The sequence below is a fragment of the Haemaphysalis longicornis genome, unplaced genomic scaffold, assembly GCF_048455015.1.
Source record: "Haemaphysalis longicornis isolate Haplotype H1 unplaced genomic scaffold, Haemaphysalis longicornis Haplotype H1 scaffold_1, whole genome shotgun sequence".
Classification (NCBI taxonomy): domain Eukaryota; kingdom Metazoa; phylum Arthropoda; class Arachnida; order Ixodida; family Ixodidae; genus Haemaphysalis; species Haemaphysalis longicornis.
Genome location: NW_027526203.1, coordinates 389,911,866 through 390,055,688, shown reverse-complemented (window position 1 = coordinate 390,055,688; position 143,823 = coordinate 389,911,866). Strand labels below are relative to the sequence as shown.

The window sequence follows — 143,823 nt, the reverse complement described above, 5'->3', positions numbered from 1 at the left end:
TTTTTGACAGCGGCATTAGGATTAAAAGACGCGAACAAAGAAAATGACTAAAAAGCCCCACTAGGCGACAGCAGTCAGTCACTGACATTTCGTCGCGCTCGAGCAATGAGAGGTATTCGTAGCTGGTTGCGTTTCAATTCGTCAGTTCCGAGTGAACTAGATAGAGTCTGCTCCCAACATGTACAAAGTCCGAATGGTTAGAGAAAACGGTTGCAACCCTAGTTTAATGGAAACTATACCGAAACAAAATAAATCATAATTACCCGCTACGACAACTCTAACATTATGCCCAGCTTCATCTACTTTTCATAATTGCGTAATTCACTGTAAAGTTGCGAACGTTACAGAATTACCGCCTGCTGTTAGTACACGGCCATCTGCGTAGAGAGTATGGTTTCAGAAAACGGATGTACTCTTGTGTAATGATGCCAGCGCCGATGGCGGCTCTGGTCTTTTCGGTACAGGACGTTTCGGTACACGGCGTTTCGGTACGGTCTTTACGGTGCACGGACCTTTCGGGGCACGGGCGTTTCGGGACACGGGCCTGTCGGGACACGGGTGTTTCGGTACAAAGACAAATTCTGGCGAGCGTTTTAGGCTGCCCGCGTTATGTTCTTGTTCGCAATTGTGCGTTATTTTACGAAAGGGAATGGTTATACGGCCATGCCAGAAAAAACGTCGGTTTGTGTGTTAAATATTAGCCGGGATATTTGCAGCATTTATAAAACCTAATTGTTTATTATTTTGTTTTTAGCGACTTATTCTTTATATAACAAATCAGTGACAGTGTCATTGTTTTTCACTTGTTTTTTGACGACTTATTATTAATTGCTTTTTTTCGAAAATCAGTGAGAGCAACTATTTTCCTTTCGCACTTTGCGGAGTCGCTACGACAACGGCTGTGTAAATGAGTGCCAGGAAACTGTTATTTTATAAAGTAATGACGAAGAGGTTGTAATTTCTTGGCATTCTGCATTTGTGTGCGTTGCTTTCTTCTGATAACGCAAGTGCTTGAGGCTTTATTAGCAATGCATTACGGAATGCACCTATCGTTTCTTGAAGCACGTTTACGTCCCGACTCATTCGTAGTTAGCAGGGACTGCGGCCTGTTTATTGTGTTTGTGAATAAACAAAATGCTGTGTAATGATGTTGAAAGGACTCTGATTCATCTTCGCAAGGGCTGCTCATCTGTAACTCTAAGCGTTTTGCCGCAGAGTATAATTCCCATAATATGGTCGTGATCTGAGACTCATGTCACCTGCAGCTCCCCATCGGTACCGGAACAAATAGCCCCGGAACAAATGGTCCCGGAAAAATGGGACCCTGAACTAATGGTCCCGGAACAAATGGTCCCAACTTCAAACTAGGAAAAAATGCATGTCCCACCACTACTGCACCTATGCATGAGCGCCTGTATGAGGGAAGGAAGGGGGTCAATGTATTTATGTTTATATGTTTGTATTTGTGCGCAATGTATTTTGCATCTGGTCATATATAATATATTTGTTAAGGCTGAATTTACTTGAGTTAAATTCTGTATGCAAATTTTTTGTCGCACGTGTACGTCCGGGCGTGATTCCTTTGCTCGCCTTTTTTTTTATTCCGAATAGCAGGTAAACCAGTGGCTGACATTTCAATCAAAATATGTGTGTACTGGGCTGCCCTCGTCCGGTGTTTAAAGCGAATACAATAAGAGGCTTACATAATTTTCTTCATGAACGCAGTTTTATTTAAGGAAGCGGAGCAACACAACTGTGGTTTAAATTAAGCTGGCTGACGTGCAATACTCGCAAGGGTACAACATTTTGTTAACGCTTGAGAAGCGAGTCCCACTTGAGCCAGTGCGTTGAGCCTATTTACAGTGACGGTATTATTTAGGTTGTGTAAAGTATCAAAAATGTGAATGGGCCGTTACTGCTGACCGCCAGTCAGCATAGAGCTGTACTGGTGCATTGCGCTCGCCGATTTGTCGCTATTTCAAAAAGGAACTTTACTCGATGAATGGTTTATTGCATTGGCTAAGCTGCGTTACTGTGCTCACCACCTGAAATGCTTCGATACCTGCAGTTAGAATCAAGCGAAGCGACCCCAATCAAGATTTTGGACCTCGATAATTTTGCAGCTTGCAGCTTAGAAACTTTCGTTTTTCTCCGAAACTCGGCAATACTTAGCTATTATCTCGCGTGTTCTTATGCTGCAAGGTTTAGAAAACTGCTGGCTAACACGCTTTTTTTCATTTTGCCGTCGTGTTCCGGGAGCGTGAAGTCGTGCTTAGGGCAGCAGGTTAGCTCGTACTCGGAGTTTGTCACCCACCATCGACAATGAACTTTATTGTTTGCCACTGCATTTGCGCACAAATATATGCATTTTTTCGGGTAAACACATGAACAGGTTTTTGCTCGTATTGCTGGCGGCTTTACGCTGCCAAAAATTACGAGAACCAAAGACAGTCACACATTATGGTTCAATGAAAAGCAGACGACTGCTGAAGATTGATGCACCACTGCCGGCAGACTAGCCCCTTCGCGACGCCTCATAAAAAGCAAAGGTCAACACAAGAGGTGGTTTGGGGGGGGGGGGGGGAGCGCACTCGCTATGGTAGCATATTTATTTGCATATTTATTTCCCTCTTTAGAAAAATTGGCCATGGTGCTGACTGTCGCGACAGCCTGGCTTGACCAGCGGCTCAGCCGATGCTCGCGATCAGACGTACGCATGTCTGTGACTGTGCCTGTCACCAACCTCGCTTACTAGCGCCGTTTCGCGACAGGTGCGGCTTTCTGGAACACGGCCGGACTCACAATTGTTAAAAGGGAAGGTAGGGTTAAGTCTGGCCGTGCCTGGAAATAGTTGCGGTGACTGAGAAAACTTCCGATGGGGAGTGAGGGGGAAGAGAACTCACTGCGCACGTACCCGCGAAGTGCTTGCTCACAAGGCACTGATGGCCCTTCTCTCATCAATTCCGCCAAATCAACAATCTCTTGAGACGCATAACCCGCATCACACTCGGAGTCCCCAGCTATGCTGCAAGTACTTTTGTTGAAGGCACCGCCATATTCTCATCATGCACCAAGAAGCACAGCCTCATCGTCTTACAACAACTAAACAAGGTCGTGCCTTGCTGGAGCTTATGGGATACAACACTGCCAACCTACCCGTCATACCACTCACCGCACCACCATGGGACGCCATCCAATTCATCAAGGTAAAACCCATACCTAAGCATATGAACCCCGAAGAGCACGCCGCACGACGAGCAGCACGCATCCGCATACAGCAACGCACCGATTCACTTTCTTACCATGCCGACGCCAGCTTTACCGCTGGCAAAGTAGTCACTGCAAGCATAGATTCTTCTGGCAACGCAGTCGTTAATCATCACCACAACATCCCTTCTGTGGCGACAGCTGAAATACTGGCCATAACGTAAGTCATTACTTAACATGACCACCAATCAGAGAGCATTGTCATTCGCTCTGACTCACAAGCAGCCCTGCGGGCTTTCCTTCGCAACGAACTGTCTCCAAATGTATACGAGCTGTGCTAGCTAAGTATGGACAGCGCCATCCTGATATCTCAATCAATTTAGAATGAACCCCAGGACATTCTTCTTCCTTAGGCAATGCTCGCGTCCACGATAAAGCCTCAACGGCCTGGTGATCCGACACTTCCCAGGCCTGGCCTGAGACCTACTTCCCGGCAGAGGACAGGAAAGAGCGCCATCAGGAACAAAGAGTGTATATGAAGACACTCCGAATAGCCCGCAGAGAACTCCCCAGACCACCTTATTCTCTTCCGAGGAAGGACACGACACTCCTAAGGCAAGCACAAACACACTCCCTACCAAACGACTACACTCTGCATCAAATACAGAACAATCCAAGCAGACCGCATTGCCAAGTGTGCGGCTCCATACCCACACTCACCCACACTTACTGGACCTGTCCTAGAGCCCACACACCGCAACGTCGCACACTACCCCATCACATTTCCTCCTTGTAGGCCTGGGTTGCCCACCTCGGCAAGACGACCTCTTCGTGGACAACTCTCCTTCTGCACCTGCTCACCATCAGGGGGAGGTCGTTTGATCTCAACCTCCTAGAGCACGGACCCGGACATAGGTCGCATTAATAAACGTTTATTCACTCTCTACGTATTCTGTAAATCATGGAGCCGCATGTTTGTCACGTGACTTCTTTTTTCCCCCTGTGTTTGCAAGTAGCAGACTCATTCGTTATATAGTGACAAGGCAGATACTTGGAATATCCAAATTTTGATCAACCAAAAAGTCGAAAACAGGAAAAATGAAAATATTGCAAAAATAAAATAACGAGAGAGAGAGAGAGAGAGAGAGAAAAAGAGAAAGAGAGAGAGAACTAATAAATAAGAATATTCGTCTTCAACGTATAAAAAACGCGAAGACTAAACTAAAAAAGGCCGGAGGAGAACGGCGGAAACACGAATAAAAAAATTCCAGAAACGGGCCCTGCACTCGCACAAAAATGCACGGTTGAAAGAAATACCTCGTTTAATCGTTATAACAGCGTAAATTGAGATAACCGGTTTAACAAAATCTGAAAAGAAAGAAAACAAAAATAAAGAAACTAAAGAAATTATAAACTGCACTTCAGCAAGACACAACAAATTTAAATGGAGAACCCACGTGGAGTTTTATTGAATCATTTTGCCCGAAGAGGTACCAGGGACCATTTGTTCCGGAACCATTTGTTCCGGAGCCTTAAAGGGAAGGTGAAGCGGTTTTAGAATTAAAAGAAAAGTTGACTAGCAGCAAGTACACATTGAATAGTTCATGTGTACGAAATATTTTCGCAATACATGCAATAGAAGCGGCGCAATGAGCAAACAAAAGTGGCCCGATGCCCCGCCCCCATCTCGCCGTGCGATGCCGGAAGACGGAAGAGCGCGGGCGAAAACCGGCTGAAAAACGTCATACCTGGACTTCCGGCCGGATCGGCCGCCTCGGCCATGCTCTTTTCGCCGTGTTTCCTTGGGAATGGTACTTGTTGTGGTTGATAGCACTCATTTGTACAATTTTCGTGTTCAAAAAGTATGCACGAACGCCAAACGAGGCATACGTTATCATGCCGTATTCCTAAGCAGAATAATGCCACGCCGGGATGCTTGATAACATACGGAAGCGACAGCCGACGTGGCTGTGCTTGATGACAGAGAATATACTACACTACGTTAAATACTTTGTAAACCGCTCCAATGCGTTTTTTTTTTTTTTTTGATGCGACGGACGTGAATGCTCACATTAGATTCTAGATTTAGGAAGGATGGGGAATACTGCTGTACTTTGGCCGGGGATATGTTTCGGTTCATTCCAGAAACCAAGTCACATTTGTTCAGGAAATACTTGTTTCGTTAAACGCGTCGGTTTTCTTTCCCTATGGGCTCAGGACAGTGTTCAAAAAAACAATTTTTTGGCGAAACTGATAGAAGTTCTGTCCCGGCTAAGAGGTAAACAGTATACGCCTCGAGCTTCGCGATCGCTGCGCCGCCTGCCGCCGCTTCTCCGCGGCGTTGACGGGATTTGCGCTGCGTGACTTATAGGGGCTCGAGCAGTGTTTTGGTTCTATTTCACTTCTTTTCGTCTTTCCGCGCCCTAAAAAACTTGTTATGGTGAGGAATATAGCCAAAGAGTACGTTTAGGTCACTTAAAAAGCAGCTGCGTCTTCGTAGAGTACGCGATCGCCTGCAAGAGCTACCCGGGGACGCGGTTCTGCGCGCTTCGTCGCCGCTCTTCCGGGCGTCGGCGACGGCAGCAACATATCACCCATGTCACCTCCAAAACATCAGGCACAAATGAATTCTACTGACGCCTAGTTTAGAACTGATACTGGCACAATGAGAGGTTGGCTTCATTGTGCAGCGTGGACAACGAATGCGGCTTTGTTTCGCATATATACGCCGCAGAAAAATATGTTTCGGGGATGTGATTACCCAATCCCGGACAATAACTTATGCCTTTTATAAGAATATAAACCATGCGAAAATGTAAAGTATATTCCTAGCCTGTGCGTCGTTAAATATGTGCCCACACACGCCATATAGCAAGAACCAAGGAAATGAAACCACAGAAAAATAAATGCTGTGCCAATGCGGAATTTAGAAACATAATAGCTCTAACGGAAATGAAAAAAAAAAAAACAGTGCAGCTTCTGGCATGCTAAAGACGTTCGTCTAAACTTAAGCCAGGTAGGTTTTACTAGACCAACTATACGCGAAATGCACTGCTATTTCGCGAGAAATCGGTGGGGAGGGTGGGGGGGGAGGGGAGGGGGACGCCGTGTACAAATGCGGAGCGGAATCAAGCAATGAACGTTTTAGCAGAGTTCTGGTTTTAGTAATCCCACACATAAATCTCGCGTTCACTTTCCTTTTGTTTTTCTATTTCAAAGAAGAGCTGATCGTACGGCGGACGCATTTTTGGAAGTATACAGGGTAGGCTGTTCAACAAGCGATGAAATGTGTCGTTGGAAGAGTGTGGTATGTGATAACGCCCTCTAATTTCAGTTTCTGGTTTACTCTGCAAGCTCCCTGTGCCATATGACGATATTTCGAAGAAGCATTTAGTCTCGGACGCGGATTATATTGTAAGCCCGTCTCCGCGCTGCTCGCAGAGGATATATGTAGCAAAGGAAGGTCTGCGGGCTGCGGGCGCGCACCTCACGACAAGACGACTCTATCGTGTGCTGATCCCCGAGTATAATTATGCATTGTCCATCGTACTTTTTGTTGAATATTACCGAAATTAACACAGACTGGCTTGTAAATGGTGGTGATCAATATCTGAGGTATAATATTGGCAAACATAACTGGTGTGCTGTCAGGTATGAGTGCTCCGCTGATTATGTAAGCGCACAAAACCGACTTAAATCGTAGTGTATAGCCGTAGCATGAACATCTGAGGAACCGATGGTTACGGAGACACGGCTAGTAAATTCAGGTCACTATAGCTACAATCGGCTCCGTCATACGCCGGTTCCGCGACGCTGGCCTGTGACACACACCTGGCGCTTATACAGACCGAAAATACCACACTAAGATCGCGGCGGAAACATTTACACTCTCGTAAACACACCCCATTTGCAAACAGAGTGACTGCTCCACACAAACATGAATTTCAAACGCCCACAAACGGTAAATCTCAGTCGTGAACGTGCCGCAAAAGCAGCGGCGGCACTGGGGAGCGGGGCGCGGACTCCCGCGCCTGCTTTCAAAACGGGCCGCTAGGGGGATTTCAGTGGCGCCCCTACAGGCCGCGCTCGAGGCGTATTCCTACAAAGTAAAAGAACCAAGACAACCAGATTACTTATTTTGCAGGTATACATGCCACGACAAGGTGATGTTTGTCTGGAATTTAAAAAAAACACCACTCCGAACCACCACCGTGCCATAATTATTTGTGTTGACTGCGGGGGGCCTAATTTTTTGCCCACGATTCCGTGTGGCTGCATATTGTAACCTGGCAAGCACTCGTTGTCACTGAACCTCAAGTGTGCTCCAGTGATACTCGGTGATATATATAATGATGATACTAAAAAAATTAGGAGCGAAGCCTCTGTCCGACTAGCGCGGTAAATGCTTAAATCTAGAAATGCTGAAACAGGCCAACGATTCATTATCACAAACGTTTGGTGATTGTTACCTAAAGTAACGTAACTACAACGTAACTGCCTTGTCCGACTGGTCTGTTAATTATAACGAGGTGGCCGTAATATCGTAGCAGAATGCGCAACGCACAAGCGAAAATCAAGCCCTACTACAGCCAATAATGCTGAGCAGGCACTAGTATGCTGCAGTGTTTTCAGAATAAATGCATGCGAAGCAGTAATACGCCACTCATCGAAGTGCAGCTAGCAATCGCGGAGGCGCGGTAGCGCCGCTGCCGAAATGGCGCGCGCGTGTGGGTCTGTGTACGGGGATCAGTAACGGGGCTGGGGTGGGCGACAACGAACAAAGAAAATGCGGAAGCAGAGTCTGCTTGTTGGTTTATGCGTGTACCGGCAAGATGTGTCTCGCATATACGTTTACAGCGCATGAACGCTATTTTTTCGCGCAGTGCACGTACGTGCTTTTCGCTGGTTTATAAAACGCCCATTAATCTTCGGCATAAATGGTTTTGTGTATAATAAGAAACAGTTAAGGCAGTACCTAATATTAGCATAAGGTATAAAATCCCCCTATGCTGGTTGCCTAATTCAAAAACATTTTGATGGAACCCACTAGTCGACGTCACAGTCACTGCTTTGGGGTTCTCTGTCGTGTAAAGCAAATTTAAGCTCCAAGATAATTGAACCAACAGCACGGGAAATTATAAAACAAACTTCCAGTCATGTGCGAAAATTCGTGGCGCTAATTACGCGTTGCAGCTTTCGCTGGCCAAGGGAGCCCATTCGGGTTGCCAAGGCACGGTTTTTTTAACAGTATGCGCTGAAGCAAAAGCGATCCCGTGGGCGACGACGTGGTTGGGAAACGCGAGGGTGTAGATGAAAAATCCTTCCCCGCGAGAGGACGAATATTTGAGTATTTCTGTATTTTTGCGTACGGTGCGCTGCCCCATCGGCTTCGCCGTAGAGGTATTCGTTCCCTGGTAGTCAATCCCAATGCTTTCCCCCCTTTTTATTATTTTGTACGAATGTATTAAATGCACATAAACTTTTTTCGCTATACTTCAAACTTCGGTCTTCATGGCCCTCATTTTACTTTGTCGACGGGAAGCCTCGTACCCGGAAGATCGCAAAGACGTGCAAGGCGGAAAATCAACAAACAGTCACTGTTCAAATTGTTTCAGTAGCACTGAGAATAAAAGATTGAAGCTGTTCATTTGAATAATGAAATTTTAAAAAAGTTGAACAGAAGCAAATTTTGAAAAGCCCACACACACATTTTGACCGTTAAAATCATAAGGGTGGTTATTCTAGGTGGACAGTTTTTCTGTAGCTGTGGGGGAGAGGGAGCGAAGGTTTAGAAAATGCTAAAAAGAGAAGCTTCTTGCCATGATTTATGGAAATTTTGTGATTTACTGTTTAAGGGGTGCTGTAACCAGAGCGCACTGACAGATTCGCGGCCTTTACGTGCCCCGATACGTTTGAAGTACCCGCAAATGTATGATGCGAGCTAATCAACACAACCACAACACGTTAATCAACAACGCGTTTATAAAATGCTACCTGTAAACGTATCGTTCGGATGATTGGGGGACATGCAGACAGGCAGACAAACTGACATACAGAGAGGCCACATTTTGGACGTGTAATGAGCCCAAGAAACGCTATCGTCTTTAAAAAAATACTGATGGCAGGGAGCGGCAGGTGCCATTTATCTCTGATAGGAATAAAACCCAAACAAATTATGACAAATATAATTTCCCGCAGAACGCTGAAAATCACAAGCGACCAGTCCTGGCAAAAATATGTATCTATGTAGGTTGGAGAAAACATTGAAGATAGCTTTGATTATTATACAAGAATGTTTCCAACTTCCAATTCACAAACACAGTGAACGCAGCATACTAACTGCTAACGACGATAAGGCTGGAACGGAAGCGTGCGACAAGGTACAACAGGCGCCTTCGGTAATTAATTGATAATAATTTGGTATGTGCATTGCGTTATCAGGAGAAAGCAACGCCCACAAATACGAAATGTTAAAATATTGTAAGATCTTCTTCGTCATTACGTTGGAAAGATGCAGGTTCCATTGCCCCTGCGGTGGCGCCTAATTACGCAGCTGTTTTTGTAGTTTCTGGAAAGTACAAAAAATAGTTACTGTCGCTGATTATTGATAAAATAAGCGAGCGAAAATACATGAAGATACTGTCGCTAAAGAAACGAAGTAATAAACGAGCTATACTTTTTCTGGCTACTGTTACGCAAATAGATAGGCCGTTTTTGGCAAGGCCGCATAAATTTTTACTGGCCTAAAATAACGCAGAAATACGAGCAACAACCGTTGTAATAAACAGGTTCGATTTGCGTGCTTGAAACTCCCATGTTAAAAACGCACGCGAATTTCGCTGCCTCAAACGCTCGCTCGAATTCGTTTTCGTACCGAAACGACATGTACCGAACCGCCCTGTACCCAACCGCCCTGTACCGGAATGTCATGTACAGAAATGTCCTATACCGAACCGCCCTGTACCGAACCGCCCTGTACCGAAAACACCTAGACCCCGCCGATGGACCCCGTCACGGCGATGACCCTCCTCCCTTCTTGTGGCTTGGTTGTGTCTCCCCATCCGGCGGCGGTGTGTTTGTGGCCGCCGACGGCGCCTACGAATGGCAGCCCTTGGGGATGGCTTTGCCGGCGACCTTCTAGCTGCGTTGGGGAGGACTTTCTGTTCCTCCCAACCTTTGGGGGCGGACAGGGGGGAGCGGGACTCAAAACCCTAATTGATACGTGTGTTTCTGTGCGGAGGCGGCTTCGCTTGCGACAGCATGCGCAATTTTGCTGAGTTCGTCCGGAGCAGCCGCCGAGAACGCACGCTGGCAGACTTGCTCCCGTGGTAGCCTCTGGGCGACACAGCTCCACGCATTTTTCAGTCAACTGCGTGGCGGTTCGGCACCCTCTCGGCCTACGGGCTGTCCTTCAAAGGGACCGCGCTGCGATAGCCCTCGTATGCGGCAGCGTATATATTTTATGTTAACCCGGTTATCCTCGTCTTTTGTTGTTGATGTGCCATGTAAACACTTGTAAATAGACGTTTTCTGCGTCACCTACCCCGTGCGTCTCGTCATCTGGGACTTCACCCCCTACACGACGACCTCAGCAATCCTCAGCGACGAACCAACTTTTACTGGCGCAGCCCCACAGCGTCGTGGGCGTCACCCATGATCCTGCGAATGAACTGGTGACGGTTGGGGGACCTATGACCGCTCGGTGGTAGGAGAAGGAAAAGTGGTCTCCAAAAAAGAAGGGCGAAGACGAAGCTAGGTGGGTGCAAGCTGCCTACAAGGCAGTTGATGCGTTAGCACCCTGCCGAGAAGACAAGACGACACTCCTGCAGCATCTGATCTCCACGGGAGACAAGTGGGCTGCGGTGCGCGATCGCGCGTGGCGTCCGGACCTCCGACGCCCTTCAGTGTCGTGGAAGTCACCTGAACTTCGGTCAACGAACAAGCCGCCGAGGAGTGAAGGTGTCGACCGACGGGAAAGTGCAACGAGGCGTTGTCGGAACAGCGGCGGCACCAGTGTCCAGGCCCGGAAGGCGTCAGTGCGAGCGCCACCAGCTTTCCACCGCCAGCACCACATCAGAGCGGAAAACGCGCACCGGACCGTGCGCCAGACCGATGGGCCCCGAAGGTGAGTGGCGGCTTCCGCCGACTTGTGCTTGGAGGTGCTCCCTTCTGCCGGCGTAAAGAATGGACGGTCCGAGCGCAGCTAGCAAAAAGGGGGGCAAAAAGGGTAACCGGAAAAGTCAGGCTGGCGGAGGGAAGGGCAAGTCGGGAACTGCAGGTTCCAAAAACAGCGACGCTCCTAGGTAGCTCAAGCGCGAGCGCATAAAGACGCGTAAACTTGAGTTACAGGTATGCATATAGAGCTCGCGAGGATGAACGCCGAGGCACCGGAGGGGGGCGTGGCTGGTGACGCGAACGCGCGGAAAGAAAATGCTCTCCGGAGCTTTTAAAAAATGCTCTGCGGGACCAAAATTTCCGCCAGACGCGGAGGTGCCAGAGTGGTTTGACACCGTGGAGTGCCTGTTCCAAAGGTACGGCGTCCCGCAGGAGATCCAAGCCCACCTTGTGTACCCACTGGTGGCAAGTAAAATGAGCTATTTGTGCGCGAGCATGAGTAAGGAAGAGCAGTTTACTTTTACTCACATTAAGGAAGCTGTTCTGAAGGAACTCCGGCTCACCCCGAGCGAATGCCGGAAAAAATTCCTAGGGGTGGCTAAGAGAAAATAGGAGGGCTGGAAGCAGTTCGCCACACGGCTTGCGATCTACCTCCATTAGTATTTGGAGGCCAGGAAGGTTAGCTCATTTCAGGACGTGGTGGGGCTGCTGGTCGCGGACCAGCTCAAGTCAACACTGAGCCCAGACGAGTTGCGCAACGTGACGTTGAGCGAGGGCAATGAGTGGTTCAGAGCCAGCGCCATCGTGGACCTTTTAGCTGTGCATGACGCCGCGGAAAAACTTAGGCCGTACTTGCACCCGGCGGCGGGGAAGGGTAGAATGTGCTTGTAGGACGGCATTCTTTTCCATGGAGATCAGCTGTGGGGGGTTCGGGTGGCGCAGCTCGTGCTGCCTCACGACAAGTGGAGAGAAGTTTTGCTGCTGGCGCATGAATCCCCATGGGGCGGCCATTTAGGCGTCTGGAAGACGATGGCCAGAATTAAGTATAGCTTCTACTGGCCGGCCATGGAGGCCGAGGTGAAATGGCACTGCGCATCCTGCTAAGGTTGCCAGCTCCCAGCCGACAAGCGCGCCACAGACCGCGTGCCCATCACCCGGCTCACACGGCCGTAGTATATATGCCGCTCCAATGCGTCAACATGGATATAATTGGGCCCATAGAGCCAGCATCCGCCCGAGGGCAGCTCTGTGCGTAATAGACCTCCACACCCGTTGGCCAGAAGTGGTGTACTTACGAACGATAACGGCGAGGGCGACCTGCGAGGCCCTTTTGGTCATATTCAGCCGAACAGGCATACCGGAACGCATTTGTTGCAACCAGGGCACAAACTTCACCACAACCTTAACTCGAAAGTTTCTGCAACGGCTCGGCTGCTCCCCGCGTTTCTCCACGCCTGACCATCCGGAGAGTAACGGGTCCGTGGAGAGGTAGAACCGGCGGCATTTTTAAGAGGACAGGGGGAAGCGGGGGTCAAAACCCTGATTGATACGTGTGTTTCTGTGCGGAGGCGGCTTCGCTTGCGACTGCATGTGCAATTTTCGTCCGGAGCAGCCGCCGAGAGCGCACGCTGGCAGACTTGCTCCCGTGGTATGTATCCTCTGGGCGCCACAGCTCCACGCATTTTTCAGCCAACTGCGCGGTGGTTCAGCACCCTCTCGGCATGCGGGCTGTTCTTCTTAGGGATAGGGCTGCGATAGCTCTCGTACGCGGCAGCGAATTTTATGTTAACCCAGTTATCCTCGTCTTTTGTTGTTGATATGCCCTGTAAATACTTGTAAATAGTCGTTTTCTGCATCACCTACCCCGTGCGTCTCGTCATCTGGGACTTCACCCCCTCCACGACGGCCTCAGCAATCCTCATCGACGAACCAACTTTTACTTGTTTAATCGAAACTATTCCGAAACAAATTATACGCATCGTGAAAACAAGCGCGGAAAAAGACGTTGACCAAGAAGGAAATACACAGGACGACGCGCGGCTAGCAACTGGATCATTTATTAAGAAACTAATATATAGTGCATCGTTCCCGATAACCCAACTGATTACCCCACACAAAAAATTATCAATAAAAACTATTACAATAGACATAAAAATACAGCCTATCAGGTGAAGTTAATATATATCACCGCACGAGCCGTCTCAGGAACGCCAACTGGGCGTCTTTTAGACTGACCGAAGGATGACTCACGGACATCGGCCCCTCCCGGCTGATTTCCCAAGCTTCCATAATCTCCCTCGGTGTCCTGCCCCTGTGCCTAAACATTAGGGGTTTTTTTTTTTCAAAAATGGGTTTACACCCTTGTACCTGGCACTCTTTACAGTGTGAAGCGGCCTGCCCAACAATGATGATGTTCACGTAAACGTGTATTCGGCATCTCCCGGTTTGCCCGATGTGGACCTTGCCGCACGCTACCAACCTTGCCGCACCAACTCGCCCAGCTTTCCACCCTGTTAAATTGTATGCAATTAGCCGCGAAGACGACTCTAATATTATGCCCAGTTTCATTTACGTTTCTTAATTACGTATAGTTTACAGGGAAGTTGTAAACATTGTTCAATTATTCCATAATGTTTACAACTTTCCATGTACTTATTGACAACAGACGGGAGCCCCGTCTGCTGTCAATAAGTACATGGGCCTGTATACAGGAGGGACACTAACAGCCCCATGTTTCTGTTACGGCTGCTATGTTGACTATTTGCGTTCCTTTTAAAATATAACAGGTGCCTGCAACAGCGAGATGTGTTTGCATTCTTGCGTATAAGGTCCCTAAAGATGGCAATAAATGAAGTTGCGCTGTTGCAGATGTAGTAAAACATTTCCTTTTTATTTCTCGTGGCGAATCAGCGCAACGGGTTCGCGGTAACTACTTTGTTTTGTAAACTGATTATCGCCTTTGTCTTGGCATTTAATTCTTGAGGATTGGTTAAAAAATGAAATTCTGTGAATTTAGTTTTTTTTTTTTCGGAAAGTGTGTGTGTGTGGGGGGGGGGGGGGGAAGGGGGGGGGGGGGGTCCGCCAACGTTGCAAGAGCAGCGAGAAGAGGACGCATGTAGCGCGGAAAGCCAAACTATGGTTATCAGTATTACTTACAACTGAAACTACACTAGGCGTCGTGTTCTGTAGCGGTGAAAAAGCAGTACGTATTTTCAAAACTGATTAACCCCCCTTTGGTCCGGGATTGCCCAGGAATTGTGGCTCGCCTTTTTCAAAATTGTATTGTAAGCAAGCATTGTGGGAAAAATTTAAAAAAAAACAACGAGTCATGGCACACACCCCTCACATATGTGAGCAACAACGTGCACTATATTACGCGTTTTCTTCTCTTTCTTTAAACGTAGGTCCACCTTAAGAGGTTATAACCGTGATCATATTAGGCATTTGGTTATGCTGAGTGAATCATTCAAGGACAAGGTGAATCATTCATGTCGGATTTGAAAATGATATATATGAAAATGACACACGAAATGCCACATGACAGACGCAAACTCACAACTGCTTAATTTTAACGAAAAATTCCCCCTAAATACTCTTGCGCATCCATAGAAACGTATTTTAAATAATACGTAAAATTAGCAACTCGATACAGTTGAATAAATGTTTATTCCTCCTCCTCAGTTAAACAAGGACTGTCCAAAAATGGTATTTATTTTAGAAAAGGTAAGGGAAGGACACGATCACACAGGCGCTTGCGGGTGTAAAATACGTGTCCGGTAATGTATGGGCGATAGCGCACGGGTCGTGTGCAGTGTAAATGTTTTTGTTTGTTTCTTCTTTCTATAAGGACGCAGCGCAATTTTACAAGGGTGTGGAATTTGCACGCGTATGCACAGGTCTTGTCGCTTCTTACCCGTTTCGCGTACTAAACTTTTATCCGTTAAATAATCACCACGCCACCTTCAAAAAGCACCCTTCGACGTTCCTGAAACGGCAGACGACTGCACTCAACAATACAAAAAGTGCAATGCGTGGAAGCAATGTTTATAACAGGTTTCACACTCAAGCGGTGACCAGTGCGAAGATGTTTCGTGGAATTAAACCAGCGCATTAACCCGCAACGGCCGCTGATTATTGCGTTTCTAGAGGAAATGCGCAAGCAGAGGTAACTATGTCATTGCTTACTGCCAAACGAGCACACATATTGGTTGTTTTGTCGTGTGCAGCACGCGTCTTGCGCCGCACGCAATGTGAAAAAAACTCCCCCCACCTCCCCGAAGGGGATCGTGCGGAAATGCGAATGCATTGGGTGCACCGATGAGTGCGCTGCGAGTAATTATTATTAATGGCGTAATTAATGAAGAGAGACGACAGTACACTTCTAGCTGTCGGTGCCGTTGCCGCGAGGGATTCGACTTCACTGACTTCCATCGCTATAAAGGCGCCAGTCGGCAAGCAGTCACGGAGAGAAGCGCGCGCTCCACTGCATTTATATATATTTTCCCGAGCGCAGCGAGCGGAGAGAGGGTACGCGGAGAGGAGAGACAGACCCGCGCAACACGCCCGCCCCGCGCGCGAGCTCTCTCCGCCGAGCTCCGCGATACGAGCGCCCTCACACGCCCGAGCGTGCTCCTCCTCTCCCCTCACTCTCCGCTACTCCGCCCGAGCTCCGCGAAGCGAGCTCCCTCACACGCCCGCGCGCGCTCCTCCTCTCCCCTTGCCCTCCGCTACTCCCGCCCGAGCTACCACCTGCTCCGGTTGCTATGCGCGCCACAGCTGTTGCTAGGGGCGCGGAGAGATAACACCTGCGTGCGGACGCCGATGGACGCACGGCAACCCCCGAATAAGAAATGCATTCGCATTTAAAAGCAGACGACGCGAGAGCGCCATCCACACTAGGAGCGGTTCGTCCCGCCGCCGCCAGGGGCCGACTGTGTTCGCGCTCGGGGCGAATAAGCATCACTGTCGGTTGGCGCTTGCATCAAGGCATTTCCTCTTTGCCTAACACAACAACATTCAGAGGCCGCACATTGGCGAGCACATATTGTGAACATAGCTAGCACAACAGCAACATACGGTCCACTTTAGTCAAGGCATTGCAACGCACGATACATGCAATAGACAACAGTCCAAGCATAATACACGTACACATAGTATTCACATAAAAGTTTACCGGGCGATTTCTTCTCTTGGCAACACTGAACGCCGTCACGACCGTGTCCACCGTGTCTGTGCATGCGTCCCCATCTCCCACTGAAAGAAAGAAAAAAAAAACAGGCCCCGGCGTCCGTCGTCTGCGCCGCTACCGATTCTCGGCCGTGGCGTCAGTCAACAGATATGAATAATCGCGGTGACATTGTGTGGTGATGCTCTAGTACTTGCCCTAGAGAACTACTCCTCATCACAACTGGAGAATAGAACCGCGGTTGCGAAAAGCGGCACGACGCACGAAATGCTTACGCTGCAACACAGTTGCCTGCGAACACGGATATAGACACAGGTCCGCCCGCGCCTTGCCCACAGTAGAGTCGTTCAATACAAAACCCAAATAATGCTTCCGAAAAAATTGTGGGGTTCACGCGAATGTCGACGAGATAAGGCGATTGCGTAGCGGTAGAGTGAACTAGTAGTATAGGGTGTTACGACGATAATTGGAACACTTCAAGATTTTTTTTCCTGAGCGAACCACTGCTCGGTTCGCGCTCAAACTTCATACGAAGGTCGCATTTTGTGGTGTATTTTGTTTGAAACTGGAAACAACAACGGTACTTACCTGTTTATTCTGAAAATAAATAAAAGCAATTTTCGCCTATGGGAAAATGGTGGCCGAGTTGAACGTGCGAGCCAGTGCAAGCTGATTTTGGAACGACGGCGCCACTTGGGGTATGCAGAGTGAAACGGACGATGGGGTTTTACGGTAGGAAGGGGTCAAATGAAGTAGCAGACGATCAGAAAATCTATCTCGTCCCTAGTTTACGATGATACCAAATAGTTGCATAACAGTTTACGATGATACCAAATAGTTGCATAACAGCTGATGCGAATCATAATTAAATATTCCAACGGTTCATCGTTGCCAAAAAACGTTAGATTTGTTTCCTCACCAACTTTCACATTTGCTGATCGTCTGCTACCTCATTTGGCTCCTTACTACCATGGAAGGGGCCAAATGGGGTATCAGACGGTCAGAAAACCTGCTTTCACATTTTCTGATCGTCTGCTACCCCTCTTGGCTCCTTCCTGCCGTGGAAGGATTGTGAATCCCCATCGCCCGTTTCGCTCTGCATACCCTAGGTGGCGCCGTCGTTTCAAGATAAGCCTGCACCATGGAGGAAAGAAAAGGTTCATGGCCTGCACTAACTCGCATGTCCAAATCGGCTGCCGTTTTCGCATAGGCGAAAATCGTTTTTATTTATTTTTTTAGAATAAAAAGGTAAGTATCGTCGTTTTTTTCGGGGTCAAACAAAATGGACCACAAAATACGACCTTCGTGTAAGGTTTGAGTGCCAACCGATCAGCAGTTCGCTCAGAAAAAAAATTTAAAGTGTTCCAATTATCGTCGTAACACCCTGTAAAGAGTGGATCAGACGGGCCCCAAAATGTGAGGCAAACAAATGGGTGAAACCGTTTAGGGGCGCTGCGAACGTTACCCCTCCATCGTAGCGCACTGGATACAGTCTCTACTCCTACGCCAAACACCTGGGTTCAAATCCCGGCTGGGCCGTCTTATTTTTTGTTACATAGTACCTCATTAAGCATACAAAAGAGCCTAAACTGCACCGTATAGTGTTGCTGGGAACTAAATCCTTGGGTTTGTTTATGTTGTGCGGGTGTTAGTGGAGGGGGCGGGCATTTAGAACAACCAACACATACTAACACATTAAAAATGGTTACAGTACAGTGCGAACAGAAACAAGGACACACACTAACGCATCGACCATGAACTGACTTCTGCAGCTTCCCTGCCTACTGCAAACACGTACATAAACGGGCGGCATATTTCAGGGAACCATCGGCGCAGCCGTAGGCTATGCATTGCTTCTCAGTTATTGCTATAAAGCAAAAAAAAAAAAAACGGTAAGGATGACATGCAGCGTGATCGAAAGGTCCGGTCATAGACGAGGGCGTGCCAATAAAATTTTATCACCATGATTAAAAGGCTTCAATTGCCAGAGATCCAAAATATCGCACACTTCTTCTGCTACATCTAACGCGAGAAAAGCTGCAACTAAGATATGAAAAAGAAAATTCTGGTAATTGTTCATCATTGCTTTAAAGAACACTCTGTTTGGAATATTTTTGAAGTAAATGATGTGATTAAATTAAATGAAACAGTCTTGTTACGCCGTAACGTTTGCATGTATTGTGCTTCAGAGATAGTGGAGTAACTCTGTTGTGCTTCAGCGCGATACACCCATCAACTCGTCGTCTGCATGTAGCTTCCTCGCTAGCGCAGACGACACATGTTCTCAGCAATAACAAAAAACAAATGCAGAATTATTGTTTGTGTGGCCAAATTATTTAATACTAAGAGCTATTTGCACTAGAATTCGCTAAAGGAATAACAAATTTACCCCATCTGTGCTCTGTGATGATCGTCTGCATCGTCCGCACGGCTGCGCAAGCCGTGCCCACGGTCGTCTGTTTGCTCTGCTTTCATCTGCCGCCTTTGCAACTGAACGACAGACATCTGATAAGGCAAGAAGCAAGCTTGTCATTGTGACTCTGTAGATAAAAGGAAAATATGCCGTTGTTGAGGGTTCTGATCACCATGTGCGTTGTATAAGTGACTCGGCGCCGTTAAATTAAGTAATTTTTTCGGTAAGCTCGCATGAATCGATAATTATTCTTTGTCGAGGCCAGTGATCCCGCTTTGAAACTAAATGTTGCTAATTTTATTGTGCTGTCTACGGTCACATTTGTAAAATTTGAGAAGTTCACACATGCTATTTTGGTAAGTATAGAGACGCAGCTTAATCAGGCACATATAGAAAACAGTGGCAGACATTGTTTCACAGGAACGGCGTCATCATTAAATTCTATTCTATTTAAATGTATACCGTGACCTTCATTTGCAAGCGACGCTTATGAATTCAGCTTTGTTACACTTTTTTTGGGGGGCATTAAGTGTAACTCTTTTGCTGCACAACACTCGTTACATGGGCATTACCCCTGTCACACGGGCACTTTCAATCGCGATTGAAGTGAATCGCGATCGAGTTTTCGAGCGCGCTCGACGCAGTGCCGCTGCTACACGGCACGTTTCAATCGCGATCGAGAAGTTGCGCGGGTTGCACTCGTGTACGCCAGATGGCGCTAACAATGTAATTGCGGCCGGTGTCTGGTAACTTCGCGCAGTCGTAGGTATACGTAACTATGTAAATATTACCTCTCACTTATTTGGGTCAAGTTATTTGACACAATTTGTAGCGTTAGTTGAAGTTGTCACATTCTGTGCCATTACTGATCGGGCACGAGAGTGTCGCCGCTTTCGTTCGATCGCGCTTGGAAGCCTCGATCGCGCTTGAGAAACCAGGATTGAGTTCGAGCGGGATCGAGCTCGATCGTGATTGAAACTGCCGTGTAGCAGGGGCCCGATCCGGATTGAGCTCGATCCTGATCGACTCAATCGCGATTGAAAGTGCCCGTGTGACAGGGGTATTAATCACGGCGCACGCAAGAAGTTGTGTTTCGTGTTAAGAAAACAGAAAGCGAAAGGTCAGTTCTTAATTTGAATATGGGATTAGCTTATGTTATCTTTTGTCCGTAGTAAAATAAAAGGTACCGGCTATGTTATAGTTCTAAAAGTTCAACCAACTAAAAAAAATAAAAGAACACTATCCCTGAGGGGATTTGAACACAAGTCTTTCGCGCAGGAGCCGAGTACCGTATCCGTTGCGCCCCGATGAAGGGGTAACGCTCACTCTTTTTTTTTCTTTATTGCATGGAATACCAGCCCGAAAAGCTTTAGAATCACACCAAATCTCCCAGGTTACAGACTGTACAGTGCCGTACGGTTCCAGCGCTTCCACAATTCGTCGGCTGTCTATGTGGCGGGGTAACCAAAGTAGCTTTACCTTGACCTCCCGTGAATCTGGGTCAAACACCATATGTTTACTTCACGGGGAAATTACCGAGGTCTACAAACTACTGCTTCGCAAGATCACTGACGCACGTTACCATCCATTCATGGCTCATCTGGTATTGGCCAATGCTAATAATCTCTTTGAGATCCATAACTCGAGCAGAAGCATACCTGAAGTCAGGAGCGCGGTAGGGCGGCCTTTGAGATCAGCATGCAGAAAAACAACGGCACCAGTCCGTAGACGGGGAAGGGCGATCTTGTATTTTCTTCATGTCCGGAGTTGAAGTACCTCGGCCCAAGGCCGATGCGCTGTTTCCAGCTTGCATCATGGAAAAAACACAGCCGCTCCGAACGGCTTCGGGGCCACTGAACGGTTCGACCCCCCTTTTTTGTCTCACTTCATGTATTGCAGTGCCGAGAATATAAATACGCCATTCTCACAACAAGCGGTTGTTTAATAAGACAGAAAACGCCAGAAACGTGAAAATAGGGGACGACGCCCCGTACGCTTTTTTTGGTTACTACGGTTTGTGACATCGCAAAAGTAGTCAACGGCGAATAAATAGTTCTTAACTGGTGGAGCACGTGAAATAAACGTAAATCAAAGCTTTCCGCGAGCTCATCGCATCTAAGTAACACAGACTGCAGTATACACTACGAGGCAGGCTGCTTCCCTCAAATATTAAGTCAGCCATCATGCTTTCAGTTTCATTTTCGAAAAGCATTGGTGCGCAATTAGCGATGTCAATAACCTACGACGGTGAGCGCGCGAGCTTCTGCAAGTAACATACCCGACAGAAGCAGCTAAAGTCCTTTCATTAAAATAGGCAACAGGAACAAGACGCACTGAAGGTGGTTAAGCGAGCCGCCCGAGCTGCCCATCTCCCGTTCTCCCCGCGCGGAGGAGGTGGAATAGGAGGGGCAGTAACACTTTATTTTAAATGTTGCTATCGGTAAAGTGCGCCCGGTTAGAGCATAATCGCCCGTGAAATGAACTTACTGCGAGTGGTTATCTGACAGATCCGCCCGTTCACCTCGGGCCGCCGTTGATAATCCGTAAAGCGTGCCTCGCTCTTCCCCTGTTATGTTTGAGCATGGGGAGCGCAAGCAACGACTGCCGACACGGCTGCCGTGAAGAGTGGTTATTTCACGCTAGGTTAGCCTCCGCCGTAGCGTGAACCTCATAGCGTGAGCTCAGTGGCTCCGATCTGCTCGGCAGAAAGCCGGACAGATGCTCCACCTCGTTCGCCGCATCGCTCAGAAGACTGGCGGGGCCTGCTGGACTGTTGCCCGTCTCCTAGTGCGCGCCGTACTACAGCCACGGCTTGTATACCAGGCCCAGTTCCAGCACATGACGCAAGCGGACTGGGCTCGGCTTGAGGCCATCAACAGGGCCGCCATGCGCACCATTACTGGCCTCCCTCGCATAACACCAATCCCGCCGCTACAAGCCGAAGCCCAGCTGAACACCCGAGATGAGATCATCCATCAGCGTCGTTCCGCTCGCCTGCTAAAGCGTGGATATGTACCGGAGGCAGCGGCTCTCGCTGCGTATATGGGCCACGTTCCTGATACGATGCCAGCCTTTTCTGCGGCTAGACCGCCCTGGCTCTACCATCAGGTGACGGACAACAAGCCTCTGGCAAGGCTACATGTCCGAACCTCTGGCCTTCATCAACCTCCGGATGCAGCCCTCCTTCATGTCCGTCACTGGGCGCCTGCGACGCGGACACGAGTCATACAGGCTTTCGTGGACGCCGGGGCACACGACTGCCTCGTAACCACAGCCTTGGCTTGTCCCTCTCACCCAACCTTAAACCAGTGCTGCGCCTACGAGACCCTCCGACCTCTCCCAAGCCTGTTGGCAGAACTTACTGCAATACGGGATGGTCTCCAAGCGCTCTCATCGACAGTAACTACCGGTGTGAAACTGGAAATTTACACGGACTCAACGACGGCGATACGTGATCTACGTCGCGTTGCGCGTAGCACCAGCATGTCGGCACGTATTCACGCGATCCTGGACACATACCCATGCCCTGTGCGTGTATTGTGGGTTCGCCGGGACATGCTTCCTGCCCACATAGCGGCGGATCGCGCCTATCGCCGTATAGACCTACAAAGGCCGCTGCCACTTCTTCCGGTGTTCACCCTAGAAGAACTGCTGGTGGAAAAGGAGAACCTCCGCCGCGCCACGCGTGCTTTACTTCCACCGCGTGGAACCGACCTCCCCAGTGGGCTCGCTCGCTGGGAGGAGGTCCTGCTGCGGAGGCTTCGAGTTGGGGTGGCATTATCCCCAGCAGTGACCCACGCTTGGCCTGCCCGCTATCACGCACCGTTTGCGGACACCTGTCCCTTTTGTACGGTCCCTGCGTCTGAAGCCGACACGAGCCACCTTCTATGGACCTGCCCTGCCCTTCAAACCTCTCGCCTGCAACACCTCCGGGGCACAGGGCTCCATCCTGGGAGACCCCCTGATCTACAGCGGTGGATATGGGGCCCTCAGTACCGGTGTCTGTTGACGTTTCTGCGTGAAACCAATGTAATGTTGTATATATGACTGTTCTGCGTGAAACCAATGTAATGTTGTATATATGACTGTTATGCCGTAAGGCAAACTCTCGCAAAAAAAAAAAAAATTGCCCAGTATTGCATTCTGCTCGTGCTACCAGCAGTAGCATATACCATTGCAACTTTGGTGCGCATACTTCTCCTTATGTTGTAACGACGAAGAGAGCGTTGACAGTGTTGACTGACCGGAAGGGGAAAGTGCTTCCGAAGTTGCGAAATTGACGGTGCGAAAGAGAGCAGGATCAAATTGCGTTGACCGCGCGTTACAAACAGCGGATGGTCGAACCGTGAACCGGTAACGATTTTTTTTTTTGCGGTTCAGTTCCCGTTCGGGTTCAGCGTGCTTAAAAAATAACGGTTTGGGTTCGGGTTCAATTCCGGCAAAAATATCTGTTTGGTTCCGGTTTTCGGTTCGGTTCAGTTCCGGTTCGATACCCTGAGGTTATACCCTTTGTTAGATGGCGATGGTGCATCAGATGCGTGTTGAACTTGCATTTTGTAGGACCCGTGTTCGAATACCAAACCCAAATTTACTTATTTTCTTTATTTTGCTTTCATTCTGTTTGCGCTGTCGGTCATTTTTAGGGCCATCTTTCAGTCCCGCCTACGCAGGACGCTGCATTTTCGCGTAATGGGGCATTTAATGCTTTCGCACTAATAACCCTTATAGTAATCGTAATCAATAACGACTTTCTTGTGGCCCCCTTACCATCAAAACACATCCGAAGCCTCTGAAAACCTGCGCGAGCACGGTGCGTCGAGGTTGCTAAATCTGAGCTGCAGGGTTATTCATTGTATCATTATTAGTTTGGTCATTGGGGGTAAGCTGAAAAAATAGCTGGAGAAGGGAGAGCAAGGAAGCTGGACGACAGCAGAAAGTTGGGTATAAATCCCGGGAGTATCTCGGGGGTATGTAGCAATGCTGCGAGGCCGAAAATGAAGAAGCAAGATGCTGAGCACAACAGTACTCAGTAAGGGCATATGACGCTCACGTGGGGTTTTCTTCGCACCCTCATGTTACTTTCCATTTGCCGGGTTCTACAGTAGCGGTAGCCTGCCGCCTGGTTCATCCCCCTCGTTCATGCGTTCCATTTTTGTCGAGGACATTTTCATCATCATCATCACCATCCCTATCCAAACAGCCTCTTTAAGCGGGGCTTGGCCAAGTGTTAGAGTGCGTCAGCGGCGTTTATTGTACCGCGTTTCTTTTTTCGGTTGTGCATGCTGTTTGTGTGAGTGATGCGACAAAGATATGTTTCTCAGTTCTCCTGGACAGGGTACTTGCAACTGGTCAGCTTTTCAATTCGTGCAGAACCGCCCTCTAGGCTAGTTTTTAGCGGTGGCTCGAGGAACGTTTGCATGCCCATATATAGTTCCAGTCAAGGGATATAGAGATTCGGCCGGGCAACCCGCAATCGTGAAGCTGGATCTTCAAAAACTCGCCGATCCCTTCCGAGACATCCTGCAGGTGAGGCCATTTGGCAAGGGCAGGATTCAGTGCCTTTTGTCAGATCAGGTGTGTGTAGCTGAATTGCTGATGTGTTCTAGGTTTTCGGCCAGCCGCAGAGGGTGGACTCATTCCGCCACCCCTTGCAAGGTTGGGACCTTGAGTAGACCCAAGGGGCTGCTCCGATATTTAGAGGTAACTTTCATTCTCTGTGCTGGTCTCCCCTAGTCCATGTGTAGGTGCGCAGTGTAAAACCAGTTTGAAGCTCAATGCCTTTGATGTTCATTTGCCGAAGCGCCGAGAACGGCTACCATGCAACTGCAAAGTGTTCTATAGCACGAGCTTCGCAACAGTAAAAACACAAGTAAAGGACCGCTCTACTAGGCAGCGCCTGGACCTGCGCGGAGCCACGTGGAAAGCGGAGAGTGCCACTGTGGCTGCGAGAGCAGTGTTCGGCCGCAGCTAGACACGTCATATCAAGCACGCGCCTCGCTGGTCTCGAGCAGCGGCGCAGCAGCCGCCTGTACTCGCAGCGCCAAACTGGAAGGAGCCCTCAGCGGCCTTATGCTTTCGCATTCACCGTAGCTAGAGTCACTAAAAAACCTTATTTAGTGACACTAACCGTAGCCATAAGTGCTTAGGAGTACTCGGAGGTTTTTGTTTTTTTTAGTTTTTATTTTTTGTTGCATCGCCGGGGGGAATACCAAAATTATTCGTCTGTGTTCGAAACAGCGGAGCCTAGGGTTTGCCTTTGTAAGGAAGGCCATGCTGTTAGTACTGCCCAGCACGCGCTGCAGGAAATGCGAGTTGCAGAAATTATAGCGGTGGCGTCATTGCTGCGCTGAAGGAACGGACGTTAGGATATATGGTATCGCACCTCGTGCCTCGTGGTATCCCTGTCAATGAGCAGGATTTCTGCAATGCAGCCGTGGTAGAACTGTTGCGCAACCCCCTTTTGGGCTCTCTGTCCGAATTCATTTTTCCTATGCGGGCACTTACCGGGCTGGCTTTTTCTTAAAGCATTTCAGGTGGGTTGCCAGCAGTGTTGTATGCTTCTTTAGTCGCCGATGTTTCGTGAGTGCTTTTTCCACCGAGTTAAATACATACCAACTAGCCCAACTTTCCGTTCAGTTGCAGGTGGATACGTTCGAATAGCTAAAATTTTTAATATCATTGAGCGCCGAATATATTTTTTTTTTCAATCTGTTATCCCATTTTAAAACGTCGTTTACTAGCGTCGGTATATACTCTTGGGCGAACAGAAAGTGAAAGCAAACTGAAAGTGAACAGGAAGAAACAATCAAACTAGAACGTGTATTTGCGTTCCCCCGTTTACCAGTGAGCGACAGACAGTAGGGTGGTTTATACGTTTACATCGAGTTTAAGGGCTACAGCATGTCGAGCGGTAAATGCACGCCCGGATATTGGCAGTTCGCTGGTATATTCAGCCGAAGATATAGAACACTGAAGATGTCGAACATCGAATTATGGGTGCGCGTGCACATTGAGTAACAAAAACTACCCCATTTGTGTTAGACATTTCGAATATTCGCGCATTCGTTGTTTCAGGTGTTTACGGTACCATCTTACCATTACCCATCTTCAGGGAGTGCGTCGTAGCACTTTCAACGAATACGCAGCTTCCATCTTTTCCGAACGGCAGTCCTGGTTTAGCTCCTTGATTCTTATCAGGGTGTCGAACCGGAATTTTTTCGGGTTCGGTTCGGGTTCGGGTTCAAGCCTTTCGGGTTCGGCTCGGGTTCAGTTCCAGAGCACCATTCCGTTCCGGTTCGAACCCGTTCGAACCGGTTCAAACGGGTTCAAACGGGTTCGAAGAAAAAAAAAAGCAGGCGTGTTTTTTTCTGTTAATTTTTTGTGCTCGTTTTTTGTTTCCTTATCAAATCGGCATAGCAACAAATTCATAATGAAGGTTTCTTTGTTCAAATATTTTGTCTTCACCAAACTAAAGCGACCCTGCAACACGTTTTTCAACTTTTGTCTAAATCTTGAGTGCTTGCCGAAAGTAGTCAACCAACACATTATACTATGGGGTCGTAATGTGCCTCAGCCAAAAATTACTGTTCTCCCCTCGTCAGATAACATAGAAACTTGCTCAAAATATTTTTCTCTCCTTCCCGGTCTTCGCGTTCTTCGACCGCTGAATGACGTCATTACAGTGGTGTAGCGGCTGTTTGCCGGCTTTCCTTAAGTTTCAGAATAGAACGCATTTGATACCCATCTAAAAAAAGCCACAAAAGCGAAGCAGAAACGGAAGGTGTATCCGCAGCGACGAGCAAATCACGCAATGTTGCTCTGTGCTGATAATAGCTATAGTTCTCGCAGTGCTTCCAGATGCGAAGAAGATTGAAAGCGTTTTCGAAAGTGTTTATTTATTTACTGCTTTTTATTTATTTATTTATTTATTTATTTATTTATTTATTTACCTAGTTATATTTATTTATTTATTTATTTATTTATTTATTTACCTAGTTATATTTATTTATTTATTTATTTATTTATTTATTTATTTATTTATTTATTTATTTATTTATTTATTTATTTATTTATTTTCTCTTGGGTTTAACGCACCGTCGCAACGCCGACGACAAGGCGCGCCATAGTGGAGGGCTCCGGATTAGTTTTGACCACCTGGGGATATTTAAGTGCGACGAAATTTCGGACACAAGGGCGTTTTTGCTTTTCGCTTCCATCAAAAAAGCGGCAGCCGCGACCGGGAATCTAAACTGCGTCTGTGTGCTCATCAGCGCTACGCCTTAGCCACTGAGCCACCGCGGCGAGTTTATCTAAGGTTTTGAAGAGCTGCTTTAACTGTACCCGCAAAATGTTTTTTATGGTAGTGTGACGAGTATGTGGCGCCGACTGCCAAGCGTGGCAGGTGGCATTTAGAAGAATTTCCTACTTCTCATCTTTTATCTGCTAACAGAGCTGTTTGAAAGAAAGAATGGCTCTAAAGACTCATTGGACGGCGGGTATAGGACGACATTGGATAGTGAACCACTGGAGATAGGAACTTGCTAATGGTCCTTTAGCGACTGGTGACAGCGATTGGGCTCTAGGAAAGATGATAGCCAAGTGAAGTCACAAGCAGCAGTAATGATCACTTGTAGAGGGAGAGAGAGATTGAAAATGGAGTTTAATTCAATCGAAACAATGTTTAAGAGAGGCGTCCTCATTCGAGGGGGCCGAATCGACAGCTGTTTTCATCAAGAACAACTGATCTTCCAGGCCGCAGCTGGCCATGGCTGTCTCCCAATTCTCTATGGAAACGTGAAGGTTGGATGGATCTACGGCACACTAGTCGCAGCCGCCTACTATGTGTATGAGGTTCCCAGGCTCTCCACAGAAGCAACGCAATGGAGAGAGTTGTGTCCCGTCAAAGAGGTGAAGTCTGCCGTTGTGTGGGAAGGTGTATGCCCACAGGGTGTGGAGTAATGTTTCCTGGTTAATCGGTAGCGATTTGTGCGGGGAGGAGTACGTTCTATGGAAGAGGCCAGAGTGCTGAGTAACTTCTTGGTCTGTGACTGCAGGATGCATGCACTCGGGCCGGGCTTCATTAGCGCCGGCTAAGCGAGTCAAATCTCGAACCACGAGGTTGGTGATCTTGTTTGCCGTGGATGCCAGTATGAGCTGGCGCCCATACAATCGTGACTGGTCTCGTTGGTGGTCTCTGATTGATCATCGGAAGTGCTGTAACATGCAATCGACCGTTGGCAAAGTTGGGCCACGCCTGCTAAGGGTCTGTTATGAGAGTTTTGACACCGCTTTGGCTAAGCGCACGTGCTGTCGCCGCTTCCTCAGCTTAGAGGGGGCTGTGTTCGGCGGTTGAGATGCTACACATGTGGGAGGCTGCAGAACGGTAACACAAAGAGAAGGTACTGAAGAATGCTATCGGGCGGCTGTTGCATCAAACCAGTTGATCGTCCCTCCCTTTTTTTCTTGCAGTTTAGTTTCTTTCCAACTGTCTCCCTTCATATATACACACGTTTTGAAAACTCTTTGATGAATATACAATATGCGTTAGGCAATTAGTTATTAACTTTAGTCCGAGATGTCAATTTTAATATAGCAACAACATAATAGCGCAATACGGGCATAAAGAAAGACCTTTTATAGCATTCATGCGGTCTTCACATAACTTTGCGGCTACTTTGTGCGTGACAAAATTTCTTGATTGGTCGAGAACGAGAACGCTGCAAAATTTCCAAATGCCAAGGACCCCAAAGATATCATGTTTGGTCCGACCGTCGAATCCGCCTTCACTGACCCGCTAATTCTTTTAATCAAAATTAATCAACACACCAGTCCCAATAATTCACATTAGCTCATTCACTCAACTAACTAATTTGAACTTCAACTTCAACTTTATTGAGCATTTTGTACATAGAAATGCAAGGACAAACACAAAAAGCTGCAAAACTGCAGCTTGACGAGGTGTTTGCACCTTACGGTTGGCGTGGCAGAGCAGAAACAGGAGTTTAAAGGATACGCACAGGAAATAATCCCAAGAAAATAAATCTCGCCTTAACATGTCGATATTACATACAAACATAAAAGAAAGCATTAAAACGCACTATAGCTCAGTCTGTAAAAGATACTTATTAAATCATATACATACACGCATATAGGCACTCATAGGTATATACATACATATAAAGGTTACAAAACAAAACAGGGTACACAGGTACATAAAAAGAGAAATATTGGATATGTAGACACAAAAAAAGCAAAAGACAAAACTTGAAGAAAAAGTCATGTTTTATACACGTATGCAACACAGAAGTATCCACATAAATAAATACACACAATATTGGCAAAAGTCAGTGTACGGTACTTTTTAGATGCTAAAGTTTGCAGGGAATGAAGACAATGCCAATAAAACGCTTGAAAAATATTACAAGAAATTTTGGCTAAACCAAGGTTGCCACGAGAGACAACGCTTAATAGATTGTTAGTTAAAAATGTTCTATGTTCAGCAGTAAACGTTTCCTTAAGTCTCACTTAGAAATTGTATTTATAGCTATGCCACTCTAGGCTAGGTTATTTAAAAGGCGGGCAGTTCGGGATTGCAACCTATTATTGCCATAATTCGTTCTTGAAAACGGCACGAACCATGTACTCCTTCCCCTAATTTCGTACGGTACGTCCAACGGTTTTCTTAAACTACATAGACTTAGATATGCTGCACAGTTGTGTTGCAAGCTATTTTTATACTTTTTTAGAAGATTAAAGTTGTAGATACATTGGACAGGAAGCCAATTATACTGCAGAAATAGTTCGTTGGTGTGAGAGTCATATGGTACAGTTGCGATATGTCGAATGGCCTTTTTCTGAAATAAATGCAGCTTATTAATATTTTTTGCGGATCTGGTTAACCATACGAGGCTGCAGTAATTGACGAGAGCTGTGAATATAGCATGATAAAGAATAAGTTTAATATTTGATGTAACCACAGGCCGTAACCTACAAAGCACCCCACACGCTCGAGATAAATTAGTGCAGACGTGATCGACATGGGCATCCCATTTTAAATGTTCATTAAAAACATTGCTTAATGTTTTTTTATTTCACTAACTATACAAATCTTTTCAGATCCGATGTACAAACTGAGGTTTCTGTCGACAGATCTTTGAGCAGGTGAAAATGACACCGCTTTAGTTTTATTAGTATTTATTTTTAACGAGTTTGCTTTAGTCCATTTGTGAAGCTTTTGGAGGGTTATATTTGCTAAATGCAAAAGCTGAGTAGTATCACACGATTGAAGGAAAATGCTGGTATCATCTGCGTAAATAATAAAATTTGCAATGTCAGTAATTTCCACGATATCATTCATATAAATATTGATCAGGATTGGCCCTACAAGACTGCATTGCGGACTCTAGCTCTTACTTCTTGTGAAGAAGAGTTGTGTTCCTTTATTGCTACGACCTGTTGCCAGTTACCTAAATAAGATTGCAAAAGAGTAAAGCCCCCGGAATCCATAATGTTGTAATTTTTAAAGCAATGTTAAATGACTAATTCTATCAAACCCTTTGAAAAAGTCTATAAATATAACTAAAGTTACCTTCTTTTCTTCAAATCCCTGGATTATTAATTATTTTTGCGTTAGTAAAGCTAATTCGTTGACATATGTTTACGAAAACCGAACTGTTTTGATGATATAATAGAGTGTTTGTCACAGAAGGACACAAGGTGTTTCGCGATTACTTTTTCTAGCCTTTTAAAATAACTGGAAGTACAGAAACCAGTCTATAATTGGAAAAATTGATTTTGTCCCCGGATTTAAACAGTAGCGTGACCTTAGCTTGCTGCATCTTTTTTTGGAAAAACACCAGTAGTAAGGCATAAGTTATATGTATGGCTAAGCGGCGATACAAGAAGGTCCAGTACAAACTTAATAGGCCGAATCTGAAGCCTATCGTTGTCTATGGCCTTGCTATTTTTTAGTGACAAGAAAATTGACGATATTTCCTGAGGCGTTACCGGAGAAAAAAAGGCTCTGTGGGGGTTAGAATCCTTTAGGAAGCTCATAGCGCTTTCATTGTGAGAGCATCGCATAAGATTCGTTAAATAGTGATTAAACTTGGTTGCCAGTTCTTGACCCTTGAGTGGTTTATTATCTACTCTCAATTCAAAGTCGTCGTTACGGGGGGCAAGTGGGTGCAAAAGTTTATTCAATTCCCGCCACATGACATCCCGCCGGGAGGAAGCCTCAGAAAACACATGTTCGAAGTACATTTTTTTTAGTATAGCGTGAGAACTTTGTCACAAAGTTTCGGTACTTTTTAAAGGCTACAAAATCGTCCCTGCTCTTTGTTTTTACAAACTTATGGTACAATAAATCTTTTTTACGGATCATCTTCAGACATTCGTCTGTAATCCATGGTTTCCTTATATTCTTATTTTTCTTGACCATCTTAAGAGGAAAAGACTTTTTATACGCATCTTTATATATTCTAGAAAAGTATCGTAGGCATCATCTGCAGTGGTGCACAGAAGTAAAGGGTTCCACCAAATAGAGGGAATCTTCTGACGAAAAGTAGTCAAAGTATTCTGATTAATATCGTGAAAAGCGAAAGATTCGGGACATTGCTTACATCTTAGTATTTCTGTGTGCATTGAGAACATATATATAGGTAAATGGTCACCTATATGTACACCAATCACACCGGACATGGTGCTGCTATTTGTATCGCTGGTTATAAATACATCAATAAGACTTTGGGAAAGACGGCCCATACGAGTTGGTTCTTTGATCACGTTCATGCAGCCGAAATAACCGAAAGGAGCTCTAGATCACGCGAATGTGCGCTTCCCTGTAATATGTTAATGTTAAAGTCCCCACCAATAGTTATTTGTAAACCATAAGACGAAACAAAATTGTTAAGGTCTTCTAAAAATGCGAAACAATTTTCGAGTTTTCCATCAGGGGGGCGGTACACAACAACAAAAATGGCATTTTTACATTGCACCGTTAAAACTTCATAATCTGTCGTAACTGTCGAAAATTCGCTCATTGTACTACAAGAAAGCTGTGTAGACACGAGCTGTAACACACCCCCACCTCGCGGTGGGACCTATTTAGAAAGAACGTGTTGAAGCCCGAAAGGCGCAGCACTTCTGTGTCACTCGTATACCAGGTTTCCGTTATCATGACAACGTCGAACTTGAAAGTTTCAAAGCTGCGTTTTCTTTTCTTGTAGTTTCACATTCTTCTTTCATTTCCTCGTAGCTTTTGTTGAAGAATTCGCAGCTTTTTTGCATTTCCACATTTTATTTCCTAGTGGTTTCTTATTCTTTTTTAATTTCCTCGTAGATTTTCTGCATTTTCCTTACTTCTTTTCGAAATTCACGCTGAAGATCAGCGATCTCGCGTCTTAGGTCAGCAATGTCATTTTTCATGACCAAAGCAATGCGGGATTATACACAAGGGCACACAATAGCAATGACACTGGGTGGTTGGCACCAGAGGCAACAGAAAAAGTCACTGAGTAAGCGAACAAAGATTACTGCAGAATATTCAAACCTGTGAAATAGGAAGGCGACTATCAGGCGACCGTTCTGTTCGCTGCCTCCGTGCCAAGTGATGCTGAGGTGGACGGAGCGTTCTTTTAAAGGATCCACATCGTGACGAAAGCCACACGTAGTCCACGAAACAGGGGGTGTGGGGAGGCGATGTGGCGAGGGGGTGTGGCGAGTCTACCCGCTAACCCGCACTAATCGACTTCAATCCATTCACCTCTTCAGTTTAAGGTTAAGCAGATTCGAGATAACATAAAAATGCTACCAAATATACTTTAAAAGTGGAAATTAGGATTCCCCATTTTTTAAAATCTCATGTTCTCTTAGAGCAGTAAGCAAAAGACACAACGGCACTGTATACAAGAAAAAGTTACGTTAATTTTGAGAACTGCGAGTGTTTGTGTCTCAGTGCTGTTTGTATAGAACTGCCCATTCAAACTATAAGTGGAAGATATGGATGTATTGTTGATGGTGTCCCTGAAGGCCTTCACAAGCGGACAGGGATGCATGCGAATTAACAAGACATTAAAAACTTTACGCGATTTTAAACACCATGTAGAGAAACCATGAAGAATATTCCATGATATGTTGCCTCGTAATATGCGTTATAACTTAAGTTATTCTAAACGTAAAAGATAATTGGGAGAGATGGGCAGTGCCTAACGCAAACTGATAGTATATACGGACAACTTTACATTAAATTGAGGGAAATAATTGAAAGAGAACATGATGGGCCTTGGGAACTGCAGACTACGCAAAATATTTCATGGTTCTGTCTGGGGAGTGGCAACATATCTTCAGACGCAAGGTAGGGTACCGAACTGGAAAACTATAAATCACATTTTTGAAGCCCGGAACCGGTTCGGAACGGTTCCTTCGATTCGTTCCGGTTCGGGTTCAGTTCCAAAATGGCGGAAAAAATACGGTTCCGGTTCAGTTCCGGTTCCGGGCAAAAATTCGGGTTCGGTTCCGGTTTTCGGTTCGGTTCCGGTTCCGGTTCGACACCCTGATTCTTATCATTTAGCAGCCTTCTGCGTCAGTACTTACCTCGGCCTCGGAAGCTACGCGGAGTCTGTCAGAGCCGCAGGGTGGCACCCGCACCCCCCGATGAATAGTATTCCGGTGTGGTGCAATAGCACCACACCGGAATACTATTCGTGAGGATGCGTGAGAGGATGCATGAGTTCTCATGAGGATGCATGAGAATCACGGATCCTCATGGAAACTAGCACCATACCGGAATACTATGGTCCAGTATATACGGATCCATGAGGATCATGAGAATCCATGTTTTCATGAGGATTCCTCTGTGAAAACTCTGCCGACATGAAGCTTGGGGCTCCGCCCCAAACTCAGCGTAGTTTGACCCACATCGAAACTATAGCTGGTGGTAAATTTGCTCAATCAAAAACCAACAGAGAAGCGTAAATCCTCACTACTAACACTTGAGATAGGCTACATTAGACCGTACTTTCGCCCCAACTACGTTTGCCATTACATGCCTTCCTCGAGCAGTGGATTTGTCGATATGCTCTCTCTGCTCGACATGCTCACGGCTGTCCGGTTGCTCGACATGACCTTCATGTTTCTGCTCGAACAAATATAGCTTTTCCTAGTAAATCATTTAAAAAAAAAAAACTACGGTAAAAGTACGTTTCTTACCCTTAATATTAGCCAGAACATCCTCTGCTTGGCTCTTTAATCTATGACGCACTCTTTTTATTGAATGTATTATCTTAAGTCTTTCCTTCTGACGGTTTTGGGTTGCTGCGAGTTTTATTGCGAGGCGATTCGTAAGACGCCATGTTTTTGTTGTGATCCATAAGCGAATGCCAGATGCATACTATTGTTGTCAACTGAAAGCTAAGATCATTATATGGAAGTACTTTAAGAATGTTAGTTGTTTAGTTGTGCATTTGACTTATATCCCGTGCTTTCCGCCGAGTATACTCCGAGGTAATTGTCCCTCGTCACGTATTTCCTTGCTGAAGGAGGGCTGTTTCACATCGTTTGACTTGTTTTTTTGTTTCATCATATTCTTAGAGTGCAGTAACAATAAAACAGCGAAAGACCAGACATGGCGCACTCCCAGCACGTGGCAGATGGGGAGGTGCCCGGGACCAGCAAGTCCTTCCTCGATACCGGCGGCTTCACCGTGCCGCTGGTCATCCGCTCTCTGAACAAGGAGCGCACTCTGCGAGAAGTCAACGGCGAATACATTCGCCGCCTGCTCAGCGAGATCTTGGGCAAGTCACACGACAGGGCGTACTTCGACAGAAACGGTTGCCTCGTTGTGCACGCCTCGAACAGAAGTGCCTTCAGCCGCCTCATGGCGCTGACCTTCCTTTGTGGTGTATTCGTCAAAGCAGAGGTCCCACGCTGGTTCAACCGCAACATGGGCCGGATCACGGGAGTACCGGTCAAGTTTAACGAACGGCAGCTCCTCAACTTCCTCGCCCCATTTGGCGTCATCTACCTGCGACGCCAGTGCACGGAATCACAAAAACGTGACGGTTCGATCAAGGTCACTCCCACGGACATTTTGGAGGTAAACTTCTGGCCCGGACGCCCAGTGCCACAGAAGGTCGCGATTGACAGGACGCTGTACGCCGTGCAGCCAATCCTGCCACCGCTAGCGACGGGCTCTCAGGGCAAGGAGTTCAACCATTAAGCAGAGGTGTGCAAGACGAAATGACTTATTCAGGACAGGTCTGCCGAGGGGTGCTGGAAGTTGCGCGTGATGCGTGTGCTGCCGGATGAATAAATGTTTGAACCCGAAACTAAATTGCTTTTGGGGCACTGGCGATCCTGGTAACCGCTTAATTTTAGGCACAAAAAATTACATTTATTACTTGCTCCATATAGTCTGTGCTTTATACAGGCTCAGCAGACCGGTGCTTTAGTGTGACTTTGCGCTCTGGTCAAGAAGAATCTCACTTATTCTAAGCAACGGCGGCCTTAAATCCTTCTGCTACAGTCTCTAGCATGGAAACTTTTCAGGTTTATGATACTACACCTCTCGCGAGATGGCGACGCGAACACCTAAAAGGCCAACTGCACTGAAAATTTCAACCTCTTGAAAACGTTATTTCCGTATAGTCTGCCTAAAAAGACTGCAAGATACAAAATATGACAGCTGAAATACGCGTATCAGCGGCGCAAATGACCATAAAAATATCAGAGATTTTGAAACCAGAATTGAGGGGAACGCGGCCATTACGGGCACGACCATATCATGTGATGTAGGTCCTGCTGCCGCACGCCTTGCATTTATCTGAATAGAGCCCTTGGTAACATCGGCTGTAAGCCACTGGATTGGGGAAGCAATCGGTCTGCAGCCGTCGCCACGCCACTGACTGCCATTTGCTCAGTGTCCTGTCTGGGGCTGGGTATTTTGCCCTTTCTAGCCTATAGTGGTCAATTATATCTCGATAGTACACCAGCCTGTCCCTGCCCGACCGTCGTAACGAGTGAGAGTCTGAGTTAAGAGGTTCGACAGCGGCTCGATCAACAAAACCTCGAGCCGCCTCGTGCGCACACTCGTTCCGGGCCAGGCCACAGTGGGCCGGTGCCCATATCAGTTGTATTCTGCCGACTCGCTCCATATTCAACCCGGAATTTAGAATTCGAAACGACTCGGGTGAGATGCATCCCCTCGCGTAGTTTAGTATGACCGACTTGGAGTGGCCTTTGGTCTTGGGGGACGCAATCATTGCCAGGGCAATGGCCACCTCCTCGCCAACCTCAGGCTTTCGTTTTAGGTAGGATTACGTGCGTTACCCCTCAGCAGAACCTGAAGGGGGATGACGAGAACAAAATAAACGCAATGATAAGGAGAGCGCACAAACAAGCTCTCGGTATACCTATAACAGCATGACGAACGCTTTGAAGCGCTGGGCCTCCATAACACCCTCAGTGAACTCATAGAAGCCCAGCAAACAGCACAAATGGAACGCCTTTCTATAAGAGTCAGACAGGGAGGAAAATTCTAGGTTCTGTTAAAATAAATTACAGACTTGCGCAAGGCACGGAATATCAATACCAGCGGAGATGCTGACCCACCTACATATCCAGTCACTCCCCAAAAACATGCATCCGGTACATAAAAAGGAGGGACGACAGGCCAGAGCCAGGGCTCTGCACAAAAGGTTCTCGAAAGCCGACGACGTGATGTACGTGGAGGCCGCCGAATATATCAGCCGCGCGATGCTATGGCCTTAGCGCTAGTGAATCGACAGGGCAATTGCATCACCTCCGGCTCAGTCCGAAGGACTGCAGCGGAGCTCGACCGGTTCTCCTGGCTGGCCGTACAGGAAAAAGCGCAGGGCCGGCCGCAATGTCACTTCCGCTTCATGGCTGTTTGCGCGACCCGCCGGCAGGTGCAGCGTCGCCTGCGACGGAGCTGTTTTAAAAGTTTAAAGCTAATTAACAACCACGGTGCTACCAGTCATGCCCCAGTTGGTTTGGTGGTGCAACGCCGCCTGTATAAACAGTGCCTAACGCGTGAGCGAAAAATGGCCAAACAGCCACTCTCCTGTTGCTCTCTCCTACCCTTCCCCGCTCCGTAGCCTTCCAGCGTGCTTTCGTGCCCGCCAGCCAGCGCCGCTTCTCGGAAACTATGAAAAATAGTGGAAAGTTTGTTTAGCGTTCCCGAGGCGGCGCTCCTACGCCTTCTTGTTTTTCACCATGCCTGTCTGCCTTGGTCTGTCACTGATAAAACTTCCTTTGTCACGAAGCAAAATCCCTTGCGCTGCCGCAGGCTGATGCTGGCTTTGCGGGTTTATCTACTCGGATCACAGGCCCTGAAATTTTCTGAGTGGGGCATCCCACCTCTATCCTCTCCGCATTTAGGTATTATTTTGACCCTGCTGTTCGTACTCCGCATCGGTACGCACTTCTAAAATTGAGGACTGTACTGTAGAAGCACCCGGACAGCGTGGCGGGATCCCAGCTGCTTATTTTTTTGTTTCCTATAATTTTCTGAAGTTTACAAGCACGTGATATTATTGGAAAGTAATCGTAGAAGTGAGCGCCTGAACAAAAAAAGTGCACGCAATTTTTTCTTCTCTAAATACTCCAGAAAGAAAAATATCAGTAAAATAATGGCTGCCCCATCCGAAAATATCGTTTTTCTGTTAGCTATATGTCTACCCGACAATCAGTATGTTCTTACACTATCTCAGTCCGCCTCCGTCTTTATCTTTGGAAAAATGCAGCAAGTATGAAGCGAGCGACACGTTGAACGAGATCCCCCAGTGCGCCACAGAACTAGCGCCCCGTCGCGGCTAAGATGTAAGCGAAACGGTCCTTGAAGCCCAACACGCAAGCTGACAGACACACGTCGTAGAAGTGGGTGCAGCGTTCGCGACTCGCGAGCAGTGACGTAAGGCGAGATGTCCGCTGGCACGCGCCACATAGCGGATCAGTGCCTGAACTAAGCGTTCCTACCCTTCCCATTGAAAAGCGCGCGACGCGTCAGGCAATGTTAATACAGGCGGCGTTGGGTGGTGCGTACTGTGCGTTGGAAGTAAATTTGGCCGAGGTGAAATTTGAGTGCAGTTGGCCGTTAAGCACAAGGGCGCATATAATTATTAGATAATTTCCTGAGAATACAGCTCACGGCATAAACCTTTCTGAACTCTGGTGTATATGAAAAGCGATAACAACATTGCAGAGGAAGACAGATTCGGAGTACGACTATTATTCACTCCTTTGTCCACTTCTCCCCAACTCTGTTGTCAGGAAGAGATATTGTACTAACGTACGTACGTCCCCAAATTGAGTGTGAGAGTGAGGAAGAGCGTGAGGCCTGGAGGGAGCAAAAACGTGTATTTGGGCCGAAAGAATAGGGATCTGCTTGCCTCGCTGCATATGTCGTCGAAAGACGACAGTCTCTTGGCACCCCTGACACGTAACTTCACTGTAACGTAACTGTCTCACCTCTCCCCCTCCAGGCCCTCACGCTCTTTTTCTCCCCGCTCGGTCCTCCATGGTGGTTGCAATGGAAGTGGGTTCAATCCAATTCAGTTTTCCCGCGTTCGCACATCTCGTGCCCAATCTGTGAAGACAGCGCATGTCTTTTTCTTGTTTTTTTTTTCTGCTAGGAACAGTACGTACGAGCGGACATATTTTGTTTTAGAGTTCGTTTTAAATGCAGAGCATTTCAGTAACTCACGATGTCACCCGCGTTGGCGTCCGTAGTCCGCGTCCGCATCGCTCCCCCTACTATATAAAAAAAATTATACTTGCCGGGATCAGGTTTCGATCCTACGACTCTGCGGGCGGAACGCAAGGTGCACGGTACTCTACCAACTGAGCCACAAAGCCGACACAGAACGGAAGGTTACGAACGTGCCTTATATCCTTCACTCATTCAACCGTCGGCCAGAGGTGCGCCCTCTCCCCCGCGTCCTCCTCGCCTTCTCTCCGCTCGCAACGCCCTCTCTCGCCGCGTTCGGTTCGGGCGCACAACAGGTGGGGACGTGCGCAACACCCTCTCTCGCCGCGTTAGGTTCGCGCGCAAGAACAGGTGGGGCGCTCGCATCGCGCTCTCTCGCCGCGGTCGGTTCGCGCTTAAACCACATATGTCGTTCGCGCGCGCTGCGGTCGCTAACATCTGTGGCGTGATCGTGACGTCAGCATCACGCGTTCGCGTGGTGGCGATTTCGGCGCTATAACACTCTCTCGCGAGGGGCATTGGATTGGATTCGATTGGATTGGCTTGGATTGGCTTTGGATTGGATTAAAGTGGATTGTGTTGCATTATAGCCGCTCCACGTTGCGTCATAGCCGCGGCAGGGGGTTCACGGCACGTTTCACCATCGACTTCATCGACAATGTCTACGCTGGAAGACAACAATTACAACAACAACAACCAATACGTAATCCATACGACTTGCAGGCGCGCCCCCCCGCAGAAATGCTCTGCATTTGATCGTGCTCCTCGCGAGGGGGATGTTTCTTTTATTCTCTATTCTATCTAAGAGGATCGCCATCCTATAGGATGGCGATCCTCTTTGGAGGTTTCTATCCCACCTATTGTTTTTAATTTTCTTCTCTAGGTCTCTCTTTTCCCTCCATAGGCCGATGATGCGGCTTTCGACTATCTCAAGCACCTCGTCCACCCCCAGCTCGTCCATGGCCGTTTGGGTGGCATATCTTCTATCGGTTCGTTACATGTACCTATATTCCTGACGGCCGGGCCTCCCAGTTATAAAGTTACTTTGTGCTTGCGCTTCTTCGGAACTGGAGTGCCGTCGCTAACCACAATTTCTATAAATTACTGCCTAGGTCTTTCCCGGTATCACACCACGTGGCCTCGATACCGCCGTGCGTGAGGGTCAGATCTGGCGTCGTGTCTGCTTACACGCTGTTACGCCTGAGTATTATTGCAAGCTCGCCTGCGTGCTACTGGTTCTGTGTCATCGCTACTCTCGTACCGCCATCTATTAAACCGTTAATTTTGCTCGCGGCTCTTCGTCGTCCGGAACAGAGGCAACTCTCCTGCTCGCAGCTCGTTCACCACGTACTACATGACGGAGGCGACGGAGCTCGGTTCGGGGACGCCTATTATGCCCCGTGTTGTACGTGCGTACCGTGTTGACCGGGACCCGTCTGGGCACTTGCGCATTCGTCGCGTTAGGGCGGATTAGTTTAACGGACCGGCCCTCGCCATTCCCGCGCATTCGTCACGGTGGAGTGCGCCTCCTCGACCTTCCCCCGCGCGCAGGCGCAGTCGGGTCCCGGTCAACATGGTAACTACGGAACAGACGGATCATACGCAGTGCTAAAACAGCGGACCCCCACAGAGCGAATATCAGGGGTCGAATTTACTGGGTGCCCGAAAGCATCCGGAAGGGCGCCGGAATATAGGCCTCCTGCGCTGCCCAGGGGGCGCTGCGCAAGCGGCTTCCGGGCAGTACTTCCGGGTAGTACAAAGCTGCGCGGGTCCCATAGGATCCCGTGTCGACGGAAGCAAAATGAGCTCGACGCTCCAGATTATTTTGCGACGTGGTCACCAGCTCATCCCCGACGCGTCCGATCTATTTCAGCGACCAACTTGGCATTAGGGGAAAAAGCTTTGCAGCGCTAAACACGTTTACAGCGCCGACGAAAGTGTCGGGACCGTGACGGCGTCTGCTACTCGCAGGTTCACCGATCGATGGTCGTACGAAGTGAAATTTTAAGTGAAATTTCTAGTTTAAACTAATACTCTAGGTGACAAAGACTTCTCAAAAACAGCCGATCAAAAAAGAAGAGTGACGCAATCGGCGATGATCGCGCTTTAAAAAGCCACCGAGTCCGGCGGACCGCAGGCTCGCCTGCTGCGGTGCGCCGCTCTTTTGCGTACCTGCACACTATGCGTGCACTTTCATTAAACAGTGCTCGTTTGCGTCGCCGTTACGAATACATGGTGCAGCGTTAGATTTCCGTTTTGTTGCGTGTCTCAGTGACAAAATGCCGCGACCGTCAGAAGCGTGAAATCTGTTTTGCGATTCCGAAATTAGTGGCCGTAAAACGAAGTGGTCAGGCGATCTAAGAGGCCGCTCGCTTTCCTTGTTTTCTCTCACTTTACTTAATTACGCTCTTGCAGCATACATTCCCAGTTGGCACTTAATAGTCTAGAATGAGGGTCAGCAACGGCCGAGTTCCATGCAGCCGACACGGCGGAGGGCTGGACGGCAAATTGGGTGGGAGGGGGAGGGCGTCTGAATGCAAAGAGAAAAATGGACGGCAAATTGGGTGGGAGGGGGAGGGCGTCTGAATGCAAAGAGAAAAAATTCAGCGAATTTCTAATATTTGACAATAATCTGGCGAAGTGTGAAGAGGGGGGGGGGAGGAATTCCACTGGAGGACGCCAATTCTCTGTTCTTGTCTCGCTGTCTAACTCCATTTGAAGTCAAAACTGGCGTGTCGGCATCAGATTCGACGACCCCTGCACTAGAAAACGCGTACACAGTCAGGGATGATCGTATGTAAATATTCGGGGCCCCGCGCCTTGTATGCGGCTGTGCTATGTGATGTTTTAGAAGTACACATCCCTGCAGGCAGCGGGCGTGTCATTTGGTGCATGTTTTGCGTCCTTTAATAGTGCTTAATTTGTTTATTTGGCGCTATTGCCCCACCTACTCGCAAGTATACATGTAACCTGCCGTTCGTAAATCGTGCGGCGTAAAACGTTACGCAAGAATCATTTAGTTTGCGAAAATACGAAACAAAATTTTCACTCGTTTCAAAGGCAGTGCCAGGCCAGCAGTGTCAGCTGAGTCGGCTGCGCAATTCTTGCGTTCGCTTGCATGCTCCCGCTGAAGCAACCTTTTGCAGTTACCTCAGGATATAGGATGGGCAGCGTTCCGTGTTTATGCTACTCGTGAACTTTCCTTTGTCGACCGCACGCAAGAATAAAAAACTGTAACTGTCCTCAAACAGTTAAACCACCCGACCTGGCGATACTGTCTCACGCCGCGACCACCGCGACAGCTCGCTCAAAAGAAAGCCGATAAATCGGCTTCTTTTAGCGGATATTATTTTGTTTAGCCTCTGCAACTACTTTAAGGGCTATTTCATACAGTATGCAGTCATTTAAACACGCCACAAAGCGCCACAACCAACTTTCACTCTGGCTTGTAATTGAAAACACATGGAGGGCGGCGAGGGTCGTCTGCTTTTGTACTACCCAGAGGCGTCGGCCGCTAGGGGCGCTGCATGTCGCCAAAACTCCAGCGCAGGAGGCCGGGTTGCGGAGCGAAAACACCACCCAGCCTGCGTCACGCGATTAAGTTTTGGCTATAATTCAGTGACGTCACGTAGACCCCACGCGAAATCAACCCCGCCGATGATTCCGGCACGCAGTAGAATTCGGCCCCTGCAGCAGGCACATTGGCTTTTCTCATTGCTACACATCAAGGCTGCCAAATATTGCTCTGGTGATGAAAGGAAACGATGAATTATGTGTTTTAGATGCAGAGCATCTTATAGCGGCGGCCTGTCACTCGTCGTCGGTGCGCGCCGTCCGTCCGCACCCGCCAGCTGTGCGATAACGCGCGCTCGTACCCTCCTCTCCCCTCCTCCTCTCCACTCCGTCTGTGCGCTGTCGCGCTCCTCCCTCCGCGGCTCCACCCCCACCAGCTGTGATAAGCGCGCATGCGCGCGCCCTCTCTCATCCTCCTCTCCACTCCAGCTGCTAGCGCGCGCTCGCACCTCCTCTCCCCTCCTCCTCTAAGCGTCGTCTTCGGGTTGGCGCGCTTCTCCCTCCGGGTGCGCGCTCTCTTAATCGCTCTCTTAGGCGCATTCTTAGTCTCATACATTCAAAGTACTCAAGCAATGTGTGATGATGATGGTAACCATTCGCAATTTAATACGAAATAACAACGTAACAACACCCAACAACGTAATACCGTAATTAACAACGCAATTAACGCCGGTATAGCAACAAAGATGCTCTGCATCCTCACGACCCCCCTCGGGGAGGTGCGGGTAATTTTTTGGTGGCATACCTTAAGTGCAAAGTTCGGCCAAAATGTTTGCGCCTGATTCTTTCATTGAATCAACCAGAATCAGCCCTTTATCCTCTCATTTGGCTTCGTGTGTGGGCAGAAAAACAGAGACAACGCCCGCCGGCAACGCTGAACGCAAGCGAGTGGACCATTGGCGGTGAGCACGACCACGGGCGGCGTTGCGAAGCACGCCTCCGTGACGTCGGCTTAGGGATTCTCGCATTTGTCGTCTGCTTCCCTCGAGCTCGCTCTCCCTGCTGTTCCTTTGCGCTCGGTTGACGCCTGATGCTTGTCCGTCCCAGATTTTTCGTGTGCGCAACTTTTCATCCTAATAATAGACTTAAAATCGCATGCACTGGCTGAAGGCGTCAGTAAAAATGTAGTTTTGGACACCCCCACGGAGGAAACATTGCCGGCGTCGCCCCATTCCTTACGAAGCCGGTCTTGTGCGGAGCGCGAAGAGTAGAAGCTATAGGCGTCAACTTCTGTATTAAGCAATCTTTCGAACAAAGGGTACATCCAGCTAGCTCCCAGCTGCTACTAACTGACAACAGCGAAAATACAAGACCAAAACAAATTCCAGGCCTCCGGGGCTGTCGGCTTTAGCAGACGGCATTACGATTCCCGGTAATCATTAGTACGGTGAAACAGTTTTTGCAATCTTTCCGAACGCTCGAAAGTATTGTATCTCATCACTTTACGTTGTCATGGCATGAAAGTATGCCGAAATGCACTATGGGCTGCAAAAACTGTAGGTTGAGTTCCAAATAACCCACTGTGTGTAAAGGCGTGTGCTGGTTTTATACCAGCTAGGCTTAACCAGTATGGACGTTTATTAAGCAAAACGAGTCACGTCTACGGTAAATATACAGTAACACTATGTTTTTTTCAGACCTGGAGGGATATTTAGGTACCTTTCCCACAGCCATATCTTCCCAATATTCAGGTATGCGTTATAGAAAAACTGCATGAAGAGGAGGGGGAGGAGAAAACTTTATTTAAGAGTAAAATCAAGCTGATTAGTGGGCCGGGTCCTCAGTCCAGGACAAGAGATTAATTTTCTTCAATTCATACAACGCCATCCCGAGTAGACAAGGATTTGTTCTTTACTCCCAGAAGGGTTGGAAAACAATAAAGAGCTGCTTGGAAAAATTCGTCGGTTTCGATTCTTGTAATATATGCACGTATACTATTAATTTCGTTCGTTAGCGAGTATATCAAGCCTTAAACACCATAATCATGTTTTAATTGTTCGGGTTGAGAGTTGGGACGTTGTCATCCCACCGCTGACAACCCGTTGTTGCGTACGGGAAGGCCGACCCGAGCCGAGCTCCATCGCCTCCGACATACGTGTGGTAGCGTGGTTTGAAGCGAGCGGCCAGCCAATGTTGCAGCCGTGAAGAAGTCCAGAAGCCGTAGGCAAAATGTAACTTGTTTACTTCATAGCGGGAGATGTGCCGAAGCTAAAGAACAATGCCCCGATGGGCGAGGTTACAGTACAGGACTCGAGCAGAGTGACAGCATTGATTCACTGCTCAAACAGGAATGATCTACAGCGCTTGGAGGGGTCTTATTTATACCCAAAGCGCTAACGGTCGAAACAAGCGTTCCCTCTAGATTGTGCACCCGACACGAACGACACAGACACACACAATTAACACTCTTTCCAAAGTTCGTGAGCAGTCGCTAGTAGCGGCGCACGCTTAGTCCGAGAGAGGGGTGAGAGCCGGAGGTCTCCGCAGCGGACGCGGGGCTTCTGCATCCTTAGGGAAAGTTGAAGCGTGCCTCGTCTGCCAATGTCGGTTTGAATCGCGTCGCCGATAGATGGGCGCCAGAGATCCAGGCACGTCGGAGCTTGCTGCAAGCGTGAGTTACCGACAAAGGGGGCCTGCTTGAAAGGCGCACGTAGTGGAGGCTTCGCCGCACAGCCGAGGAGTATTGAAACAAAGCCCAGCGGTGGGCTCATTCGTAACAAGAGTCAGTTCGTCATCTTGGTTACGATAGAAATTCGAAGCACTAATGCTACCTTCGAGTACTCTGGACAACGTTGTTTGGGGCGCGATCGCGGTGGCGTAGCGCAAACCTTTCCGTTGAATTTGCACGTGAATAAACAACGCACGCTGCGGATATATGCACCTTCTTGCACCCAGTCATAACGAAAGCCAATTTGTGAAGAAGGCAATGTGTGCCATACAGCCTGAAGATCTTTGTGAGCCTCCCAAACATCTCCAAACCTACCAATAAAACGTTTGTGGCGGTACAGAAAAATAATGCGTTGGGCACAAAAAAAAAAAAAAAAAACATTCATCTGATGCAAGTCAACATACAAAATAGGAGACAGCCGCTTTATTTCCTAGCTGTGCGATGCGCGTGTAGGGGTCCGCAGCTTGGTACGTAGCATTAGAATAAGAGCACCTCAACAATACTGTAGGGAAGCCTACGCATTTTGAATACTTGTAGAGGAGCTCTGAGCGCTGAACCTCGCGAATGAACTAGAAAGGACGAGTTACACACGATCTTCTGACCGATGCTCTGAAGGAAGTTCTCTCTCTCCTCGTGTGTTGCAAACTTGTGCGGGGCACAGCTTAAAATTACTCAGATGTGTCAGAAGCTGAAAAAATGACTGAATTACTACAAAAACGCTTTTCATGCACTAAGACATCAAAGCGGGCGGCTTTTAGAGCAGGCATTGCTGCCGCTCACAGGCGGAGTGTAGCAGACGACAGCGGCGCGAGTCCCTAAGCCGACGTGCTTTGTTTTTTTCCCATTTTTCAGTTATTTATTTTGCAAAATAAGGAGAATAATTGCTGTTTCAACCTGATACGAAACGCTTAGCAACAAGTTGGTGTCACCGCTGTAAAGCCATTGTCATCAGCAAGCCACCATTCGACAGGAAAAAGAAAACATGAAGGGAAGAAAAACCAGAAAAACGAACAGACGACGGCCAACGGCACGATCGTAGCAACGGTAGATCCTCCCTGTTCTGTGACGGTAGCAAAGGAAGTGCCCGTAAAGTGTCGGTGCCGGCAGTGAAGCTGCTCCTGCATTGCCTGTGTCACTCGTTGTTTTATGATTGCTGCGCTCTACTGGAAACTATAGTTATGGTCACCGAGCGAGACATTGAAGGATTCTTTTCCGATGCCCTGGTACTCGTCAAGGCAGCCGGAACGGTAAATCCTGTGGTGTCTTTGCATGCGTAATCTCATTACGATTGACATGTCGTATGCTCCCTCGTAACACAGTGCACAATTTTATGACAGGTTGTTCTAAAGGCAATCGGCGAAGGAAAACAGATCGAAACGAAGTCTGAGTTCACTGATTTAGTCACGCAGTATGATAAGCAAGTTGAGCAGCTGCTCATCGGTGGGCTCCGAGAGAAGTATCCGAACCACAAGTAAGAGAAACCGCTTCGGTCCCGCTCGAAGCTCCCGTGTTTCGGGATCAGTGTGCCTCCTCTGCCGTGCTCACTGTTTTACTTGCTTCTCAAGGTTCATCGGAGAAGAATCGGTGGCTGCGGGCATCAAAAGCGAACTTACGGATGATCCGACGTGGATTATTGACCCCATTGATGGGACCACGAACTTCGTGCACGGGTATGTCGCCCATTGTACAACGCTGTTGTAGTAATAATGGCAGTGCGTTCATATTAATGACGCAGTGTCATGTAAAAAGTCCACTATGTTTAGTGGCCCTTAAAAAAAGATTGACTTCACTAATGAGTGACAAGTTTATAACAAAGCGCACGTGCTGCATGTCTTTGCATCCAGGTTTCCGGCTGTAGCTGTATCGGTTGCGCTGGCCGTTAAAAAAGAGGTGAGATGTTACTCCGCTTTTTTTTCTTTTCTGATTCCAAACCAAAACAACTGTTTGGGTTTGGAAGGTTTGAGACGGGGGGGGGGGGGGGGGGGGTAAGCACTACAAATGTTTGCACAAACACTTGTGAAAATTCACAATTAGAACACATACAAAAAATTCTGGTTTAATACTTCTCCTGAAGGAATTGGTCAGGTCACAGATAGATGCGGCGTAGTGGCATTCACAAGCAACTTTGGCAGCAGCCTAACTCATAAACAGCTTACCGTGCTTTTGCCTCGAGCTATTGCGCCACCAGTGAAGGTGAATCAGAAGAAAGTTGGTGTGGGGGTAGGTACTGTGTGGTGCCTGTACATTTGGACATATTTTTCACAGTATATCCAGGCATACATCTTATTTTGTGGTTAAAAAGTAAATAAGGTCTGGTTTTTAAAGAGAAAGGGAGGTGAGGTTCTGAACATTAATGTCTTTACTCCTGGGAGAGAAATCTGCAGGCCAGTACGCATTTCTGTTACTTTCTGGGCTTGGATTTGAGGTTTGTTTTCTGAAATATAGTTAACTGATTGATCCCATGTATGTCTGCTTTAAAAACATCACACATAGATTACAAGCCCCTTAAGGTACAGAGAAGCTTGGCATGGTATATCTCTGTATTCTTTGCATGCACTATTCGCCCATAGTGAATGCCGGATACCTGATAAGCTTGCAGTTCTAATTGCTGTGTGTGGCTTATTTTCTTTCTTTGCCTTAAAATCTCTGCAGATTGCACTTGGTATTGTGTACAATCCAATTTTGGACAAGATGTACACGGCAGTCCGAGGAAAGGGCTCATTCTGCAATGGCAGCAAGCTCAAAGCTTCTGGGCAAACTGGTGAGGCTCACATGTTACGAATGTTCAGCATCAGATTTAATTACATTACACCCTGCAGCGGTCCATTAATAAAATCAGGAATGGAAATTTTTAATCTCCCTGGCATCACTTGTTTTTTACTAGCACGGATCTAAACAAAACAATAGGGGAGACGAGGGCGTCCGCAGAACTTTTTGCCAGGGGGGGCATCCATTAGCGAGGGGGGGGTAGGGCGGTATGGTTGGATAGCACCAAGAAGGCGCTATTTGTGGTTACAAAAATTACGAACAGCGAATTAGAACCAGACTTGGGAAATATACATTGGATTTTATTACCGAACAAAGAAATAAAGTTAATAAAGAAAATGCGAAAAGTTACTGTGTCTTTGTAAAGAAGAGTGGTCAGTCTCGCTGCGTGAGGGTTCTCGACTCACGCCAAGTGATCACCAGCACACAGAACAATACGTTCACATATATACAACTGGACTCCGTCAATCTTCCTTGAACCCGCCGCGGTGGCTCAGTGGCTAAGGCGTTGCGCTGCTGAGCACGAGGTCGCGGGTTCGATTCCCGGCCGCGGCGGCCGCTTTTCTGATGGAGGCGAAAAGCAAAAACGCCCGTGTGTACGAGATTTCGGCGCACGTTAAAGATCCCCAGGTGGTCAAAATTAATCCGGAGCCCTCCACTACGGCGCGCCTCATCGCCTGCGTTGCGTCGGCGCGTTAAACCCTACTATCAATCAATCAATCTTCCTTGAATAGCAGCTGCAGGCGCCTCGGGTTTTTCTGGGCAAATTGTGAGATGACATGTGTGATGAAGTCGGTTGAAATGGATCACACACTAAAGATACTACTGGCCTCTCTGACTTTCAATGGCGTACAGGCGTACAAGCTTTTAAAGAGCTGATTTATGAGTTTTGTTTCGGGGCTTGGGTGGTGCCGACATTTCGAAATTTCGAAGGAAAGGGTGTACACGGTGATGGGATGGCACGGGAAGATGTTTCCTCTCCCTACTAAGTGTAGCGGTGAATATTTTTTGCTATATATAGCTGCAAATTTGTCCGAAAACTGAAGTTCTTGCGCTAAGACTGCATAAATCTAGAGTTCAGAAAAAACAAAACAAAAAAACGTCATACCTTTCAGAATTGTTCGCTATCTTCAATAGCCAGCACAGGCAGTCTGTTTCACTGCCGTCACATGACCGGCAATGTTAGTCAGCGTCTGAAGTGTAATGTTGACCGCAGTCCTGAAGGGCGTTACATACAGATACGCAAGACCTGAGTGTGCTAATCATTGGAGTAGCGTGGATTGTTGCGCTAGTTGGTTCACGTAAATAATTAAAAAAACTTTGCGCTAAAGGACGAGACAAAGGAGAGAACGTCGGTGTCATTCTCTCCTTTGCTGTGCAGTTTTTTGTAGTGCATAAAAATATCCGAATCTCCAGGGGGGGGGCAGTTGCCCCCCCCTTGCCCCCCCTTCCGGACGCCCATGAGGGGAGATGATAGCTTTTTTTTTTAATGTTTCCATTTAAATGAACAATATTGACGATGTGGAGCAGCAGAATCAATAAGTGCATTTTTATATGGCCTAAAGGCACGGAGTAAGAGCAAGACAGGAGGGGAAATGGCGTACCCTAGGGTGGCCAGACAACGTTACAAGCGTTTGGCCTAAATTAAGCGAGGGACGTCTGTCGTGGGAAAAGAAACTGCGTGGCCACCATGATTGGCATTTCGCTGCACAGCCCCAGAATGAATTGTGGGCACTATCATTTCATCTATCAGGTGTTGCTACCCTCATCTTCGTTCTTTGAAGCTTTGTAGTCCGCATCGGTTTCCGTTGTGACATTACCTGGTTGCTCGCCCACACCCGCGGCAGTGGGCTGTTTCACCTATTGTATTGCTCTGTGCCTAAAGATTTTTACTTGCGCTTGAGTTATCTGGGTGAAAGATTTCCAACATATTAACTTTCGCAATTATATCCTACATTAATGCATGCCACCTTGCGTAAAGGTTCAGTAGAGTTAGTGTCGCTGCTGCATTATTTTGGTACGGCAGACCTGGATGCGATACAGCGGTGGGAGCCATAGGTGTGAGTGTACTATGCAAGAAGGAGGGAAAGGTGCAGAAGGCTCTACTTGGGTCCGTTATCTCGCTGCGCCACCTGATTCCGGCAGTCGCAGCGAGCTAGGACGACAAGGCGAGCCCATAAAGTGCTCTGCACTTAAAAGGACAAGTGGGAAGGGCTTGACTGAAAAAGTGAGGGCATGGTGCTTTCTAGGGATGCCCCAATGAACTACACGGGATTCACAAACTTGTACTTGAAAATAACTTGGTTTCTAAATGCCTGGCTCTCTATAAGCCAAATAGTATTTGTGGAAAGCTTTGCTAACATCCTTCTTTTTCTTTAGAAATTTCCAAGGCCCTGGTTGTTACTGAAGTAGGAAGCAGCAGAGATCCTGACCATATGGAGTTTGTCTTTCGCAACATGCGCAAGGTTGGCCACAAAGCACAAGGGTATGATTGACTGGAGCTGCAGTAACAATGCTTGTTATTTTTGTGTGTGTGACTTGCTTGCTCACAAGCATTTTTGTTTCTTACTGGACTGTGACAAGAGCTAAGCACTTCGTAGAGTTCAGTTTTTAATGATGAAACGAATGTTAAATATGCTCACATAAGTCCGAAACCTCAAAAATGAAACTCATAGGTACATGCCCATAACAGAAATAGAAAGGAGGCTTTATTGGCATCTGAATCTGATAAAACAGTGGCAGACTTGCTTGCATGTAAACCTACCTGCTTTTTAAGAGCACCCACACAAGACCCTTGCCTTACCTTGTGTAAAACAGCCATGTAAGGCTGGAAACCTCAACACAGTGGCTGAAAATTCGGAAAGAAAAATAATAGTGCAGTCAAGGGCTGTCCTGAAGCACCAGTCCTACCAGAAAGAAGGAGGAATTCTCCACAGCATTGGCTTAACTGCTCTTTCTCTTGAGTGGGGGCAAAGCAGGTACACTTGTTAATACCTGCAAGGGTTTTGTGGCCACCGATTGGCACGAAGATCGCACACATGATGCCACAGAGCTGTATAGGCCGCCAACTACTGTGGCAATTAGCTCTTGCATATAGCAAACCCACCTGTTCCACTTGGAAGTGGGAAGATGGGTTAGAATAATGCCATGCACTGACTTCCTGTGCCCCGTGTGAAAACATAATTGGCTTCCTTGCAGTCGAACCTTTATCCCTCATTTCTGTAGGGGTGTGTTAGGGATCTTTGAAATGTTAAAGTCAAAACAGTGATGTCCATGGCATAAATGCAGCCGTGACCCCGAACAGACGTGTTTTTTTTTTCTGGTACAAAACTGCCTGACACCCCAGTCGCATTCATTTGTGTAACAGCTAAGCCCACCCAAATGAAAAAAAAAAGGTAGTGCAACTCTTAGACAAGTATATGTAGTATCTGAACTGTGCAGCAGCTTGTTGAGCTGTACTGCTGTTTTGGTATTAACGTGCAAATTATAAAAGTGATAGCAAGTATGGAGGAATCGCAACATCATATGGTCGTGCGGCAGCCTTTCAAGGTGTTAGTCTCGCCCTCCTTTTGCTGTGCTGCCACTGAAATGCAGTAAGATGCGGGGGCCGCTTCTACAGCTGGTTCTGTTCACTACTGCTCTGTTTGGCCTTGGAATTATGGCAATGGCAATGGTTGTGCCATATTCATTGCAACAGTTCTTATGCTTACGAAATGGTGGACTTTTTGTAGTCTACTTTGTGTTTGGTGACCGGAGCATTTTTTCCATGCTTAGAAATAAACGAATCCGGAAGTTCTCCCCCATTTATTTCGCGCCTTTCACGGTCTGGAGTATTCTGACGAAAATCAGAGCTATGGTAGCACTTCTCATTTCTAGCTGCAAACAGGGAGATATGTTCGCAATCGTATGCACATATTTTTTTAAGGTGAAAGCCCGAAGTGCTCTATTCTGTTAAAAACCTTCACCGTTATTATTCAGTACAGGAAACTGCCGCCACTTTAAAAAGTAAATAAGAAACACGATTGAGTTTAGGTGGGATTTGAACCTGGGTCTCCAGAGTAGTCGCTGAGCGTGTTACCACCGTGCTGTCTCCTCTAGTTTACAGCTATGGAACAAAGGTTAAGAATAGTTCGTGCCAGATGACACATGAACATGGCGGCACGTGAGTAGAATAGGGGCTGTGCAGAACTCCAATCCTGGGAAAACCATGGCAGGTGTTAACAGTGTGCTTTTTAAATCAATCTGGGCCAAAAGACGTAGAAATGAAAGTGAAGCAAGAGGCACAAACACGATGTAGCAGTAAAGGAGCCTGTCGATGTAATCCTCGCCAAAGATGAAGAAATGAATGCAAAGGAAGAGATGCAAATACAAAATATCAGTAAACTCCTTGATATCACCTTCAAAGCTCGGGAGCAGACTTCAGTACACCAAAGAATTCTTTCCAGAGGCCTTATGCTCATGAATTTTTCTTGTATATATTTTAACTCGTAACACCCTGCAATAATGCTTTTGTAGTGCTGTAGATGTTCAAACAAAATAACTAATCACTCAAGCTTTGAATATTTGATGTCAATATTTGTGATGTAGCTACTCGTTGACTGGAAAATAAGTTGTGGCATTGCCACTTGTCATTATGCTTTTCGTTGTCTTATAGCTCTTTAAGGGGCTGTTGTCTCCTCCCCGTCGGCTACAGTGAGCACTTGTGTTCCACATGCTTGGTCTTTGGGCTAGAGGCACAGCAGTGCGAGGCATTCCTTTAGAAAGTGCATTGCCATGTGATGTGCTTATATTCTGCTCCGTGCTTGGCTTCACCAGAACCAATTCTGTTTTCACTTGCTAATTGCGGGAGACTCCTGGCGGTGGACCCAAGGCTTCTGAAAAGTAGCCTTGCTGGCCTCTCTTCGTTCCATGCCTTAATTAAGCTATCCCTCCCATCACACTTCCCTATTGCCCCAAATGTTCAATATGGATTGCTTAAATTAAAGCCTCTGGGGGTTGCTTGGATTAAAACCTGATAAACTTACAAATTGGCAGTATTTATTCTTATAAGTGTTCAAAATGAATTTTTATGTTTGTGAACGTGTATATTTCGTAGCTCAGGACTTTAAAAGTAGTAAGCAAGGGATCTGATCCAGGAAGCCAAGTTAGTGTCCACTGACAGTAGTGATTGTTTTGCCACAAATCCAGGAACGCAAGGTGAAGCTTGAAAAAAGCCTGCAAGTAGCATAAAAGCGTGTCGAGTCTCTAGTCAAGGGCACGATTCAGTGTCCCTTTCCGTGCCTGAGGGAGGGTTGACAACAGCAACCTTGTCGGTAGCATTTCGGCTAGCGTACCCGCAAATTTTCCCGCCATTTTTTCGCGGGGCTACCGGGGTTGCCAGACCAGGACTGCCCTTTGTTGATTAGCTCGTATCATCCGTAAAGGCCGCGGATCTGTCAGCCCTCTCTGGTTATACCCCTGCACGCTCGCGCCGCGGGCTCGGGCTCGAGCCCTCCCCTTTACGGACTGCCTTTACGGGCCCCATACGTTTTGTAGTACCTCCTGTGGGGACGAAGCGAAAAAAAAAAAAAAAAAAAACACGCTCGAGCCCGAGCCCACGGCGCGAGTGAGCAGGGGTTTGTAACCAGAGCGGGCTGACAGATCCGCGGCCTTTACGGATGATGCGAGCTAATCTTCAGAGGGCAGTCCTGGTCTGGCAACCATGGTAGCCCCGCGAAAAAATGACGGGAAAATTTGCGGGTACGCCAGCCAAAATGCTACCTATGTCTGACCAGCTGCATGCATTTGGCAACCATTGACATGCTTGTTAACTGTTTATGCTTTTCAATGCAACGTTGCAGGATGCGCTGTATGGGCTCTGCTGCAATGAACATGTGTTTCGTGGCCACTGGGGAGGCAGATGCCTACTATGAATTCGGCATTCATGTTTGGGACATGGCGGCAGCAGCATTGATTGTGACCGAGGCTGGAGGCGTAGTCATGGACACACAGGGTAAGCTAAGCTATTGGCTGGCAAAACATCATAAGTCAAAACAAACAATTAGTGCACAAACATATCCTAATGACCAACAGCATTAATGTTTTAGCTCTGTTATGGTCTACTCAGCTAGCTATTCAGGTTCCCAGTCATCTGCTAGTCCCACTGTGTGTGCACATGAATGGTAAATGGGCTGAAACAGCAGTTGGAAATTGAAGATTTGGAAACCATGAGAAGTAAGAACAATGCAGGACTTTTTTGAGAAGAGCAGTTCTAAATGGGGAAGAAAAAATATATTTGATCGTTAAGAGTAAAATTCACCAAATCTCTGGCTGCGCTTTTCTTTTTGTGCCTTAACTATTTTAACTTGTTTTAAAGAGTTGTGGATGCTACAAGAGCGACCTGAGTGAGCTTAATGGTTTTTTATCCTCAAAATCGTACCGACTCGCAGTTTTGGTTTCATTCATGAATAGCAGTGTCGTACCAGATTGCATGAATGTTCTTGGGCATGTGATATTTTCAAATCTTAATACAGTGAGCCTGCTTTGTCTGCACACAAGTGCAGTTCTTTTGTGAAGATGTCTTGCTCATTCATCACAGCGGTGTACCACCCAGCTTAGTGTTCCACAAATTCTGTAGGTAGCGAACCCATAAGGTTCAGTGGGCTCTTCTGCTTCCAGTGCAAAACAAGGGCAAAAACGGGCAATGGCCAATACTGGGGATAGTCATAGGTGTTGATGAGCTCTGAAAGTGGAGGCGGAGTCTATCAGTAATGGTGGGACTTCTTCAATTTGGTGGAGGGGCAAAGGAGTAAAACCTGCATCGTCTTGTTACCTGTTAGTATGTTAGTGTTAGCCGACATACAGTACACAATTTTATTTATGCAGCTGTTAAACCTTGATGTCTGTAGTTTTGTATCTGTGGTGTATTTTCATGCGTTAAATGTTTGTCCTGCTTTAAGTGGCATTTACGTGACTGCAGTGATAACTCGTATAGAACAGTATAACCTCATTACAACAGACCACGATAATGATCACGACTTCAATCTGCTGTAAAAGAAGCATAAACAATCCAAATACTGTTACTACAGACTTTGATGGAGTCATACATAAAGTCTGTTATAACAAAAGTTCTGACTTTTAAAATGTTAAAGACAAAACAAACAAGAAAAGTATGCCAGTCATTTCCAAATGTTCAATTACAACTGAAACAATTTGGTATTGAAGGCTGACAATCCTTCAGGATGACTTGGGTTTTTCGGCTGTTTCATCCTTCTGCGGGGCTACGAAGCGCGCCACAATATCACATGCATGTGTCTTCTCACATTTGCTGTGCTCCTGTTGTATGGCTCCCTCTCCATCTTTTCATTCACTCCTACTTTTATTAGCTCTACTCTTTCTATTCATTACCCTACACTTGCATTTCCATCGTCTCCACATGAATATAAGAGAAGTGCAAGTAAAGGTCTTGATGCTGAGCTTGGAGATTTAGCCACTGTATGGGGGATTACATGATTCTGTTTCAACTGTGGCAACTTTCATATATGTAGGCATCTGATCTGTTGCACTAACATTATTAAATTTCAAATCCTAGCACTTGACTGCTACTTACGCATACTGCGAGTGCATGACTGCACACATAAAACAGTGCTAGTTTTTGGCAAGCAGGAAGTTTCACTCCTACGTATTCACAATTATTTTTAGTTGTTTCAAATTGTTTTTGTTTGATCACCATTGTAAATTAGAAACACAGACACCGCAAACGTATCAAATGAAAGGTTGTCTGCATCTGGAAAGTCCACTGTAGAGGTGCAAAAATGGACTTTCTAGCCTTTCAAACTAGTCTGTTATGTCAAAATGTATGTTGCAACAGAACCTGCAATAAAAGAAGTTTAATCAATGGCACAGATAGGGATACGTATCGAACATCGCAAATCAGTATGTTATATCCGAATATCTGTTGTAGCCAGGTTACACTGTACTAGAACATAAAGCAAAGTGAAAACAGTACCTGGATGCTGCTGTGGCTGCATTTCTGGCTAAAACTTGTTCGGTTAGCGATTCACCTTCGATAGAATAAGCTGCAGTGTAACGAAAACATTCATTTTTACAGTCGTAGCTGAATCTCGTAATTGCTCCTGTTTCTGTTTTCAGGTGGCCCCTTGAAGCTGATGCATCGGAGAGTCCTGTGCGCCGGCTCTCAAGCACTGGCGAATACGATCAGCCAAAATTTGGATCACATACAGCTTGAGAGTGATTAGGGACACTTCAAAATTCGGTCACGGGAGATGTAGTAATAAATTGACAGAGAAAAGGTTAATATTCTTACCTCTTTAGAGCCTTCATTGCATGTGCTCATTGTGAAGAGTTGGGCATTATTTAAGTATGATACCTTACTGAACAGAAAGACTTTATGAATGCTAGGATTTTATTTTAGATGTACAGGTATTACAGGAGTTCCATAAGTCCATAATAGTTCCATAAGTCAGTAATGAGCGTGAACATGATATTTATAGGGCTAAGTCTTGAACTGTTTCTTTTCTTTCGGGAAGATAGAAATTTGAACCAGCCTGTTGTTTGGGATTTTTACACAAGACAGTGCTGAAAGGTCAATATTGTCGCCTCCAGATTTTTGTTATTTTTTTGGTCTCTAAGGTGGTATCTGTCAAGTCTGAAAAGCGTGATGGTTGTAGTATTAATTGCGTAGACGAATAAAAAAATCTCACAACACGCAGATGGATGCTGTTGTGTTTAGCGGCGGTTGCAGTCATGGTTTTAGGCAAGAGAGTAGGGCAGTATGGTCAGTGGGCAGTGCATTTGCAGCCTCTTCCACCACTTGACAGTTTCGATAAGTTTCAGCCAGGAAGATCGAAAAAAATTGGTCGTGATAAGTTTTGGTCATGATAACGTCGTGATATAGTCGCAGTGCCTCCTTTGTTTACAGACATAATGTCTGTTAGAATGCCGACATCTCTTTATGATACATATTAGAATACACCACAAAACAAAGGACAAAACACACTAGAAAGAGATGAGCTTTTTCAAGTGCTTTTTCATGTCATTTTCCTGCCTGGCGTGTTTTGTTCTTTTTTTGCGCTAAGTTTGGATTCGTACCAACTTGCCGTATTGCTACTTTTTTGACCATGCTACTTTTTTTACTTTGTGCTTTAGGTAAATTCCTTAGCTTAGAAACTACCTTGTAATATTTTTGTCATGACCTGCTGTTAATAAAATTGGCAATGGCCTGCTAGTGTGTAGCTGGTAAAACTGCAACTCTCTGTTACTACAGAACTCTTCTCGTGTATGATAAGACCGTTTGTTAGTGCTACGGGACCACACTGTTGAAAGAGAAAGACGCTGCTTTCCTTTGCGTACCCCACACTGGTCTTTCTTTAATTTAGCTTTTTAGTTCTATTTACAGTCTTTGTGACTTATTTACAAAAGTTTTGTATGTATAATTTAAAGGTGCTAATAAAATATCCCAATTTGTCTTTCCTGCATTGTCAACCGCTGTGTTGTCAATCCATGGAGACCAGTGTCATTGCACACTGGGAAGATTTTGAATGTGTGAGAAAGATGCACTGGACAGAGTGGGTCTGCATCACAACTGTGGATACATGGCAACCTGGCATCAGTGCCGGCAGCGTGGAGCTTTGTGCTGGTGTGGTTGACCTTCGGGTTGTAGTGCCTTTGACTACTGGACTTTGTTCAGTGGGGCATTGCATGTGATGAAATGTTCGGCACTACTCCTTGTGGTGAACATGATTGGGCAATATTGCTTCTTATAGGCCAAGTGCACTCAAATTTCACCTCGGCCAAATTTACTTCCAACGCACAGTACGCACCACCAAATCAACTGGGACATGGCTGGCAGCCCCGTAAAATGCGTTGTTAATATTTATAAACATTTAAAAGAGCTCCGTTGCAGGCGACACTGCACCTGCCGGCAGATCACGCACACAGCCTTGAAGCGGAAGTGACATTGCGGCCGGCCCTACGCTCTTTCCTACGGCCAGCCAGGAGAACCGGTCGAGCTCCGCTGGGCGCGCGTCTCCTAGGTCTGTGACGAGGGTGAAGTGTTGTGCGTAGGTTTCCTCTGGCCGGCCGGCCGTGTGTGGCCGCTCGCTTGCCAGCTGGGCCAGCTGGACTGTCACTTCAGCCTGGCTGCAATGGCCGCACTCTTCTCAATTTCAGTCTCAAAATATACAATTCTTTATGGCCGTTTGCGCCGCTGATACGCGTATTTCAGCTGTCATATTTTGTGTAGTGCAGTATTTTTAAGCAGACTGTACTGAAATAACGTTTTCAAGACGTTGAAATTTTGAGTGCAGTTGGCCTTTAAGTGAACAACTTGAATGAAGTGTACAACTTTTCTCAGTAGTAAACAAGAACAAATTTGTACACACATGTAAGTAAACTCGTTTTCCTCGCATCCCAGTTGTAGGTGGTGGTGGTGGTCAGAACATTTTTATTAGATGCGACTGCATCTCATTCACTCGCCTTGTCCATGCAGCGATGTCGGCGTTGTTGTTCTCCTCGCCGCGCGAGCTGTGCTCTCCGCCGCTCACCCCCTCTCCTCTCCGATGCCCCTCTCTCGCGAGGGGCATTGGATTGGATTCGAATGGATTGGCTTGGATTGGATTGGATTTCGATTGAATTAAAGTGGATTGTGTTGGATTGTGTTGCGTCATAGCTGCGGCAGACACACTGGCGCCGGCGCATGTGCAGTACTCTCTCTTCCGCCGTCTCCTATCCTTTGGGCGCGCTGCGCATATAACCGGTGTGCCGCTCTCCGGCGGCCTTTCGGTCGACGGTTGCTCTCCGCTTGCGCTTGAACCCCCCTCAGCGTCGCATCACACCAGGGTTCCCGCGAGGGGAGGTGGGCGTAATTTTTTGTCAGGTAGGCAAAAAGCAGCGAGGGAGAAGCGGAAACAGCCTATACATCGTATGCTGTTGTCACCTTCTCTGCCCAGTCCAAGCCTTTGTCCTGAGTTGTAGGCGTTGAGTTGCGCTTGGCAGCCTCCCACTGCTCGTACGTAGTCATTTGAAAGGATTTAGGAGGAGGTCAGGGGCATCACCACCTCATCCATCCTGCCCTCTACTCTCTTTCCTGTCTCCTCTGCACTGAAAGAGGCGAGCTGAACCACATAATGTGGCCCCAGATGGCCCCCTCCTAAATGCCTTCAAATAACTATGTGTGAGCAGTGGGACGCTGCCATGCGCAGCTCAACGCCTACAACTCGGGACAAAGGCTTGGACTGGGCGGAAAAGGTGACAACAGCATACGATGTATAGGCTGTTTCCGCTTCTCCCCCTCTGCTTTTTGCCTACCTGACAATAAAAATGTTCTGACCACCACCACCACCTACAACTGGGATGTGAGAAAAATTAGCTTACTTACATGTGTGTACAAATTTGTTCTTGTTTACTTCCGAGAAAAGTTGTACACTTCATTCAGGTTGTTCAGTTTAAGAAACCTGCTTAGAGTGGTAAAGTATAGTTTGCATTACAGGTAGTTTCTTGCTAGTCCTTTAGCTTAGCTGCCACAAGTCGCTATATCCTGCTGAGCAATGCATCCTCTGCTAATTATCAGTAATAACGTGGTGTTCATTTGATGTCCAGCTTTCAGTGCAAAAATGAAAGAGAGCCCTGAATTTCAACAGCAGTACGAAAGACCTGAATAAGCAGAGTGCAAGGAATAGTACAAGTGAAATGTAAAGAAAAATAAATACTGCTTAAAGAAGTGCACTTTTGGCTATTATGGAAAATGTGAAAAATGCAATTCAACACCTTGTAATCATTTTCAATAGTCTTAAATCGGTTTTTTTTTTGTTTCCAATGACAATAAAGGATTGGAACGCACTTCCATGTGACATGGTCAGTACGTTGTCCTTGGAATCTTTTTTATTTGCATTTGGTTCGAATAATTGAATAAAATGTTCTTTTTTGTTTTTTTGCTTTCATCTGGTAGTCCACAACTTGTATATGCAGTCTTATGCCAGCCACTTAAGCTGTCACTTTTGCTGTGCCCTCTCCCCTCTGGTTTCGTGGTTTTGTGCATTAGAGTACGCTCGAACCGTCATGCTGTGTTGAACTTAAGATATGTTGAATGCTGCCCTTGCTATTTCTTGTGCCCATTCTTTTTCTTTTCATTCTTTTAGCATTTCCTGTTTAGAGGCCAGTTAGAGGCCAGTTATGACGTTGCAGTAATTTTAGTGTTTTAGTGTTTTTTTTCAATCTCTGCAGCTGGAGCTATTGTTGCACCTGCAGTTTTCTTTTTGCATGTTTTGTCTTTTTTACACTTAATCACATATTTGTAAACCCGTTGTTCGCCTATAACAAAATCGCAGGTATTTGTATGCTTTTTTTTTTGTTTCTGCAATCTTAAAAAAATTGTGTGCATGTGTTATGAGTAGTGTATTTTATGCCCCATTATTTTTTCTGTGTGCCTGGAACCTGCTTTGGTGTACAACGTTGCAAACATTCCTGCCTTTGCCGCTTCAAGGCTTCTGGCAGTATCGAACAAATAATTAGAGCAGGTTCTCGGAACTAGTGCAGTATTTGCCAGATGCTGCTGATCCCCTGTACCCATGATGCACGAATGGGCCCTGACAGGTTTGAAGAGTTGTAGATATTGCACACGTTGGTCAAGGTGTAGCTCCAGGAACTGTCAGTAATGTTGAATTGTTGTGGTCTAGCTAGTTCACGTCACACTCGCGAGGTGTACAAAGAAGCACAATGTGAATGTTAAAATAAAATCTCAACAGAAACTTGGCTGGTGAAAGTTTTGAGAATTCTCCACACGACGCCGTCCATGGTATCCCAGGGTTTGTTATATGCTGACACCTGCCACGGTGGCTCCTCGATGGGTCCATGTAATCATGCAATCCTGCCATGTTTTTGTGTTGAGAACCAAAAATTTGCTAAAAAATCAATTTTCTGTATTAATTTTATTTGCTGTCTACAGGTCCAGAAGAATGTACCTGCAAAATACTATGGCTTTAACACAAGTATTTACAAAGCTGTTGCCCTTTTAAGTTGCCTAAATGACCATTTTCACCTATGTTTCCAAACTTCATGCCATGTTTTCTCAGGACCACTTTTTTTTTCCACGAGGTCAACTGTCGGGTGCAGTATCTTGGGACGTACTGGTCAGATTTGTATCCTTTTTGCAGCATTCGAAAGCTTAGGAACCGAACAGTGCAATAAAAGCACAAAAATATGGAATTTATTTTTGCTAACAATTTTTCATGTAGTTTGTTTCACGAAAACATTGGAAATTAATGACCTGACTTTTCATAATTGTTTACTGCAATTGCAGAAGCAATTTTAAAATTACTGCTGTGGTATAGTTGCACTCCCTGGTCATTCTAGAGGACAAAGGAATAAAAAGTATTCGAGTATTTCATAGGTAGATAATAAAGAAATTGACCGAAATGGAATGGCATGGCATGTTGCACAACTCTGAACTTACACCACCTAGATGAAAACAGACTGTGTATTTGTGCTCAGGATGTTAAAATACACAAAATGTGTAAGCCTCGAGCACATACGATTGATTGTAGGGTTTAACGCACTGATGCAACGCAGGTGATGAGGCGTGTTATAATGGAGCTCCGGATTAATTTTGACCACCTGGGCTCAAGCACATAGGCTAAAAAATAACAAAAATGTCCTCAAGACCAGTGTCCCCCCTTAAAATCCAGGTGGTTTGGGACAGTGGGCTGGCAAAAGCATTGGTGAAGCAGAAAATTTGCTTGCTGTCAAACTGTGTGAGATGACACACACGAGAAAACTTTGGAACTTCGGCCACGCAACTAGGGCAAGCAATATCGTGCAGCGGGATGGTGCTGAGCAGCTGATTGAAATGTGCAGAGCAGCTAAGGGAAAGTACTCTGCTTTTAGAGGCATCAAAGCAAGTGCCTGGCCATTCAGCAAGTGTGCGTCACTGCAACGGCAGTATAAAGGGTAGCACGCACGCTGACACCACAGTTTTTTGATGAGCACGATAGAACGTGCCAGCCACTCAATTAATGAACATGCGCTATCACCACCTAAGCCACATTTTTTTTTCCCCACCCTGATTTTCTCTCCCCTCTTTTTGCACTGAGGCAGGTGTAAAAGAAGCTCAATGTACCAGTGTGCACAGGCTAAAGTATGCATTTTGAATGGCATGTCAAATGGACAATGATGCCCTGGGGCTCTTCGATTATCAGTCTTAGACTTGCCGTAGGCAATATGCAGATGGCCCTTGGGCTATCCTCGCTTTAGCCCTGGATACATGTGGAGAGTGAATGGCGGCATCTCAGACAGTCCACAGTGAGTTCGGAACAGACAACGAAAGAACTTTACAGCCTAATTGCATTAAGCATCACCATGGAGAGCCCAACAATATACTCTTGCGTATACAATTCGAAATTTATATTCACACGTAGCCGATTGCCTTGAATGCTCAGCAGCCCATGGGACACAGAATGTTGACATTTTTTGGTGCAAGTGTTTGGTAGCAGAGCGCTTGGTGAATTTAAGCTTACCCATTTCTAACAACTAGGTAGGTTTTTACAAAAAGTGTAGAGGATTCGTTTTAATAGTTTTGGACGTAAGCACACTGTTATGCTGTTCGGGTATAGTATGCACTGGCGGCCAGCCAGCCAGTCGAGCGCAGGAAAGAGACGTCTGCAGGGAGTGAAGTCGAGACCCAAAGTGTCTGTTACGGAGCGAAGTAGAGACCCAAAGTGTCTGTTTACACGTAAGGCACTCATGCAAGGCACTCATGCAAGCCCCTCTCCGGTGGCTGGTTGCGTACACTGCACACACACCAATTCCCTTCAAGCAATGCAGGGCATAAATAATAAAAAAAAGGGCCATCTCCACTAATGTGAAACCCGGGGAGGGGCGAAGCATGCAGTGTATAAGTGTATTCTTGGCGTCTTGACGTTTTTGCCAACGGAGATGAAACCGTTGGGGTTAGAGGTATACAGCTTTGCTGTACAAGTCTCTTGTCTTCAAAGCACGAAGCGCACCAGCACGAGGCGTAAATGAGTGTGTCGGTGTTTTTTTAGTACGCGTTACGTTCTAGCGCGAGGCGTAAACGAGTTTCCCAGTGTTTTAATACCGTGACTACATGAGATGAACGATTATGACGACGACGACAGGAGACGCCAACAGCCCCAGCCCCTAAGGGGCTTCGCCCCTAAAAAACGGACAGAGGGCATGTCTAAAATTGACGATGTTATCAGAGGTGCATTAAAGTGTTATATAAATGTTATGAAATTATTTATACTGCCTGTAGGCTAGGTGTGCCACTTAAATCAGCTTTATATTATATGCAGCTTGAGGACTAAAACCTGACATAGAACAAGCGAAGTGCGTGAAGACCAGTGACGCGCAATCAGTTCTGGCTGAACCGGGCAAGTTTCTCAATGAGCAGGACGTAGTACACAAAGCAAATACGGCAGTTGAAACTCAATTCAACGAATTTTGCACTTTGGCAAAGTTTCACTTTCCCAAAACAATTGCACAAAAAAATAGACAGTAGAATGCGACCTTCGTTTAAAGTATTAGCGCAATAAATCCATCCGTTTCTCAAAAATGCGTTCCTTAAGTTACTCGAAAATGAGTAACGTTTTTTTTTTGCTTGGAGATAATGTTCCCGATTTCAAATTTTTCGCGCGAAATAGCTGCGCAGCATAGGGTTTTAAATATACAATATTCATCTCTATTTATTTTAAGAGGTAAATTTTTGCTCTGTTGGTATCGGTTGAAGGATTTTGATATACCTAATAAAGGAAAAAAGAACTTTTTTCTTTAAGAACTTTAAAAGGTGAAAACAACACTGTGCCCGTTATGTTTTTGTTTATGTTGCTAGGGGTTATTGGTAGCAGCCGTGCGCAGAGCTGCTGCCCTGCGGTGCGAGTGCCTTGGAGTCCCGATGTGGCGCAGACCGAAGCAGTACGCCAGCATGTGTGTTACTCGTTCAATAGCTTTACGAGATGTAGTGCCCTAGAATTGCGCATTTGAAGTCTGGTTTATCTAGTCGAACTTGGGGTAGCAGCACCCACGGACATTTGCGAGGCGATGCCATGACCAAGCCGGACGCAAAGTCTAAACAACTCCCGAGAATAGCTGTTGCAGGGGGCTGTGAACATTTTCATTGTCGTGTGCACCTTTTTTTCTTCAAGAGTGGCCGTCATTTCAGGCGTTGTAGTCGCAGTCTCGGTTGATGAACGGTCCCCGAAACTGAATGCCACCGGCCGTGATGGCTGCTTCTCTGCATCAAAACGGCAGCGTACCTGTTGCTTCGTCAAGTCTGCCCCAGATCGAGCAAGTAATTCGGAAGTTGGAGCATGGGACGTCGCTCATCAAGTTCTACCAGAAGGGGAGGCCTGAGAAGAGGACCTTCTCGATCAAGCTGGAAACTCGGCAGCTTATTTGGGGGCGGCCAGTCTCTGGGCGAACAGCGGAAGAAGGGGCGGGTGAGCGACTTTTGCTCTCTCATTTACGGCCTCGTTCTTTTTTTTTTTTTGTTGTTGTTGTTGTTGCTGCTGCTGCCAATAGTGGGTTGTCAAGATTTCACTATGCTGAAACGACCTCCGAAACTCTTGTCTGTACCCAACTAGCGCTTATGGACTGCTGTGTCAGACCCGTCCGGGTGCAATGAAGAGCTGAAGGGGACAGTTAATCCGCAGCTAATTGGTGTAGAAAGGATAATTTTGTGCCTTTTTGTAATGTGACGTGATGTTGCTGCATAGCATGATTCGCAGTGGCGCAGCGTTAGATTCTCGGCTTATGGTAAACCGTTACAGAGGGCGGGGAATTATTTACTCAATAGTGATTTCAGGTAATACTGTTTTGTTTAATTGTCGTACATAATTTACGGTATGTTTATATACGCGTTCCTCTAATTGAGCATCTGAGGAAACTAAAAGCAAATAATTGTTTTTTTCTGTGAAACTTGTGCATTTGTTAAATGTTAGACAGTGATATTGTCTATTACGGCATACTGTTCGCTGGTTTCTAACTAATCCATTAACTTCGTGTTTCAGTTGATCTCCGAGAAGTGAAAGAAGTTCGACTGGGGCGCAACTCCAAGATTTTTGATAGGTGGCCGGAAGACGCCAGGAAATGGGATGCAGCCCAATGCTTCGTTATATTTTATGGCAGTGCCTTTCGGCTCAAGACCTTGTCTTGTGTGGGTAAGAAACGGAAGTCTTGCTTTACTCACCGAGAATTTGATTCCTTAGTAGCAAAGCGTGTAGCTTTTCACACCACACAAAAACCAGCATTGCTGTCCACCAATCTCTTGCAGGCAACTGAGGTTAATTTCATTGCTTTTGTTCTTATACTTGCATGCACTTATTTTGTGCCAAGGTGTGCATCACAGCCAGATGCTGGGAGTGCCATCTGTTTAGGAGTCTGACAAAACTCGTCAGAATTTTGTCATGGGCATTATCCCACCACCTGCATTTCTGATGTAGGTTAAATACAAAAATGCCTGACTACAAAACTGTTGCTGTCAAAAAAAAAAAGTGGGCCTTCCAGTGTGGTGTACCTCATAAATAAGGACGGTTGGTATGATGTGAACTACATGGTAAAAAATGATGCAAAGACAGGATAGCACCCATGTTTTTTTTTTTTTCCCGTTCAGTGCATCCTGTCTTCACACAAAATTTTACTGTTATGCTTGAAAAAAGTTGCGGACTGCAGTTTAGGGGTTGTGGCAGGTTGCCTGCCTGTACAATGACAACTTTTAACTGCAGTGGAACATGGTCAGTACTTATCCACTTAATTAAGTCGTAATTGGAGTAATGAGTCATGTCAAACCCCCAAGTCAGCATTACAAGTTTAGTTTTTGTCATAACTGAATAAGCCACACAACTTTTTTGTATACCAGTCTAAACTTCCTGCCAGGTGCAGCGTAGCGAGGTTTTATAATGCATTTAAACCAAGGTGCTCATCATAGACTGGTCAACTAGTGTACTTTTTATGTGGCCAGGGGTGCATCGCATATGGTAACCAAAAAGCTCAGGTCGCTGTTCCCTGAGGCATTCGGTTACAAGGACAGCTGCTAGCGGAAAGCTTTGTATGCAGAAATGTTCGGTGCAGTAAAGCCACATTAACTGGTACTCTTATTTCTTCAAACATTGGTAAATATAAAAGCTTTGTGGGTCACTGAAAAAGTCCAACAGACTTTTCTTCCTGCTTAACTCAAATTGCTTGCAAGGCACATTACAGATTGGTCAAAACTTTGCAGGCGAATCTCTTGACTAAAACCTTCAGTCGGAGCCTACAGGTGCTCAATGGGGAAGGTTGATCTTCAAAAACTTGCTTGCCTCGCCGTAAAGTTACCAGAAAGGAGCAAGGTTAACATGATGCATGCATTAACCCTTTGAGAATCAAATTTTTTCACCAGCTGCGATCCCCCACGGTCGATTTTTTTTTATTGCTGATTTAAATCCTTTAAACGAGTCTCTATTGAATCGAAATTGTAATATTTTAGGGTGACCATAAAGGGACAAAAAGATCATTATTGTTGCTACATACACATGGTTTATTCATGAGTAACACAAGAAAAATTCTACAAAACCTAATACGACTTCTAAAAAATGATGCCAGGTAGCCATCACTTTTGCGGGCACAATAAGTGAGAAGCGCCCGGAGGACGAAACCGAAACTAGCCGCTGCATGCCCGCGCATGACCGGATGCGCAAGCAATAGCCAACACACCGCTGTAGTAAAGCATAAAAAAGAAAAGAGCTATCAGTGCAACAAAAAAATTCCACTTATTTCTGCATCGGGGCAGCACATGCCAAGCGAAAGAGATGATCGAAAAAGTCGCGCTTTCTAAACATACAAGCGATGACATGCATGTACACCATTGACCATTTTTAAGGTGTTTGCAGGGGACGTACATGTTTGTCATTGACTCTGAAAGGGCTAAGGGCAAAGACTTCAGTTACTATGCTTGCTGTTTTTCTCTTTTTCTTTCCCACTTTTCTCACTTGGGCTTGCTTCTGTTGTTCATATCAAATTTCGTGGTCTTGTTTTGGGGCTCGTTTATTTTTTTTTAGAGTTTCTGCCTGCTCTGGTCATTTTGTTGAGTGTCTTCTCAAATGCAAGCAAGCAGGGGCAATTCCTTTGTGACCCGAATATTTATGAGTACAGATCGTGAAGCATTAATTTTTTTTATATGTGACCAATGCATTGAATGGTTTGAAAAAAATTGGTTTGAATTTCCATCATGATTATTAAGGGGGAAGTGCATGTACAGCACCCATTTTATTGGTTGTGGAAGCAAACGGGGCATTAGATGTCGTTTTTCGAAATGTACTACGATATGGTGATTTTGTCCATTTTTATATGCATTCAGTATACGTGACAGTACCACTTATAGCCTTTTTTTTTTTTTCCCCTTCTACTGTGCTTAACTTGAACTTTCACTTTGAAACACAGCTACATCGCCCAAGGATTGTGAGCAGTGGATTCGGGGCATTGAGTACTTGGTGGCTGATACAGTGTCTGCACCCTACCCCCTTCAAGTTGAGCGGTGGCTTCGCAAGGAATTTTACGGCATGCAAAATCTGCGCAACGTGTAAGTATGCTGTTGCCAGTCAGTGGCCAGTATAGACCATTTATTATTGCGTACATACCATTTAGCCATGATTGATCTTAACTCTGTACGACTTTATTGGTTTCAGTTGAAAACAGTTTCGCAGGCATGCAAAAATTAGAAGTATCTGAGCAGCACCTAGCAAAAAAAATGTGCTGGTCTTTAACATGTTGTAGGCCAAAGTTGGGGTGGCTGTTTTTAATGGGAAGTACCATGCTTGTGGGCAAAGGAGCAGATGAAGTCTTACACAGTGGAAATGCTACACAAAGAAATATTATGGCAGCATCTTGGGTACATGAAAAAAAATTCCCCCGCATTTCCCCGAAGGGGAGTATGAGGAAGTGCGAAGCACGGGGTGATGCTATGAGGGGGAGTTTGTTGAAGTTTGGTGGCATTTTGCCCGTTAGTTACATTAACACCCCCTCGTGATCACGTTCGGCTTAACACGCCTCGTTTGTCCCTCTGCGGAAATCTTGGTGAATTAACGTGTATGTTCGAGAGGAGGAGCGCACCGCACCGCAGCGCACCGCAGCTGCGAAGCGCCGACCGGAGTGAAGGGAGAGGAGGCGCAGTCACGTGAGAGAATGCAGAACTAGCGGGTTTGTAGTATCACGTGTACACCACGCAGTTATCAAGCCGCTATAACGCCGCTGAGTCGCCAACGCACGCCGCTGACGACGTAGTTTGAATGCGTTAAAGATATAAGGCGCGTTACTAACACTGACATCAACGTCGCGTCCGTGGCTTAGTCGGTAGAGCGTCGCGCTGCGGCCGCAAAGTCCGCAGATCGAAACCTCGCGCCGGATGCTGTTTTTTTTTTATATAGTGTAATGGCCTGGCTGGCGCGCCGAGAGAGGGTGTTGCGAGCTGGAGAGTAGTAAAGGGGCTTTAGGAGAGTAGGCGAGGGGGGAGAGGAGGCGCTATGCGAGCGCGACGATTCAGGCTCGCTTAAGAAGTGCATTCGCACTTATTCCTGGCCAATCTCCCACGTGGGTATGTGCCATGTCAGCGGCCAGGCAGTGCGCGCCCATCTCCCCCCGTTGCTAAGGAAGACGAAAAGCGCGCGCACCCGCAGCTGTTGCTATGCGGACGGCGGAAGGTTCGGGGTCGCTTATAAAGTGCATTCGCACTTAAAATGGTTCTGATTTTGGGTTTCTTGCCGACATACCCTTCCCCTCCTCACTTCTCACTTCTGCCTGGGCATTTCCATTGCTTTCACCAGTCCAAAAAAGGTTGTATCAGGGACCTTACAGTTGTGCAACGTTGGCAGGAATAGATCCTCTAGCTGGATGCTGCACATGACATCCTGTAGCCAACCCACTTCTGGACGGGCCACTGGCGTGAAAATACCTATAGGTGTAGGAACTGATAAAGGGAGGTTTAACAGCCAGCTGTCAAAGAAGTGGAATGGTACTGTGATGCGTTATTGTATTGACTTCTCGTTCTTTAAACTGCAGTGAACTCGCATTACGAACTCGGTTGCGATGAATTCCCGCTTATGCGCTTATGCCGAACAACGTGGAAATGTTTGTTTGGCTTTCCATAGACCTAATGCAAAAAAAATCTGGTTAAGATGAACAGCCTTGCATGTACTCTTTGGTTAAGACAAACAACTTTCGGGGTGACCACCATTGCTGGTAATTCTGGGTAGCAAACATGGCAGTCTTGGTGGGGTGCGGCGGGCATTCATGCGACCAGAGTGAAAGAAAAGTAAAATAAAACCACAGTGCTAAGTGAATTCGCGCCACAGAGGAAGGGAGGGAGCGAGAAAAAAAGACATGCAGGTAAAGCTACCATTTCTCTTCAAAACTAGGAAGATAAAAAAAGTAAAAAAAAAAACAAAGTGACAACAAACTTCCTGTTCGCGAATGTACCAGCTCTCCTGACCAATGCCGTTTCTCAGCGGGAGCATGTGAGTCTGCGCAAGTTAGTTCGCGTTGCGAGTCCCATCGCGTACACCCGCTTGAGGTAGCGGGTGTACGCTCTCCGTCGCTGCTTGGAAGGGATAAAACCAGGCTGGAGCACTTGAAGACAGTCTTCTATCAAGTTGCATACTCAAATTAAATGATTTTGTTTGTCTTTTTTCTCAATTGTAAGTCTTGAAGCAAGATATTCGCATCCAGCTGGGCTGTTGTCGATTATTTTTTTGAGGGGGCTTCTGATAAGGCGAACAAATTATCATGGTCCCTTCAAGTTCATCTTAACGAGAGTTCACTGTTTCTTTTTTTTTTTTGTGGGACAAGTAGCTTTTTTTTATTTACCAGTAATTTTTGTCTGGGTTGCTGAGCTAGTTTGGGAAATACGGCTCTGACGTTTACTCTCAAATAAACACATTTACCTATGTTCTAGGTCGTATCATGTACTCAGAAGCCGGTGAATAATATGGGCCATTCATACAATGTGGTCTGCATGTGTGATAAGCTTAGGGGCACTTGGTGTGCTTGACCCACTGCAGCACTGGTTCCATGCCTAAGTCATTGCGATACTGAGCATGAGGTTGCAGCTTCAGTTTCCTGCTATGGTGGCCATAATTTTCTGCAGGAGGGTACAAAAACAAAAGCAACTGTGTTGGGGGTTTCTGTGCACGTATGAAGTCCCTGAGTGGTCTGGGTTATTCATAGCCCTCCACTGCGGCAAATCTTTTGTAGTCCATGCTGTGCTTGTGATGTAGTGACTTCTTACTTACTCTCATTCAACCATTTTTTGTGTGTGCGAGACGTATGTATTAGCTTATATATGTTGGTTTGAAATTGTGGGGAGGGGTTAAAAGTTGAACTTTGCATTGCTTTCTTCCAAAATAGCTGCAGTTCAAATGGTACCACAAGTGCATTATATTTTTCGTGCTTTTCAGAATAACCCTGAAGGACCTCAAGGCATTCTTTCCCAAAGTCAATTGCAAGCTCTCAACAAACAAATTGAAAGAGTACTTTCAAGTAAGTGTGTTGGGCATATCTTGTTGCCACACTGTTAAAGCTCGAGCAAGTAGTACGTGGAGCCATGCTTTATTGTTGTTCTCTTATTAGTCATCAGCAAGCCACCTGTTGCATTGCTCCTCTTACTTCTTTTTCGTGTGTCTATCCACATGGCCCGCTTTTGAATGTCATTACGTGGCAGTGCGAGTTAGTGTACGTTGGGAATTGATTCAACTTTATTTCCACAGGAGGTTGACACTAACCGAGCTGGCGAAATTGGCTTTGAAGGTTTCGCATCGCTGTATCACAGCCTGATGCACGACGAGAAGGTGAGTGGCTCGCCTCCTGTGGCCTGCATGGACCCATGTCATGACGTTACGGCAGTGGGATTGGCATGGACTGCAGGCTTTTGCTGTAGCAATGCTGCCTTCATTTGGAAGCACAGGGAGGTCTAGAGGATGGATATATTTCGCAGCTGCCAACCAAGTATGACCCACTCGGTGGAAAGATTGTCAAGTTGTCAGCTGTAAAGAAAACAGCGCAAAAAATGCGGGCACGGAAATGCGACAAATGGCACAGCTTTTGTGCTGGTTCTACATTGAAATGCATTAAAACTAACCAGCCCTCCAGTTAGTACTACAACTGTTAGCGGATGGCTTGTTAACTTTTTCTTGTCTCTATTTTTTTAACTTTGCAGTTGGTATTTATTCTTTTTGTTTCTTTCTTGCAGCTCTTTACTGATTTCTTCAAGTCGTACGCCGACGAAAATGGAAAAGTTGCTCTAAAGGCTTTTCAGAAGTTCCTCTCCCAGGAGCAAAAGGTTTGGTTATTTTGCCGATAGGCAATTGCATTTCAGTCCTGGGGCATAATACTTAATAATAAAAAGCTCTGGATGGCAGTTTGTGCTGGTGCATAATAAAGCCAGCTGCAGGTTGTTTTACTTAGTGGCTCTGCCCTGTTCCAGTGCTCACTTCGATTCTTACTGAAAGGTATTCTGAATCCTTCCTCCGCTTGAACCTCCAGTGGAGCAGGCCCTTGAAATCGATTTCCCCATGCATAGGCAATGGGGAATCCTTCCCTTCAGCCCAGTTGAGGGAGCAAATGGAGCGGAGGAGGGACTCAAAATATGGCCCTTAGTCTTTTACCGGCCGCGGTGGCTCAGGGGGTAAGGCGTTGCGCTGCTGAGCTCAAGGCTGCGGGTTCGATTCCCGGTTGCAGCGGCCGCTTTTCTAATGGAAGCGAAAAGCAAAAACGCCCGTGTGTTCGAGATTTCAACGCACGTTAAAAATCCCCAGGTGGTCAAAATTAATCCGAAGCCCTCCACTGCAGTGGCCTCATCGCCCGTGAAGTGTCGGCGTGTTAAACCCCACAATCAATCAATCGATTCTTAGTCTTTTTGCTGTAAGAGTGAAATTTGTCATGCTGTTCGAAGTGTTTCGAATGGAAGTCTTGTTAGTTTTGCTGCATTGGTCCTGTAGCATGCATTGTGTCATCCTAACCAGCCTTTCATTCAGAAATACTGGCCAGGAACCGTTGGTGACTTGCAGTTTACTGTCGTGGTGGAAGGACAGTTTTCTTCCATTTAAGTCATGCTGGTTTAAACTGCCTTAAAAATGTCTTCAGAGTGGCAACATGAACCTTTTATTTTCTAGTTGTTCTTATACAAGGGGGCATTTATACGCACACCATGCAAGTTGGGGTGAAGCCCCATCACATTGTAGTTCTCTTTTTAGTTGAACGGCAAACAAAGCAATGCTTGAATTAGTTCAATAAAACCTGCTACTGGGCTAGTTGGTTCTAGCATTTGCAATAAAAATTAGCCCAGGAGAGGCAACACAAGAGAAACAAGAAGCGCCAGTCCCATCTTTCTCTCTCGTGTTGTCTGTCCTGCGCTAATTTTTATTCTTGAATTAGTTCAATGTTGATATGCGAGCCTGTCAAAGTTCCTGAGTTATGGGGCCAGTCACCAGCTTGTTCAGTGCTTCCAGGTTGGCTGCTGGCACACAGAAATGTACCTGGTAAATTAAGACCATGTTGTCATTATTTTGTTTTTCTAGAGAAGCTGCTATTTCAGTGCTTTCAGTTCTCCTTAGTGTGCAGGTGGCCTTCTTTAGGCAGGATAGCTAGTTATAAGTGTCGGCACTTGAAAGTATATAGGGCAGATTTAGTGTCATGAACGTCTCAACACTTTTGAACTTTCCCAATTAACCCCTGGCATAGAAAGCTCTGTAATTTTATTAGCATGAAATTCGACATTTCATTGTGAGCTGCTTCTTTATATGGCCATTACAAGGCCTTTCTATAACCATGTAGTCTGCTGTCTCGGACGTATTGAGGCGTGGCCATGTGTTGACATATGAAGCCGCTGGGTGTTTATATCGAGACGTCTTTGCCACTTATCAGAAGCAGTGCAAACGGAAGTTGCTGTCATAATTTGTGCCTTGTCGAGGCTGGTACAACTGATTTGCTTTTAATTCACCAGGAAGCAGTGATGGACGATGAGCGGCAGGTGAGCAAGTTCATGCGAGATTATCTGCAAGACCCTTTGCGGGACGCCCAGGAGCCCTATTTCACTGTGCCTGAGGTTTGTTCACAAGTTTCTTGCATAAAATTTGCTTGCGAAAAGTGCGGGCATACAGGTTCAGCTTTTAGTTTTGGTTTTGTTTGTACAGGGCAAACCAAAATGCGAGCCCATGCTGTTGGTTATTATTGTGACTTGTTTTCGGTTGTCGTGTGCCCGTGTTACCATATTGAATGAGTTTTACAACTAGACAGTCTGTCCATTTTGCTTCCAGCCAGGGCTGGTTCACAACTGCCGTGATTCTGCATGATTATAGGGACCATGCGGAGCTTGTTATGGAAGCACTGCCAAAGGCCAGATTATTGTTACGGGGCACCATGGCTTGGCTGATCTCTGTATGCTCTTCTGTGTTCTCATAACTCTACGAATTCTTGATGCACCTGAATATCAAGGCTTTCTTGTAGTATGAAATTAATATTGAAGTAGTAAATAGAGGTGTGGGAATACAAAATTTGAGACTGTGAATCAAATATTGAATATGAAAATCTTTGCATTTAGTGTGTACAGAATCTAAAACAGGGCTAAAAAAAAAGGAAATTGCTTAGGTAATCAGGGTTTAACACTTTCCTGCCCACAGGAAAAACAGTGATTTTGGGTCGTGTAGAAAAGTTTTTTCCGGTCGGAGAAAATATGCAACATATAAGTGTATGATATCGACTTGTAGCAGAGTAAATTTCCTTTGCAGGTATGATTGTTTCAAACAGACATGTTTATTTGAAAAAAGGGAGAGAAAAAAGCTGTACGACAAGTTTTGGGACAAACAAAAATATAAGAAAAAATGTCGGTGTTGCTTCATAGAGAAAAAATACACAAAAAATTTAGGATATACATTTTGTACATATACTATCAGCGCAAAACTCCTGAAAATATAGAACGCCTATCTGTAAAATTTCTTGACACACAAAAGAAATGTTAGCACTATTATTGGGTTTTGTGCCACTGTGCAAAACAGTTCCTCGAAACATAGGTTGGCCACACATGCATTGCAGAAAACATTGGTTTTCTGCTCCACTCTTTTTTGTTTGTAGCGCAGTTCACAGTTTCGATACTTCGCATTTTCTGGGGCTTGCATTGAACAGGAGTATCAGGTTCTGGGCCGGTTTGGCGCACTGTCGCTTTTGGTGCTGAAATCCGATGATGAACATTTCCCTCGGAGTCATTGTGCTGCTAATGTCATCCAAAAAGTTGCGTGTAGGATCGTCCAGATCACTAAAAATGCAATGTTTCCGCGGCGCAGCATGCGATGTCAACACTGTCTCTGTATCATCCAAACGCCCGTCACATGACAGCGGCGGGCCTTTAAAAAATTGCGCAGAGAAAAAAAAAAATACCAAAGAGAATGTAAGTGTCTTTACTACTCAGTAGATGGCGCTAACTCTCAGAGCACACTCAAAAAGTGCCAAGTTCGAATGCGAAAACGTCAAAATTTGAACTTGAAAGTGTCGATAGTATACTATCAATTTGAATAGGCGTGGAGAGGAAGTTGTTAACACATCTGGGTGAGTGTTCATATTCTAGTGCTTGATAAGAAAATGGTACAAAAACTTCAAATAAAGGTTAAAACAAGATGGCAAAGCAGTTGAACGAAAGCTTGGCATGATGAAATGTGGGTTTTTGACATGATGTGGATGCAGGAAGTATATTTGATGGGCTGCAGTCTTTCCAGTCATTGAAGAGAGTCATGCTAGTGGACGGTATGACCAGTAATCTACTGAAAGCATTGCCAACAAGTAGTAACCTTCCTCACTCATGCCACTGTATTCAGGGGGAATTTCTTTTTGGCTTGTAAAATTTACACAAGCAGCGTCCCACTTCCACCTCGGCTAGCGTACACTTGTTTCCCGCAACGCTCAGTATACAGGTGTCCCAGCTATCATGCACCAAGATTTTAAAAAAGAGCAATGGCGTTACTCGGAGAAAACCTAATGCATAACGTTTCCAGTACAGTGTAGTAGCGGCCAGTAATATTTTTGTTAATGAGATTTAATTAACTAATTGTAATTAATTATCTAACTCAAGAAGTACTGTCCTAATGATTAAAGTGTCAATGAGGCACTTGGAAGTACTGACGAGAGGCATCTAACTGTGGTATTTTCAGCAATGAACTAATTGCATACTCATTTATTCTAGCTAACAAAGAAACCCCGCAAATTATGAAAAGATACATGATGGCGCTCCCATTCGCTGCCTAAACCAGCACCCTCAAATAAGCTGGTTGAAAGCAATTGCTTTGCCTGTCACACGACTGAAGAAAGTGCATTACCTTGATAATAGCAAGCATGGAAGGAGCAGCCACAGCAAGTTTCGCGGGGTTTGTGTGGCAAATGAGGCACAAACTTAGTCGTGATTTCATCTTTCTTTCTTTTCTTTATTTCATTCTGGCTAACTCAGAGGCAGCCTGTTTGTGGGCACTACTTTATGATGTGCGTGGGAGTGCTGTCACGTGGTATTTTTCATGTTTCGCGTGGTTTCTTTATCAGTCAGAATAAATGAGCTTTAAATCTTGGTGCATGATAGCTGGGACACCCTGTATGTGTGAACCCTTTATGCACAACTTTGACGTTGTGCAGAAAAGCCAACCCAAAGGGCGAGCCGTGCAGTGAAACATGAAAGTTTGCAAGTCGTGTGGCAGAGCCAACTTTTACTGCTCTGTAATAGTATGCTTTGAATATTCAGAAACTTCCAATACTTTGTATGCTGAAACTTCGCTTTGAATCAAATAGCAAATACTATTCGCGAATTATTCAAAGCAAAAAAAAAAAATCACTCTAGTGGGGACCATAAGCCAAACTCGTTGGTGGCTCTGAAAAGAACACTGACCAACAGCCACAGAGCAATAATATATATAGGAGGCAAACTGGCCCATTGTGGCAAGCATTGTGGCAAGTGACATTATCTGGTCACTTACAGTGACCAGATAATGTCACAATGAAAACCAACACAGAGTACAAAGCTTCGTAGCTGCGATGGCGAATGAGAGAGTGGCGGCACCTGATTATGAAATGATAGCTGCAACAGTTCATTCCGGAGCTGCGCAGTGAAATGCCAATCACGGTTACCAAGCCGTTTTTTATCATGCGACAGATGCTGCTAGCTTAACCTTTGTGACATTTTCTGGTCGCCCAAGGAAGCACCGTTTCCCCTCATTTCTTGTTCTTACTACATGCCGACAGCTGACCTGTGAGGTGATCTTTGCTAGTGGCATGCAGCACAAGTGTGTGGAGATCAAGGTGACTAGAACTTTGAGACTCGTTGCCAGTCAACGCAGATCCAATCAGGAGGAAAGTAAGGCATCAGGAGTTTGTTACATGTGAGATTTATATATCCAGTGCTAACAGGTATAAGAAGGATGTTGACAGGTGAACAGGATAAAGGGCTGGGGGCGTGCCTGACTAGATTTTAGACAAAGAACAACCTGAGAAGGGCTGAAACATCCTGGCGTGACTTTATCGCAGAGTGCAGTATATGCCTGGCTTTAAGAGAAAATTTGTCTGGACTATTCTCACAACCCCCTACGTCATCGTGACCTGCTCCTCACTCATAGGGAATGACCTACCCTTTGTGTTAGTGAGGAGTAGGATCACTATCCCCCGGTGCCTCATAGGAGATCCTTAGGAGAAACCACTACCCATAAGAGGCGGTAGCGGATGAGTGGTGTATACAACGACGTGTCACTGGCCATCTTGAGCAGCGGGGTTCTGACCATCCCCCCTCCTGAAAGGGGCAGTGACCTGTCATAGAGCAGAGTGAGGGCTAGAATCACAATGTCTCTGTAGAGGGGCAGGGACATGTTTTATAAAGCCATAATGCAGGTATTTTGGCCTGAACTGCAGCCACATTGCAGTGCATGCCACATCATAATAGTGATCACTCTCGTCAGTGCATTCTCTCTCCTCTATTTTAACTGCTATATTGTTGAAAGCAGGAAGTGAAGGCTTACTATCTTCTTTTCAGCATCGCTCTGAAATTGCAGAAGCATGTTTTTAAAGATTCTCACATGAGCATTATTCTCTTTGAAGCAACATTATATTGGAAGTACGATACTGTCATAAGCTTTGATTCGCGCTTGGTGGGGTAAATTCTTTATTACCATCTTGTGGTGTATTACCCACCCAAGTGTTGCAATTCAACATGCATGTTTATGGTATTGTGGCAACTTAAACAAGTTCAGCAGGCTTCTAGGAGCCTATTTACTTATTAGTTGCACTTGTTTTTGTTTTTTCTCTCTGTCTTTTCTTCTGTGCATGCAGTGTAAAACTTCCTCGGAGCTTTCTTCGTGGTCTAGCCAGGGTGGGGAGGAAAGCAGGCAGAGCAATCTTGATATTGATGCACTGTTATGGTGGCTAGTCTTGGTTGTGACTTGTTCCCTTCCTGCTTCAAAGTTTAGTGCCATGGAATACTCATTTTGGTTGAATTTGCATGTAGAAAGAATAGTATGCAGTATGGTGTAATTCAGTTTGAAAAATAGCACAAGCTCAGCTGCAGATATGGCTTCAAAGTGATAAGCTGTGTAGGTGAACAGTCTGATTTTAGCTTAAGATGGAATCGCTTACTTGCTTGGAGGGGTGCACTGTGTGTTGGGTGCCCCATTGGCCACCTTAACAGGGTGTAGAGAGGCAATAGGGAGTGGTGCATGCAGCTTTTAAATGTGCCATGCATGCTCGTGCCAAACTGTTCCAGTTCCTGGACTACTTATTCTCGAAGCAAAATGAGTTGTGGGACAGCCAGCACAACCAAGTCAACCAGGACATGACCCGACCGCTGACCCACTACTGGGTATCCTCCTCACACAACACGTAGGACTTGTATTTTCGTACTTTTCATTACTTGGCCCCATGAATAATATATCTGTCATTTTGTTTAACTTGCGACCTTGTCTGTGCCTAGGTACCTCACTGGAGATCAGGTGAAGAGCGAGTCTTCTATTGAAGCGTATGCAAGGTGCCTTACTATGGGCTGCCGCTGCATCGAATGTAAGTAGGGATGCTGTCTTATTAGTCTCGGTAAATTAACCACATGTTTTACTTTCTGCTTAAGCCTTAGCTGAGGTGTAGTACCGTAGAGTTCCGAGCAAACGCCCACCCCCGAAACATCGCCCACCCCCCCATTAGGGGTGGAATATTAAATTTACGAAAAAACCCCAAAGATCGCCCACCCCCTAAAATCGATGTCTTTAGCGCCGATGAGTGAACAAAATAAACGCGAATAATCTAGTCATGCGTTGATGTGATCACTTCTTTGTCCTTTCCGCACTTGAGCTGAAAGTTCGCCCATCTGGTATTTTTTCTTGATATCTCCGCAGTTTTGGTTGGCGGTGCGGCCACTTTTTGCAGCCACCATGTTTAACCGCAAAGGGTTAAACATGGTGGCTGTACTTTTAACGAAGGCAGCATTCAGGACGCACCTTTTGTAGGTGATCTTTGATGCATTTTTGAGTATTCCTAGTCATAAATTACTTAATCCAGAGCCCTTCACTGTAGTGCCACACTATTGGGCAGTTGTTGCCTTTGCATATGAACCTTAAGACATGTATCTGGTGGCTGTTTCTTTTTTTCATTTTTAATGGGGAATTGCATTTTTCCCAGTGGACTGCTGGGATGGGCCTGATGGCATGCCGTATGTCTATCATGGCCACACCCTGACGACAAAGATCAGATTCATTGACGTCATCAAGGCGATCAAAGACCATGCATTTGCGACATCTGAGTAAGTATGTATTTTCAGTTTATAAAAGGAACAGCTGTCTTAAAGACCATGAACTCTAAGGTCTCAGGCTTTCCAAGTAAAAAACCAGGTGAAAATATTTTGATATGGGGCCTCCTCCCACTGATGTGACATTGTTCTAAATTTAATGAAAATGGACATGTCTGTCCTAGTGGTGATGCTTCGTATGGAAAGGGTTGTGTCAGTGCCACACTCATGCCATGTGCTGTCATAATTGAAAAGCGTGGCATGTTGCATGTGTCTCTTCGACAAAGCACTGCTGTGCACATGCGCAGATAAACTTTTGTGATAGAAATACAACTTTCTGGCGATCCGATGCCTGTAATCGACTGGTAAACCTCTTGTTTCTGAAGCGTCTTTGCCACCTTTCGGGCTGTGGGGCTGAAGGTACCATGTGCGGCGTCAGCAGTATTCCATGATGGCCTAGACCATCAAATGGAAAATTGCGAACAGAATCTTGTTACAGCATCTGCTTTTAGCAAGACTTCAGGTGAAAATCTCAGCAGGGCTGCTGTTTTGTAAACAGAGCACTTCCATGGCACATAGCCTCACAGAGATTGCTTAATGAGCTAAATGTCACTCGCTAAACCACGGTATTGCCCTTTGCTCAATTTGGTACTGGGTGTGTACTTGCTAATGAAGGGAGTGGCTCCCTCCTTGGTGAGTCTAGGTAGCACAGTAAGTACGTCAGAAATGCGAAGATGAACACTGGAATTAAGTGCATGTTGGGGCACCATTTTTGAGCGTTACAGTTTATACAGATAAACTCGGCTGTTTGTTGTTTGCAAACAAAATACCCTGATCGCACACACACTCTTGGGGAAGGGCTGAGAAGCGTATTGTAAACCAAAAGCATGTTCTGTAAGCACATTTAAGCACACTGGCATGCCCTAACGGTATTTTATTAGCAAAATAAATTCTCTTAGAGAATGCCCCTCCTAAAATCATTAACACAAGGTGCACATCCCTGAAAGGACATCTACTAAAAGCATTCCACATAAACCTGCAGTTTCTAAAACACATCTTCCAAAAGCAAATTTTCTTAAAAAGCAACTTTCAACTGAGGTCCAGCTGCCACTGTCAATCGGAGCAAGCTTTGAATAGTTATCGGGCAATTTTTTTTCAGTCCTGTTGTGCAAGTGAACTTTGAGGTAATTTGAATTTTATTTTAAATTTTGGCATAAATTCAACCTCCTTTTTGTGTACAACCCCCTTTCCATGATGTGCATGTTCACAGGTGGGAATTTTCACTTGGTTTGTGAAAATTTATTAACATAAGTCAGTAGCCTCTGGGAGGGGATGCACCCTAGCGCAGGCAAAGAACAGTTTAAGCGAGGATCATTGGAGCACCCTGAATACATGTTGCAAATGAAAACTCATTACGTGTAAAGTATACTTGTGCACCACGAATGCTATAATAATTTTGTGAAACTTTTTTTTCAGGTACCCAGTGATTCTATCCATTGAAAATCACTGCACCTTGCCTCAGCAAAGGAAAATGGCCAATTTGTTTCAGGAAGTTTTTGGAGGTCAGCACCACCTTTTGTGGATTTTTTTTTTTTTCGTTCAATGTCTGTTTTGACATATTCTCCCAAGCAACAGTGTTGAGGGCCCACAGCATTTCACCAGTTCTTTTCAGTTGAAAGCTTTTGCTCACATCATCTTGAGGAAACAACAGAAGTTCACTCATGATGAATTTTCCCTAATAAGTTGCTAAATTTACCCTGCTTCTCTGAATTCAGCGTGTACTCTAATTACCATGTTTTTGGTAATTGGTAGTTTTTTGCTGAATTTTATGGGTCAGTAATTCTAGCAAAAAAGGTTTTGTCAGGTGTAGGGGTTCACTGAAGTTTTTTTCTCCTGTTTTATCTTTGTGATGGTGGCGTTCTCTTTGACTGTCCTGTAAACTGCAGAGATGCTTCTGACCCAGCCGGTGGAACGTGATGGTACAAAAATGCCGTCCCCTGACCAACTGAAGTGGAAAATCATCATCAAAGTGGGTGCATCTAATCAGCCTACCGCAGTGAAATGCTTACCTATGTACATATTCTTTTTTTCTTTTTCTGACATCCAGCATAAAAAGCTTCCCGAAGGCACTGAAGACAAAGTTATTGTCAGCAGAAGTGATGAAGGTGGGTAGGGACTGTAAAGTCAGGCTTGTAATCAGTCATCTGCTGTATGAAATTATTTTTGAATCTGCATAATGCTATTTCATACAGGTTGCCAGGAAACTGATGTCAGCAATGCTGTGAAGAATGGGATTCTTTATCTTGAAGACCCTGTTGATAAGGTCAGTGCTTTTCCCGTTCAATGTGCGTGACAGAGAAATGAAATGCTTTATTTATGAAGCATTACAAAAGGGTAATGGGTGAAGAAATTATGTATGTAGTAGCACTCAGAAAATTTAACAAAATTGCAAGCAGTGGTATGTGTTGTCTATTTTTAAATACCATATGCTACACTGAAGTGTTAGCACTAAATTTGCAGCAAAATGAATGAACCTAGTGTACTTCTGTGCTGGCTATGTTCACGAGAGAACTTGGCAATGAAAAATCTCAAAAAGGCTCTTTGTATACGGTGGAACCAAGTTATATTGAATTTGGTGGTGCTTGTAAGGCACTTCGATATAAGCAGTATTTTGGTGTTCAAAGCAGCCAGTGTGTGCAAATGATTTTCAAGAGAAGTTCAGACCCAGTGCAAGAAGTAATTAAAAATATGCGAGCTAAATATAAAGGGGCTTGACTGTGTATTCTGTGGCTGTGCCAGCACTCATAAAATGATTTAATGTTGCAAAGGATGTCCTGGTCTCTGGACAGTAATCGGTCATGCAGAGATAGGACCCCTTCTCGACATGCAGAAAGTAATTAGGGATGCCAGGGATGGCGGAATTGTTGCTACAAGACCAAAAGTGAAAGCAATTTACTTTGGTCTTGCACCTTAAATGGGCCATAAAGACAAAATACAATTTCGTTCAATTCAAAAAGTTGCCAAAACTAGTCTTTGGTAGCTCACTTCCAGCCCCGAAAACTGTGTGTTTAACTGCAAAAAAGATAAGAAATATTGCAAAACTTTCAAATTTTGTCCTATGCATTGTTAGCAAGGATGTAATAGGCAGAACACTAAAAAGAGTTATATTTGTGTTATCTCCACATTGGCATTCAAGTGATGCGGTCAAACAAACTAGAGGCACCTCTGCAATAGCACAGTCACACTAGCGGATAGCTTGCTTTGGTCTGTGATAATTCTAGCGTAGCTTCTTAGGTTGAGATGAGAGAGAAAGTGGAATCGGCATCGATTGTACTTGCTTCTTTTCCCCTAATTTATGTGCTCTGCATTGAATTCTTCTTGCAAGTGCGAGGTACATGTGTTATTCACCCAGTGGGAAGCAATGTTTGTTCACCCAGCCCCCCCCCCCCCCTTTTTTTTGTTGGGTGCTTCAGGAGTGGCGAGCCCATTTCTTCATGCTGACCCAAAATCGAATGTACTACGCCGAAGAGCAAATGCAAGATGAAGACGATGATGGAGAGGGCATGGAGCTGCACCAACAGCGCGAGGTGGGTTGCACAAACAGCCGCTGCAATAGACACGTGACAGGTTGGCGCTCATTACCAAACGTTTTCTTTTAGCTTATTGCATTAGTTTATTGCAAGCCCGTGCACTAAGTAAATGGTTGTGCCAATATTGCGTTTATGCTTTAGTGTGCATTACAAAGTGTAGATGCTATATACTATCAATAAAAGAGTTTAGATCTAGTTTCCTTGAGTAGTACTAAAAATTGAAGTGTGAGAATTACAATAACAATTTCGAAAGATGCCCCATGTCCTTTAGGTAGCCCACTGTGGTAATTAGTGTAATTTTCCTTTTCTTTTTTTCTTTATTAGAGCGCCTTGAACAGTTTTTGAGCACACACTGAAGGATAAGCTCACCCGCTAGTTTTCTTTAGGTTTGTTTCCAGTTTGGGGTAATAGTCAGTTTTAGATTTTGTGATAAGTGGATCCATTTTCTTCTCCCAACCACATTAATTAATGTAAATGTAAAGGACATTTCCCCAACTTTTTAAATGGAAATTTGTGCCTGCCACCAGATTTCTTGTGTAGTACGGGCCTGCAAAATGTGGGAAAGGCAAAGGGGCCATGAAGACAAGATACGACTTTGCTCAGTTTGGAAGAACTAGCCTTTGGTCACTCAGGGCAGGAGTGACATAATGTGGGCCAGCACTAGAAACATAGTTATCAGTGGGTTAGCCGCACGTTAGCTATCAAGTGACATGATTGAACGGAACTAGAGGCCCTACCACAATCGCCCAGTCATGTTTTTTGGTGTTGGCCTGGGCTGGCGGCCGCCAATTGCACAAACAAGATTCTGTTACGTCATAGAGACTTTCAAGACGGTCATAGAGCTTCTGGGACTTTGGAGCTGCGTCAGCTGCTGCCGCTTTGCTGTATACATTCCTTGTACAGCTTGTGAATAGTTCCTCCGCTGCCGCGTCAGTATCATAAATTGGTGCAGAATGCGTACAATTGTGCTGTACAGTCTGTAGTACCATATTTTTTTATGAGCTGCGAACATGACTTTGTTACTTAGGCATGAAAAAGAGGTGAAAATGTGCAACGCTGCCTTTACAGTATTGTCTGCCGCATCATGCGCTTTCCAATGAGAACAGCCTTCAACACTGTTTGAGCTTGACAGGCAGACACTGATGTTGAATTCCAATGGCAGATGCGGAGCACTTTTGGAGCAACTTTTTTGCTCCGTCTGGAGCAGACACATTCCAATGGCAGATCAGAAACAACCAAACCCTGTTCCAATGGCAGAACGAGAGCGCTGTCTCAGCTGAGATCGCTCCGTGGAGCAAGAAAATTTGCTCCCTCGAAACCGGCGGAGTGTGCCAGCACTTGCGGGGCCAGAACTGTCTTCTCTCGTGACGTCGTCGGCGTCTGCTTCCACTCTACTCTCATTTTCGAATCGCCATGGCGCCGGCTCTGGCAACTACGCGCAACGGCCACAGTCACAACAGAAAAATAGGTGCTGCTTGCCGTGTCACGTTTCGTGTGTGCTACTTAATGGAAAGCGAGTGCGACAGCTGAAACACGGAATGAAGTTACGAGGAGCCCAGCTTGAACGACCACTGGGTGGGCATGGCGTAAAAATGTGCCTTCAGCATTTTTTTTTTCACCTGCCTGCGAAAAGCCTGACAAAACTTTCGTCATGGGCGCCGTTGGACGCCGTCAAGGCTACCAAAGTCCCTTCATCGGCAAAAAAGCCGATGAAGAGACTTTATTGTTGAGACCTGGCAAGAAGAAAACGCTTGCAGACGTTTTTGGAAGGGCCCGTATGTAAAGGCTGCCGGGAAATTCCTGTTCCTGTCATGCTTCGGCATTTTCTCCACTGGGAGCGCATGTGTTTTAAAGGCAGGTTCAGAGCACCTTCTCTTTGAGGAAGCAGCGTGCTCCGCTGCGGAGTTCGGTGACTGCTCCCGATCTGCCATTGGAATTCAACATGAGAAAAACATGGAAGTTTGGAAGCGCCACTCTGCAAAGCATGAACAAGCTGTAAATTGTTTGATATAGTTTTCGCGAGGCGGTGCTGCCAAGTGGGTGAATGCCCAAGATGGGAGCACACGCAAAGGCTGCACACAGGAGCACACAGGAAAGGGCTGGAGAGAGCAACAAGAAGGTGGCTGGGTGGCCATCTTTGGCTGATGCTGCAGGCAGTGATATACAGGTGGCATTGAAAGGTGACAAGCTCATGGCAGCGTGCTACCAGTGTGCTTCTCAATGCCAGCTTGTACCTGGTACTAGAAGGCTTTGTTCACAAGTACCTGCTGCCCCCCTCTCCTGTGCAGGGCGTGCCCAATGAGGAGCTGCACTTTGGGGAGAAGTGGTTCCATGGCAAGCTGGCGGGGGGCCGTCTGAAGGCCCAGGAGCTGCTGCAGCAGCACGCTCACTTGGGCGATGGCACCTTCCTGGTGCGCGAGAGCGACACCTTCGTGGGCGACTACTCGCTCTCCTTCTGGTCAGTGACAGGCTTTGTGTGTTGCATGCCATCCCAAGAATGCCAGTATTTGCAGTTGAGATTGCATTAGAAGGATGCAAAAAGGGTGGAGAGAGATGACTTTATTTGATGCCCAAAATGTAGACGTCTTGGGAGGTCTCCTTCCCTCAGCCTTCAGCCGGGACTCCTTAGATCCTAGAGGCGGCTTCGGCTATCCGGACTGCTGTGAGTTGTGGCTTCGGTGTAAAGCTGAGCAGAACGGTCTCCCACTGTTCTATGGAGGAGTAAAGGGTAGAGTAATTTCCCCTAAACTGAGCCATGATGAGCATTAGCTGATCCATATTTGTAGGCTGATGCAGGACAAACAGGGAGACAATGGAAGCAGCAGGGCACCAAAGGGTGGGCTGAAAATGGGCAAGCTGTGACTTTTATTACGTGTTAGGCACACTGAACCATGTACCACTTATTCTGAAGTTGACCTCGTCTCGGCTACCGATGGTGCACAGCGTGGGTGCATGTTGTAGGCTGTTTGAACACTCCATGCCCGCTGGCTCTTTGCAGGCGCCAGGGCAAGGTGAACCACTGCCGAATCAAGTCCAAGCAGGAGCGAGGTCAGACCAAGTACTACCTGATTGACACTGTGGCATTCGACACGCTGTACAGCCTCATCAGCCACTACCAGACGCACCCGCTGCGCAGCCAGGAGTTCTACATGTACCTCACTGAGCCAGTGCCACAGCCCAACAAGCACGAGGGAAAAGAGTGCGTGGCTCCCCCTCCTCGTAACGTCTCCGCGGATTGTGTCGGGAATATTGCTTTTCTTTTCTTGTTGCATAATATGTGGGCAAGCAAGCAAGCCAAGTTCCTGCTGTGTTTCTTTGCACGGAACTATGTCATGAGTGACACAGCATGGGTGGATGGGGTGGGCTACTTAGAACCCTTTATTTAAAAGAACCCTTCTTTTGAAACCCACTAAATTCTATTCCTGCTCCAAAGAGTGTTTTCTTTTTACCAAAAAGAGATAACAAATATAGAAAAACTAAAGGGAGAATCATCATTATGTTAAAATCATGTTAGCATTCAGGTAGTGCAATCGAACAGCGCTAGAGGCACTACTACAATTGCGCAATTATGTTTCTTATGGGTGGGTTTTGTTGGCGGGCACCAATTGTACAAGCTATTTTCTGCGGTGTCATATGGGGTGAGCCAGAAAGTCGCTGGTGATTCGCCAATACTTCATCTATTTTCGTAATTATCTAGCTGAAATTTTTTGAAGTTTGCATTAAAATTGGCATGATTATTATTGCTGCATAACAGTCTTTTGAATGAACTAAACTTGTATTTTAGGTGCAGAGTACCTTAGGACCGCAGAATGTCCGTCCGCATCCGTGCGCATAACATTTACAATCGCAAAAAAATCACACGGGCACCGGCAAGATTCGAGCCTGTGTCTGGTAGACCAGACAGAGTTAGTGTCAGTCGTCTTACCCATTGGGCTACGACCGTGAGTTAGTTCCCGAGAGTCAAACGGCTTACTCCCTCGCCTGTAACGGCGCGGAGTACCTTAGGACCTCCCAATGTCCGTCTGCATCCATCCGTGCATACACCACCATCAAACGAAATTTGATTTGAGCCGTGAGTTGCAGTTTCATTTGTGGAATAATCAAGGTGCAACTCACGGCTCAAATAGAATGACGGCCGGGCACAAATCGGATGTCACTCGGGGCGCAACCTGGATGTCATTTCGAGTCCCCGTACTCCGCACCCTCGCCATCATCCACGGAGTGGAGATGCTGCCATTTTGTCTTCATGGCCCTTTTAACTAGTATTATGTGGTTTATTGTAGTTGTTGTTGTTTCATGTCTTTATTTCACTTGAATTGTCCCTGGGGGCTGCTGTGAAATGAAAAAGGAAGAGAAAAAAAACCCCTTGGATTTCTGTTTTAGCTTTGGTTGCCCAGCTCAGGCTACTCTGTCGACTACCAAAAGACTTACCGTGTTCCTCGTAGACCCTTAAAACGTGGCTGTGGTCTCGTTTTTTTTTTTTTACTAGTAGAAATCAATGGTGTTTTGATGTTGTATGTGATGCACTGTTTGGCAATCTTTATTTGCTCACTGTTTCACTCTGCTGTTCTGTGTACAGGTGGTACCATGCAAACCTGACACGTACTCAGGCAGAGGAACTGTTGAAGCGTGTGAAGTGTGACGGTATGTTCCTGGTACGCCCAAGTGAAAAAGAGGACAACTGCTTTGCTATTTCCTTCAGGTATGTGTTGGAACAATGTCGAAGTGGTACTGTGAAGTTTGTTATTCGCTACTGCAAAGCAGAGAAACTTTACGGTGGAGGCCATGTATATTTAGTGACCAGTTTCAGTGTGGGTTCAGAAAAAATGCGGTTCTTTGTGACCATTGGTTTGTCTCCCACAGAACCCGATGTCTTAGAATAACACTTAAAATGTAGTTGCCTGAAGCATAATACCATTTACGGTGGGGTTTCGGTGGGAGGGGGGTGTACCACTGGTCAGTTGGAGCAGATGGTGTGTCGTGCGGTGTCTGGAGGAATAAATGGAGGAGCCAGTCATTTGACGTGGTGCACGCTCCCCTCTCCTCTCTCACTGAGCTGCGAGGAGGAAAAAGTAATGCACCTCCTTCCATGTTTAAACGTTCGGAGTCATGAAATAATGACAGCCACCCTTTCGTTTGTCCCACCTATGGAGATAATGAGCCGCTACGTCGTGAAGTTACCTACCAGAATGTTGTGCTTGTATCCACTAAGCTTGTAGCATCATCACACATTCTTGATGCTGTCAAGAGCTCTATTCCTGAGACCTCTGGTACCTGACGGAACTAAGGTGTGCACCTACCAAATTTGGGACTGTGAATCGAATATGAATAGTGAAATACTCAAATCGAATAAAATGTTTTCAAATACAAATAGTAAAAATTGTCTCCATATCGAATCGAGTATTTTCAAATATAAATATATTTGCCTTAGTGTGTATAGAGATTCTAAAACACAACTACAAAAACAGTTTAGTTAGGCATTCAGTTCTCAACACAGCAGGTTCATGTACTAGTGCTTGATTAGCATATGGTACAAAAATGTAACAATCATATGTTGAGACAGGATGGCAAAGCAGTGGAACAAAAATTTTGATACAGTGCTGTGAAGAAATTTGGGTTCTTTAACATGCTGTGAATGCAGGAAGTAAATTTGTCTTGCCCCTCCAGTCATTGAAAGGAAGCTGGGCATGCTAGTGGCTGGCAGTAACAAGTGATAACTCTTGATCCCTCACTAATGCCACATACTGATAGGAAACTTTTTGGGCTCATATATTGAAACGCAATTAGTGGTCCACTTCAGCTAACATACCCCAGAGTTAGCGTTCTGGTGCTTTGTGTAACTCTTACACGTGCCAAGCTTTTTTGGCATAGCTTTGCTGTGGTGCGGGGAAGCCGACCCATAGGGGCGTGCCACCGTGCAGTGGAGCTTGAAAGTTCGCATCTTGGGCAGTAAGCCGACTTTTATTGCTCTGTTAGTACTTGTAAATGTTGAATATTGGAAAACATTGGATACTTTGAATGGTAAAATTGTGCTGCGAATGTCAAATGGCACATGCTATTTGTGAAGTATTTGAAGTTTCTAATATTTGCACACTTCTACACAAAACCCCAGGTGGCCCTTGGTAACGAAGTGTGTAGACACAGGCACAAAGTGTAGATAGAACAACGCCTGGGATAACCTTTGCAAGCACTCCACAGCATGAAACCTGATGTCTTTCAAGCGTACCAAAGCTGTGGCGAATTGCAGAAGCCAAAACCAACAGCTGGGGGTCTTTTCTTTATCATCAAATAATTCATATACTGACAGAAGTAAGGTTTGATATCAAACAAGAAAACTTGAAGGACACAAACAACTTACTCCTGGTCATCCCCAGTGGGCTGACCATTGATTCCTGCAAACATCTCAGCTTTCTCCTCTAATAAAGAGCCCCCCCCCCCTCTCCCTCCCTCTCTCTCTCTCTCTCTCTCTCTCTCTCTCTCTCTCTCTCTCTCTCTCTCTCTCTCTCTCTCTCTCTCTCTCTCTCTCTCTCTCTCTCTCTCTCTCTCTCTCTCTCTCTCTCTCTCTCTCTCTCTCTCCCTCCCTCCCTCCATTGTAAAGGTCAAATGCACTGGCAAAGCACTTTGGACATACATCCAGCTCTTCACACTACACACATTTGTGCAGTATAAAAAGTCTGCTAAGCACAAGTCTATTCAGGACATCAAGTGATTTTTATGCCAAAGGGCATTCTATCGCAAAAAAAAAAAAAAGTGATCACACGACTTCTACAATTCTACATTCTCCCTCAAGAAGCTTAAGGTTGCTCTGGGTGCATGTAAGACTGCCAGATGCAGACCATCACATACGCAATGAGTTAATGCCACCACAGAGATGCCCTCAAAATTCTCCTCTTTCTTAATAAAATGTATGTGTAGTGTATGTAGATAGAAAGCTTTTATCTGGTGTCACCCGCTTCCTTAAATTAGGGTGCACTGTCGGAAGATATGGGGAGTCGACTCCAGAGAGCCAACAAACCCCACCGAATCCACAGGGCACAGGTGACAAAGGGGGTGGCCGTCTGATGTGCGGCTTTCGCCGACCAGAGCGGCAAGAATGAGCAAGAGCCCTGAACGAAAAAAAAAACAGCACAACGACTTATATTTAAACAGACAAAGTACTGTACAAGCACGAGGTAATGAATCGATAGTGACAGACAATTTAGATCGAATTCTCTAGATCAAGCAACAGTTCAATATCAGGCAAAATTATACAATCAGGATCGTTAACAAAGGAAGATTACGAATCGGAGCAGTTAACTAAAAGAAAATGAACAGTTCGATGCTTATGAGAGACAGAGTCCCCAGCATATTCACCGACCGGGCCGGACGATGTACCGCTGTCGGAGGCGAGTCGGCTACCTGGGAAGCGTGGCTTCGCTGTAGGCCAGGCCATCCGAGACGATCACGGTCATTCGAGGCCCGGGAGCACGTTGGAGTCCTCCAGGGCGCGGGTCGCCGATGGTGTGATGTACAAACTGGCAGGTGCAGTTGTCAATCACGACGTCCAAACGTAGCTGGTTTGTTTAGGCGCGGCTCCTCCTTTTATAACCGTGCCGGCGCGGAGGGGGAGAGCACAACACACAACGCGCCTGCCGCCGTCAGCGAATAACTTCACTCTTCTCCCTTCTAGAATCATCGCCGCTCTTTAGCACTGGCAAGGCCACGCGCACCTCCTCGAAAGTACTGGAAGCTTCGACGAAACCGGAGCGGCGGGGGTTTTATTTTTGTTGTTTTCTTGCCGGCGAGCCGGCGGGTGATCGCGTTACCGTCTCTTCGTTCGAGAAAGTTCCAGCCCTGTCTCAGGCGAATAGAACTGAACTGAATGAATCGAACGACTGCAAGAAGAATCAGGCGCTGTACAATAAAAATGAAAAATTTATAAGGTACTTTTAGACGTCGTACGCTCGAGTTTGTGACACAGCCCCCCAGTTTCAGAATATTATGCAATAATATTCCCAAAACTCACAAAGTCGTGCGTACGCGTCGTTCACAGTTAGTGAACAAAAGAGGCTGTGCCTACTAACACAAAATCAAGTACAGCCCAATGTTCTTCATAAGAATAATGACAGGTACAGAATTCGCGTACAGAACAGCGGTTTGGCACAGATTTCTCAACAAATACACATCCTAGGGACAACTCATAAGTTTAAGAACAATGAAGTTCTAGCATTCGAATTAAGCCATTGCCCATAATAATGTCTGTCCAGTAGTCATTACAAGTGCGAAACTCATGAAAATACAGCGTGCGTTCCAGTGCGAAGGTCTCGTTGGCTTCAAATACAATGAGTGTACGTCAGTACTCAGAAATACATACAGTGCACTGATACAATGAAACGCATCAGAACCATAACTAATATGTTGTTCACAAAACAATAACATGCTACCGCAAAGTTCACGAATGTCACCACTAGTAACGCCAACAATACACGGCAAATGTACTGTACAATAGGTAATACGAGCGTTCACGCAAGAAGCAACTAGTGCGTGAATATACGCTGTACAGCCAGAGTGACAAAATAAGTACAAAGTTCGCGTACAGTACGACAGAGAAACGTTGAATACAACGTTCGAGTATAGAGTACTCGACGGGAAAATACAACTCTGTTTTACACAATTCCACTCATATCCCACGTGCATGCCTAAATTTGCATTCTTCATGCTTAGCCCGTGTCTATCGGGCGCTTGCGTAACTGCGCTTGCGGAATTCTTCTCTTCGGAAAAGATCCTTTCCAAATGTCGCGTGAAGCGAAAAACTCTTTCGCCGTGATACCGGGCCCGCGAAAATCGTGTGCGCCGTGATACCGGGCCTGCGAAGTCTGGGCCTTCGTCTGGCGAACGTTGGAGCGTCTAGCGACTTGACCTTCCGTCGCCTTTCCTCGTGCAGTAACTGACCGGTGTTTCTTTACACCTGCCCGATGTGTGCAATGCCGGCACGCACGTTTGCTGTTACGCTTGAGCCCAAACCTGCACTCTTTGTTTCGGCAGCTCAGCTGCTTGCCGAGTTTTGGGAGGCCGGTTTTAATTGACTTGCTTTTTACAGGCTCTTTGGCACTCCTTTCTCTTCTAAGCGGCACCGTCACAGGGGCCGCAGATTTTGAGAGCCGGAACCGTGCTGGCTTCGCTTTTGCCGGTGCTGGAGTTGCGACGGGCACGGCTTCACCTCGATCCGAGGCATCGCATCGGGGTTCTTCTTTCGAAAAAGCGGGTGGTTTCTCTCCCACCGCTGAAGTCACAGGATCGTCGCCGACGCTTATGTACGGCGCGTTCCCTCCGTGGAGTGCGGCTCCGCTTCGCAAGGGGGTTTCAAACTTGACCTTAGAGTCAGTCTCTTTGCTCCTCGAGCTGGCAGTTACGCATGCGGCGCTAGTCTGCCCAGAGAGTTCGCAGTCTCGAACTGGGTCTTCCTGCACAATGAGCGTGCAATTATCCGTTTCTTTCGGAAAGACAACGGTTTCCTCGGGCACTCTCCCCGCAATATCGGGTACCCCTTCGTCTAGAGGGTTCGGCCCCGACATCGTGATGGCATCCACAACCGGGATGTTATCTCCATCCTCAAGCTCCGCATCACCTGTAGGATCATCGTCCTTCCAGGTCTGAAGTGGTGCGCTTTCGCACATATCTGGAGGCGTTACCTCCTTGCGGATCGCGGATGAATCCGCCTCTTTGCTTCTAGAGATATCCGGGCGTTCCTTTATCGTTTCAGGGTTAGCACTTAGGCCACTATACCCTTCTCTCGCATTTTCCTCATATGATGAGGATTCCGCCTTCAACCATTGTATCTCGAGTCGCCTTTTTAGAATCTCGAGTTCAGCTTTGCGTGCTTTCTCTTCTCGCTCCGCTTTCGCTCACTCCCTTTCTGCCTCTGCCTGGCGGGCTTTCTCTTCTAGCTCCGCTTTCTCTCGCTCCAACTGAAGTTGTCTCTGAAATTCTTTCTCTTTCAGCCCTCTCAGCCTCTTCTCGTGCTGCCTGTCTGGCTCTCTCAGCCTCTTCTCGTGCTTTTTCTGCCTCTTCTCGCGCTGCCTGCCTTGCTCTCTCAGCTTTCTCGTTTTCTTCTTTTTCTTTCTGCGCAACCCACTTTCGTAGTTCGGCCCCTGACAGGCCCAGCTGACAGCCCAACGCTACGATTTTCTCTAAATCCATGATTGCAAATGTATCGCAATCTAGCCACAATACTCTAGCCTCTAGCTAGGTATATCTACACAGAGAAAGTTTACAAGAGCACCCGCTTATAAAGGCAGTAGCAACCTATGCCAAAAAAGTTCCAGGCTCTTTCTCCTCCCCACCGCTCTCATCAGACGTCCTGTCGCGGACGCCAGAAATTGTCACCCGCTTCCTTAAATTAGGGTGCACTGTCGGAAGATATGGGGAGTCGACTCCAGAGAGCCAACAAACCCCACCGAATCCACAGGGCACAGGTGACAAAGGGGGTGGCCGTCTGATGTGCGGCTTTCGCCGACCAGAGCGGCAAGAATGAGCAAGAGCCCTGAACGAAAAAAAAAACAGCACAACGACTTATATTTATACAGACAAAGTACTGTACAAGCACGAGGTAATGAATCGATAGTGACAGACAATTTAGATCGAATTCTCTAGATCAAGCAACAGTTCAATATCAGGCAAAATTATACAATCAGGATCGTTAACAAAGGAAGATTACGAATCGGAGCAGTTAACTAAAAGAAAATGAACAGTTCGATGCTTATGAGAGACAGAGTCCCCAGCATATTCACCGACCGGGCCGGACGATGTACCGCTGTCGGAGGCGAGTCGGCTACCTGGGAAGCGTGGCTTCGCTGTAGGCCAGGCCGTCCGAGACGATCACGGTCATTCGAGGCCCGGGAGCACGTTGGAGTCCTCCAGGGCGCGGGTCGCCGATGGTGTGATGTACAAACTGGCAGGTGCAGTTGTCAATCACGACGTCCAAACGTAGCTGGTTTGTTTAGGCGCGGCTCCTCCTTTTATAACCGTGCCGGCGCGGAGGGGGAGAGCACAACACACAACGCGCCTGCCGCCGTCAGCGAATAACTTCACTCTTCTCCCTTCTAGAATCATCGCCGCTCTTTAGCACTGGCAAGGCCACGCGCACCTCCTCGAAAGTACTGGAAGCTTCGACGAAACCGGAGCGGCGGGGGTTTTATTTTTGTTGTTTTCTTGCCGGCGAGCCGGCGGGTGATCGCGTTACCGTCTCTTCGTTCGAGAAAGTTCCAGCCCTGTCTCGGGCGAATAGAACTGAACTGAATGAATCGAACGACTGCAAGAAGAATCAGGCGCTGTACAATAAAAATGAAAAATTTATAAGGTACTTTTAGACGTCGTACGCTCGAGTTTGTGACATCTGGGCAGTGTGCCAAACGCTTTCCATGGGCCTGGAAGCAATTGTTGTACTTCTACTAAAGCAAAGAAGGGATGCCTTGTCCCCTATAAGCTATTGGCCAATTCCCCTGAGCTGCTTGAGCAAGTTGTTCAAAAAGATAATGAATTGAAAACTCGTGTTCTGCAATACTGTGGTATACTCGATAGCTGCTAAGTAGGGCAGATCCACGACTGGCCAGTTTGACCAGGGGTACGTTTTTTGTGTTCCTAAAGTTTTCGCATTCGATTCCAAACCTTACTTCCCTCTGTATATAAATTATGATAAAAATGACCTTCAGCTGTTGGTTTCAGCCACTCTGCAAATGTGCTTCCCCGCTGCTTTGGCACACTTGAAAGCGATCAGGTTTTGTGCTGTGGGTCACTTGCGAAAAAGCACTCTTGTCTGCAAGCAACACTGTATACCTACCTTCTTCGACTTGGGAAAGGCATACAACACTACTATGTGATATGGTATCCTGCGTGGCTTCGAATCTTGTGGTGTATCTGGAAACATGTTGAACACACTAGAAAGCTACCTGTCTGAATGAACATTTCGTGTAGTAGTCAGTGCAGCACTTTCCAGAACATAACTCAAGAAGACAGGGTCCTGCAGGGCAAAGTACTGAGCTGAGCACTTCTTATCGTCAAGATGAACACACTTTGAAAGGCACTACTGCCCACAATTTTTACGATACCTACGTATGTGGATGATAATTACATCGGTTTTAAATCTTCTAACTTTGCCAGATGCAAGTGGCAGGTACAACTGAGTGCAAACAAACTTGCCAACTGGGCTGATAAGAATGGTTTGAAAATTAGTCCTGAAATGAGAGCCTGTGTTTTGTTCTCCAGGCAGCATGTCATCTGGCCGAAACTCGTGATTCGAGTTAATGGAGTAGCCGCCCCTGTAAAAAAAGGAACAAAAGTTTTTGGGAATTCTGCTGAATGTAATTCTGCTGAATGCACTTATCCTTTTTGAAAGTTTATTGACTGTGCCTATGGACTATAAGAGTGTTCGTATGGGTCTACCTCAAAGATAGTTTTGAAGATGTTTGACCCAGAGCTACATCTGGGGCTACACCTTGTGTTTGGGGCACTCTGCTCAAGCCCCATACAAAGCTTATATATTAAATGCTGTCAGTAATGCCCACTATCATCAAAGACACAGCAGCCAAGAATTTGTTTTAAAATCATTTATAACTATCTATGCCTTTCTTTTCACAACTGAAAAGGAAAGATGATGACGTCAAGGTACGTTTTCACAAAACCTACAGAACTGCTAACACCGACCTCATTGCTCCTTGCAAATGACTCCAATGGGCTGTGACCTATATTGTGGAGAAATTGACAAATGAAATGACGGAGAAAACTTATTTTACAACATTTTTTTACATTTGCAACATTAATACCCATATACCACTTTTTACATGGATGCCTCAAAGTATATCTCTGCTGTGTCATCCACTATGCATGGCCCCCACTTTAACAGCTCGGGTACTTTGAAACAAAATGCTAGTACCTTTACGGCTAAAGCTCTTGGCATTTTAATTTACGCTGGAACTCGTAGCACAAATGAAAACGTCACAGTTTGTCATCTTCCCAGACTGAGCGTTGTCACTGCTTTACGCTCCCGCAAACCAAGCAAAAGCGTGGTTGTAAACTAATTAAGGTGGTAATTTCATTGTATGACCCGCCGCGGTGGCTCAGTGGCTAAGGCGTTGCGCTGCTGAGCACGAGGTCGCGGGTTCGATTCCCGGCCGCGGTGGTCGCTTTTCTGATGGAGGCAAAAAGTGAAAACGCCCGTGTGTACGAGATTTTGGCGCACTTTAAAGATCCCCAGGTGGTCAAAATTAATCCGGAGCCCTCCATTACGGCGCACCTCATCGCCTGCGTTGTGTAGGCGCGTTAAACCCTACTATCGATCGAATGTCATTGTATGCTTTCAAACTCACTATAGTGGGTATCGAATGCCTGGATGCAGCGGCATTTCGGGCAACAAAATTACTGAACAGAATGCTGCTGTAGCTGCGCTCCTCAGGGGCTGAAAAACGATGCACTGATCTCCTGAGAGGATATGAAGTTGCCTTAACGGCAGGGGCTGCATCAACAGTGGCAGCAAGAATGGGACAAGCACACAACAAACTACATGTAATAAATCCACACATAGGGAAATACTGCGCAGGCAAACAGAATAGATCCACTGAAGTATCTATGTGCAGACTGCGAAATAGGCCGCACTTAAGCAACACATTCCTAACTTTTAAAGGGCACACCACCTTTTAAGAGTTAAAGGGGCACTGACACAAAAATTTCGCATCTTGTTTTTTTGGTTGCGATAAGTAGCTAGTGACCTACTTATCACCTGTAGAAACCTCATTTGCTTCAGCGTGCGACGGTTGTTTAATTAGAGGCATTTTCAATTCGGCCAGTCACAGTTTCGGTTTCAGCGGGTGCCGCGAACCGATGGATTTTGTGTGAACAAAGCTGACCATATGACTGTCGGAGGGGTATCACAGAGCAGAGCTACCGTAGCACTGTCGAATCCGCATCGCCGGTAGTTTCTGCGAATGCCCCTACGTACTGATCTCGTAAGCCGCTTAATTAAAAAGCAACCGTGGACGTGACGCAGGCGCTGCGAGTGCAAATGCTACCGCGGCTAAAGAACGACGCGCGACGCTCGAGACATGCGAGCTGGTAGCAGCCGGCCGGTCTGCCTACAGGTGCGTTCGGCTTAGCACTGCGGCGGATATTCGATTGCCGCTCTCGTAAGCGGTGTAGATGACAATTTTTAATGCAACCCGACATCGCATCATTAACTCCTTTCTCGTATAAGCTGCCATGTTTGCGACTTGGGTACAGTTTCGTGCAGCGATAACAAGCTATCACTCGAGCTACCTGCGCCGGCCTGCCTGGGCCACTTCGCGGCCGTGGCCGCCGCCTGCACAGCGACCGTGCGGCTCGCTCAGTGGGCTTTTCGTGTCTCCGGCGCGTTTTCACGTCCAGTGTAAATAAAAAGTAGAAACAGAGTTCCTGGAATCGCTGTAGAACTTTGGTCGCGGCTAGCTGCCCGATGAGCTGACGAAATCACGGTGCCTCCGCCGCCAACGATCGGGTCGTTCGTTCTCGAGAGCAGAAGCTCCGCCCTCCGGCCCTCCGATTGGAGCGGCGAGCAGGGCGAGCCGGCGCAAAACGCCGGCCGTGCGGAAGCGGCAAACGCAAACTCGTGACGTGTTTGGATGTTGTTTATTTACAAAATATCCTCGGGATGTCGATTGCGCGTGGTCCTCTGATGGCTGCTCGGTTGTGTTTCGCACAGTTTAAAATTGATTTTAAATATGTTCTAGGCTGTATTCGCCGCTGATATTTTGCAGATGATGTATATGTGTTCACACCAATCTATCTCCGAAGTTACCTCGCCTTCAAAATTTTGTGTCAGTACCCCTTTAAAGGAGCCATGAAGAGAAAACACAAGTTTGGTTCATTCAAAAGATTGCCTCGTTAGAATCATACTGACACCACTTTTAACACAAACGTCGCTCAAATAAGCTACATAATTAGGAAAAAAGGGAATGACCATGCGACCCACCAGCTCATTTCCCGCAACAGAACCTATGATGTCACTCGAGAATGCTCTGCGATTGGCGGAGGCCGGCAGAAGCAGACGCAAATCAGGTAGAGCTTACAAACCAGCCGAACGAGCGATTTGCGCTTAAATTTAGGGCACATTCTTTACAAAGCAATAAGAATGATGGGACAAACAGTCGAAGTTACGAAAGCACATGTAAACATAGAAGTACTGATGCGTATTGCTGTTCGTACTGCGCACAGCATGCTTGGTTTAGCTGCACAGCACTATGGGGCTTGGGGTTGTCTCAGACGACACTGGCCGATTGACGCAAGTAACGGTGTCTTACGTGACCACATTTGTCGAGCGAGCACTGTTTCAGGGAACGAATATTTTCTCCCAGAACAAAAACAAGCCAGGTTTAAATACGGGCAAAAACAAACCAAACGCTTGCCACGGTATGGTGGCGCCATCTAGGTTCGGGTAACGTAAAGAAACGCGGGAACAAAGCAACACCGCTGTACAGGGTGGAGACAACCTTTGAACGATCCCGTGCCGCCGCAATTGGGCCAACGTGCTCAACGCGTTGTTCTTTTCATTTCCCACGAGACCTAGCAACGCGAAACAGACAATATGATTCAAACTTCTTCAGTAAACCGCGTTGCGGCGATAATTTTAGCGCGGTTTCGACACAATGATTTGCTTCGGCGGCGAGCGAGCGACCCAAAATGGCGGCGCCAGCGTATACGTGTCTCTACCCTGTACGGTGGATGCGCGAATGAAGGTATTCTAGGCTGCAAAGTGGTCGGTTCCTGTGATGTCATTGCAGACCCCGAAAACAAACGATTTAGCGGGAAAATCAAAATTTTAACTTATATTGTTTAATTTCTCAGTGAATAAAGCATCGTTTGTATCCGGACAAGCGCTGGGGGCACTATAAAACACGAAATCTTTCGAATAAAACCAACTTGCATTTTCTCTTCATGGCTCCTTTAAGAATGTTCACGACCCCACAAGTTTGTGACATGTGGAGAACAGCTTTTGGCACTTAATGTGTTAAGTGTGCATCCTGCGAGGATGCCAGACGACACTTCCCTGGAATTTACACTTTCAAATTTCCACTACCACACCTCGTAATATCCTTAACAGACCAAGAAATGTTCACAAACAGACGTCTTCAACCTACCTTGCTGATATTAGATTCTTAAAGCATTTCTTACAGCTCACAACCTCAGGCCTTCTGAGTGTTGGGGGACGTCCTGAGGGTTTCTTCGTGTGCACTAAGAGCCACAACATGCCGGGGGGTCCCAAACGCCTTCACACCTTCACGCTTGTCAACTTCACCCACCATTATTACCATTTTCACATATACACATGTACAGCGCTTTTAGTAATGTCATACTGATGCCATGCATGTTTTAGCCACAAAATGGATGACCACCTAACTTAGTTTTGGCACTCTTTGGCCTTGGATACTCTTGTGCCGTACACACACGCATACATTTTACTTTATGCTCTCCGTGGCACAAGCCATTGGTAGTGTAGGGAACAAGGGGCCAAGAGGAGTCAAGTTGTCATGCGTAATCAAGGTTAATTGTAATACGTTGTTAAATTAGGCTGAAGTAAAATAGTTGCCAGCTGGAAGTATGTTAGCTTACTTTGTCGAATCTCTTTATATTAGGGTTTTTTGGGTTCAATTTTTATCTTTCACTGACTCCAGCAGTGCTACAAAAACGTGAGGAGAAAGTGATACTGTGGATTGAACGTAGCTCGGTTGCTCACTAAAAAGAATTTTAAAAAAGAAATCAGCGTAAGATGCTTGGTGTAATTCTGGTCTGGCTATTTATTTTTCCTTGTTATAAATTGTTTTTGCATCAAAGATTTGTCCTTGGAACTTTTTCTCCTGTCAGTGCTAATTTTTGTTAATGTTTGTTATTAAGAATACCTTTTCTATGTTTTTTCTTTTTTAGAGCAGAAAATAAGTTGAAGCACTGCCGTATCAAGCAGGAGGGTCGCCTTTTTGTCATCGGGACATCCCAGTTTGAAAGCCTCGTCGAGCTCGTAAATTATTACGAGAAGCACCCGCTGTATCGGAAAGTGAAGCTCAAGTATCCTATCAACGAGGAGATCATTCGCCGAATAGGAACGGTGAGCTTTAATTTTTATCCTTGAAATGATAATCAGTTCATCTCTAGATCTGTGTAAATGCTACAGGCGAGAATTGCATCATCCATTGTAATTGCAAAAAAAAGGCTAAAAAATTGTTTTGTTTAACTGATTTCAATTTTGAACATCAGTACGTAGTTCTTATATGATTCACTTGAAATACATTTTGTAGATTTTGGCACCGACGTCAAAGATTAAATTCTTATGAAGTGGGATTAAGAACTGGTTGGCCCCTAAGGAAAGGTCAGAATGGGTAGGGAATGCGTGCTTTTGGGCTTACAGGCTTGCTTGGCACTCCTGTGGCTGTGCCAAAAAACCAAACAACATTTAAATAATTTGGGTAAAGTCCGTCCCCCCCCCCTCTGGGTGCTCCTTTAGAATAGATTATGTAAAAGAAATCTCAATTTAGGTACACTGGCCACCTAAATGTGCCACCCAAAAGAAATCTCTCTCTCCTAATGTACAAGTGAAGTCCACGGGGGCACCCCACGGGGGCAGCAAAAAACTTAGAATTAACCGAACTTCCAATTGAACAGAAAGCACATTGCCATTAGACCGGAACAAGTCACCCTCCTTGATTTTGTCTAGAATCTTGACTTTCGTCAGCAGTTCGAGCATACGACGCGGTTTGCCCGGATAGTTGAGGCTTATGGCTCAATTCGAAGCCTGGAGCGTACACCGCACAAACTGCTCACACGGAGCTGTGCGCAACAAAGAAAGTTGCGGACCTGAAGAGAGAGACAGAGAGGCGTACGCTGGCGCGAGTCTCAGCTGACCCGCTCCTTTACGAGCGTGCGCTGCCTCAGTTGCGATGGCGCCGACATAGTGCAGGGCACGGCGATATTTTGGCGCTTAAAAGTTTTAAATTTTATCGAAAGGTGACGGCCACCTTGATGCTTTTTATTTGAAATAACTTCCAATTAACCAATATATTGGCTTTTAACTTCTAATGATCGAGTGATTTCTTCAATTGAATTGCATGTAAAATTGCCAGGAACGGAAAATCACTTTTAAGTAGGTAACTGAAAATTCCAATTAAGCGACTTCAAAGTATCGTGAGTCAACTGCAGATGATTCATAGTTGTTGCAAAATATTGCCCGATTTAGACTGGTCAAAAAAAGGCTGTACATTCAGCAACAAGCAAAGCTTTTGCACAAAGTGGACCTGAACACACAAATTTAAAAATTGCCATATTTATTTGATTACAAGGCGAGGGTGCAGTTTGTAGAGTAAAAAAAATTGCCTTATATTCATACTGAGCTTCGAATATAAGGCTTTGAAACTGCGGATCTGGGAAAAAAACCTCGCCTTTATATTCGAATAAATACAGTACTCCTTATGGAGGTCGCACAATAACACAGTTCTGTGCATCTAGAAGCTTGGAGACCGTACTTTATCACTTTATTTGAGCTGTGTTATTATGTGAATTTTATGTAAGGATACCTATTAAAATTTCTGCATTTGATTAAGGTTCGTGTTTCAGTGTTCATGTTCCATCTGCTGGGGGTGGTGCACATGAAGGTTGTTTGGGCCCCTTATATTCACCGCTATGTGCTTCTTTGTGGTCCACCTAGGACTGCTTGGCACCAAAGCAGCTTGATCCCTCTGTGGCCCAGGAGTCCGAAGACAGCCCACTGCACTTGGGTGGCCCTGCGGGCACCTACATGGACCCGGACAGTTTTTCGGGCGCCTTTCGGGCGACTGTGAAGGCCCTGTACGATTACCGGGCCCAGCGAGAGGACGAGCTCTCCTTCTGCAAACACGCCATCATCACCAATGTGGTGCGCCAAGACGGAGGCTGGTGGAAAGGCAACTACGGGGGCAAGCGACAGCACTGGTTTCCCGCAAACTATGTCGAGGTGCTCGAAACGCAGGACACATCCGACGACGGGGTGAGGACGTGCAGCCCCCGTGTGGTGGGCTTATTATTGCAGCCTTGTGGACGAGGCCCGTTTGTCCATTGAGTGCCAGCCTGTGACGTTTCCTTCCTTGTCTAGTCTGCAGATGCAATGCCCTTGGGTACCTTGCAAAAAGGCAGCATTGACATTGCTGGGTGCACAGTAGGCAAGTAGTCTCTATTGCTTATTGCATGAAGTGTTTGTCTGCATGTGTGCTAGTACTTGTTTGAAGGATGCATGCAGTTAGTGGTCAGGCAGGATATGTGGTGGTGGGATTAGTTTGGGAAAAGGCAAAAAGCACCCAGTGCAGGTAAAGAGTGGGAAAAAAAAAAAAATGGGGGGAAATAATGAGTACCTACGTGTCATGTTTACAGGGATTCGATTGCTGTGCTGGCTGCGCAGAAGGCATGTGCTGCTACATCCTCCTACCTTTTATTATTAAGTAATCTATGCTGAATCCGTACTAAGCCTTGCTTTTCAGGATTGATAGAAACAAAACTAGCCGCTCAAGCTTAGTGTGTGCTTTGCAGTTGCCAGCACCAGCGTTCTTCATGTGTGTGCATAGAAGAACAATAGTGCGTTGGGAAAGCTAGCACAAAAAAGAAGGCAGGTGACACAAGCACCATGTCGTCGGCCTACTTTTTTTCCAGTGTTTCGTTTATTGCGCTAGCTTTTCTGGCGTGCATCAGTGCCTATTCTCCCAATTTTCTATATTTCGAACTGTTTCTTGTAGTATATCAGTCCCTCATCCATGTGCCAAGTGTTTGAGACATAGTGTTGGCACTCCAGTTTCTCTTTTGCCTTCGCTGCTGCTCTTACTAGTTCGGTAACAGCTGACACTTTGCAGCCACAGTGTGGGAGTGCCAAAGCAAACGAAGGGTAGTGGCGTTTCGTATATCGATGGCTCCTGTATGCGCCCACGTTCGCTGTTGTGTACTTTTACATCTTGTGGCTTAGTCTACACTGTCCTGGAACACACCCAATAGTTTCACATCAGCCAGCCAATTTTTCACGCATAAAGATGGTACCCGATTTACTTACATAAGAATGCACTCGTGTAATATACACGCCTCTCCATGGCTCAGCCAGTGGGACGGAGCGAGTAAGTGGGCGGGCGGGGGACGCCGGTGTGGCAGTGACACCAGTGTTGTTCCATTGACGCGCTCGGTGACGCTGGTGTTGTTGCGGCAAATGACATTTTTGGGATTCTGTCAACACCAACACCGAAGCGGTCACTACGGAGCCAGGATTTATATACACCCCCCCAACAGAAGGATTTCGATGCCCCGCCAAAAAGATTCCACAACCACGGGCACTGTGTCTGCCCAGGGATTTAAACACCCCCACCCCCCCCTCCCCCCCTCCAAAAAAAAAAAACGAAATTCTGGATGAACCCCGTCTGTGGAGGAGCCGACCGACAATGCATTGTCACAGATATCACCGGACAAACCTACGCAAGCGACAACAAAGACAACGTGGTCTGCCATGCACACATGTTCGACGTGTGTGCATGGCATCAACGTCGAACATGTCGAGCATCAAAACGGCATCATCGCAGTGGCTACCGCTGTAAAGAAAGTCTTTCGCTTGCATTGTCGGAAACAAAGGAGCGCCATGGACATTTTTCCAGCTATGTCTAGAGGTCAACAAAATAGGCAGTGTGCACATTGAGCAAGCAAAATATTTGTCTTCTATTCATTTTCCGTCGCATGCGTGGTCGCGTAGCGGTACAGCAGTCTGCGAGGCGGTTTCCTTTTTTGCATGCTTATAGTTGTGCGTTCAGCCAAGCATACATTGCCGTAAACTGTTCTAATTGACATAGCGAAATAATGGATATAACGAAATAATTACGGCTCCCCATCAACTTCGTTATAACGAAGTTTGAGTGAACTAGTATTTCAGGCGCTGGAGAAAAAAGCGCAAGTGGTATTGTCAAAAATTAATTCCTTCGTTTTTATAATGCTTATTTGAATGCCACAATAGAATGTAAACAATGAAAACTGGTCAGGTAAGATGGCCACTTTGACTGTCTTGTTTTCCATATTTTTATTCTTCCCTTTTATGACATGGCAACTAATCCGCTTCCAAGCCTTATTTTCCCTCAAGCACCTGAGGTGCCTATGCCTCTTACTCCATGCTCTTGTTGTTTTGTTTTGTTTGTTGCTTCTTCTCTTTATTTTAAGTAATTTTTCCCTGGGACACTTTGCATCACAGGAGACATACTGGTCTTCTCATCCAATTTGGACCCTAGCTGTTTTCCCTTGTTTAAAAAGGGATAAAGTGGGGAATTTTCGGAATCTCCCTAGGTTTGACATACACGGGCAGCCTTCTCTTATGTTAAGCTGGTTTTTGAACTCTTTGAGCTCAGGTGCGACATATTTGCTGTCGTGCTATTTTTTAAATAGTGCTATATTTGAGCGTATACTGTACGTTTTTTAAAGTAACTACAGGTGATTCCACAGCACTTGAAATTATTCGTGCTGTGGCTACCTTTTTTTATCATTCATAAAAAAAGGGGGGGGGGGCAGGTTATGTTCAAACAATTTCTGACATGATCAACCAGCTGAACCTTTTTAACTTTGACTTACTGTAATTACCCGATTCTAACGCGCACTTTTTTTCCGGAAAAATAGGTCGAAAAATTGCATGCGCGTTAGAATCGGATACGAAACCGAAACTGCCGAAACAACGAAAATTTCGTCCCGCCCATCGCCATCTCAAGATGGCGCCAAAGCTTTTAGCGACGATTTTTCGGACGCAGGAAGCATAGGCGCCTAGGCTTTTCTATCCATGCTCACACAAACCGTCAAACCGTTCCACTTGAGCACTTGATAACAACAACAGTAGTGCCAAATATGAATTTCGCAACGCAAAAACAAAACCTAAACTGCTAGTAACTTGCTGAAAATGCCAGGCACACTTGCTAGACATGCGGGGAACCATCAGAAATAACTTTTGGCGGGATAAGGCTGCCCTTTCTCCGAACCAAAGTGAATAGGTGGGGTCATTTTCAAGTAATTATCACCTCTCAACGCTGTCGGATTACGAAGCTGACAACATTATTTGGTACTTGACTTGCCAGGAGCCTGTTGACAAAAAAATATTATGGTAATGCAGCCTAACCACGATCTGCAGCCTTTTTTGTCAAGTGCAGCAGCCACGTCCCCTTCCTCAAAAACACACGCACCTCAGCTCGTGAAAAACACTGTCAAAAATCTCAGTGTCGCCGGAACGGGAAAATTTAAACTGATTCTAAAAGTGAAATGCCTAGACTAACCACTGGCCGCATAAGGTGTACGAGAAACGACTAAAACATGCCGAAATAGGCAGTATGAATCACTGATCACCGGTGATCGATTTGAATTGGCGTGGTAATGAAAGAGTTAAGTGACTGAAAGGTACGCATGGCACATTTTAAATGTGTAGGAAAGAAAGCAATAATGTAGCTTCTTTAGGTTGTTAAGCGCAGAGTTAAAATAGTCATGTTCCGGCATACCCCTTTAATTTTATTGTTCAGCTTGCTAGCAACAGTCAAGTCAGTCTGGGCAAGCTAGCCATGGCGTTCTAGTTGGTCATACAAAAGGGTTGAAATTGGGAGGTGTCTGACTGCTGCCAGTGTTGATTCCACTTCCTGCCGTGGGCGTCGGGCACTAACTAACCTTGTACCTTCCTCTGAATGGTTGCGCAGACATCCTGCAGAGCTGGCCCGGCAGAGGACAGGACTGGGTGTTCCGCATCGTGTCCCCAACCCAGCTGGTGCCTATTGAGATTGCGGCCCCTTCAAGGGAAGAGATGCAGGACTGGGTGCTCAAGATTCGGGAGACGGCCCAGTCTGCAAACGACATGGTCAGACCCGCACAGTGTGGGAGTGTCAGGCTGCATGTGCCTGTCAGAATAAGGGTTCTCGCTAGCTTCTACCCTAATTCCCTGGACAAAGATGTGTAGCCAAGGTTGTCGAGAACCACTGCATGTCTGGGGAGAAATTCGAGTGATGCCTTGTCTGGATCTCTGTAATGTGACACAGCTAAAAGAGACATGTTGTTTGCTGATTCAGATACAACAAAGGCGAGAAATGGAACGAAGTTTGAGGCTTGCTAAGGAACTGTCCAACCTCATCATCTACTGCAGATCTGTGCAGTTCTGCCCTGAAAGTAAGTAGGCAGGGTGTTGTTGCTCAGCGGCCCATGTTGTGGTGGATCAAAGTGACCGTGTTTTTTTACTTCACTCTACCTTTTTTTTTTCCTTTAGGAATTGGGAACTTCACAGAAATGTCATCGTTTCCTGAGACAAAGGTTGAGAAGTGGATGAGTCCTCAGCATTGCTCTTTCTTCCTCAAATATCCTTTTCCTCGAATAACTGCTTTACTGGGCACTTTGAAATCGCTTCATTGTGCTTCAGTGTCCTGTTGTGGCATACAATATAGCCTGCATATTATTACTCACACGGCAGAAATTGGAAATAAATTCCTCATTATTCAGTTTCTACTCTATTTGGACTTTGGGGGAGGAGTAGTGGTGCAAAATGCTCAGTTTTTGTCCAGGAACTTCCAAATTATTGATGCTTTTAGTTGGGTAAGTATGTAATGATGAATTTGTTCACTGGGTTTTGTTTAGTTATTCATTGGAGAATTCCGTGCCTCAAAATATGGCCTTTGGCATGACCAGAGGCACTCATTGCAGTGGCCCATGTGCTTCTGAGGAGGCATTTGGCAAGCATAGGCAGTGCTATCCTGTGTTTCCTTCAGCAGTGAGCCATACAGTATGCAAAACTGTTGCATACCGTTGAAACTGCAGTGCACCCATAAGGAAGGAGTTTTCCACAAATGCACTTGAGTGCACCCTTAACCGACCTGCACGTACCACCGACTACAGTTCAGCCGAGTGTACCCCAAGGGGAGCCGTATTGACTCCTCAAATTACGATCCTGTGCACTTGTGGAACTGCGGCTGCCAGATGGTGGCGCTCAACTACCAGACACCAGGTGAGCAGGAGAAGCCTGGGGGCGGCACGGAGCTTGTGTCACATTCCCTTCTGTGAATTTTCAGCCATTTTCAGCCATTTTCAGCCACTTTGTAGTGTTTGAGGAAGTATTGGATGGGGAAGGGAAGGTGCTGCGAAACACTTTAGCCACCCTATAATCCAGACCTCTGTGCATGTCCATGGGGTATCAGTGTGGAGCAAACGTCTCTGGTACTTGAAAAGCATTTGTGGTGAACTGAGGGCAGGGTTGCCATTTGTCTAGATTTTGATTGACAAGGCTGTATTTTTTGTACATGCTGCTGATTTTCTGTTGAACCCTAAACCAGGTATTCCCCTCCCCCTTTCCTTTTTTGTTCTTTGGTTTGAAGGAGAGGGGGAGGGCCTGACTGAACACTTAAAAGTAACTGTGCATTGGAGCTGTGACATGTTGTCCATCATGCCAACTTCCTTGTTATTATGCATTTTTCTAGCAATTTCTCGCTGCAATAGATTTGTACGCTTGGGGGCTGCAGCTTGTAGAATTACAGCTCTGCACTCATGACTAATTGTTTGCAGTGAGAAGCAATGAAAAGGGATTAAAGGGACGTTGGAGTGAGCTATAAACATTGTTTAACTACCTTACCAGAGTAAAGTCTAGAATGCATAGACCATGTTCTGAGTTCTCTCAGCTGCTATACATGCATTTCGCAACAATCTTTCGAAAGTGCCGTTCCTTTTGCACCATCCTTTCCGCCAATTTGCTGACGGCTGCTTTGACGACACAGGGCCAAATCCGCAGAGCTAAATTTAGCAGATTTCCAGTGTATGTTTAACCTCTGCAGCCTGTGCATGGACATCAAAAAGTCCACATTAACTGCAAAATGCTTGAAGATTAAAAACTCGAGGGCTGACATAGCATGGTAACATGTTGCAAATTAATGTGATGTCATTATGGTAGTTGGTGTGGCGGCGGAAAATGTTGCACTGATGTTCTGCCACAAAGTGCGGATAAACTAAGGCTTTAGAATTTCTGTAAATATTCAAATAATAAAATATGTGGGTTAGACTGTGCAATGCAACCGCAAATAAGACTTGGAAAATTTTCACTTCAATGTCCCTGTAAGTACATGGTTGGCAGGTTTTGAGTCATTTACCTTAGCCACCTCCCCTTGGTTTTCTGTTTGGCTGCAGGTGGCAGCCTCGGAATTGGTGAAGTCCTTGTATTGACCAGAATAGTAGATATCTCATGAAAGAAAGCATAAGTGATTTTTGTTCTTGTGTTTTGTATTTTGTCTTGCAGACCGACCAATGCAGCTGAACCAAGGCAGGTTCTTGCAGAATGGAAAGTGAGTGGCTTTATTGCATGTCGGTCTCCCTTTATAATGGGAGCGAATGAAACTTGCAGTGCTGGATACCCTTGCTTCCTGGTTTCAAATTTTGTCTACTTTTTTTTTTTTTTTCTTTTTTTGTGGTCGCGATAATCTGGATTTTTTATTGGCACCAAAATTTTGTGAGTTTGAAAAATGGGAAACGACCAAGTTTCAATATGGCTTGTGCCCATTAATGTTTCCTACGTAAGAAATGTGTCACTGTTAGCACTGTTCTATGGACTGAGGAGGTCATGAGGGGCCCTCGCCCATTGGGCTGCAACATGTGCACGAGAGGGGATAAGGATTGATGTCAGTATGTGAGCTTCCGACGGCATGCATATCCTGTGTGTGCTTTTAGCACTGTTAATACGAGGTTTCGTCTGATGCTTTCACCGTGTTGCTACCCACTGCGGCGGCGCTGTGGTTAACGTGTTGTGCTGCTGACCACAAAGAACATGGGTGTCATCCTGGCCGCGGCGGCTGTTTTTCTGATGGTGGCAAAAAACGGAAATGCCCTGTGTAGGGATTTCGGTGCACGGTAAAGGTACCAATGTGGTCAGGATTAATCCAGAGCCCTCCTCTAGGGCACGCCTCAGAGCGCTTGTGTAGCTTCAGGGTGTTAAACCCCCAAAATCATATTTTTAAATATATGTAAGTCATAAATTTCATGAAAAAAAACAATGGTATACTTTAAACGGAATAGCACCACTAACCAATGCATTTTTAAAACATTGTGAATGCTTCCTGATTTCTTTGAAGGTCTGGATACGTTCTTCGGCCTGATTTTATGCATGATGATGGTTACGACCCTTATGACAGGACAACCCTGAAGTCTGTCCATCCAGTCACACTGTCAATCAAGGTAATTTGTTTCAAACTGCTCTTTTTTTTTTTTTTTTTAATTTGCTGACTTCATTGCTTGGACACAACTATTGGCACACTTGTGGTTCGGCAGTAGCCTCTCTCATTATTAGAGGCCGGATTTTTAGGTATTAAAAATGCGCGTCTTAGGTGCCAAAAGCCGGCAGGGAAAACAACATTTTAGGATTTCAACGTCAAAAATATAGGCAACGTAAAGTTTTATATAAATGCAAATAATTTCAAACAAAGACGTTAGCAACTTGTATCTACAACAGGAAAACAATATCCTATTGTTTATGATGGCACAAGGGCACCAAACAGTTGAACATAGCCGTTAAATTGTCCCATAAAACTGCTCAATAATGACGATCCATTGGCCTCATTCAACAAGTGCACTGCTCACATTCATGTTCAATGGCCACTGCCTCTTGTTCGAGCATCGCATATAGTGAAACAGGCATGCTAAAAAATACTTGAGAGCTGGGAATACTGCTTTAAAAAAAAACGCTATTTTGTCTGCCTGACTCAAGCAAATTACAACAAAAACAGACACAAAAATTTAATAATAAAGTGAAACAATTTATTAGGAAATTGACATGTTCTTACATAAGGACTGTTAGGTACAACTCTGGCAATTTTTTTATATACAATGGTGATATCCAAATTGTGCAGGCAAGGCGTTCCAACGCTGCCAAACACACTTCCATGCATTTCAAGAACATTTTTCAAAAAGTGCTCAAGAGCCAAACAGATTTTTGGTGGAAAAGCGTGTCTTACAGTCCGTTGGCAGTGTGAATTTTAATGTCTAAAGAAATTCCACCTCACAGTGGTGTTCCACCGTTGGCTCTCCAGTAAAGGGGTGCTCTACTAATAAAGGCGTGTTGGATTCTCAACCGTTGCATTGGAAATAGTTGGATTTTAATATGCTTCTAGAAACGAGGATGCGTCTGCACATGTCTGAAAAAAATCAGTTTGGAAAGCACGCGGAAACGTAGTCTAAGAATCACTGTGAAAAACAATAGCAAATTACGACCATTTCTAGGTTTTGGGACTCAAAATGGTGCCTCTTGTCACTGAGAATGAGTGTCCCATTCCGCCGGGGCAAGCGATTGTTTTTTGGAATTGATTGAACTTGACGAAAGCAAAACTTGAGGCTAAATAGTGTTCATATATGTGCCGATTTATAAAACAGGCATTTATTGAGATTTAGGCACCAGTGCCAAAATAGGCATTTATAGGCACTATAAAAACACCGTGAAAGCCCTTCTTCACCTCTAATTCATGCTCATATATCAAAGTGGGGTAGAATAGGAGTGCCAGGAACAAAATAGGCATTTGCCTAATATCCGGTCCCTACTCATTATGCCAACTAAGCAAATTGTAAATGTAATGGGGAGTGCATAACTTGTGAGCAGCACAAAAGGCAGATTACATGAAGGCCTTAAAGGAGTAGTGATACGAAATTTCAAAGCTGAGATAACTATGTAAAATGCTTCCTTTTTATCAGGAGATATCTCCCAGCAAGTTTCAACATTAACCATTCAGTATGACATAGTTTAAATCCATTTTAATCTTTGACCCCAAGAGAAAGCCCAGAGCAGGCCAGCATGACATCATCTGCTCCTTGCCCCAAACTGCGGGGCTCCCGTAACGTGGCCGACGCGCTGGCTGCAGTTGGCTGCGCCGTGTGTATCTCGTCGTGGTTTTGGGACTGATATCATGGTGCCCGGGCGCGTCGGGATAGTGAAGACCATGGCCCGTCTGGGCGCGCGCGTGCTCACGCTTGTGCGCGCCTCCAGACCGGCAGTAGTGACAAGAATGGTGACGTCGCGAGCGCTCTCCTGTCCTGGTGGCCGTTTGGCGTTCGTTTTGCCGAAACCGAACCTGACACAAATAAAGGAGGTTGTAAATGATTGTTTACAGTGTGATCGACCGTCTAATGTGCCATTCTATGATTAGTGGGATGGTAGGCACCCATAGCAGTGGAAAAAACCTAACTCAAAAATTTCTTGTCAGTACTCTTGTCTGTCTTTGTATGTGTCGCTTCCAGAACAAGGCTGTTGTCACGTTTACCTTTTCCATAGGGAAGACAAATGGTGTGAGGTGGTGCTTGCTCAGAGGGCTGATCCAGGGTGGTTGGAGGGAAGCACAGTATGAAGGGCCAGGGGCACAGAAAGAGAACTCTGGATGCCCAAACTAATCTAACCTAATCTAACCTAATCTAAAAGGGTGCCATATTGGGCTAGTTGGTGGTTTTCAGATACGAAGGACGGACAGAGTTACACACCACAAGCGCTGACTATCAACTGATGGCTTTATTGCAAGCTGCGGAAAATAAATAGCCCACTCACAGGGAAAAAATGCAACAAGTGCGCACAAAGAGAGAAGAAGAGAAGGATGCCCAGCCAGTCAAACTATTATTGCGTCACTGAATTTATCGCCACATCCACTTTTCTCTGGCCTCCAAGAATGCGATTTCCTTTGGCGTGATAGCTAACGAGGGCACACTAACACATTTATCACCAGCTCTTTCAATCATTGCAGCTTCAACAAGTTCCCTCGTGGTCTGGTTCCTGCTCTTAAAGATTACTGTTGTGTTATCGAACACAGGGATTCGACCAGCACAGAGCAGGCAGTCACGTACGTGCTTCCACACGCGGCCTTGTGAAGCCCGACAGACATTGTAGTCATGTTCTTTCAGCCGTTCATTCAAGCATCGGCCTGTCTGGCCTATATATTCCTTACCACGGGCCATAGGAATCTGGTACACAACGCCGCTTTCGCATTCAGTGAATTTTTTCTGAATGTTCGCTTGTTTTGCACTTGGGTTAAATGTACAGAGTTTTATTTGGCGTACAATTAATTTGACAGTGGTTACTTTAATATTGAACCTCAGTGCATGGCTATGATCGCTTCTGTGAGATTATATTTATATGCCTTCGTTCTACGGTAGCAAAAATAGACAAAAACTGAAGTTTCAGGGTAAGTGTAAAGTTCCAACTATTTTGTTTAAAGGGACCCTGCAACACTCTTTGTGCAGTGCAAGTAAACCTGTGCGACGTTTACATTACACTGCCAGGTATACCTGAGCCAAATATTAGACGTGCACGTGAAGCGGTAAGCGTGCAAATCGCTGTGAAAGATGCGGAAAAACCAACCGCGCTCTCTTCAATTCTCCTCATGCACCCCTAGCATGCCCTAAACGACATCATTCGAGCCATGGCTGTGCTGATGGCTGTCGCTGGTCAACTTCGTGGCTTACTTCTTGCATTTCCTGTGAAAATTACACCGTTGTCGGCGCTGTGTACCAACCTCTTCTATGCCTGAACCTGTACGCATAGTTTTGGTGTTTCTTTTGTGTTTTGAGGGCCCTCGGAGTTTGAGTGACGGACTCAATACTCCCCTTTCAACGAGACCACTTGACAACAAACGTTTATTGCTTCAAAAACGCCCTACCAGCCTGAGCGTGTGCTTGCAAGCAGGCAGCCATGCCTGCTTTTTTTGTGGCACCAGACCGGAAATAGGCCCCTCGACATTGCAGAGAAAAGGAGAACACTCCCTGGCATGTGATATATCGAAGGCCGGCGAAAAGAACGTCGCAAGCCGCTCCCCTCTCCGGGAGAGAGCGCGCAGCTTTCGTCGCGTTGTCCGCGGTCGAGTTGAGAGGGAACTATTATGCGCCATTTCTCATCGCGCGTAGTTTCGGTGATAGTGAACGGATTTTCATGATTCTTCAGGAAGGAGATTTCTGGGACAATAGACTTTACCCCAAAATACATTCCGAGTAGGCGATGATAAGTGTTGCAGGGTCCCTTTAAATAATGTGCATGATTTCGAATTAAAAAAAAACCGGCAAAACATGTAAAGCTTGGGAAAGAAATTTGGGGCCTTGTTTGATTTAATGGGAAATGCATGCATTTTTAAAGCTGAAATTAAATTTTTTTTTGTACTCATCGTTTTTTTCTTTTCATATGTACTTCATTATTGCACTTCCTTCAGGTTACTTTTTGTGCTAATGTGCTAAACGTCAGTTTACCAAAAAGTTTTGGCAACGAAGCCACCCTTTTGTTATCATTTAAAATTATCGATTATGAATGAAGTTAAAATTGCTCATCAAATGTTTTTGTAAGTTTGTGTGTTGAGAAATTTAAGAAATCTGAGAAATTTTCACAACTAATAAAAATCCAGTTCTTTCTTGCACGTTTTCCTGGATTTTTCTTTTTTGGGGTTGTTAACTCAGAAAATTTTATTCTGGTTTTCGAAGAAGTTGATCATAAAAATAAGATAACAAATATGTAACAAGTTTCAAATTTCACACCAAGCAACATCAGGAGTGACACAATGGGTGAAGTACTAAAAACAGAGTTATAACAGTGTGCTGTGCTTACAGCAAGATAAAACGGGACTAGCGGCACCACAGTCGCAGTCGTTTCTTGCAGTGGCTTTTGTCAGCGGCTGTCAACCTGAATTAATTGTTTGATGTTTGCATTCAGTTGGACTTATTGTTATTGGACACAGCAGTCTTTCAAATGACGAAACTGGTATTTTGTCTTCATGGTCTCTTTAAGAGGCTAAAAATAGCACATTCTATATTGTCTGTTTTCACTTCTATTCTAAAACTCAGCAAGAGCAAACCATATCAGAGTGTTTCTAAAGCCATCCGTAAAATTTTCATTTGTCACTAAACATTCATCTTTTTTATTTTCTTCTCTGGATGTGTGTGTTCTAGGTCATAGCAGCACGGCATCTCATGAAATCTGGTCGCGGCATCGTCAGCCCATTTGTGGAGATTGAGATTGTTGGCGCTGACTATGACAACTGTAAATACAAAACGGGAACAATCCGTGAGCCATTTATTCTTTCATTTTTATTTTAGGGGTATCATTAAATAAAATTGAAGTAAATTTTGCTGGTCACTTACTGACCTTCATTTTGTGGTGAACTTTTGAGCTCTGCCTTCTTTTGTCTTGGGAGTAGAGGTAGCTCTGGAAGCAGCACAATGCAAGAACGATGAAAGGGAAAGAACTCACGAAAAAGAAATAGCTTTGGAGAAGCTCACAGGTGTGCAGGTGCATCTGTACACTGAGAAATATGGCGATAGTGGTAGTACGATTTTCTTACTCTCTATTGTTGCCAGACTACACTTTATGTACTGCCAATGACCGTTATATAGGGTGAGGGTTTACTTCTGTATGTGTGTTATCTGTGTTCCTGAAAAAAATCTCAGCGTATATATCAGTTTATACAGTAAAACCTCATTATAATGAAGTCAAAGGGGATCGTAATTAATTTGTTATAACCATTACTTCGTTGTAGCCAATGTCCATTTCTACCAACAATTTACATGCATGAGAGGATGTACTCACCACCGAAACTCGCAGCACCCTGCGAAAACAATAAAAACAAGTGAAAAAACAGCAGAAAATCGTTACTTCACGCAGAACGGCTCAACCATGATCATTCGTTATATCCATTAGTTAGTTATATCCTGTTCCATTATAATCAGGTTTTACTGTATATGGCAATTTAGACCTTTTAGGGTTCTTTAACGTGGGGGATAAAAGAAAGTCAACAACATGTTAGCTGCTTATAAACCTGAAGAACCATTCCGTACATTGCTATTCACCTTCTTTATTGCGTATTTTGCCAAAATGGCAACATGAGTTTAACGTTTTTTTCTCTGACAGGTATAGGCAAAATTTGAACTGCTGCATCCCTCAGGTGGGACTGACACGTTTGCCGGCTTGCAACTGTGGGAATCCGCAGTATTTCCTGAAAATCTTGCAGCATTTTCACACTGTCGCCAATGCCGAGAAGGCTATCAAGAAATTGTTCTTTTGAAGATATTTCCCACTAGTACTACATTTTCACTCTGCTAGTAGTCTAAATTGGGTCTTCCCAGCTGTTTCATTGTAATTAAATTTGGCTCTTGCAAACTCAAAGTAGTAAAAATTATGTTTATCTGTGGCAGAGGTCGTCCTTATGCCCATGCCATTATTGATAGGTATCCTATGTAAGTACAGTAATTGGGTTGGGTTTGCATGCTATACTACAACGTTTTGTGCATTTTACCTTCTTTGTGCTTTATTAGTCGCAGCTATAAAGTAGATTTGATGCCTTGCCTTTCTTTTGATGATTGACAAAGATTTTGGGTTTCCCCCGTTTTTCTCTCCAGCGGACAACGGTTTGAACCCCGTGTGGAACGAAGCATTTATGTTTGACATCTGCAATCCCAGTGTGGCACTTTTGCGGTTTGTAGTGCAAGATGAAGACATGTTTGGGGATCCAAATTTTCTCGGCCAAGTCACATACCCTGTATGCTGCCTAAGAACAGGCAAGTCTCTGCTCTTTCACTCAACGTAACTGAGGAGTTTCTTTTCAAAAGAAGACTATCATGAAATTGAGACGAGATAACTTAATACGCAGAAGGTGTCTGGGCTCTTCAAACCTTTGGGACTATGTGGAAGATCAATTAATAGTTCAGGAAGCAAACTAAACCCCACTGCCTATTCATGTCAGTTGCTGTACAGCTCAGCTAACCAGGAGGGTTTCCAAGCGAAATCTCTAAGGCGTCCACGTGAAAGATTTCCTTTACACTTGTTCAGCTTCTAATGTAATTGATATGGTCATTTTACAATGGTGTTAGTGCTGACAAAAATTACTGGTAAGTGCTCGAGTTAGCTTGTTGCTATGCAACATTTTTAAAGGTGTTTTTAGAGAGTGGACATGCACGTGCCTTTGCTGTTTGTGTCCACTTCCTATTTTGAAATGGTATAAAAATTGAAGCTGGCACTGGAAAGGCAGTGCTGTAGCTTATTCACTGCATATACAGCCAGAAATGCAATGGGGTCTGTTGCTGCTGTGTTGCAACTATCGCTGTGTTTCTTTCTCTTCTGAAAGCGGTGTAAAAGTAGCCTACATTACTTTATATCTGAAGTAGCTGCATGGCATGTCTGATGCCACTTCTGTACAAAACCATTTCCAGTAGAAAATTACATTTTTTTGCCCTGGTCATCCACCCCTGCAGGTTACCGCAGCATTCCTTTGAAGAATGAGTACAGTGAAGAGCTTGAACTGGCATCCCTCTTGGTGCACCTTGAGACTCATGCAACAAAGGTAGGTTGGTTTTCTCTGTGTTGTCATTTGTTCTGTCTCTTGCAGTCTGTGGCATAGGCAGGATGTTACACAAACAAGTGAACAGCAAAAATTTTCAACATTGAGTCAATAAAAAGAATTGAAAACTTCGAGATTATGTAAGCTTTCTCTACAGGACAGTTCGATTGTTTTGTTCTTTTTTTTTTTTTATATGCGAAATGGCTGATTGTTGTGGTGAGAGCAGATATCGGAGCCTTGTAACCTTAGTGCACAGCTATCAGTACTCTTATTTGGTGATAGACAGAGTTGGGGGCCTTGTCCATCTTCCCTCCCCTTCCCCTCCACCCCCTCAAGCTCAAAAATTTCCTTTGACCCCCTAACCCGCATCCTGCCTGTAGTAACTTGTGATGGCCTGTGAGCTTCAGACTTCGTCTTCGTCAACACAAGTCCCATCGTGCCAAGCTTATGTTGTGAAATTAGTTTGTGCAAAAGTGTGTTCGCTGATTACCTAAACTTTAGACCTAAAACAGCAAGGCGCTTTGCCTGTAAGCCAAATGCACTGTGTGGTTGACCACGGCGGCAGGTGCTGTTTGTTGTCGAGCATAATGTTTTTTTATGAGGTGGCATTGTTGCCCCAGCTGTTCCACCTGTTTAATGGTTTTCGACTGTTCGAAAACGAGTGTTTGTTGTTGTTGTTTTCACTAGTTACATATGGCTGCAACACAACTATAGGTTTTTATTACAGGCAAAGTGCTTGGTGCAGTAGAATCAGTCTGTTTTTGCTTGTGTTAGCTACTTGTTGTTGCTCTGGTGGTATGATATCCAATTAAAAGAAACATGCTGAGACCTTTGTAATGCACTATCTCAAGCAGATTATTAGGTATGTAAATTAGCTGGTTGCTTCTTTTCTTTTCTTTTCTTTTTTTTTTTTTTTTTTTTTTTGCAGTGAAGATAAGAAGAATTGTTAGCTTCCATCACAGTTCAGTTTAACAGTATCAAACAAAAGCTAAGTGCACACACTCTTGAAGCATAATGTGTGAAAAGCAGCCAAGGTAGGATTAAATTGACTCATAAAATTGGTTGTCCAAAGGTGTAAATATCATGAACAGCCTTGGCAGCCATTGAATGAACTCTCAGTTGACCTTGCTTCCTTTGTCATAGTTGAATTTCACTACAAAGTGGTCATCGTATGTACTCTGGAATTAAATCGTAGAATCGTATGTACTCTGTGAGTGACGCAACTAATAAGGCTAGGTCACGACAAAGAACCATGCCCTCGTGGTGCTTTCTTTCCAGCAACCACAGTGCAAGACGTACTTAGGCGCCACTCGCCATTTACAGTGGAACCCCGATAATACGACTTTCAAAGAACCGCGTGAAAGTGTCATATGACAGGGGTACGGGTAAATGCCGCCCTAGTAGACTGTCTCACACAAGTGGGCTGAGAACTTATTTAAACTACTATATTTAGCACATTGTTGCCTAATTTGCAAAGCTTTAACTAAAATCCTAAGTACACCTATCTGCGCCATCCTACCTTCCATGGCGTCGGCACTAGCCTGCCAGCCATGCGCCGCATGCCACGCAACCCCCATGCGGTCCGGTGCTAGCCTGCCAGCCCTGCGCCTCGTGCGCACGAGATAAGCTGGGAGAGGTCAACGCGGCCGAACAAATTGAGGGTGGATAAGAAGAGGGTGTAGAACTGTCTAGGCCGCAAGCAAGTCATACAGGGGAGGGCAAGTCGTTACTGGCGAAGCGAAAACAGAAGAACTTGAATGCAAGATCATAAACGAGCGTTTCTGGGACTCGCGTCGCTTTTCTGTGCATAGTTCGCAAAATCTCCTTGCAATTTGTGCACCCACCTCCTGCTGCCCCAAAACTAAAACGAGAGAGCGCAAATTATGCAAATAAATACGATTAGCGAATTCTCTGTGCAGCTACAAACCAAGCCTGTTGAAGAATGACGAAAGAAATGCAGTGCAGGCTTCAATCACACTTTATTCCACATCCAGTTTACTCCACCAATAAAGGCCGCTCAAACATGTCTTTTTTGGCCCGTACCCTCACGGAGATAAATATCCTGCTCAAAAGAAGTCAGTCAACTTCTTCGGCACTGTTTTCGGGCTTGCCTTTCAAGAGCGGCAACCTGTGTAAAGAGGTCACCAGGGGATCGGACATTGTCCATGCTCCGTACCACCTCGGCGAATGTGGGCACAGGAACGACAGAATCAGTCGCAGCTTCATCCTCATTCGAAGTGGCATCGACATCACCATCAGACGAGAGATCCAAAGAGATCTCTTCACAGACCGCAACGTTCTCATCTGCGTCAACGTTCTCAGCAAACATTACAGAAGCAAGATTTAGTGCTTCAAATTCGGGATCGTCGGTTGCAACGCTGCGGTCCCCAATCGTGCCTGCTTCGTCCCAAGCAGGAGGGGCACACGGTCGCCTGTGACACTGTTCTCCATGAGCTGGCGGCATAGTGCATCGCGCCCAGCAGTGATGCCTTCTGATCGTGGTTTCCGTGCTCCGTGGCTGTGAGCCGCAGTTGGACCAAGAGCTTCTAGCTGCCGTGTTTGACGCATTTTAAAGATGCCAGCATGCAGTGGCTGGAGCTGGCTTGTGCAGTTAGGTGGAAAGAACACCACTTCGATGTTCCACAAGTATGAAGTGTTGGATGGGTGGCACGTTGCGTTGTCCAGAAAGAGCAAAACCTTCCTCCCTCTGGTGCCCATTTCCGCATCCAACTGCTGCAGAAAGGCGGTAAAAATGGCTTTCGCCTTGCAGTCAGTGTATTCTACTTGCTTAATATACGGTTTTTCTGTCTACATAGTATGTAAGGTGTTGCTTGAGCTGTAGATTTAGTGCATGCAGCCTTTCCTGTATCAAATGTGCGGGCAATACGCAAAAAAATCCAAGCCTTTTTGTTGGCATTATATTGGCATGGCAGCATCTACACATTTTTGAAACATCTTGGCTTTTACAACGACAAGGGTGGGGAGCTTTTCCCAACAATCGTCATTAGTGCAGAAAAGTGCCATCACTCGCTCTTTGTTCCACTTGCCAACATGGCAGCTGTCGCCCCTGAAAGTGAGCATTTGTTCAGGCTGAAAGTTGTAATTCCCATCTCATCCGCATTAAATATATCGCAGGGCCTGTATTTCTCGATCAATTCTGGAAGGGACTGTACCCAGTTGTCAACGGTTGAAGCTTCCACTGAGGAGCTTTCTCCACAGGTCCAGCTGTAGACAATTCCATGGCGTCTTTTAAAACTGTCCAACCAACTGTTTGATGCTCCAAACTTTTCAAGGACCAGATGCAACGCCACCATGCCAGCTTTTTCTTTGAGAATGGTGCCATCAACATTTATCGCAGTAGAACGAGCCTGTTGGAGCCACTTCATGGGGATTTCTTCGAGCTTCGTGTCCTTTGCCACTTTCCTCTTGAGTCCAAACTTGCCTGCTTTTTGGAAGATGTCGTCCTTCTTGGCCAGAATTGCCTTCAATGGCAGTTTTGGGATATTCAGTTCCCGGGTGAGGCTGGCCTTCGTAGCGCCACGTCTTTTTTCTGCCTCTTCGATTATTTTGATTTTGTCACCAAGTGTCAGTGCTGTATGTTTTCGTGGCATCGTGCTCTGGAAAGAAAATAGAACTTCAGGCGGTGCTGACTGCGACAAACAAAGAAGACAAGCACTGGCAGGTGCGTGCGGGAAAGTTCGCGAGGCAAGCCGAGAAAGAAAAAAATGCAGGAGGAGACAGCAACGAACCTATAGTGCGACGGAAGGGGAAGCGAAACGAACGATATTACGAGGCGCCGATGGAATGCGGGAAAGAAAAAAACAAAGTGACATTGAGGCTTTGGAAGACACTGATAAGCAGAGATCAAGTGGAAAGAGCGGTAAAGACGGGAGAGAAAAAACGGTACCTGGGACGATGCGGAGGTGGTTGAAACAACGAACAGGGACGGAGAGTGTCGAAGAAACCTGAATCAAGTTGATGAGGAAAGTGGGAGTTGGTTTTCACATTTGTTGGCTCAATGAGAGCATCAAATTCCGCCGGCCGCCTGGACTTCTCACGGCTGGTGCATTGGCGCGCTGCTGCCGCATCGGGCTGTTGAAGGCTAAATTAAGCTTCCACCCGCGAGTGCCTGCATGCTTGCTCGAGTCTGTTGACCAAGTGATCGGGCCTGCCGTGGTGGGTGGGAAAAATGATGGTTTATCCCCACCATTGGCCATGTCGTATGAAGCGGACCGCCGAGTGCACCCAAGCATTGTATCGGGCTTTGCATTGTTTCTATTAAAGTTTGCCAAGACTGCGGTGATCTTTCGTAATAAGCGGGTCGTCGTAAAGGCGGGGTTGTTTTATTGGGGTTCCATTGTATTATCTTACATGCAGCCTTTTGTGCGATGTTATCTAGACACTTTGTCACACACTGGGCCATCATTTAGATTCTTTTTACACAATCATACAGACAGTGAACTTCACACTGTAACACTCATGTGATGTGCAACTGTAACAAGTCATGTTAAATAAAATACGGGGAAAAAAAAGCTCAGCCAAATAATAGTGCCTAGTTGATTTCACAACGCAGCATACTGAGCACATTGGTCCTTCTCGAGCTTTGATCAGAACAGCAAGGTCCCGTGCAAGTCACACTTTGTTCGGCATTAGCTATGTAGCATAAACAAAACAGTACTCTTGTTGTAGTTGTTATTGCTGCATTCAATGCTACGTAAATTGCATACCATATTTTCGCGCGTATAACCCGCCCCTGCATATAATGCGCACCCCCACTTTCAGCTCGCCGAAAAGAAAAAAAAATCCTCGTGTATTGCCTGCACATTTGATACAGGAAAGGCTACACCAAAGCTACTGCTCAAGCAACACATCACATACTATGTAGACAGAAAAAGTGTATATTTAGCAAGCAGAACACACTGACTGCAAGGCAAAAGTCGCAATTCACTAATAAAATTGAGTTGTTAGAGTGCGCTCGTCCTTGTTTTTTCTTCCTTGTCCTTGTATTTTTTGTGTAATCGCTGGCGTGGAAGGCTGAGTCAGTGTTACTGCATAGGAGTTTCACAGCACAACGTGCATTGCTGTGAAGCTGCAATAAAAGAAAAACCGCGTAATATCCGCACCTCTACTTTGCCTCTGAAATTTTCGCATTTTTGGTACGGGCTATACGTGCGAAAATACGGTATGTCCGGCAACGTGCTTCTGGGGAGGAGGCTCTTTGTTGTGCGCTTTGGGTGTGCGTGCCTCTTACAAAGCGACCTCTGCTGCCCTCAGGAGGAAGATGAGGCATACGTGTTCATCCAGCGGCTGCGGGACGAGAGCCGCGAGCTGAACCGGGCTCTGGAGGAGAGCGAACGCAGAGGGGACGTGCAGCAGGCTCAGGAGCTGCGCCAGCAGCTCAGCAGCACACAGGAGCAGCTGCGCACGAAGCACGAGGAGCGCAGGTGAGGGCGTTTGCCGCTGCTGCCACTTAATGAGGCCGCACTCAGTTGCAGCTTGCTTGGGTGAAAGAGATGCTGCTCGTATAAGTCATGCTGGCGCTTCGCCCATGTGTGCGTGCGTTGTCATGTATCCTTAGCTTGCATGACATTATTAGCCAAAGGTGAAATTTGCTTCTGCTTTGCAGTGTTTGAGCGAGTGCTTGCTAATACTGAGTTTAAATGTTTAAAAAAACTCGTAGGGCTTCTGTGCCCCCATTTTTGTTAGGCCCAATTTACTTGGAACTGGATTGTGGGCTATGAGGAAAAAAAATGTTTTGGGCCAACTCTGTCGTTCAATCTGGAAAGCAGCAGTGGTGCCCATAGCTCTGAAGACCCTTTGTGAGGCAACCAAAGGGGCATGCTGCGTGGCACGTTCTAGCAGGTGTTCAGAAGCGTCTAGAGGTTGCCTTTCTCTTCTGGACGAGCATGAGCCATGGTTTTCTTAACGTATGAAGTTGTGCATGGGCATGTTTCGGTGAGGCTTGTACTCATTAAGATTTGGCTAATCTTGTTCGGTATCTACAAGATCCAACCAAAAGCTGGTCACATCTTGTACCTACCACATCTGGTAGGTGGCAATAAACGTCCACTCGAGCCTGTATCTAACAGCCACCTTTATGAACACTGCTTGTCATGAATTAAGTTCTGCAGGACTATCACAGTATGCATTAAATTATGCTATGATGCGAATATCGCCCTGCAAAACACAGTCTGATGACCTGCACCACGGTAGTATTGTTAATGCTATCGTTACTAACAGAGTTGTTGCATATCAAAAGAGCACCTCGTTATTTTCCCCTCTCACGTTCTTTGTAACACTGTAGAAGTTATAGCTCGCTGGCTGGGGTCATGAACTGGCCTGATCTTGTTCACTTTGCACAACTACCAGTTGGCAATTTCGTCTCACAGATGTTTCACTGGAGCACCTCGGGATGATGGGGCATCTGATGTGCATATTGTGAAGCTCTAAAATTACTGAAATCGGCGCTTGTGTGCTAAAGATATTGGCAGAACTTTTGAACGTAAACAAAAACCAATGCATGCTATGGTGAGCACCTCAGTAGAATTTTGGTGGTCCTGTGCCTCACTCTACTGCCACCTGATAAAGGCTGTCACAATCGATACATCTGTCAAGCCAACACTTCAGTTTCTGAGATGTGTGGCGTACATGCAATGTAAAAATGAAGGCTCCTTACCAGTAACAACGAGTTTGTCTTTTTTGTAAATTTATTCGACTAATTCACTCCTTGTGTGCCTCTGGGGCAGCACAGTAACAAGTGGAAAGTCAGTTGCACCAACCACTTCAGTATATATGCACACTGCTCGAGATGTCTGGATGCGTGCTGCTGTGATTTGCAAATGAGCTGCTAACTTTAGCAGCCTACACAATTCCTTTCCACAAGGTGTGAGCGTACCCTCGTAGTGGATGTATAATAATATGCACTTCAAAAAAGGATCAACCTAGATGAAAATAACAGTGCATAACTGTGCTGCAGGCAATACTTCCATAAAATTAAAACTTGACGGAGAGCAGACGGTACAAGGGCGCTTGCGCATTGCCAGAGGTGCACGGAAAGAGCGCTTCAGGAATACGTTAACATGGTGATGATGCATAATTGCTTCCAAAAGTTGCGAAAATTCGAAATAAGTGCACGAAAGAGCTGGCAAACTTTGCGACATAATTGTGAGCTTTCTTATGTTGACGAAAAGGCAGTATTCATCTCGTGTGGCGGCGTGCAACATCATGATTTCATGAGTTTATTCACCATGTTTGAAAGATGTTTAAGGACCCCTTTGAGGCAGTAGTGGTGCTTCATGGATAAAACGTATGTGCATAAGCTATGTAATTTTTCATGTAAAGTTGCACAAAGACTCCAGCCAAACACACACGGGAAGGGTTGGATGCAAAGGACAAACAGTGGATTGAGCATTGCAGCACTCTTCTGCCTTTGTGTTGTTCGCACTCGAGTACGGTATGAACGACTACAAACGAGCCCAAGTCCCCATTGTGAATGTAGAGTGCTTGTGACCGTTAAAAATGGCAAGAGTGATTACGGCAGTGGTGTGCATACACAAAGTGCAAAAGAAAGAATGCTATCCAGGCATCTCTCAATGGGTTTTAATGTCGTGCGTGCAATGGCAAATGAGGAGAATATGAGACTGTAAAAGTAATCTGAACTGGCACTGTGCTGCTAAGTGTGTCAGGATGCTTCTTGCAGTCTTCACGGCTTAGGGTGTAATGAACAAGCGCTGTGTTCGCCATGATCTATATAAACATGCTAGACTGTGCAGGTGCACACAGAACCCCACGGAACGTTAGTGGCATTAGGTTCCTGTTCTGTCTTGCAAATTATCAAGCACTTGTGTGTGTGTGCGTGCGTGTCGTGCGTTTGTGCCTTCACAAAGCATTCGTTTCGGACTAAAGGATCACGTGCACACAGTGGTTGCCAATCTGCCGGAAACAGTGCTGCTCATGTGTTGTCTGCAAACATTTGTCTCAGTCGTGCAAGTGTAATGGCAATACAGCTGAGCCAATAAAATTATCATAGAGATTTTTATTCGAAAGCAGAGAGGACTACTTTCAGAACTAAACTTTGGCTTAGGCAAGGAAGCCCTATTGCTTCTAAACTCAGTCCTCAGATTGGATTTTATATATATATATAGTATAAACGTTTGGGGAACGTTTGGGAGCACTGCAATCAAGCCGCACAAGCCGGCACGTCACGTGGTGGTGGTTTGTATTTCGCGGGAATCTTCAATAAGCTGAAAAACACTAATACTTGATGGCTAGAAAGACAGAAACTGTTTATTCGGACGTTTTGAAAGCTGCTCCGCAACTTTCTAATTGGGATTTTTTGCCTAGCTTTGTTGGCTGGAAAGTTGGCTAATTAAAATTGACTAATTATCTAATTAATCAAGATACAAAAAGTAGCGTGAGAAACTACATACAAAAGTGAGCAACATGCATTTGGTTGCATCATCTTATGCATCGACATATTTTTAAACTCTGGCTAAAGTTAAATGAAACATATATATATACACACACACACACACACGCACGCACGCACACACACACAGATCTGCAGTATGATTGATTATTGGGTGGTCACTTCAGAACAGATGCATATTTTTGAACTGGAGTTCTTATTTCTTGAAACACCACGTAAAGAGCATGCTGTGGCAAATTAAAGTGCATGTATGAGGGGGCCTGCACATAGGGCTCACACATGTGTAAACTTGCACAACCATTGCTAACTTGCTGTTTGCTTTATAACTGGCCATGTGCAATCCCTCTCATGTGCACACATCCAGCATTAACTCGCTGTTCGTTTCTTAACAAAACTTGCTGGCCATACCAAAGCATGCGCCCACAAAATTCACCAGTATTGGCTGCGAACCAGTGGTGCCACTATACGTGCATTTTTCCTTTCTACTTTTTCCACTTGCTGCTTGATTGGTGCTAAGCACCTAGAAAGTCTTTTCCTCTCTCCTATTGTATGCCCACTGCAACCTGTTATCTAATATTGTTATGCAATAATTGATTGTAAACAGAATGGCAGTTGATATGCATACTAACACTAACAAATTTTCATTGGCTGCATCTGCATGAGGGCACGGTGCATTTGCCTAATTCTTGTCCAACATGCCAATGGTATGTGCTGTGGTACACAATAGCTAGCCAATGTTGCCATGGAGATCTTTATAGGTATTTTTTGGAAAGTGTCTACATGTGCGGGTAATTTTCGTACCCTGCAGTTTTTAAATACTAAAAAGAAATAGCTTATCAAGTGTATCAGGCATATAATTTCTATCCATAGCTACCTGCATGCATATAACTACTGGGCATGCACAAAAAACCTTAGCTGAAAAGTAACCCGAATTTTAATCAGGAGGGGTACTTTTTTTTTAGCTACAAATTGAGTAACATTTTTACCAAGCTTGTGGTAGCACTGTAGCTGGCCCTCCGAAACCAGCTACCTGGTAATGTTTCTTTTTTGTACATATTAGCTGGCTATCATCAGGTCAAGCACACCCAACTGTACGGCTCACGTGAATGTGGCCTGCATGCTGCAAAGCATAATATTCCAAATTGGTCATAATGAAACAGTGGTGCAGTGGAGAGGCCACGACATAAATGTGAAATGCCCATGCCATGTGCATTTTTCGTGTCGTACTCTTTATTTTGCACTGCAGTTGAGTCGCCTAATTAACCAGCTACCTAGGTACACTTCTATATGTTCGGTAATCTTTTGCACCTGATAGCTTCTCCGTTTTCTTTGCTTTGTTTTTGTAAGTGGGCACGAATTGTGGAAGTTTGTTCTGGCTTGGCATGCCGCGGGTCCACTGATGTCATGCCCTTTCTATTTCTTCCTCTCTCTTTTTCTCTGAAGGACCACATTCACTGCACTTTAGTGACATCGATGCCAAAGGTTTGTGGCCCGTTGTGGTGCTTGACACATTGTGTTCCTCGCTTTCATGTGGTGTTCGACTGCACGTGCATCTTTTCAGCCAGAGATTTGATTGGGTACACTCTTGTAGACGAGGTCACGAGGTAGGCATGCTAGCTACTGTGCTGTCGACACAGTTATTTTGGTGTAGGTAGTACTCGAATGACATCACTGGCAGAGCAGGTGACCATAGAGTCTGTTGGAAAACAGCAGTATCATTGATTTCGGCTGCCAGTAAAAAAGCATGGGCATGCGCAGCACAACAAAGGCAGATGCTGCTCCCACACAAGCCAGCCAGTGGAGTAGGTGGTGTTGAGAAAGGTTGTAGGAGGCTGCCCAGAGGAGGGGGGTCGTCCTGAGGGTGTTATCAGCGGTCTAATGCTCCTAGGACAATTGTGCCAAGAAAGGAGGAAGAAGGGCTGTGAAGAGGCTGAAAAAGCATTGGTGCTGAGGAAAGGTCAGGAGCGAGCGACCCAGGTGCATGCAGCTTAAGTAGCAAAGTGTGGCTTTAGACACAAAAAGGAAAAAGAAAATGCTCTACTCGGCGATATTTGTTGCGACTCTCTGGTCACAAACTTGCACCCGGGGCCATGGGCGTCGGCAGGATTTTGTGTTGAGGGGGGCAAACCTGTTGCATCGGGGGGGGGAGAAGGAGAGGGGCGGGGCGGGGGGGGACTGGGCAAGTGCTGGTTGGCTTGGGGTGAGCAAGTGCCCCTTTTGTACCCCCCTGCCGACGCCCATGCCTAGGGCCTGTCAAGTCATCTGCATAAGAGTGCCTGGATGAATGTTAGTAGCCCTTCTGAGGGTGGTAATATTGAGCTCGAGTGCATTGTGCTGTTATGGCAACCTGCCCTCCTTGAGGAATGGGAAAGGCATAGGAAATTGGCAAAAAAAGCCCCTAGCATACCCAAATAGTCTACTTTTCATTATTTTTTCTGTGCAGCCTAATGTGATACCATGCAGGACAGCAGCAAACTAAGACGTATTCGTTGTCTTTCCCCTAATGGACCAAAAGTACTACCTCTGTGTGTTTTTCTTCTGACTGGGGGTAGTATGTTCATGTGTAAAACTTTTTGTGGTGTGTGTTGCAGATTACAGTTATCATAATCTTTTATTTGGATCTAAATTCATACAAAAATTTTATTAAAAGTAAAGGCGTTCTGATGTAAACCAAATTTCCAATGTTTCACGAAGTTTCATGTGGAATTCTTTTCAAAAGCACAGCAGCCGCCTAACTGCAACCAGCTGTTCGCACAATTGCTTCGATACCAAGCAGCTTGCTTTACTGAGGTGCATTTTGTGCGCATTTGTAAACTAAGGCATGAAAGTGTGTTCCTTTAGTCATTGCCAGGCAGGCATCTACTTTGCTTCCAGGTAACAAAATTTGTATTGCCTTCTAGATCTGACAACGCACTACACTCCTTTACTAATAGGTCCTTGCTGCAGACTTGACCATATTGGCATATTCTTTGCATGTGCTTCATTGTCTTTTTTTCTCAATTCAGCCAGCAGTGGTGTGAAAAACTAGAAGGCATGCATTGCCCTGTCATGTCACTGTGTTGGTTCCTTGCATGTTTGTTTGTGTCCTAGTCTACTGTGACCAAAACTTTGCTCGCCAAAATGAGTGTAAGTGCCTTTACATGGTACAGTAGCTGATAAATAATGGAGCTCACCCTCTACTGGGCTAAGGTACACTGTCCCACGAGGCTCAAACAAAGGCATCTGACACTACAGTGAGACTCACTCACTCGACACGCCACTACAGCTTTGCATTAAAACTAGTAACGAGGTTCTGCCCCCACCCAGATTTTGTTTTTGTTGGTTATTCTGCGACTATATTTTTGACTAAGCAGGGTGCAGTCTTGTGGAAGGCCACCTTTAAGGGGCCATGCAGACAAAGTACAAGTTTTGTTTTATTCGAAAGATTTTGTGTTTTATAGTGCCCCCAGCGCTTGTCCAGCAGCAACTGATGCCGTATTCACTGAGAAATTAATCAATTTAAGTTAAAATTTTGATTCTCCCACCAAGTCGTGTGTTTTCGTGACATTTGAGTCATGAGGGCGGGTATTCAAACGAACTTCCAGTGCGTCATTAGGCTCTGCAGCCTTTCTTACCGCCAGTCCTCCCAGATGGCACTACCATAATCAGCCACGAACTGTTGGCCGCCGTTGCTTTGTTTTTGACCGTATTTGCACCTGGCTTGTTTTTGTTTTGGTAGGAAGTAATCGTTTTGTGAATCGTGGAGTATCCTCGACAGACAGGGTCACGTAAGACAGCGTCGCTTACGCCAGTCGGCCAGCGTCATGCTCCAAAGCGGCGGACTGCTGTACAGCTAAAACAAGCATAGTGCACCCAGTACCAACAGCAGTGCGCATCGGTACTTCTATGTTTACATCTATTTTTGTAACATTCATTGTTTGCCCCACCATTCTTACTGCTGTAAAATGAACGTGCATTACATTTAAGCACAAATAGCTTGTTCAGCAATCTTATAGGCCCTGTCTAATTCGCATTTGCTTTTGCCGGCCTCAGCCAATCGCACAGCTGGGCATATGGCATCATAGGTTCTGTTGCGGGAAACGAGCTAGTGGGTCGCATGATCATTCCCTTTTTTTCATAATTATGTAGCTTATTTGAGTGAAATGTGTGTTAAAAGTGGTGTCAGTATGATTCTAACGAGGCAATCTGTCAGATGAACCAAACTTTTGTTTTGTCTGCATAGCCCCTTTAAATGAGCTGGAAGTCTTTAGAAAAGATTTTTTTTTTTTTTTTTTGCCTTGTACGTTCTTCGTATTCACCTTGGTTCACCTTTGACTGCAGTGCAGGATTGAATGGTGGCTGACTAAATAGCTGGAATGTTGTCGGTCTGGAACATTTGCTGGACAGAAATGATTTAATATCTGAGTTGCCGTCTTATTACCCTGACTTTCTCGCAGATTGCAACTGGAAAGATCTCAGCCAACATGATCTGCTCTTCGGAATACCTTCAGCGCACTGAAGACCGTCGGATGCCTTCAGCCCTCTGAAGAGACAGCCTGCCAACCAGAGCTTTCCGATAATATTCTGTATATTTACTTTGTTACGCAACACTTGATGTGATATTTTACACATCAATGCCTTTGAGGAGTTAACTGTGTCAGTGTCAATTAAGTGTGCTACTCTTGCCAGCCACTGAGCACAGATATTTTGGAGCATTTCATTTTGCAAGAACTACATGTACATACCAATGCTATTTTTCGAGTCAAAATGCGCAAACAAAGTGTTTGTTCACACGGAAAGAGGTCACCACACGAGTTTCCTACTTTTGTTCGATGTTTTCTGTAGCCGTCCTCTTCACCAAATATTTTTTAGCCGTTCCATTTTGGTGCGAAGTTCAGGCGACTGTGGAAGGTACCGGTGAGTGTGCCAAGCTGCATGTAGCAAGCTTTGCCGCACGTGCCCACTGCACTCCCTACGATTATGTGGGCGCCAGTTTGATTGTTGTGTAAGCCAAGTACAGAAAGAAGCCCAGTTAATGACAGAGAAGGCTGTGCGTGTTTTGGGGATGAAAGCTTTAAGTGGCCAGCACCTAGAGAACTTCAGTCATGCCTTTGTTGTAGATTTGAAGAGCTGCAGCTGCTCTCCCCTGCTACCTCCTCATAAAGGTCCAGCAGCTGTGCGATTGGATTTAGAGAGATTTTTGGGAGAGCTTCACTGCTAGCGATGATACGTATCAAGTACGGCATACTCCTCAACGAGCCAAGGATAAACGGGTGTGAATAATGAAAAGTCTGTTGTTTTTATTGCAGTGTAAAACCAAATCTAACATTTGGGCACACTTTCCTTGTGCCAATCTTTATACAAAAGTCATGGCAAACTCGTACTACTGTTAAGTTCTGAATTGTATTTGCCACGGTGGCATAGTGACTTAGAAATCGAACACGCTGAAATTGGAAAGTTTGTGGATTCCATTTTCAACTGCAGAGGATGTTTCTAGTGGAGGCAGAATACCAAGGTGCAAATGACTAGTCCGTAGCCTTCCCCTGTGGCACGGGTGCAGCCTTGCCAAGGAAGCACCTTGACTCTCTGTCTTAACACTGCTTCTGCTCCATTCCTCTCCGTTCATTTCCACGTAGAGCTGGTGTGCATGGCATGCAATGCTTTTAAAGCTTTGTTTTATTAACAAAGGGAGAGAAGTTCTTTCTTAAGCGTAGTGCTCCTACCGGCAGTCTTGCTACTGTGACAGCTATGCTGCAGGGACGTTGCCTAATACATGCAGCATTTTTGTTTCTATTTTGAAACCAGTTGAAATAATTTCATTCGTGCATGTGCAGCTAGCTTACTGTATGTTGTTGCACCCTGCATAGCCTCACAGTTTGCAGCATTGGGAGCCAATGGTCCGTTTTCTTCATTTGTGTGGTGAGCTCTGTGCTGAAGAGCTGTGCTTGAAAGTGGAGTCGCCCTATTACGAGATTTGCCGCCTAGAGTGCTTAGTGTCCTTACCTATAGCTTGAATATCTGACAACCGGTAGTATCCATTTTCAGTGCTATCGATATTTTAGGAGTGTCAATGTTTCCATATTTTGGGAACAAGCCGGGCATTTTTTTACAACTTCAACAGTGCCAGGTACAGTTGCATTCACTTGGGCAGTCTTTCAGCATTTGTGTATGGCCACATTGGAGGCAGTAAATTATGAGGAATAGACTGTGCGAGTGGCTTGAGCTTCCATGTTGTGATTTGATACTAGTGTACTGCTGCTAGTGGAAATTTTGGTGCTTTATCTTGTTACCTGTTTCAACTGCTTGGCAAGCTGACTTCAGCCGGTTAGTGACTGTGTACACGTGTGTGCTCGTATTTTGTGTGGCTTTGTGTGTAAAGCTAGTGTTTACAGTAGAACCCATGGATACATTCTTTAGGGAAATGCGATAAAAGAAACAGGTATGATTCAGGGAAAACCTGTCATCCAAACACGTGCTGCAGTGGCACCAATCCGTCACCGCGTGACGGGCTCAAAAAAGTATCAAAAAACAGGCCAACGGGGTTCCACTGTAATGCGGTCACCCAAAAATGAGTGTAATGCCAACTGCTCCTGATTTCAGCTGTTCAGTACTGAGGTGCATTATATCCTGCATTGTATTGTTGTATTGCAGCTTGTTTTTCTGACCAAACTATGGTGCTGTAGTTTATGGGTGTACTGTGTCGTTTGTTGTAGCAGGTGTGCTGCTGTTGCAATGCAATTCTGTCCACACAGGTGTTGTGTAAGTTGCAATTTAGTGTTGCAAATAGCTAGGCGGTTCCTGTTTGGCTGTCTGTGGCAGTGCAGTTTCGTTCCTCAAAATATGTTCATTTTTTACAGTGTAGTTGCTAGCCCCCTCCCAAACAGCAGCATGTTGCCTAGCAAAGATGCGCCATGCATGAATTCACTGGCATTTGCTGTTATCCAGCTCCAATGGACCAGTGTTACATCTGGACAAAGTTTGTAAATTTTTTTTTTTTGCTGAAGAAAAAAAAATTTTGTATGGTATGTATTGCCCTTCTCAAAATTAGCATACCTTGTCTCAGTTGTAGCGTTATTCTGTGCGAGATGTTAAAATTCAAAACTGCCTCACTACTTGCTAACAATTTCTGCAGACAGACTGTGGCGTCCCTGCATCGTTAATTGAAAGGTCACAGGCCACTGTACGAGTGCAGCAGTTGGGTAGTATGGTCACACTAAGTGTTTTATAATACAGCATTAGGCTGCTGCCTGTTTCTTCTTTTTTTCTCTTGTAACGTGTGTTGCTTTACTCCGAAAGAACATGTTCTTAAGAACTCATGTGTAAGGCTTGTACCTAGCCGAGTTTGGAAACACATCTACAGGAAAAAACACTGGTGTGTGTGTGCATTTACAGCAGGTGTGTTTTTGCATTTACAGCAAGTGTGATTTGTGCAATGATACGCTGGCAGACACCAGTTTTGTTGAAGTGTTAGAATTGAAAATGTCATTGTTATGTGCAATCCTGTTCTCAGCACTGAAATGCCTCAGGCTGCTTGTTTGTGTAGGACTGTATTATGTGCACTAATTGAGCACGGGGCAGCTAATTGAGTTTCCTGCACGTTGTGTTTGTTGCCCTGCTGGGAAATGTTTAGTGTTGTTCGTTCCCTTTGTTGCCTCCCTCTGCAACCGTTACGATGAGGCAATTTTGCTGCAACCATCGTCGCCCGTATGTAGTTGCAAGTTGTGGGCCAATAACGGTGGCTCATATGCATGGAACAAAAATTCGGCGACAGCTGGCAAGTTTTTTGCATTTAAAGAGATGGGGCAAAAGGCAGAGGCATGCTTTACTTTTGTCTGCAAGTTTTCGTTGAAATAAAAATATTACGACAAAGTATGTACAAATTGCCAAGGCAGGTTTCATTAGTTTCAGCAAGGCCGGATCCAAATTTTTTTCTGAGGGGGGGAGTCGGCGTCTATCGGTGATGATGATGATGAGAAGGATAGTAGGTTTTTTATTAGCCTAAATTAAAAAAAAAAACAATACAAGAAATAAAAGACTAACTTTTTTTACGTGCGGAGGGGTCGTCATCTTGGGGGTATAAATTCAAAAACTAGGGGGGGGGGGGGGGGGGACCCTTCCTCTGGATCTGGACCCTTCCTCTGGATCCGCCAATGAGTTCCAGCTTCGAACATGAGAGGACCAACATAACGTTGCCTTGCTAAGCTAGTACTTTTTATGTGGTTGCTTTTACTAATTGTTGACCCTAAAAGAATAGTGGCGCAGGATTTTTTTTTTCTTCCTTTTGCATATTAGTCCGGGGACATCTGTCCATACTGTAGAGCTAGCTGTGCATGTGCATTTTTTTTCTTGACCCACTGCATCGATGTAGGGGTGGAAAAAATATGATCTTCTGGCAAATGTTTGAGGTGCCTAGGTTGTTTAAAATTAATTTGTAGCTCTGTGCCAGTACACCTGATAGCTTCAGCATGTAAAGCCCCAATTTATATTTTCAGGGTTTATAATTCAGGGTTTGGTACTTTTTAACTAGCTTGAAAACAAAACAAAAACAACTGTTTTTTACAGGAGACAGTTCTTTTGCATGGTTTCACAAAAATTGCAACCAATGTGTACTTCATTGACAGATAAATAAAGTTATGTTTGAATGTACTAGCATTACAACTTAACCATATGTAGGATAGCTCTACACCGTCTGCTTTGATGTTGCAAAGATTGACCACACAACTGCGCCTAAACAGGCTGGTTGAATTTCCATGTACCTTTACAGGTTTTTTAGGGCTGTTTTGTGGAAGTAATATAGTACCTCTGCCACACAGGCAGTCTCGGTGACCATTGAGCGTTGTCTGTCATAGGAACATTTCAGTAGTGACGGCTACTAGTCAGCTATGATTGGCTGGGTAGTCATTGAATTGCCTGCGTGACAGGGTATTAGCCACTGGATTACTGCTTGGAGATAGGTTAGCACATCAAGTTCTAGTGGAGAACTGGTCATGTCTCTGCGTTAGCCTGCCTGAGCAGCTGCAGCACATTCAAGGAAAGTGGAAATCCTGCCTCTCGCATATCATCAGTAGGTGTGTTAGTACTTAAGAACCATTCTTAATATGCCGTTCTCTCAATTTAGTTCTAAATACATTGTATCCACAGTCCCTTGTGTATTCTAACAATTGTGCTAAAGGAACCTCTTCAATTTCAGTGCTGTTGGCGTAATCTTGAAGCCTTAGTGCTTGCCTGTTTTTTCTACTGATTTATACTAGAACTTAATGCTTTTATTTGCACAGTTCTAGATATTTATTTGCACTTGTTACTGCATTGCAGGCCATTTCTAGTATGTGGCGTGGTGTAATAAAATTTGTGGTGTCAAGTTCTTGTTGCCTTTTTTTTTGACACAATTTTATGGCAGGTAGAAAACCTTGCTTTTGTGAGAAGTTTTCATGTGATACAATTTTGAAATGGCTCAAGATGCTCAAATGAGTTTGATATTACAGGATTCAATTTCCGCTAGAAATGGAAGGCCGAATGGCACTCAAACATTGCAGGAGTTTGTGCCACTTGCATGCTTTGTGATGTAAACTGTTGGCGTATTGTGTTTGTCATAGCATCATTAGGTTTCCTCAATTTGCCGCGCACAACCTGAACCAGTTCAGGATAGATTGGTGCAGGTGCTGCCATCTGAGAGAAGCAGCACTTTTGAGTGCACCTCCTTTTCGGGAAGCGCAGCACAGCTGCCTGCATACAGCCGTCAATGGAGAAAGAAAAGTCTGCACATATGCTGGCCAAATGTTTTATGCACACATCAAGATGCAACTAGAAGTTTCCGAACAGTCTAGTCAGGCAGTGCATCCACACTGTCATAACCAGCCAGAACATTGTAAAACGCCAAAATGGCAAATCGATCCTCAAATATGATAAACCTTTGCCTGCCACCCTTCACGCGCAGCTTGCCGAGAAGATGCGCGATTGACGAGTCCGCGCTTCCACGCACAGGCTCAAGCGCTCCAGGCTTGAAGTTCTTACTTGTATGAAGGCCAGGCAGTATGCCTTGGAACACCATACGAAACACTTGCTGTGACTTATTGTAGTAAATGCGTACGGGCAAACATCGTAAAAAGTACAGAGAAAAGAGCACATACGTAGCAGTGATACCTTGCATAACCCCTTTTTCAGTAGACGACATTTCGCCCCACATGACATCTCTCGTGCCTTTTCGTTGTGTCGCAGGAGACCACGACAGGTAGCGGGAATAACCGACGTAACAAACGCAGCCAGCAGCTAGACCAGTCGTAGCGATGCTCGCCAGAAGCATGTAACCGTGCAGCCCACTCGAGTAGACGAGGCGGTCTTGGGATGGATTCAGGCCATCGCAGCGAGCGTGCGCCTCTGGGGTCTTCCTACCGAACACGGTGAAGGGGTTGCGCCAAGAGCTCGCTTCTCGCTTCGCGCCATGCGTCAGCTGCACCTGCGAATTGAATGCGAGTAACCTTCCACCCATCAGCACCGCAGAAAAGCACGAGTCGCTGCACAAACAGCTCTAAAAATATTCGCTACGAATGACTTTCGTGGGAATTGGTCTTGCTTACGTGATGGCGCGGCTTCAACAGTACACGCAGTCCATTGCAAGCTGAGAGTGATGCGCACACCCTGAAAACGTAAGCGACTTTGGTTACCATGAGATACTGTGGAGCTCCATTCCTACGCCGAAGGCGGTATTTCGCTACTGGGCACTACGCGTACGTTAGCGAAGACTCATCCCGCACCTTAGCATTTCTGATTTTATGTCTCTGCACGCGACCGAGCAACACGCTGAAGTCCGGGCACGGAACGGTCACAAACATTCGTCACAGCTGGCCATGGCTCTCGGCACTGAGGAAATACGAGCCTGCCCCAGCCTACAGTACGTTTATATACGTTAGAGCTTTCACGCGGAAAGGAAAGCCGTTTTCATTCACTCATATACACTGTAGCGATTAAAGCTACAGCCACAGAGCCGGGAGGGGAAGGTAGCGAAGGTGTTGTGAACCAGTGAACTAGAAGTATTCGAAGGCAAGGAGGGAGGGAATGGTTGCTGGAATCTGGATTGAGTTGGATTGGTATGTACTTGTAGATTTTTAATACCGCTGAACAAAAACGGGAGAAGCACATTTGTCCTCAATGTACAGTAAAGGCTCATTAATTAGAACTCGCTTAATTCGAGCTTCCGGTTAATTCGAACTGACGCCCTGGTCCCGGCAGCGCTCTGTATATTTCAATGGGGGAAAACTCTCGCTATCTAGAGCGGTTAATTCGAACAGGGATCCACTGGTTTCAGTCGCTCTACACAGATGAAGTCGGTCCAGAGTAATTGCAATGGGTTGCAAATCTAAACCAAATCAAATTTACCAGAGATGCAAAACAACAAAACAAAAACAACAGCGTAGCGCACGCGCTACGCTGTTGTGACAGCCTTTTTCGCTTCCGCAGCGGACGCCGCGCAGCCGGCGCCGTTCGCTATTCAAGTTCTGTGTACATTATTTACAAAATCAGCTGCCACAAACATCTAGTAGCGCCTAATGCGCGATAACGAGTCCAGAGGTGGCTTTTTTGTGTTCTACCGGCGCGGTGTGGCGCGAAGTCCATTCATTCTAGCGCCGACCCGCTAATTCGAACACCGCTTAATTCAAACAATTTTATGATCCCCTTCAAGTTCAAATTAAGGAGCTTTTACTGTATATAGTAGACGGAAGAACAAAGAACAAAAATAGCCAGCGGCCAGAAAAGTGGAAAGGAAAAATAGCCCCGCCGGTAGCGTAGTGGTTATCGCACCAGACCGGTATTCTGGAGCTCTGGGTTCGGATCCCACCTGGCGGGCATTTTTTCTCCACTTTCTTTCTTTCCAAATTCTTTATCTGTTTCAATGACCTACCATATCCTCCCCTTTGCTTTCCGAGGTTTTCTTGACTGCCAACCCTTATTTCTGTCTTTATAATATATATATATATATATATATATATATATATATATATATATATATATATATATATATATATATATATATATATATATATATATATATATATATATATGTATATATATATATATATAGTGGAGCTTCATTCATACGTTTCTCACCGGACCGAGAAAACAAAACGTAACAACCAGGAAAACGCAGCAGTGAGGAAACCTTCAACAATGAACGAAAACAGTGTAGCTTTGACTTTTAACCATGTAGTTCTGCAACTTTGTCTTTCGAACCTAAAAAATTCGAGAATGTAGGATTGCTGCTTTTTGCGATCGCTGGAAAACACCGCATGTGGCAATTCAAGGTGCCTAGCGCTGCCGGCTCTCTTCCGGGCTGGCTGCTTGTCTACTGCGTTTAGTACGTAGAGGTTTTCCTGGAGGGAAAGCGCCTCCCGTTTTCGCGACGCCATCAAGGTACGACAAAGTTCGCGGTTGCAAGTTTAACAGTGTTTCAAAGCTTGAAGCGCACTATGACGACGAGAGCGCGTGCTATTCTTGCGGTGGTCGCACTTTTGGCATTCCGAGGTGAAACTTCTCTTGTAAGCGCAGTGATGATGGTGATAGCATAGGGTAACATAGGGCAAAGTGGTAACCATGGAGGAAAGAAAAGCTTAGGAGAGGCCCTGACGTCACACCCAGCGCAGCCGGAAACGCCATTTCTGTAAGTCGAATGGCGGACCATTGGCCCTGCAGTATATTCCAGGCACTATACATTGGCGGACTCTTTTTGCCTCTCTCTCTCGGTGCACCTTCTCCGCCTCCTCCGTCCTGTATCGCCTCCATTACCTTGGTTACACTGTTACACGTCTTCAGTGTGGCCGCAGCAGTTTTGCGAAGCGGCTCGCTCTTATAACAATGCCGCAATGCTCGGTGCCAGGCTGCAAGTCGCGATCGGTACCCAAGGAATTGGGCGTCACTTTCCACCGGTGAATGCATCATTCCGCTGACTAGTATATATTGCTGTACATTGGTGTGCATTCATCCTTTGCTTGCAATCGCCGCCGTTTATAGGTTCCCAAGCGATGGAGAACGCCGCAAACAGTGGGCGAACGCCGTGCGGCTACCGGACTGGAAAGTGCCCAAGTTTGCGTTGCAGTTTCACTGCCAATCCCAGAGATGACTAGTCAATTAAGCGGCCGTTCTATATATATAGGTAAGCAGTACTTCATGCAGATTTCACGCTAAAAAATTGTGGAATGTTTTTACCGTTGTTCGCGTGCCTTCGATAGAATTTTTTGCGAAGGAGGAGGAGCAGGAGGAGGAGGCAAAACGTTTTATTGAGTAAAAAAAAAAAAAAAATGAGAGGGTGGGTGGCGTCAATAAACTTTTTTTCGCCAAGTCTCAACTTGTCTCAGTGTCAATAAATTCAAGGTGATATCAGTTGAAAACGTTCATACACTAACCTCGCAGTATGAAGCGTTGAAAAGCGAAATCCAGAGCGAGACCACAAAAAGATCCAGATTTCAGATCCAGCACTCTTCCAGTCAACAGACGGACACCTACTAAGGTAATAGGACGATGGAATTATATCAACTGGGAATCTACCTTGCAAAAGCACTGCCGCGCATTGCCGGCATAGCAAACTGTATATTGCAGCGGCGATAACCAAAAAAATTGAGTTGCGAATCGTTCGGTTGCAAGTCGCCTACGTACTGCACACCGTGTATCACTTCCCGAAAATCTACCAGGCGGGTGTCCGCGCGTACGACGGGACGGCGCGTTCACGATATCTGCACTTCAATAGGCGCGTCGTGATCGCGACCGGAGCAATAGCTTGACGCGGTACAAGGTGCACTTGCAAGTAGAAATTAAATGACATATTCACATCGGCGCAGCTGTCGCAACTCGCAGCATCCTTTTCGAGTTCCGCAAGACCACAGCGCAGCAAAGCGAAGCAGCAATCTTCGCAATCGGACGACAAGGCAGGCGCTGCCTTTCCTCCATGACTGGCGAACGGCGGGCGGGCCGTTGCTAGGACGCCGTTGCTAACGCGACTTCCAATGGCCGCCGAAAACACGTGACTTCCTCCACACTTTTGCCAATGCGCGGGGATAGCTGGGGGCCTCTCCTAAGCTTTTTTTTCCTCCATGGTGGTAACGAACCGCACCCGCATGCGACTTCATGCACTTCAGTTTCGCAGCCAAGCTAGGCTTGTCAAACGTCAAAATGGCGGTCCGCGCATATTTCCTGGGTGACTTCGGAGAGTCAGATTGCGACAAAGGATCCCGGAACGTACTCTGAGCCATGAAGTAACAGTGAGGATTTTAATACATGGGGCTCCATGTAAGCTGCGCCGGACTAGACAAAAACAACGTAACAGCCGGGAAAACGCAGCACTGAGGAACGTAAGAGCGGGGTTCTACTGTGTGTGTGTATATATATATATATATATATATATATATATATATATATATATATATATATATATATATATATATATATATATATATATATATCCGAAAGGAATTTTCAATTGGCACGTGGCTGTCAACGCTTCCTTGTTTTCGTTATGCGCCAACTGGTCCGCGGCTACTCTTTTATACCGTTGTCACAAGTTGCTCGCAATAAGGTGCGTGGCGCAATCCGAATGCAGAAAATAAAGTTCTGTCGGGGCTTTCGCCAGGCGTGTGTACACATCACTATTCACAACACCGAATTACCATCCACGCTCATCTTTGCAGCTCAAAGGGTCATGCCGCCTATATTTTGTATTGTAACATTGTGTTGCACCTCGCGCCCAGGCTCCACTCATCCGCCAACGCAACTACCATTTCCACAGCAAAGTCTCATGAAACGTACTTGGGTGATATGAGTGACTGACTATGCCAGCATTACCGACAATGAATGCACTGACGTGGTGACGTGTGTCCCCATGCCTTGTTTTGCTGCGTCGTTGGGGTTAGATGCCCCTGAAATTATCTAGGTGGTGTTGCCCGGCACCACCGATTGTCCTGTATACATGCAGCCTCGATGACAAGGGTGTGCTAATGCCTCCTATTGGCTGGGCGTGCGTCCTGTCCAAGCAGGCTGCTTTGACGCATACAAGAGCAGTGACATTCCCTATCGACATCTCGTCTGCATCCTACTCCGCCCCTTTGGAGGACCTTACCGTTGTGAGATGGTGGGTGTTGACACATGAGCGTCGCGCCCCAGTCTGGAGAAAAATTCTCGCCTAATAGGGCTGACGAGTGCTGCAAAAACATCTCACGAGTTTTCTGCTCGATGGTTTGTACTGCACTGGTCTCCCAAGGAACTTCTGTTCCTCTACCACGAGAACAAGGCGAGTCCCCAATTAAGGGACGGACCAATTGAGTCGGCGGCCACGGATGGCTTACCGAGATCGTGGCGGCAATGTCACTGTCCAAGCTTGCGCAGCCACTGCAGTGTACTTGTTGCAAGTTTTGGTATAGCATAAAACGTAGTTAGTTCGCGTTCCCAACACCTTCCACTATAGGTCAATCAAACTCTCAGCGACGTCCTAGCGCCGCGATGTCGGCTTTGGTTCTCGACTCGTGTTCTAGCTTGCTAGCCGGGTAAAGCAGCCTCTTTACAGTAGCATACAGCACAAAACACATGAAAGCCGCAGGTTAATTAAAGACGCAGACTATCATCAGCGGCTCCGCGGTCCTTTCCACTGCGCCTTATGGGACTACACCCGCAACTTTAACCTGGCTTCCTAGACCTTATCCAATTCCCTCCCATGCATTCATTCACTAAGCCTGAGGGTATAGGATAAACATATAGCAAAAGTTCACGCTCTTGCAGCCATTTACTAGCGTTCAGGCCACCATCCATCCACCTCTTATGATGACCTCATGCTGAATTGGTTACCTTATAACGGCGGGTGAGGTTTGCCTGAACTATTGAGACTGGAGGGAAAACCTTTTATCGTTTCTGCCTGCTGTTGCGTTGTAGTGACGGCGTCCTAACAGGAAAATATTGTTCCCAGAAGTACGACCTCTCTTAAAGGGGCCAAGTGAATTTGTCAAGCTCTCATTTCTGCTTGCACTGCGTAGACGGACATTCCCGTGTTCGCGCAGCGATCCCTGACTTTGAACCTGGGTCTTCGCAGAACTTTTCGGTAGATTTTTGCGGTCGCGGACATTCGCTCTGCCATCCTTGGTGCTGACTTTCGTACCAAACATGGCCTCCTAGTCGACGTCAAGCGACGGCGACGTCGCAACAACCCTTCTCTCAGTTCAAGGCGTCGTAGCGACAGCAGCTGCTGACGTAGCGCCTTCCTGCTGTTGGGAAATGACGATCCCACCGCTGGCACCACTGTTGGGAATGACTATCCCACTGTTGCCTCCGAGGTTGGGAAATGAGCATCCCAGGGCGGTCGCCAAGGTTGTGACTCGCCTTCCTGCTCGTCACCGAGGTTGGGAATCAGCCATCCCGACGCTGTCTCCGCTGTTGCGACTGGCCACCCGAGCGCAGTCACCGATGTAGCGATGTTGCCTTGCTCCGTCCGCTATCGACGCGGCGCAGAGCCGAGCGAAGAAGTTCCCGAGCCGACGAAAACTTGAAGTAACATTTATATACAGTATGTACAGGGTAAGCAAACGTTACATAACTCGCACAAAGGCGACAGCACCCTTTTCACTCGGTGCTTCCGAAGAGACTGGTGCCGGAGAGAAGCTGCCGAGGAAAGCCGACGATGAGAGCCTCCGGGCTTCTTTTATAGCCCGGGAGTTCGTTGTGGCCCCAAGAAGTTCGAAATGCTCCAATCAGGGCTCTCGCTGCCTGAAGTTTGAATTCCGACGAATGGTAGCGAAGCGGCGAGTCAGCTGCGCCGCCAATGGGGAAAGGGAGAGCGATGCCGCCGCCGTCTCCGTGACCTCGCCTCCGGGCGTAGCGACATGCTCTTGTTTGGGTCGTTCTCCGCTGAGAGATTCGGCCGCGCCGCAGCGTTTCGAGATGCAGGAGTCGGCCGCGCCCCAGCGTTTCGAGATGCAGGAGTCGGCCGCGCCGCAGCGTTTCGAGATGCAGGATTCGGCCGCGCCGCAGCGACAAAGGGAGAGGCGTGACTCAGCCTCGCTGTCGGCGCGTCGCCTCGTGCAACGCCTTTGGGCCAGGCGCTCTGGCACAACACTGCGCAGGTGTTACTGGAGGACCGTTTGCCGCCCTGCTTAAGGAGTTCCCCACCGTGACGTCACCCCCCCCCCTACTGGACTCAGCCCGTGACGCATGACGTCCGTCATCATATCACAACTACAGGACCACCCGTTTTCTTTCGTCCGCGACGACTCGCTCCCGACAGACTCAAGATCGCCCGTGCAGAGTTCGAGCACATGCTGGAACTTGGCATCGTCCAACCTTCTTCCAGCCGCTACGCATCACCCTTTCACATGGTTTCCAAAAAGAACGGTGACTGGCGACCTTGTGGCGACTACCGGTTCTTGAACCTCTCTACCATCCCGGATCAGTACCCCCTTCCCAACATTCAAGATTTCACCGCCAGTCTGCACGGTGCCACCATATTTTCAAAAACTGACCTTGTGCGGGCGTATCACCAGAACCCCGTCGCTGAGGAGGACGTACACAAGACGGCCATAAGAACACCTTTCGGCCTCTTCGAGTTCCTCCAAATGCCGTTCGGCCTCAGGAACGCTGCCCGAACGTTTCAGCCTTTCATCGATACAGAGCCTTTCATCGATACAGTGACGCGTGGACTGCCCTTAGTATATGCTTACGCGAACGATCTGCTGGTAGTAAGTACGTCCCTAGAGGAGCATCTTCACCATCTCCGCATTCTCCTCGAACGCTTAGCTGCCAACGGCGTTATCATCAATGCAACGAAGAGCGAGTTCGGTGTTCCCGCCCTCGACTTCCTGGGACATCGACTGGATGCGACAGGCATTCGGCCATTCCCCAACAAGGTCCAGGCGATTCTCAACTTCCCAACACCAACGTCGCTCACCAAGCTTCGCCAGTTCCTGGGTCTGGTAAACTTTACTGTCGTTTCATCAGGAACTGCGGCACTCTGCTTGAGCCTCTCGAGCGCCTGCTTTCCGGGGAGCGCTCTACCACCGAATTGGACTGGAACGCAAGTGCTGAGGCAGCCTTTCGCACCACAAACGTGCGCTGGCCGACGCCGCTCCCCTCACGCACCCAAATCCAGGACGTCCACTCGCACTGATGACGAACGCCTCGAGTTCTGCTGTGGGAGCTGTCCTCCAATAGCACGTAAACGGTGCGTGACAGCCCTTGGCCTTCTCAAAACGCCGAACCTACCGCAAACCCGGCACAGTGTCTTCGGACGTGAACTTTTGGCAATATACCTGGCTGTGCGTCATTTTGGACATCTTCTAGAGGGTCGTTAGTTCACCATCCTCAGTGACCACAAACCCTTGACGTACGCCACCAGGCGGCCCGACACCCATTACATGCCACTATAAGTGCGGCAGCTTGCCTACCTGTCCGTGTACACGACGGATATCAAGTATGTCAGTGGCGTAGACAACACACCTGCGGATGTTCTAAGTTGCGTGGAGGCCATTGCCTCCACTTCGCCGTTTTTAATTGCACCCGATCTTCGCCGACTGGCTGTTTAGCAAGCAGGCGACATGGAGCTGCTCCGCCTTCGCACATCGCCCACTGCGCTCTCCAACTCAAAGATATTACACTCGACGGACAACAGATCGTTTCCGACTTTTCGACCGGAAAGCCACGACCGTTCGCACCCAAAACCTGCCATCGTGAGCTTTTCGACGCCCTGCACAACATGGCCCATCCTGGGATTCGTGTCACGCAGCAACTCATCGCGGCTCGGTTTTGTCTGGCCTCGCATGAACGCCGATGTTCGCGACTGGGTCCGCGTCTGTGCACCATGACAGCGCGCAGAGGCTCACCGGTTACCAGTTCCTCCGGCAAAGACGTTCCTACAACATGATGAGCGCTTCGCCGTCGTACACATCGGCCTCGTCGGTCCATTGCCCCTATGCGATGGCTACCGATACCTACTTACTTGTGTGAACCGGTTCACATGCTGCCCTGAAGCCAGCGTGTGACATCTCCGCGCCCACGGTAGCGTCAGCATTCGTGGGTAGCGCGCTTGGGATACCCATCATCCATCGTCACCGACCGCGGACGGCAGTTCGAGTCTACCTTGTTCGCCGAGCTCTTCACCTCGGCATGACTCGTTTACGCACTGCAGTCTGCAGCGTACGTACAGGCCACAAACAAATGGGCTCGTCGAGCGCTTTCACCGGCAACTTAAGGCCACGCTCACAGCACACGATTGCCCAACTCAGTGGGTCCAGCGCTTGCCCGGCCCTCACACTTCTGGGCATACTCACCGCCTGTAAGGCTGATCTCACGTGTACGTTCCTCGGCTGAACTCGTTTATGGCATGCACGGCCTTGTGGGCCTCCTCCACCCCCAATACCTGATCCCGATGGACGAAAAAAAATGTATTCCTTCCTTCCTTCGACTACCAGCCGACCTGTTCGAGATATCGTCTCATCCACCTTCCGCCGCGAACTACGTGAAATCTCTACGATTGATACCCCCTGACCTTCGACCACAGCCTACACGTGAACGAAAACCCAGCGCAGCTTATGTGCTTCCGGACCTAGATCAGGCAACACATGTGTTTGTGCGGTACGGACCCGTGCGCCGCACTTTGCAACCACACTACGTTGGCCCCATCGTGGTTGGCCCTTTCCCTGTGGTCGAGCGACACTCGTCGACCTACGTCATCGATATCAACGGCTCCCACGACACCATAGCCACAGAGCGCCTGAAGCCGGCATATGTCACCGCCGCCGACATCAACCCTCTTCCCACCGTGGCTGCACACCACCGCGACCGTCATGTACGCTGGATTGATCAGAGCATCGCACCAGCTCCTCTCCTGGGGGGAGCCCTGTAGTGGCAAGCTACAGTTGCTACAGTGGCAGCGGCAGCAGCGTGGCGTATAGGCCAACGAGCGCGCTCACCCGCCAGACCCCACTGCGTTCGAAAAAAAAAAAACGGTTTTGCTACGTGGTCTGGTCCTCGCCTTCAATGCCTTCGTGGCATGCGCTCTACAGTAGCATAGATAACCTCCGCACTTAACTGCTCACACACATTGCAGAGGTCCTCAATAGCGT

General features: G+C 46.1%; 3 protein-coding genes across 6 annotated transcripts; 2 read left to right on the top strand and 1 right to left on the bottom strand.

Moving 5' to 3' along the window:
- Positions 1–45,841: 45,841 nt before the first annotated feature.
- On the top strand, positions 45,842–57,133 carry LOC144155264 (inositol monophosphatase 1). Its single transcript, XM_077686593.1, has 8 exons — positions 45,842–46,131; positions 46,222–46,355; positions 46,450–46,554; positions 46,729–46,774; positions 47,537–47,645; positions 50,030–50,135; positions 53,491–53,642; positions 55,781–57,133. The coding sequence occupies exons 1-8, from the start codon at positions 46,063–46,065 to the stop codon at positions 55,885–55,887; spliced, it is 828 nt and encodes a 275-aa protein (XP_077542719.1). The 5' UTR covers positions 45,842–46,062; the 3' UTR covers positions 55,888–57,133.
- Positions 57,134–63,480: 6,347 nt separating this feature from the next.
- Positions 63,481–133,097, top strand: Sl (small wing phospholipase C gamma 1). Of its 3 annotated transcripts, XM_077686589.1 has the most exons (33): positions 63,481–64,101; positions 64,672–64,821; positions 67,079–67,217; positions 70,087–70,168; positions 70,396–70,476; positions 70,878–70,967; positions 72,630–72,731; positions 77,409–77,524; positions 77,616–77,701; positions 78,314–78,434; positions 79,896–79,981; positions 80,366–80,448; positions 80,527–80,584; positions 80,672–80,742; positions 81,893–82,006; positions 84,298–84,467; positions 85,008–85,208; positions 86,589–86,711; positions 98,936–99,113; positions 100,707–101,024; positions 101,130–101,196; positions 104,719–104,876; positions 105,085–105,181; positions 105,279–105,366; positions 105,886–106,010; positions 107,289–107,334; positions 108,118–108,220; positions 112,949–113,063; positions 114,395–114,553; positions 115,247–115,335; positions 120,607–120,776; positions 125,204–125,242; positions 128,197–133,097. In XM_077686589.1, the coding sequence occupies exons 1-32, from the start codon at positions 63,870–63,872 to the stop codon at positions 125,223–125,225; spliced, it is 3,840 nt and encodes a 1,279-aa protein (XP_077542715.1). In that variant the 5' UTR covers positions 63,481–63,869; the 3' UTR covers positions 125,226–125,242; positions 128,197–133,097. The 3 variants fall into 3 exon arrangements, with proteins under 3 accessions (XP_077542715.1, XP_077542716.1, XP_077542714.1); XM_077686590.1 differs by lacking the exon at positions 125,204–125,242 and having other exon boundaries at positions 100,749–101,024; XM_077686588.1 differs by lacking the exon at positions 125,204–125,242.
- A 404-nt stretch (positions 133,098–133,501) lies between these two features.
- On the bottom strand, positions 133,502–134,794 carry LOC144155263 (uncharacterized). Of its 2 annotated transcripts, XM_077686592.1 has the most exons (3): positions 134,491–134,794; positions 134,314–134,374; positions 133,502–134,192 (listed from the first exon to the last, which is right to left on the bottom strand). In XM_077686592.1, exons 1-3 carry the CDS (start codon positions 134,496–134,498, stop codon positions 133,560–133,562), a joined length of 702 nt encoding a protein of 233 aa, XP_077542718.1. In that variant the 5' UTR covers positions 134,499–134,794; the 3' UTR covers positions 133,502–133,559. The 2 variants fall into 2 exon arrangements, with proteins under 2 accessions (XP_077542718.1, XP_077542717.1); XM_077686591.1 differs by having other exon boundaries at positions 134,314–134,794.
- Between the last annotated feature and the right edge of the window lie 9,029 nt (positions 134,795–143,823).

Excerpts from the sequence above, each read along its gene's own strand:
- LOC144155264 (XM_077686593.1), top strand. The coding sequence starts at position 46,063 with ATGGTCACCGAGCGAGACATTGAAGGATTCTTTTCCGATGCCCTGGTA. Across the intron at positions 46,555-46,728 it reads ACCACGAACTTCGTGCACGG|GTTTCCGGCTGTAGCTGTAT; the intron begins GTATGTCGCCCA and ends CTTTGCATCCAG. Across the intron at positions 46,775-47,536 it reads CGCTGGCCGTTAAAAAAGAG|ATTGCACTTGGTATTGTGTA; the intron begins GTGAGATGTTAC and ends AAATCTCTGCAG.
- Sl (XM_077686588.1), top strand. The coding sequence starts at position 63,870 with ATGCCACCGGCCGTGATGGCTGCTTCTCTGCATCAAAACGGCAGCGTA. Across the intron at positions 80,449-80,526 it reads AGTGGAAAATCATCATCAAA|CATAAAAAGCTTCCCGAAGG; the intron begins GTGGGTGCATCT and ends TCTGACATCCAG. Across the intron at positions 101,025-101,129 it reads AGGACACATCCGACGACGGG|TCTGCAGATGCAATGCCCTT; the intron begins GTGAGGACGTGC and ends TTCCTTGTCTAG.
- LOC144155263 (XM_077686591.1), bottom strand. The coding sequence starts at position 134,403 with ATGGTAACCAAAGTCGCTTACGTTTTCAGGGTGTGCGCATCACTCTCA. Across the intron at positions 134,193-134,313 it reads TGTTGAAGCCGCGCCATCAC|GTGCAGCTGACGCATGGCGC; the intron begins GTAAGCAAGACC and ends TTCAATTCGCAG.